The 144,179-nt window shown below is 40.1% G+C and overlaps 4 protein-coding genes, 1 long non-coding RNA gene and 3 pseudogenes across 12 annotated transcripts in view; 3 read left to right on the top strand and 5 right to left on the bottom strand.

Moving 5' to 3' along the window:
* The window catches only part of LOC130838431 (zinc finger protein 350-like), a 21,904-nt gene extending 1,746 nt beyond the window's left edge, over positions 1-20,158 (bottom strand). Inside the window, exons 1-6 of one of the 5 annotated variants that reach the window (XM_057711515.1) lie at positions 20,021-20,158; positions 18,484-19,062; positions 14,185-14,363; positions 7,856-7,982; positions 6,676-6,771; positions 1-1,056 (exon numbers count right to left, since the gene is read on the bottom strand). The exon at positions 1-1,056 is cut by the window's left edge and continues 1,746 nt beyond it. In XM_057711515.1, coding sequence (XP_057567498.1) covers positions 1-1,056; positions 6,676-6,771; positions 7,856-7,982; positions 14,185-14,199 — 1,294 coding nt within the window. In that variant the 5' untranslated portion in view covers positions 14,200-14,363; positions 18,484-19,062; positions 20,021-20,158. Of the gene's footprint in view, positions 1,057-6,675; positions 6,772-7,855; positions 7,983-14,184; positions 14,371-16,591; positions 16,815-18,483; positions 19,709-20,020 lie in introns of those variants that run through there. The other 4 variants (XM_057711516.1, XM_057711514.1, XM_057711512.1 and 1 more) reach the window with 4 other exon arrangements.
* LOC130838433 (trifunctional enzyme subunit beta, mitochondrial-like) lies at positions 4,689-6,380 on the top strand (annotated as a pseudogene).
* On the bottom strand, positions 19,840-56,252 carry LOC130838148 (uncharacterized). Its single transcript, XM_057710902.1, has 11 exons — positions 56,058-56,252; positions 48,919-49,115; positions 47,296-47,422; positions 45,617-45,712; positions 37,893-39,251; positions 37,265-37,325; positions 34,200-34,460; positions 29,043-29,070; positions 28,130-28,256; positions 27,758-27,850; positions 19,840-25,705 (listed from the first exon to the last, which is right to left on the bottom strand). The coding sequence occupies exons 2-11, from the start codon at positions 48,931-48,933 to the stop codon at positions 24,369-24,371; spliced, it is 3,504 nt and encodes a 1,167-aa protein (XP_057566885.1). The 5' UTR covers positions 48,934-49,115; positions 56,058-56,252; the 3' UTR covers positions 19,840-24,368.
* A 7,662-nt stretch (positions 56,253-63,914) lies between these two features.
* LOC130838426 (zinc finger protein 615-like) lies at positions 63,915-72,127 on the bottom strand (annotated as a pseudogene).
* A 6,848-nt stretch (positions 72,128-78,975) lies between these two features.
* LOC130839415 (small nucleolar RNA SNORA40) lies at positions 78,976-79,064 on the top strand (annotated as a pseudogene).
* Positions 79,065-83,199: 4,135 nt separating this feature from the next.
* On the bottom strand, positions 83,200-116,612 carry LOC130838423 (zinc finger protein 615-like). Of its 2 annotated transcripts, XM_057711501.1 has the most exons (7): positions 116,477-116,612; positions 109,568-109,785; positions 105,698-105,824; positions 105,329-105,424; positions 103,421-104,609; positions 103,149-103,336; positions 83,200-85,524 (listed from the first exon to the last, which is right to left on the bottom strand). In XM_057711501.1, the coding sequence occupies exons 2-7, from the start codon at positions 109,580-109,582 to the stop codon at positions 83,936-83,938; spliced, it is 3,204 nt and encodes a 1,067-aa protein (XP_057567484.1). In that variant the 5' UTR covers positions 109,583-109,785; positions 116,477-116,612; the 3' UTR covers positions 83,200-83,935. The 2 variants fall into 2 exon arrangements, with proteins under 2 accessions (XP_057567484.1, XP_057567483.1); XM_057711500.1 differs by lacking the exons at positions 103,149-103,336; positions 103,421-104,609; positions 105,329-105,424; ... (1 more) ...; positions 109,568-109,785; positions 116,477-116,612 and adding exons at positions 89,595-89,690; positions 89,974-90,100; positions 93,071-93,270; positions 97,458-97,601 and having other exon boundaries at positions 83,200-85,896.
* A 69-nt stretch (positions 116,613-116,681) lies between these two features.
* LOC130838444 (uncharacterized) lies at positions 116,682-121,308 on the top strand. Its single transcript, XR_009049666.1, has 3 exons — positions 116,682-116,920; positions 118,212-118,253; positions 119,704-121,308. It is a non-coding gene; the product is annotated as an uncharacterized LOC130838444 (long non-coding RNA).
* Positions 121,279-138,746, bottom strand: LOC130838425 (zinc finger protein 432-like). 3 transcript variants are annotated; one of them, XM_057711504.1, is made up of 5 exons: positions 137,633-138,746; positions 136,219-137,190; positions 131,551-131,677; positions 130,151-130,246; positions 121,279-125,109 (listed from the first exon to the last, which is right to left on the bottom strand). In XM_057711504.1, the coding sequence occupies exons 2-5, from the start codon at positions 136,231-136,233 to the stop codon at positions 123,389-123,391; spliced, it is 1,959 nt and encodes a 652-aa protein (XP_057567487.1). In that variant the 5' UTR covers positions 136,234-137,190; positions 137,633-138,746; the 3' UTR covers positions 121,279-123,388. The 3 variants fall into 3 exon arrangements, with proteins under 3 accessions (XP_057567487.1, XP_057567486.1, XP_057567488.1); XM_057711503.1 differs by lacking the exon at positions 137,633-138,746 and having other exon boundaries at positions 136,219-137,348; XM_057711505.1 differs by lacking the exons at positions 136,219-137,190; positions 137,633-138,746 and having other exon boundaries at positions 131,513-131,604.
* Between the last annotated feature and the right edge of the window lie 5,433 nt (positions 138,747-144,179).

Genomic DNA, 144,179 nt, shown 5'->3' with positions numbered 1-144,179 from the left:
GGGAATCATTTTCCACCTTGACTGAATCCACACATTTCTCTTTCATATGAGTTTTCTTATGTTTAGTGAGGGAGGACTTGTGGCAGAAGGCTTTCCCACAATTGCTGCATCCATGGGGTTTTTCTCCTGTATGGACTCTCTGATGTCTACTGAGTATTGACTTCGTGGAGTAGCTTTTCCCACATATGTTGCATTTATAGCGTTTCTCTTCTGTATGACCTCTTTGATGTCTAATGAGACTTGACTTCTGAAAGTAGGCTTTTCCACATTCACTGCATATATAGGGAGGATTTCCAGTGTGAAATACCTGATGTGCAACAAGACATGGCTTATGACTGAAGGCTTTACCACATTCCTTGCATCCATAGGGCTTCTCTCCAGTATGAATTCGCTGATGTATAAGGAAGTTACCCTTCTGGATGAAGCCTTTTCCACATTCACTGCATGTATAGGGTTTCTCTCCCGTGTGAGTTTTCTGATGTACAAGGAGCTGAGACTTCCTGGAGAAGGTTTTCCCACACTCACTACAAGCATGGGGTTTTATTCCTCTTTCAACCTGCATATGTATATTGAGCTCTGCTTTCCTACAGAAGGCTTTACCACATTTAAGGCATTTATACGGTTTCTCTCCTGTGTGAGTTCTCTGATGTACAGTGAGTTGAGACTTTTTGATGAAGGTTTTACCACATTCAATACACTCATGTTTCTTTCCTTTTTCAGTCTGATGTACATTGAATTTTGAATTGGTGCAGATGGTGTTTCCATATTTATTGCATTTAATCCCAGTGTAACGTTTTTCATGCTTAGTACGAAGGAATGATTTCTCATATTTATTAAACTTGTCAGGGTTCTTTGCTACACAGCGTTTATTCTGGTTCATTAAATCTACATTAGAGTTCAGTATGTCAAACTTATGGCTTTGCCTTAAAGTAACAAGATTTCTGCGCAGATGAAACATATTTCGTGATGAACTGTTTTCACGGCCTCTTTCCATATTTTTACGCTTGTTTTGGACTTCCAAGGACCACTGCATATGTTCACCAACTTCTCCAGCTTCTAGAAAGAAAATTAATTCTTTCACAATTGGGTTATGTAATAAAACTGCTTCTAAAATGCCATGTTTTGGGCTGGCTCTTTGTGACAATTCTGTCATATGAAGGAAATCATTAAGTTCAAATTTACTTCTTGAATATGAGGGGGAAACACAATGAAATAAAGCCATAACATCTTTAAAAAAAAAAAAAAACCTGCTGATACAAAACCAATGTTAGACAATTCTCAATTAGTGAATTTTTTCCTGCTCTCCAAATAGATCCTTGCAAAATAGGCAAAGAGGATGAAGGAGAAATGTGTCTCATTAACACAAGATAATGTAAGTTGGAGAGACATCTGAACCAGCATGATGGAGGATACAGCCATTCATTCCCCCAATACTTATTGAATGTCTACTATGTCTCATTCACTGTCACAGCATTCAAATACAAATGAAAGACACATTCTCTGCATTCCACTATCAAAAGAGAACAAAATGGAAGCAAAGAAATAAGACAACTTCAGACTGAAAAGTGGTTCCTAACACATGAAAAAGAACTATGGGAGGTGGCCAACTTTAAATAGGTAATCGCCTGTGAGAACATTGAGCCAATAAACCAGGAATAAAGAATAAGCAATCTCATGTAAAGAATTATAAGTTTTCATTCAAGTCCAACAACAATGCAAAAGCCCTGAGACAGGAAAGGTTTTACCCAGGTCAAGAAACAGAAAGGTAGCCAGTAGGCCCTGAATAGAATAGCTATATAGGGAGAAGGAAGAGTGCAAGTTCAAATGGTAGACAGAAGTCATCTCATGTAGATCTGGCAGGAAGAATCTGAATGTGATGCTAAGACTAGTGGCAAGCCACTGGAAGTTTTGAGAAGGTGGGGGGTTCTGATTTATATTTCCAAAAGATTGCCGACAGCTACATGGAGAGGGATGGGAGAGGAAGCAGTGTAGAAGAGAGGAAGTTAATGAAGTGATCCAGGCAAGGGATGATGGTGGCTTGGTCTGGAGCAACAACAGTGTACATGTGGAGAAGTGGATGAAATCAAGGTACGTCTAGGAGAAGGAAAGAAACAACATTCGATGTTGAATTTAATGTAAGTAAAAGGAAGGAATCAAGGGTTTTCCCTAGGTATTTGCCTTAAATGGCTAGAAGTACCAGCTAAGTTGTTGAGAACATCAAGGAGACAGATTTTGAATGTGGGAAAATCAGGTGTGTATTTTGAAATAAACACTTTGAGATGCATATCTTGGTGCAGACATGAAGAACTCAACTAGAGAGAGGAATCTGGAGAAGACTTTGGCTAGAGGACAAATTTGGGGTTATCTGTACAGGCAGACCTTGGAGATGTTCCAGGTTAAGTTTCAGACCACCACAAAAAAGCAAATATCACAATAAAGCTAGTCATGCGAATTTTTTTGTTTCCCAGTGCATATAAAAGTCACATTTACACGATACTGTAGTATATTAAGTGTGCAATAGCATTATGTCTAAAACAGTGTATATAGTGTACAGTGTACACTTAATTTAAGAACACTTTCTCACTAAAAAATGCTAAACATCATCTGAGCCTTCGGCGAGTCGTAGTAGTAACATCAAAGATCACTGATTACAAATCACCATAACAAGTATAATAACAGTGAAAAAGTTTGAAATACTGAGAGAATTACCAAAATATGACACAGACACGAAGTGAGCAAATGCTGCTGGAAAAACTCGTGCTGATAGACTTGCTCGATGCAGGGCTGCCACAAACTTTCAATTTTTGTTTTGTTTTGTTTTGTTGGCTGCACTGCTAGGCTTGTGGGATCTTAGTTCCCCGACCATGGATTGAACCCGTGCCCCCTGCAGTGGAAGCATGGAGTCCTAACCACTGGACCTCCAAAGAGTTCCCCACAAACTTTCAATTGTAAAAAACACACTAACTGCAAAGTACAATAAAGCGAGCTGTGCCTGTATAGAAATTCCCAAAGAGGGAATTCCCTGGCAGTCCAGTGGTTAGGACTCAGCACTTTCACTGCCAGGGAATGGGTTCAATCCCTGGTCGGGGGAGCTAAGATCCTGCAGACCGTGTGGTGAGGCCAAAAAACCCCCCCAAACCAACCAAACAAAAATAAACCCCAAAACATAAGCCAGATCATGTCACTCTTCTGCCCCAAACCATTCAATAACTGTCATTCTGATAAAAATCCCAAGTCCTTAAAATGGCCTGCAATGCCCTGCATCATGTGGGCTCCTTTCTCATCTCATGAGGATCACTTCTGCTCTCAATCGCTCTGCTCTCCCCACACAGGATTCCTTGACAGTCCTCAAACACGCCAAGTATACCTCTACCTCAGGACCACCACTGCTGGTACACTTTTCCCAGACCTACCCACGGGTCATCCCTTACTCCATGCAGCCAGTCTTGCAGAGCAGAGGCATTCCCTGTCTGTCATGTATAAAGCATCAGGCCCTCCTATTGCCTGACATTCATTACCCCCAACATTGTTCTTCATGGTTATAATTACCATCAGAAAAATTTATATACTGTGTACCTCCCCCACTTAGAATGCAAGTTTTATGAGAGGAAGAATTTAATCTTTTTTATTCTCTGCTGTAGCCACATAATATAAAGCACACTATGTTATAGCACATATTAGGCACTAAAAATACTTGCTGAGGGAATGAAACAATGAAACAATCATACATGTGGAGGGCATTGCAGAGATTGGTTTAAATGAAGCTGACTTTGAATTTAGGGAATGGAAAGAAAATTCTTTGTAAGCAAGATATTGTATCTTGCAGTCCCTTGATCACAGAGGGATTTAAATATCACATAGTTGGTAATAGCGTTGTAACTAGAATTTATAGACTAGGGAAATTAAACTGAGAGTAACTAAGATGAATCAAGAGAAATATCTGATCCAGCAAATATACAGAGAAATCAGCAAAAGATGCATGAGGTTTATCATTTGATTTCAGGTGGGGCCTAAGATTGCAAATTTTTTGTTTTTGTTTTTTTATTTGAGTGAATTCCTTTATTTCAGTATATTTGGGAGGTATAATTCATTCTGAAAATTACAATACTTATAGCTCTTCCCTTACCATTTTATTACAAAAATTTTCAAACATAGAAACAAACTGAAAGAATTACACAGTGAACAGCCATATATCTAACTCCTTGATTCTATAGCTAACATTTTGCTATATTTGCTTTAGCTCATATTTGCCCATCCAGAATAAGGAAACAGATGCACACTAAAATACCAAGTTACCATGGGAACACAGCATCCAAGGTGAGGCTGAATGTTAGGAAGGAAAATCAGTATTACCCAAGGTTCACTAGTCAGAAGACGATGGTGAATCTGAAGTTCTCTCTTTGCAGAGAGGCATGGAAGACTGAATTTTCAAAGCAAGGGAAAAGGAAGGAACAAGCAGTGTTATTATGGCAGTCAATGAAGAAGGGAAAAATTTGAGAATCCTCAGAAAGAAAAAATTCTAAGCAAAACAAATCAAGATCCTAGATGAAATAAATCAGTATCAAATCCAGGGGTGAGAACACAGGAGTATTTTCCTCTAAATGCTTAAGCAATGAATATTAACATAGGAGAATACTAATCAGAGGCTCTGTTTAGATACTATCAAAAGTTTAGATGAGTCACTCGCGTCTAGACCTTGCCCGCAGCAGGAGTCTCAGCTGACGCGGACTGAGGTTTCAGAATGACTTCCCTCTTGACTTACACTATTAAAAATCTTCCCAGTACATCCAAATGGGCCCTCAGCTTTTCTGTGAGACCTCTGAGCTGTTCCTCCCAGCTACGAGCTGCCGCAACTGCCCAGACTAAATCGAAGAAAACCTTAGCCAAACCCAATATAAGGAATATCGTGGTGGTGGATGGTGTGCGCACTCCATTTTTGCTATCAGGCACTTCATATAAAGACCTGATGCCACATGATTTGGCTAGAACAGCACTTTCCGGTTTGTTGCATCGGACCAGCGTCTCAAAGGATGTTGCTGATTATGTCATCTTTGGGACCGTTATGCAGGAAGTGAAAACAAGCAATGTGGCTAGAGAGGCTGTCCTCAGAGCTGGCTTCTCTGACAAGACTCCTGCTCACACTGTCACCATGGCTTGCATCTCTTCCAACCAAGCCATGACCACAGCTGTCGGCTTAATTGCTTCTGGCCAGTGTGATGTGGTCGTGGCAGGTGGTGTAGAGTTAATGTCTGACATCCCTATTCGCCATTCAAGGAAAATGAGGAAGATGATGCTGGATCTCAACAAGGCCAAGACTCTGGGTCAGCGACTATTGTTAATCTCTAAATTCAGATTGAATTTCCTATCACCTGAGGTTCCTGCAGTGGCTGAGTTCCCTACCAATGAGACCATGGGCCACTCTGCAGACCGACTGGCTGCCGCCTTTGCTGTTTCTCGGCTGGAATAGGATGAGTACGCTCTGCGCTCACACAGCCTGGCCAGAAAGGCACAGGATGAAGGACTCCTTTCTGATATTGTGCCCTTCAAAGTACCAGGAAGAGATATAGTTACTCAAGATAATGGCATTCGTCCTTCATATCTGGAACAGATGGCCAAACTGAAGCCCGCATTCATCAAGCCCTATGGCACAGTGACAGCTGCAAATTCTTCTTTCCTGACCGATGGTGCATCTGCAGTGCTGATTATGGCAGAGGAAAAAGCTCTGGCCATGGGTTATAAGCCGAAGGCATATTTGAGGGATTTCACATACGTGTCTCAGGATCCAAAAGATCAGCTTTTACTTGGACCAACATACGCTACTCCAAAAGTTCTAGAAAAGGCAGGATTGACACTGAATGATATTGATGCTTTTGAATTCCATGAAGCTTTCTCAGGTCAGATTTTGGCTAATTTCAAAGCCACGGATTCTGATTGGTTTGCACAAAACTACATGGGTAGAAAAGCCAAGGTTGGATTGCCTCCTTTGGAGAAATTTAACGTCTGGGGTGGATCACTGTCTCTGGGGCACCCGTTTGGAGCCACTGGCTGTCCGTTGGTCATGGCAGCTGCCAACAGATTACGGAAGGAAGGAGGCCAGTATGGTTTAGTTGCCGCCTGTGCAGCTGGAGGGCAGGGCCATGCTATGATAGTGGAAGCTTATCCAAAATAATAGATCAAGAGGAAGTGACCTGGAGTTTCTGTGCAACACTTCCCCTAGGCAATGCCATTTCAATGCACTACTCAATGACATCTATGTTCCTAGCTCCTCTTAGGAAAACAAAATTTTTGGCCTTCTGTTAAATACTTTGCAATTAAGCCTTTTCAGTGTTCTGAGCTTTCCAATAATCACGGCTTACCACTCTTTCAGGGATTTCTTAGTTACCAGAATCTCTCACAGTGATAAGTTTAAGCAATTGTGTTTGGCCTCTGTTTTCATTAAAGACTGAATGAGTGGTTGCAATTTTGGAAAGAAGTTAACTGGGATTTGGAATCGTCTTTGTAACATTTGCAAATTATAACTCATTTCTATTTGTGACCTAAAGATAAATGTTTTCTATAAAATACAAAAAAAAAAAAAGTTTAGATGAGTCACCTCAACACTATTTCAAAGGCGTGAGGCCTTCACAGATCTAGGAATTTACTTCTTTTCTACCTGGATGTTTCTCATTCACTTACCTGGAAAGTTCTGAGCATGGGTATTTTCCTTTGCTATCCATGGTCTGTCTCCTTGCTTCAACTTGAAGATTTCAGTTAGTTTGGGACTTTGATACCCTATTCACAAAAAATAACAGAATATTTAGGAAAATATCTTTGGGCGTGAAATCTAAACATTGTTAAATGATACCTTTTATACATTGTGCAACTGCACCTTGGAAAAGAGCTTTCCCCTTGGAGTAGGGAAAACATACCCCCTCTATCTGAGGCCTGAGAGGAGACTGAGAATCTACCACTTATAAAATTCAAGTCTTAATGTAGGGGTAAGCAAACTATGGTCTGTGGTTGAAACTAAGGCATTTTTTTACATTTTAAAAGCATTATTAATTCGGAATAAAGTGCTCTTACAAAACAGAGTATTCAAAAAGTGAAGGCAAACTTCTAAAATATGATAGCAAAAGTGTTTTGTACCATTACATTTTAAAAATTAAGACCATTTAAAAATATTTATCTCACTGATGTCTCTCATCCTTTTGACATTTCTATTTTTTTTCTTTTTAAATTTTTGGCTGTGTTGGGTCTTCGTTCCTGCGCACGGGCTTTCTCTAGTTGTGGTCAGCAGGCGCTACTCTTCGTTGTGGTGTGCGGGCTTCTCATTGTGATGGCTTCTCTTGTTGCAGAGCACGGGCTCTAGGCACGTGGGCTTCAGTAGTTGTGGCATGAGGGCTCAGTAGTTGTGGCTCACAGGCTCTAGAGCTCAGGCTCAGTAGCTGTGGTGCATGGGCTTAGTTGCTCTGAGGCATGTGGGATCTTCCCAGACCAGGGCTCAAACCTGCGTCCCCTGAATTGGCAGGTAGATTCTTAATCACTGTGCTACCAAGGAAGTTCAACATTTCTATTTTTAATGTATATTTTATAGTGCATATAATAAAATTTAGCAATATACTTATATAACCAATAAATAAAAATGTGTGTGCTAAAAAACCAAAAATAAAACAAAATAAAAGCAGTATTAAAGAAAAAAAATATAATTACAGAGACAGTACCTGCAGTATTTACTATCTTGCCCTTTGCAGAAAAAGTTTGATAATCTCTCTGACATTGTTCACACTTCAGATACCTGCCCCCAAATCATTCCACAATTGAGAAAGGAAAGACTGCTGGTTGGGTCCCCGGAGTGGCACAGGGAAGCCGTCCTCACCCACGGACAACAGGTTGCTATAGTTTTCCAGCATCACATCCTGGTACAGGTCCTTCTGAGCAGGGTTGAGTAGCCTCCACTCCTCCTGTGTGAACTCCACAGCTACATCTTCAAATAATAATGATCCCTGCAGTAATAAATCCTTCTTTAATCTGGGGTGATTATTTGATGGTTTGGAAGAGACATATAGAAATCTAATCATTTCTATCGTGTAGGCTGTATCTATATATGTGATTTACATTATATAGTGTGGAAGAATGGAAAGTCTATACAGATATCCCACCCATTCACTCAGTAATTCAGAAGGTTTTCTGAAATGTGGTCTTTAAAACCTCTTGTTAACCTTGATAGATTTGCCGTCTGTGTGCGTATGTGCATGCACTAAACTATGTGCAGGTGATAGCAAAACAAACATATGTTCTTGCCCTCAAGAAGCCTTCACTGTGCACAAGTTAAACAGAAACAACAAGCACTGAATTAAACATGAAAAACCTGATAATGCCAGAATTGTAAGACACTGAATATAAATAATGTTTACTATGTGCAAAGGCATAATAAGAGCCTTAAGGTGAATGGACTAACTTGAAGAAACAAAGATGAATTATCAAAACAAGAAATACAGTGCTTGAAATTAGGAATTCCAACTTATAGACTCACTACCAATGCAATATAACAGAGAGAGAATTGGTGAACTAGACAACAGATCTGAAGTGCAAAGGACAACAATGGAAAATACAAAAGCGAGGTTGAGAGATATGAAGGGAGAGAGTGAGAATGTTGAGTTTACACCTATCCTGAGTCTGAGGGAAGAAGAGAAAATTTGAGGGAAGGTAATAACCAAAGATATAAGTGCAGAGAATATTTTAGAACTGGTAAAAGATGCAAAACCTCAGGATAAGAGAACCCAACAATTTCAAGCAGGATCAGGAAAAAGAGATCCACTCCTATACACATAGAGGTAAAACTGCAGAACACCAAACTCAAAGGGAAAATTAAAAAATATCCAAAGGGAGGGGCTTCCCTGGTGTCGCAGTGGTTAAGAATCCACCTGCCAATGCAGGGGACACGGGTTCGAGCCCTGGTCCGGGAAGATCCCACATGCCACAGAGAAACTAAGCCTGTGTACCACAACTACTGAGCCTGTGCTCTAGTGCCTGAAAGCCACAACTACTGGGCCTGAGTGCTGCAATTACTGAAGCCCACACGCCTAGAGCTTATGCTCTGCAACAAGAGAAGCCCATGCACCAAAACAAAGAGTAGTGCCCACCTGCTGCAACTAGAGAAAGCCCATGCACGGCAATGAAGACCCAATGCAGCCAATAAATAAATAAATCCTTGTGAAATGTATACTCTAAAAGTCATTTTAAAAAAATCCAAAGGGAAATGACATATACCTAACAAAAGAATAACAAATATGATTTATTGCCTCTAAGTTCTCAACAGCAGTGATGGAAACCTGAAAAAGAATGGACTAGTATTCTCAAAGTGGTAAGTGAAATAACTTTCAATCAAGAATGTTATACTTGGGGCTTCTCTGGTGATTCAGTGGTTAAGAATCCGCCTGTCAATGCAGGGGACACAGGTTTGAGCCCTGGTCCAGGAAGATCCCACATGCCTTGGAGCAACTAAGCCCGTGTGCCACAACTACTGAGCCTGCACCCTAGAGCCCACATGCCACAACTACTGAGACTGCATGCCACAACTATGGAAGCCTGTGCACTCTAAGGCCCATGTGTCACAACTACTGAGCCTGTATGCTGCAACTACTGAAGCCCGTGAACCTAGAGCCCACACTCTGCAACTAGAGAAGCCAAAGCAATGAGAAGGTCATGCACAGCACGCACAACATTTTAGAAACAGTGAAGAATAGCCCCTGCTCATCAAAACTAGAGAAAGCCCACGCACAGCAATGAAGACCCAATGAAGCCAAAAAACAGATAATTCTAAAAAAAGAATGTTATACTTATTAGTATATTAATATTAATATTATATATGGATTTCTTAATACCATATATGGATTTCTCCTATTGTTTCTAATAAGCTTGTAGTAATTCTCAGATTTTTCCAAGTATGCAGCCAAATTATCTGTAAGTATGGAAATTTTAAATCTTCTTTCCAAATTAATATCTTTTATCTCTTTTCTTGACTAATATTTCCACACATTGTGGTGTCACTGGACATCTTTGTCTTGTTCCAACTTTAGGTGACATATTAAAGAGAGACATGAAAATTTGTGAGGATGTTTCAGATTGTCACACCGACTGGGGCCCTTCTGCATTTAATAGTCAGGGACCAAGGATACTATATATCCTGTAAAGCATATGACAGTCCTACAACAGAAAGAACTGAAAAGCTCAAAATGTTAATAGTACACACAGCCTCCCTCCCAATGAATAACATAGGTATAGTAAATTATACTGTATCCCAGAATAAAACTCAAAAATATTTAAAGGAATAAAAGTCTCTCACTCAATAAAGAAAAATTTACAATGCCTGGTACTTAATCAAAATTACCAGATACGCAAAGAGAGAAAATATGACTCCTACAAAGAGAAAAGATCACCAACAGAAACAAAACCAGAAGTGATATATATAATAGAATTAGTAGATAAGGATAATAAAATAGATATTATACATACATATATTTAAAAAGGTACAAGAAAGCATGAACATGATATGGACTAATATGGAAGGTATCAGATAGACCCAATTTCAACTCTAGAAATGTCTGAGATGAACAATGTACTCATTGGATGTGATTAAGAGCTGACTAGACATTGCAGAAGAAAAGATTAGTGAACTTGAAGATACAGCAATAGAAACTATTCAGCATGAAACAGGAAAAAGAACTAAAGAGAAACATTTTAGAAGCAGCCAGAGAAACCAGATTTATTACATGCACAAGAACAGATCAGATGAACACAGACTTCTCCTGTAAACAATACAAGTCAGAAGACAATGGAAAAACATCTTTACAATACTGAAAGAAGAAAACTGTCAACCCTGAATTCCTAGTGAAAATATATTTCAAACATGAAGGCAAAATAAAACCTTTTTCAGATATGCAAAAGCTAAAGTACTTCAGCAGCGGCATACATGTACTAGCAAAAATGTTAAAGGCTGTCCTTCAGATAATAATCTAGATCTATCCAAATGAATGAAGGGCTGCAGAAATGAAAAACCTATGAGTAATATAAAATCTTATTTTTTATATATCTTTAGAAGATAAGTGATTGTTTAAAGCAATGATAATAATATATTGTGGGATTTCCAAAATACAAACAAGTAAAATGTAGGACAACAATAGCACAAAGGCTGGTAGAGAAGAAATGGAAGCACACTCTTTTAAGGTTCTTTTACTATGAATGAAGTGGTATGATATTACTTGAAGACAGACTGACTGTGATAGATCAATATGTAAAAATGAGTAGTTTACCAGCACACTAACAATAAACAACAAGAAAATATCTTACAAAAAACAAACAAAAACAGATAAAGATTAATATCCCCGAAACCTATTTTTTCTTAGAGATCAGAAAAAACAAAATCAGCACAAAGGATTTAATTAGGCGATTCATAGAATACAAACAGTTAATAAACACATTAAAATGTGTTCAAAGTCACTGAAAACAATGCAAGTAAAAATAATAGTAAGACTAATTCTGATAGCACTTATTAAGTGACTGGCAATGTTCTAAGATAGATATGTCCTACATATACATATATACATATATCAATGGTTCTCAACCAGCCAACAATTATTTTACAACAGGGGACATATGACATTTTAGGTTGTCACAACTTGGGGGTGGGAGGGTGCTACTGACATCCAATGGGTAGTGACCAGGGAGACTGCTACATATTCTATAATCTGTGATGTCCCCTCAACAAAGAATCATTTAGCCAACAAAAGTTAATAGTTCTGAGGTTGAAAAACTCTGATATATATTAATGTATTTAATCTTCAGAATAATCCTTTCATATAAATTCTATTATAACTCCCATTTTTCAGATGAAGACAGGACTGTGGAGAGATTAAATAACCAGAATAAGATCACACAGGTAATTAAAGACCAAGGCAAGATATGAATGAGTGAATCTGACCACAGAGCTTGTGCTCTTAAACTAAACACTAGGTTCTATAACCTTCAAAAAATGACATAGCTTTTATATTTCAGATTTGTAAGATTTAAAAACTGATACAATATTAAATAATAGCAAGAATGTGGGAAAAACAGAGACTTTCATAAATTCTTGAGAGGAAGTGCTGAAGACTTTTAAAAAGGGCAATTTTGTAGCAATCATGAAAAATTTAAGTCCAGGTACCACCTGACTCATGACTCATAGATTTCCCTTTTAGGAATCTAACCTAAAAAACTTTCACACATATCCAGACGGTGTATTTTGAAGAAATTTTATGGCTTGTTTATAATAGTAAAAAAAGAACTGTGAACCATTAAAATGAACCTTTAGGGACTTCCCTGGCAGTCCAGTGGTTAAGACTCCACACTTCCACTGCAGGGAACTAAGATCCCACATGCTGCACCGCAGGCCAAAAAAAAAAAAAAAAAGTACTTTTATATAAACAAAGTACATAAATTAAGGCATATACATGCTAGGATATACCATGCAAACCTAAATGCAATGAAACAGACACATAAGTACTTTAATGGGAAGCTCTCCAGGACAGGTTGCTATAAGAATAAACCAAGTAATAATGTGTTTATTATGATTTCAGTAATGCAAAAATATTTTCACGAAAAACATGTCTGTGTATATACATAAGTGTATATAATGTATGTATATCTATGTGTATATAAATGTTAATAAATTTCTCTAAGTGATGAGTACAGAAGGGTTTGACAGGACAACTTTCTTTTTTCACTCTATTTTCATACTGTTGCTGTGTATCTCACAATTGATTCATATATTACTCATTTAATAACAACTAAAGATGATAAAAAGGGAAGGTAGCAGGTTGGATGGCGGCCTCCTAAAAGATATGTCCACTTCCTAATCCCCAGAACCTGTGAATTATACCTTGCTTGATAAAGGGTCTTTGCAGATGTAATAATTAAGGATCTTAAAATGAGAAGATAGTCCCAGATAGTCTGAGTGGGCCCTAAACCCAATGACAACAAATATGTATGCCCTCTTCTTACAAGAGACAGACAGAAGGAGATAGACTAATAGAAGAGGGGGAGGTAATGTGAAGACAGAGACAAAGACTAGAATGATGAGGCCACAAGCCACAAAATGCAGACAGCCACACAGAAGCTGGAAGAGGCGAGGGACAGATTTCTCCTTGAGCTTGGGAGGGAGCACAGCCTCAATGACAACCTGATTTCAGACTTCTGGGCTCCAGAACTGTGAAGGCATACACACCTGTTGTTTCAGCCACCCAGTTTGTGGTAATGTATTACGGCACCCACAGGAAATTAGTACAAGGAGGTAGATAAAAACTGACAGTGAATGATTTGGGAAGAATACTGCATGTTCTAAGACTGGGATGCAATGACAAAGACAACATCATGGATCCCTTCATCCCAAATCTTTAGCAGAGAACGTGATTTTTAAACTCTGCTGGTAGGTCTGTACTCAAAATCCAATTCAGCAAAAATGGCTTGAGGGGCCATTTAAACCATCCATTTGTCTCCATAAATCTAGATTTTTATATTTGAAAAAAGCCAGAATAGCAGAAGGCTACTGAAGGAACTCTATAACAAACAACCATAGGCTCAAAAAATGGGTTAGCTTGGTCTGCATGGTAGTTACACAGGTATACAATTGTGCAAAAATTCACATTATGTACGTTATGCCCCCATAAGAAAGTATAAACACACACACGTGAAACAGAGAAATGGGAACCTCTTCTAGCATATAGCAGAAAGCTGCCATTGAGGCCACTGCCCACTGTAGGAAAAGTCATCAAGAAATGTATTAAAATTTCAGTGCCAGGAAATATTTACTTTTCTGAGGAAATGATCTACTTTCTCTGCACAAAAACATGAATCATGTAATGTTTTGCATTTCTCTTGTTGGCACTGGCTACCAAAATTATTGGTGATAATCTGATAGCTCAACATAAATAACCCTTAGGGTCTTACAGTTTTTATTAATATTCTGACTTTAAAAATTCTGAGATTTTCTGACCTGCATTCCCACCATTCCAAGCTTACCTTGACATTGACATTATGGTCGATATTTATTTTTCTTGGGATTTAGGCTCTTATCAGTGTGTCATTTTCCAATAATCAAGTCAATTTTTATAAGCCTCTATAAATACAACAGGAAAGAAAGGAGGGAATAAATAAAGATGTAAAACTCACCTGGACCTTGGTCATTTTCTTCTGTTCTTAGAAAATACCGGAACTGGGATTCTTCTTTTTTCACTCTTCTAGATTGTCACTCAAATTCTGGTCATAGAGCTCACATCTCCAATTAATGGTATGCCCAAAAGTAATGCTTTCCTGGTCCTGGAACTTCCTTCGCCTTACTTCACTTGATTCTAAGGACTCAAAAGCAAATTCACTTTAAGTGGTACATTCCCCTGGGCCACACACCTTGTCAGCGTTGGTAAAGGTGCTGTAGTATGTGGAATCATGGCCCCCACAAAGATATCCACATTCTAATCCCCAGAACCTGTGAATATGTTACATCACATGGAAAAGGGGAATTGAGGTTGCTAATGAAATTACAGTTGCTAATCAGATAACCTAAAAATAGAGAGACTTCCTGGATTATTCAGATAGGTCCAATGTAATCACAAGGGTCCTTATACATGGAAGAAAGCACAAGAGACCAGAGAGAGATGTTATGTGACAAGAACTCTACACTCCATTGTTGGTCTTGGAGATGGGGGGAGAGGGAACCAGGAGCCAAGGAGTGTCAGCAGCATCTAGAAGCTGGAAAAGACAAAGAAACAGATTCTCCCCCTAGAGTCTTCAGGAAAGAAGCACTCCTGCTGAGACCCTGAGTTTAGCCCTGTAAGATCCAAGTGGAACTTCTGACCTATACAACTGTAAGATGACAGTCTGATAATAGATTTATGTTGTTTAAGCCACTAAGTTTATGTTAATTTATCACAGAACCAATAGAAAATTAATATAGATGTCCTCTTAACATAAAACCCCAATACTTAAAAGTTTCCTTTTGTTTAGAAAACCACATCTAGACCTCAAGGTGGTGCAAACATTATGAAGATTAACGTGCTAAGCATTTTCTTATTTAATCCTCACCACCAACCTAGAAGTGTCAAATCACTTGATTCATGTTTAAAAGAAGGAAGTCAAGGCTTAAAAGCTAGAAACAGTGTCTTGTCCAGAGGCGCATATTTTGGCCGTGCCACACTGTTTGTGGGATCTAGTTCCCCAATGAGGGATCGAACCCAAGCCCTCGACAGTGAAATCAGGGAGTCCTAACCACTGGACCACCAAGGAATTCCCAAGAGTCACATACTTTCTAAAAGGCAGTGCTGGAACTCAAACCCAGATTTTTTCTCTCCAAAGCTCATCACCTTAAGCACTATTTTACTTTCTTGACCAGACAACCTCCAAAAGTTTAGTTCTCTGTAAAACTGCCTGAAAAAAAAGTTTACTACCCATAATATCACACCAGCAGGTATCACATAAGCACAGTGCATAAACTGGACTTCTGAAACAGCACTTAGAACACTCAATGCATACACAGAGAGAGAGAGAAAGAGAGAGAGAGACAGCAATCTTCTTCCACTTACAGAGAAATGGAAAAGGAGCAAGTCCCAACATTCACTCCAAAGCAACAAATCAAAGAGAGACAAGGAGTCAGAAAGACTCATATAATAAGGTCATTGCTTCAGCGACATTACCATCATATTTTTCTTCCACTCCTTCTGGCCACAAATTTTTGTAAGATAACTTCCTAGTAGCTTTTCTAAACCCCAAAACCCACATCCCCACCACCACCTGCAGCAACTGTTCTTTGACCTCTGGGTATATGTAATCTCCCTTAGTCTCCAACCTAGAATCACTTTACTCTAGACTCCAGGACTAGAGATCTGGACAAGAGAAAAGGTATAAAATTATTTATAGGACTACCTAGGACTATAAAACTACAGCTATAAAACTAAGGACTATTCATGGGGAAAAGGACATGAATGCAACACCTTGGCCACATCCAAATTTCATGACTGACTGTCCATGAGCTCTCAGGTCCCTCCTATAAGGAATGGGTAGGATTTCGTGATGACTTTTTGGCATTGCACACATTCACTTTATAAAATCACTCCTGTTGCCCTAGAAGGGCCACCTGCTTTTCCAGAATATACCTATGTGCAAACATAAAAATATAAAGCTTTACAGAGCAAAGTAGGCCATAGAAAGACATTTTCATAAGTTTCACAAGTCAATATCAAAGAATATCAAATCAATATCCTTGACCACAATGCCATGAAACTAGAAATCAACAGTAATGAGAAACTCAACACATTAATCAAAATAGAAAGAAAAACCTGCATATTCAGAAGAAGAAGGGGAAAAAAAACCATGAAAAACCTCCAAACTAAAAAGGCAATATAAATGAAAACTCTGAATTACTCAGTAGTAAATGGTAACAAATCCTGTGGGTGGGTGAGAGAACCTGGATAAGCAGAGAACCATAACATGTTGCAGAAAAGTATAAATATATGTCAAGTCTACCCAAATTAATGTATATGTACATTTAATGTGACTCTAGTAACCTTGCCACTGGTTCACTCACCTAACATGACATTACTGCAACCATTAAGAAAATCTGTAATCATTTTAGGGAACTTCCCTTGTGGTTCAGTTGTTAAGACACCAAGATCCCAATGCAGGCGACCTGGGTTCCATTCCTGGTCAGGGAACTAGATCCTGCATGCTGCAACTAAGATCCCACATGCCACAAAGAAGATCCTGCATGTGGCAACGAAGATCCCAGCTGCCGCAACTAAGACCTGGCACTGCCAAATAAATAAATAAATAAATAAATATCAAAAAAAAATCTGTAATCATTTTATACTATGGAAATGTTTATGATTAGAAAAGAAGTGATAAAACCAAATGATATCTGTTACACAGGTCATTCCAAAGGCAATGGTAACACAAAAATATTAAACACACACATACACAATGGTTTGCATCAGAGATCAGTGTTAGGGTAACAGATATTTTTACTTGTGTAGCAAGAACCTGAAAGGAAACATCCAAGAAAACTGTGAAGTAAACTTGGAGGCATGAAAAATAAAACACATCCTTTATAACACATCACTAGATTATATCTAACTACTTTTTTGGTTGGGAAGATAATGACAAGAGTGTTTAGTGGCAAAAAGTTTTTAACTAGTGCCTTGATGAAGGTATGGACTTGAAGGAGTGAACTGGATTTGGATCAGCTGAATGACTCTACCATCAAGTCTGTGCTCTGGAGTCTCCATATGAACCTCAATCCACTTACTCTCCAGAGACCCTGGGTCTCCAAAGCTCCAGCTTCATGCCCCTCCACATACACTAGCCTTCCCTACAAAACAAACAAACCAACAAAAAAATAGACTCCAAACTAAATGTGAAATCAACCAGAGACCCCCATTCATTAGCACCCTTCCCCCACCCCAGGCTTCTCCATGATTGAGCCCCACAGTGAATCCAAAACCTGGGTGAGACATCGAATTCACTGATATACATCTACTGCTCCAGGTCTTAATCACTGAGCTTCCCAAGTAGAAACTGTTACCAAACCAAACTTAGGTCAGCTCACCCACTGAGCAGCAAAGCCAATTTACTGACACCGGGTTGTTGTGAAAGAAAGTCCAGCGTTTACTACAGGGCCCAGCAAAAATCCTCAACTCCCTGATGGCTTTCTGGGAAGTGTTTTTAAAGGCAACATTTGTGGTGAGGGATGCAGGTGAGGGATGACCTTCTTCCGATTGGTTGTTGGTGAGGTAATAGAGTGTTTCAGGAATCTTAAATCATCAACTTTCTGGTTCCAACCGGCCTGAGGTCTACATGCTTGTGCTCAGCAAGTAGTCACCACCCTCCGCCCCGGCAGGTGTCTTAGTTTCTGCAGAACAACTCAAAGGTATGCATCAGATGGTTGTACACATCCCTTGAGGAGGAATTAGGACTCTGTGAACTATCATTTCTTGTTTGCTGTTCCTCTGTTTCTGATTCCCTCACTTCCCTAATCAGTCTGCTCTTTGGAATACAGCGAAAGCCCAGGAGGCCAAAGCCTTTTCCCACAAACAAGAAAGGGGGTGACACAGTGGGGCTTTTGTACCCAGGAAGGCCCTTCAGAGTCCTGCTCAATTTCAATCCCCCCCTTTTCTTTGATACTCTTCAATCCTGAGGTGAACAGGAGTGGGACAAGAAAAAGAATAGTTTTGGATAGAGAGGATAATTATAAAGTCACCAGGGGAACAATTTTAGGAAGACTAGGTTTCAAAATACGCACATGGACACAAACCCTTAGAGCCTCGGTTGTTCCTCTCTTCATACATTTAATAACACTGGCCGCCAAAGGGCCTATTGCTAAAGCCAAGCCTCCCCAGTGACTAAACCCAAAGATACCCCAGAAAGCCTTTCACTGGCCTCACAGGCCCCTCACTCCGGACCCACGTGAAGACCCCGACCCACCTGATGCTGAGATTCTCAAGGCTCCCGGCAGCTGCCAAAGACTGAATTCACTTCCAAAATGACTCCCACTCCCGCGCTGTCGCTAGGGACGCTTCTGGTCCGACCCGACCTCAGAGCGTTTTGGGATGTTGGAGTTCTGGTCCCGAGACCAGAACTATGACGTAACGTGGCCACGCCCATCTCAGCGAATGGAGAGGAAACGGTCATCAGGGAGGCTACGGCTCAGAGCGGGAAGAACTGAAATCACTTTTGGACACCTCCTTCCCTTTCCCTCCTTGTTGTCGATCGGAAGCACTGTGTTGAATAAGTTTCTAGAGGCTGGACCCTATCCCAGGCTGTGGCGGCACTAGCTAGAGTCTGTCTTTCGGGCCAAACCGGAGAGATGGCGGCGCCAGTGAGCCAGGATGGAGGCGCACTATGGGGGCGGCCATCTTACAGGAAGTGCAGTTCCGTACGGCAGAGAGACCTGAGGAGCTAGCGTTAGGGGGAAACTCTGGACGACCAACGAAGTTTGTAGGAGTTGAAACACGGTATAAAGGCGGCGGTCAGATCCTGGACAAAACACGGAGACTTCGAGTCCTGATGAAATTTGGGAAAGAGGTAAAGGGGGGATGGGAATGAATAAGGCTGGTCTGAGACCTGTTGAAGGGGCGTGGCCGATGCTGAGAACGGGGCTCTGTGAACATAGATGCCCACAGCGGCCAGGGAATGTGGCTGCCTCTAGTTGGGAGGAGATAAGGGGTGAGGCTTCAAATGTATGCAAATATTTCATTAAAAAACAAAGAGCATTTCAGAGTAATTAAATGGTGAGGTATGCTATTATTACTGTTTGGCATCATTCCCAAGTAAAATAAACACACTTAAGGAATATTAGCCATTATATTATGCAGGCAGAGGGGTAGCAGAGGATATTATCTATACATTCTTTCTAGAGGGCAATTTATTCGAATTATCTATACAATTAAAATTTTTCATTCTCGTTGATATAGAAATTCCAATGCTAAGAATCTTTGTTAAAAACTTTATATTAACCACAGAAATTTTGGTAAACTTTTTAAAAACTAGAAATAAGTTATATGTACAATCAGCAGGTGAACAGTTTGGTAAATTAAACACATCCCTTCAACAGAACAGTTTATAGCCATTAAAAAGCCAATTATAGAATTACTAGCATTTTTTAAATGACGTAGAAAGGATAAAATACTGACCTCCAGAACAGTATTTATAATACGATCCTCATATGGCAAACATTAGTAAAGATATATGCATTTCAAAATTTTGAATGGATTAAGTAAAACTTATAGTTTTGATATTTGGGGTTTGGGCTTGGAGATGGACTCTTCACTAAGCACCCACTGAAGTCAAAGATTTTATTAACACAGCATCAAAACATACTGCCTGCTCCAGTCTTGCAATTCCTCAAACTACACAACTCTAAATGTGAAGTCCTTCTCCCTTATAGACTGAACTTTCCCTTATTCTGTTTCTCATCTAGCAGTCACTATTATACAATAAATCAAGAAAGGAGATGTGTTACCTGGATTATAGGTTCCTGGAGGTTGATGTGAAAAGGTCAGAAGATCAAGCCGAAACATATGTCATTGTCACACTGGCCACCAATTCCTGTTAATTCTGTCTCAAAAATAACTCCTGAATCACTCCCTGTATTCGCCCTCATTACTTTAGTCTATTTATCTGAATTACTACTGAATTTGCCACCGCACCGGTCCCTAGAAGTAGGTGCCTCTCCAGCCACCTCCTTTTTTCCCATCATATCCTCCATGAAACTCTGAATTAGTATACCGATTACAGACTAAAGCAAGATCTCAAGAGAATTCTTTTAAGGCTATATATGAGCAAACACCAAACAGATTCTCCATTATAATCTTCCATTACTCCCTGCCTTCCACTTGATTCTTACATTATTCTGCTCATTCCCAATGCATGTACAAGTCTCACTGGCTACCAGGAATTTGCAAATACTTTCCCTCTACTGAAGTCCTTGGCACACAGGGAAGCAATGAGAGAGTATTAATTACTATGGCTGTTCTTTCATGAGTCATCTTAGATGTCAGTTCTTCAGACAGCATTCTGGGACACCTTCCAGGTCAGTCTCAAAAACAATAATAGTTATTAAATATAAAGTTGCAACTATATTGTGGTATAGAAGGCATCCAATAGGAAAAGTAGAGAAAATATGTCTATACAAGGGATGACTGAAGATTATTTCTTTCTAGACCATCATAATATGCTAACTTGACTGCCCTCCAAAATGTACTATGAGTTCCTCAGAGAGAAACTCTGTAATATTTTTGTATCCCCAGTGCTCAAAACAAAAACTTGAACAGAAGGTTTCAATAACAGACTATTAAAAGAATAACTGAATTTGGCTTGCAGGATACAGTATTCTCTTCCTCAATTCCCTACAAAGTTCTGTGCTGTTCAGTGAAAACAAGAGGTGCAAGAGAATGTACATAATGGCCAGCTTTTTGGAAAGAAAAGGGACAAAAAATAATATCTACTTGCTTGTACTGCCAAAAAAAAAACACTGGAGGGAGTCAATAAAACTTACCTGTGGGAGGCAGAAGGTCAAGGGAAAACGAACTGAGAACAGGGTAAAAGTGAGACTCATAAATGCACCTTTTTATATAGTTTTAAGTTTTGAATCACATGACTGTGTGACCTATTCAAACAACTTCAATCCAACCTTGATGTGGAATACATATCTAAACCCAGGAAAAATAAAACTGCAAGTCTACAAATGACTTACAAGGATAGGAATATAGTTCTACGGAGTGCCAGAAATTGGGGCACCTTGATGATAAGGGAAAGCTTTACTTAAAAAGTGATTGTCAAAGATGAAGAAGAATGAAGGAGAGACCCAGAAGACAGGAGGAAAGAGGGATTCCTCCCTCACTAGGACGGATGCTAATACTGTTATTAATTGCACTTGGCAGGCATTGATTTAACTACATCTTCTCACAACAAACCTACTGAGGCAGATTCTATTTTAAAGATAAACTGAGACGTAGGTGGGCTGAGTAACTTGCTGAGGCACACAGCTCAGGGCCGGCACGACAGAACTCAAATCAGGCAGTGTGACTTCATCACTCACTCCTAATCACTACTTAAGGTGAAGGGTGATCTTTATTGAAATCATAAGGATCCTGGGTGTGGCAGGAGGCTTAGGCATGCACTGGGCCTCCTTCACCTGGGGATGCCAAGTTCTGAATGGTGAGCTCAGCACACGGCCCTCAGAGCTCAGGGCAGCCCAGCCAGCCCATCCCAGGGCCCCGACACATCAGTTCCAGGAGTGAGCCCACCTGACCTTGCCTGGGCTGGAAGTGGAGAGTCACAGGACAGGAAGTGGAGAGGAGCACAGGGTCTGGTTACTGGAGCCCTCAGGACTGATTTTTGCTGGAGACACTTTGCCCTGAATCAATTCCATTATAATGTGAGGGTGGTGATGGGGATGGTAGCCCAGGATTTAGGACAAATATGTTCAAAAGTAGGTATGCATCAGGCCCTTGTTAAAAATGCAGAGTCCTGGAATCCAGCCCCAGAGGTTCTGGTTTAGGAGGTGTGGGGTGTGACTCAGGAATCTGCATTCTTTTAAGTTTCTCAGAGACTCTGAGGCAGAAAGCTTGTCATAGACAATTATTACGAACAGTCCTGGAATGTTCTCTGGTTACAAATATTATGAAGGGTGATTCCCCTCAGTACTTCGGTTTTGGCTCAAATTATATCCAGAAAAGCCTTCCTTTGGGGAGGGGGAATCGCCCTCATTACTACCTACAGATTACTGTAAATTACTATCTATTATTAGACTTCATTTCTCCCCGTGGGATTTATCACTTCCTGACATTTTATAATCCATTCACTCTCTCCTTCACTAGATTGTACGGTCCACCATTAAGGCTGTTTCTTTGTCTATTTTATTCACTGATGTTTCCTCACTGTGTAAAACAGTGATTTGCACAGTGATGGTGCTTTAAAATGTTTCTGGAGGAGTAAATTACCCAAACTGGGGATTTCTACTGAATTCTGAGTTGGCCACAGCATGACAAATTTCCATTTCTCTTCCTATGCATAGGACTCACTGTTTGTAACTGGGATCTTATGCCCTTGTGGGATCACGGGAAAGAACTTTGGATAAAAGAGAAAGCAAAGACCCCACTTTGAGTCCAGTGGGAAGGAATGAGGGAGACAGAAGACACCTGTCTCAATTCAGCATGTCACAGAGGAGCCAGGATCTTTAAATGGCAATTCTCAACAGGTGTTAGGCTCTTCACAAATGTCAGGATTCATCTCCAAGACATTCCAAAAAGATCTCACCTCCCCCCACTCCCTTGTACACTCCATCATTCTTAAAGAATAAGGCTCTCATTTCACATTTTGTTCTATTTTTTCTAGGAATCATTTTCCTTTTCTGCTTCGTCCCTTTATAATCAGTTAAGTCTCTAATCTCAAACTGTTCAGGGTGTCACTTTTGGTCTTTAGAACTGTCATTCTCTTCACTGACAGACTGCATTTTGATTAGCCCATTAGTTTATTCATTCACTTTCCAAATCTACAGATGGTAAGAATTTTGGTTTGTTTTTTTGTTTTTTTCCCCTTTGTGCTGGGAAACAGAAAATCATGGAAACCAGCACTCTCCAATATAACTTTCTGGTACAATGGAAATGATGGTAGAGCATTTTCCCATTGTCTCACCATTTTGCTGTCTGTGCTGTCCAGTTCTACTGCCATGAGTCACATGACCGTTGAGCACTTGAAATGTAGCTAGTGCAACTGAGGAACTGGTTTTTCATCTTACATTCATTTTTTAAAACATTAAAATTTAAGGAAAGCCGCTAAAATGAAGGAATTTATTATCTCCTTGTGGAGATAAATAGGCCTTTCAAAAAAAACTTATTTGAAACAACAAGATCCTCCTGTGGAGCACAGGGAACTATACTCATTATCCTGTGATAAACCAGAATGGATACGAATATGAAAAAGAATGTATATATCTGTATAACTGAACCACTTTGCTGTATAGCAGAAATGAACACAACATTGTAAATCAACTATATATCAATAAAATAAATTTTAAAAAAACTTTTTGTGTTCCATGGTGCTTAAATGCCATTATTAAGTCCTTCTCCAATCCCCCAAATGACATGCTCCTTCAACAATAAACTGTCATATTCCCTTGAGCCAATTACTCCACATCCATTGTACTTACTATAGATACATCCTCTCGCTAAATTAGGTTGAGTGTAGAGATACCACTTAAAGATAATCCTATTATGTCAGTGGTCTCTGCAGGAGACTGTGGGTTTTCTGTTTTGATCACAATATCCTCAGCTTCTAGAACAGGACCAAGTACCAAAAAGTATTTGACAAATACTCTGTAAATGAACAAACTGACTCAACCTAAGGCTGTTGTTTCCCAAGTCCCTTTGCATAATATAAACCTCTAAAGGTTTAAGGATGACATCCCAGTTTTGAATTCATCCTTCACCTTGGCTGGGGGTAACTGAATTGATACAGACACGCCCCATATGCCACCAATACAATATTAGCCCTCTTGTGATTTCTTCTTCATAGCAAGGCTTCCATGTACAAATTATATGTTTAAAAAATTCAGCTCCTTATTTCCTCCACTTACGTGAACTCAGACTTCCTTCATGTATTTAATTGACAGGATAGAGCAATTGATGTGTATGTGTTTGGTTAATATCAGATTATGCCTCTATATCAATGCATACATTTAATTGGATGAGTATATCATGTGTTTCCAGTCTCAGCATTTATACGGTTTCTCTCAGAGTATATTTTTTAGCCACCATATGAGTTAGAAATTTCACTCAACCTTTTCCCTCAGAGAATGAGTTTTTTTCCTACAGGTTTCCTGTGACATAAAATAAAATATAATTGACCACTGAAGGCACAACCACATTAACTGCATTTGTAAGGGTTCTCTCTTGTGCAAACCCTCTGTTATCTCCTGTGGGTGCACATCTGGCCACAGGCTGTCCCACTATGACTACATTCCTATTTGCTAGGAGCCCACTGATGCTGACTGATGTCTGAGGGGCCACAGAAGGCACCTGCAGTGTTACTGTATTCAGGTTTTTCTCTTGAAGGACAACACCACTCTGTGAGGACCTGTGATTCTCTGAGGGAGGATTTTCCACCTTGACTGAATGCGTTTTCTGATGTTTATTGAGGACTGACTTCCCTCTGAAGGATTTCCCACATTCACTGCATCTATAGGGTTTCTCCCCTGTATGGATTCTCTGATGTATAATGAGCTGTGGCTTCTCAATAAAGCCCTTCCCACAATCGCTGCATTCAAAGGGTTTCTCTCCTGTGTGAGTCCTTTGATGTTTAATGAGACCTGTCTTCTGGGAAAGCGTTTTTCCACATTCCCCACATACAAAGGGAGTTGTTCCTGTGTGAAATCTCTGGTGTGCTGTGAGGCATGTCTTTTGGCTGAAGCCTTTTCCACATTCATTGCATATATAGGGTTTCTCGCCTGTGTGAATTCGCTGATGTACCATGAGATTTCCCTTCTGGATGAAGCCCTTTCCACACTCACTGCATATAAATGGTTTCTCTCCGGTATGGGTTTTCTGATGTACGTTGAGCCCTGATTTCTTGAGGAAGGCTTTGCCACATTCAGTGCATTCATAAGGTTTCTCTCCTGTATGCGTTCTCTGGTGTTCAGTGAGCTTGAACTTTCTGAAGAAGGCTTTCCCACATAGATTACATCGGTGGGGCTTCTCTCCTGTATGAAGATTCTGGTGATCAGTGAGCCAAGACTTCTTGATGAAAGCTTTCCCACATTCACCGCATACATGAGATTTCTTTATTTTTTGAGTCTTCTGATGCTTGATGAGTTGGGACTTAGAGGTGATGAGTCTTTGGCTTTCGGGGAATTTAATTTCAGTACTAAATTGTTCACTGTCAGCATGGAGACAGGATTTCCCATCTCCAGTAAGCTTAGCAGGGCTCTTCATTTCATAGCTCCTGCTCTCAGAAAGCAAGTTTAAGTGTGATTTCATACTTTTCCTATGTAAGTCAAACATACCATGATTTTGCCTGAACAGAAAATGAGTTCTTCTCTGATGAACAGAATTCTCCAATGGGTTCTGTTGGTACCATTTTTCTAGTCTCTTCTCCATGCTCTCACTTTGTAAGTGCTCCAACAGGTGATCATCAACTTTCCAGATTTCTAGGAAAGAAAAGAAGAATGAACTCCTTCATTTTCCAGATTTGGAATAAAGGTATTTTTTAAAATACTTTGATGTGAGGTGTCTTTTTAGTGATGACCCTATGGTGTGAGTGTAAATAAAACTCCATGTTTAATAATGTTCTTTATATACTGGGGGAAAAAAACAGTCATGATGGATACAGATTTGGTTACTTCTAAATACTGTAAAATACGAGCAATTTCCTGTGAGTCGGAGAGCTCAGGTTGGAGGGTCACCTCATCCAAACTGGTGAGGGATGGGCTCATTCATTCCACAGACTCTTACTGAGGACCACTGTGTACCAGGAACGGTGCTAGTGTTGGGGATTCACATACATACTCCTCATGTTCAAGGAGCTTACACTGTAGGTGGATAAAACCATGTAACAGGGCAGAGACAGACACAAGGAAAACAGCTGCAGGTTGTGAAAACTTGTGAGAAGGAGCCATGGAGAAGGGGAGAGGTGGAGGAAATCCAGGTGTGAATAGGAAAAAGACAGGTATCCCCCACAATGGATCCCTTGTTGTGATTTGCATGAGGGGAATTAAGAAAATGACACAGCAGAAAAAGAAAAAGAAGAGAAAGAAGGAAAAGGAAAAAAGATAGAATGAAAATGACACAGCAGAGAACTCCAAGCACATCTAACGTACAGTCTGCACCTCAGAGAGGTGCTCCCGTTCCTAAAAGAGGAGGCACAGCCCTGCTGGTCCATTATGCAACTTAATTTCATCAAAGCACTTTTCACCCCCTAGACATACTATTTATTTTAAATTCTGATTAAACTGATGTCTTGTCCTCTTAGAATGGAAGCTCTTGGTCTATTTGTTTTTTTCCAACTGCTGTTATATTCCAGCTTACCCTACACAATCAAAAAAAAAATTCATAGAGGAATGAATCAAGGAAGCAATCACATGTGTGGAACAGAGTGGGAGATTTAGGAAAGAGGATGCAAATCTCTGTGTGAACATGGCGATCACCAAAAGGAGAATTTTTATGTCATGTGACAGGTAATGTGGTTACCTGGGACTTAATGTTATCAGAATATGAGGGGAAAGAAATGAAAGCTTTCAGGAAGTGAAGACAATGGCAAGGTCTAATATGAATGAGAAGAAAGTTCAAAATTAGTAGATCCAAAAAGGAATTAATTCTAAGTTAGCAAGAGTTATAATCGGGTTGAAGCTGGACCTGAGAACGTAGGATATTAAAATAACATTTCTAGTTAAAAACGCATCATGAACAGCAGACCCCTTTACAGAAGAGAGCTTGCAGGTGGGGACATTTGAGGTACTGCTTGCATGGCCAGGAGGGAGGATGCACAGGAGTAAGGGAGAACCTAAACCTCTAGGGTTTCCTAGAAGGGAAGATGATCTGAGGTGCTGGCAGTTATTGGGAACCCAGGAGAGCTGCCATGGAGATGAGTACGTCATATAGAACCCACATCTGTGGGGGGTCACAGAGGGAAGAGATCAATGTGGGAGTCTTCTCCAGTGAACCTAAGGAGCTAGCTTATTAGAATCAACAAAACTTGGAAGGTTAGGAGATCATTTGAGAAAATGGAAAACAAAACCTTTGCAGAAACTCGGAGAGGGGAGAAGGCACAGTGAAGACCAGTTTACTTTGGGTGGATGTGAGGAAGGAAATCAGCATTACCAGTGGGGCAGAAAGGTGCAGCAGCTAGAAGACAGTGAGGAATCCAAAGTGTTCTCTTTGGAGGGAGGCCTTGGGAGGTGGAATTTCATAGCAAGAGAGGCGGAAATGTACGAAAAAGAAGGAAAAGATATGACAATCTTAGGGAAAAGAAAACTATGCAAACAAAAATCAAGATGGGGTAAAATAAAGAAGAAAGAGATCCCAAAAGAGACAAAGTCTCTAAGAAGGGAGATATTTTTCTCTAAACTACAAAGAAAAACAGTTCTGACATCTGCATGGAGGCACTACTTACCCTGCCACCAACCCCCTTGCAGCCGTGACTCTTCTCTGACCAACTACAAAGTCATTTCCACAGCCTTTCACCTTGCTAGTCTCTCACTCACCTGAATGGGTTCGATAGTGGATTTCATCTTCCATTGTCCATGGTTCTCCCTGACCCAACTTGGAGAGTATGTCTGGTTTGCTGGCTTGATAACCTATTCATGAGATATGATAGAATATTTAGACCTAGTGAATTGGGCATGGAGTCTGTGAAGACAGAATATTACATTTGAGGACAAAACAATTTCACAACCTACAAAGTAAAGGCTTTTCTCTCAAGAGAAGGGAGAATATACCCATGTATCTGGGGCTGGAGAAGGGACTGAGAATCTACCACTTCAGAGCATCACAGACACTCCAGAGCTTTCAGATGCTGAGAAAGAAAAGGCCACTGACTGGGGACCCTCTGAGGGACCAAGGGGAGCCGTCCTCACCCACGGACAGCAGGTTGCTATAGTTCTCCAGCATCACGTCTCGGTACAGGGCCTTCTGAGGAGGGGCCAAGAGCTGCCACTCCTCCCACGTGAAGTCCACGGCTACATCATCAAATGTCAGGGTTTCCTGTAATAAAAGTGGTGTTTAATGCAGTGATGTCCTTTTCATGATGCAGGACATGTTAAATTTTTTCTGCTCATTTCCACTTTATAGGTTGCATGGAAATATCTAGTAGAGGTTTTATTTTAATATATCTTTGAAGAAGCAAATACCTAATAAAATATTCTCTAATTGTATAGTCAGCTAGCCAGCCATTTATCCAATTAGAGGTTTCTATAATGTGTAGAAGTTAAATCTTCTTGGTGGACTTCCTAGGTGGTGCAGTGGTTGAGAATCCGCCTGCCAATGCAGGGGACACGGGCTCAGTCCCTGCTCCAGGAAGATCCCACATGCCGCAGAGCAACTAAGCCTGTGTGCCACAACTATTGAATCTGAGCTTTAGAGCCTGTGAGCCACAACTACTGAGCCCATGTGCTGCAACTACTGAAGCCCACGCGCCTAGAGCCTGTGCTCCGCAGCGAGAGAAGCCACGGCAATGAGGAGCCCGTGCAACACAACAAAGAGTAGCCCCCACTCACCGCAACTAAAAAGAAAGCCCGTGCACAGCAAAAAAAAGACCCAACACAGCCAATAAAATAAATAAATAAATAAATAAATAAATAAATAAATAAATAAATAAATTTATTTAAAAAAATCTTGTTAAGCTAGAAACATATATATGAGAATATATATATATATGGCAGACAAAATATATACATATTTATACTTTACGGAATAATGGAAACAATTTTTTACAGGCCCCTACAAATCCATTAGGGAACAAAGGAAAGAATAAAACAAAGCAAAAGTCACCTGGGCCTGGATCATTTTCTTCTGTTCTCTTAAAACAGCTGGCAACTGGGAGGCTCTGTCGTTGTGTCTCCTGGATCTGCTCTAAACTTCTGTTCCAAAATCCATCTTCAGTCAAGCATGTTCCAAGAAATGCTGATACCAAATCCTGTAACTTCTTTCTCCTTCAACAGACTCTTTTGTTCCTGGGGAGTCGGGACCTGTGGGTTGAGGAGAAAATTCAAGCTGAGGGTACATTTCCTCTAGGCCCAGATGCTATCACTGCTGCTGGGGGCTCATCTTAACCCAATGCCCACAGCATTGATGAGTGCCCCCAAAAGATTGCTGCCCTAGAAGATTTTAAACCTGTAGCCAAAATGCCTAAGCTTCTGACTCTAGTGGGACTATTCCTTTATTCTGCAAAGTTGAAGTGGGGTGACTGTCAAAGGAGATGCAGGAAATAAGATCCATCCCAGCAGCGGGGCCTCAGGAGCAGAAGAATCTCAGGCAGCTCAATTATATAAAAGGGACCACATGGGAGGAGAGGCGCTGGGCACTGTTTTCCTTTAAATCATGTGTACTCAGGTACCTCCTCAAACGTTTTATACACCCTGTGAGTACGCACACTTCAGTCTGAAAACCAATGTACTGGGCAAACCAGAAATGCTGTCTTATAGGCAATAATGGTAATATCTTAAGAGTTTTAAATACACAAAAAATTAAAATACAAAATAACAGTATACAAATTAGCAGGTGGCAAATGAAGTTGAGCTGCTCTAAGTACTGTATTGTAAGAAAAGCATAAAAGTACTAATCAGAAAAATTTGACAAAGAAAAATTACATATGATGTGTAAACTGTAATGTCATAATGAACACTAATAGTTTCCTTAAAGTACATAATTTGTAGTCCTACCAGAAGAGAGAAATGTAAATAACAAGAAACTCATCTAAAACAAGGTACAATTCTGGCACCAATTTGAACATGTGTGTTTTTTTTTTTAACATACCACCAAGAAATTCTACTATACCACCTAAATGTCCTACATTTCAACTCAATTCTGCTGCTATGTGCCTGTAGATAATATCATATCCCTAGGGTTAAAGGCTCAGTCTGATGAGACTGGCCTCTACCTCCTACTTCACGTGCAAACACAAGTCCACGTTGTCACCTGTGCTTCTGATCAACCGGCCACAGATGGCAGGTTCCAATGACCCCTTCCTTGGGTTTATTTGCTAGAGCAGGGAATTCCCTGGCAGTTCAGTGGTTATGACTTCATGCTTCCACTGCGGGGGGCAAAAGTTCAATCCCTGGTGGGGGAAGTAAGATCCCATATGCCTTGTGGCATGGCCAAAAAAAACCCCCAAAACAAACAAACAAAAACAAACAAAAACTTACTAGAACAGCTCACAGAACTCAGAGAAACATTTTACTTATTATATTTACTTATTATAAAAGGATGTAACTCAGAACAGCCAGATGGAAGCAATGTCTAGGGCAGGGTATGTGTGGAAGGGTGAGCAGTGCCCTCTACAGGAGCGTCACTCTCCTTGCACCTCTGCATGTTCACCAAGCCAGAAGCAATTTCACTCTGAAGAATACATCTAAGAAATACATCCCTCTAGATTTCCCTGGTGGTGCAGTGGTTAAGAATCCGCCTGCCAATGCAGGGGACACGTGTTCCATCCCTGGTCCGGGAAGATATCGAGGAGCAACTAAGCCTGTGTGCCGCAACTACTAAGCCTGTGCTCTAGAGCCCACAAGCCACTATTGAGCCCACATGCCACAACTACTGAAGCCCAGGCACCTAGAGCCCATGCTCTGCAACGAGAAGCCTGCACACCACAACGAAGAGTAGTCCCCACTTACCGCAACTAGAGAAAGCCCGCGTGCAGCATTGAAGACCGAATGCAGCCAAAACAAATAATAATAATAATGAGTTTTTAAAAAAACACATCCCTCCAAAAATATGAGCATATTTGAACCAGAGGACACGGTCAGGAATTTCCATAGCACCATTATTCACAATAAAACAAAATGCAAACAACGCAAATTTAATAAATATTAAGAAAAACCATATATTCAAACAATGCAATGCTATGGAAAAACTACAGTCTTTGCTCGGCTTTCAAGTTAAGAATGCCTTTTACGTTTTTAAAGGACCGTAAAACAAACATTAAAAAAAAGTTTAAAAAAAAGTAACCTATGTGCAAAAACATGAATGACTCTCACAGATATTGAGCCTGACATAAAAAATGCATGATGTGGAGAAAACTCTAATTTGAAAAGACACATGCACCCCAATGTTCATACCAGCATTACTCACAATAGCCAAGACATGAAAGCAACCCAAGTATCCGTCAATAGATAAATGGATAAAGAAAATGTGCTCTATATATACAATGGAATATTAGCCATAAAATAGAAAGGAATAATGCCATTTGCAGCAACATGGATGAACCTAGAGATTATCATATTAAGTGAAGTAAGTCAGAGAAAGACAAGTATCATATGATGTCACTTATATGTGGAATCTAAAAAACTGATATAAATGAGCTTACTTACAAAACAGAAACAGACTCACAGACATAGAAAACAAACTTATGGTTACCAAGGGGACTATGGGGGGGGGTGCCAATTTATTTACCCATAAATTAGCAGCTTGGGATGAACATGTGCACACTACCATGTATAAAACAGACAAACAATAAGAACCTACTGCATAGCACAGGGAATTATATTCAATGTCTCATAATAACCTATAATGGAAAAGAATCTGAGAAGTAATAATATATATACATACATCTGTATAACTGAATCACTTTGCTGTACACCTGAAGCTAACACATTGTAAATTAACTATACTTCAATTTTTAAAAATGGTTAAGAAATGCATGATGTATGATTACACTGATACACAGCTGAAAATAAGCAAAACTAAATATAATGATGAGGAATAAATGATTATACTATAACACCATAAAGAAAAGCCTGAAAATGCTTGCTAACAGACAGGATGGTATTCACCTTTGGGCGTAAGGATGTAATATATTTGGGAAGAGGTTCACAGAATACCACTGGGGTGGTGGCAATGTTCTGTTTCTTGATCTGGGTAACGTCTATATATATGTATATATTCTTTTTTTGTGGGGGCCATGTTGCGTGAGGCACGTGGGATCTTAGTTCCCCCACCAGGGATCGAACCTGCGCCCCCTGCAGTGGCAGCGCAGAGTCTTAACCACTAGACCGCTGGGAAGTCCCTATATGTACATATTCCTTTTATACTGACTCACTCATAGATCTTTTAATATAACAAAGAAATGGAAGAGCTCAATAATACTAAAAGCCTGTTATCTGAAAAGACCAATAATATATACATATTTAGAGTCAAAAGAGAAAGTGCAAATAAAGGTCATAAGGAATTAATGGGAAGGACTTCCCTGGTGATCCGGTGGTTAAGACTACACATTTCCACTGCAGGTGGTAGGGGTTTGATCCTTGGTGGAGGAACTAAGATCCCACATGCCCCGCGCAGCCAAAAAAAAAAAGGAATTAATGGGAGCTATTACTCAGAAAAAATACAGATTTTTTTTGTCTGAAAGAATACTATGAATATCTTCATGCCATTAAATTTTAAATACTAGATTTACCCTTCTGAACACATGCTGATTTCAGACAATAGAGCAAATGAATTCATGAGAAGGCAACAAGACAAAAATGTCCACTACCACCCCACTTTTCAACTTTATATTGCAGAGTTGAGCCAATGCATTGAAATAAGAGTAAGTTAACATTAGAAAATAGGACCGAAAATTTTCATCAATATCATTATCAACATGAAGAAATAGATTCAAGGCATTATTTAAAAGAGAAAATGCTCCCCCAGAAACCCCAAAGCAGATTTTTACATACATAACTGACTAGTAATGCCTCATATACCTAAGCTCATGTCTTAGTACTAATTCAATCACTAGCAATGGGAACTCAAACCACATGATTGACTAGGACCAACCATGACTTACTAATAAACTGGGATATGGGTCACCTTGCTAGAAGGACAGATAATTAAACAAAATGGAGATTCCGTTAGCTAAGAACAAGGTATTCGTGTATGTCAGGGAACTTAAGTAATAGTGCTACTGCAATATATTAGGAGGTGAGTGCAGGTGTTGGCAAACATTTTCTGCAAAGGGAACAGACAAAGATTTTCAAACTTGCGGGCCAAAGTGTCTCTGTCACGACTATATTCGGCCTTTGCTGCGCAAAAGCAGCAAAGACCACATAAAACAGACTGGCATTGCTGATTTAGTCCCTCAGTCTGTAGCCAACGCCTTGATTAAAAGCTAAAAACCAGGATAAACAACAAGGTCCTACTGTATAGCACAGGAAACTATATTCAGTATCCTGGGATAAACCATAATGGGAAAGAATAAGAAAAGGAATGTGTGTATATATATGTATAATTGAATCACTTTGCTGTACAGCAGAAATTAACAGAACATTGTAAACCGACTATACTTCAAAACAATAAATTTAAACACACGCAAAACTAAAAGCCACATGGTTTCAAACTACTGCCCTGGGCTGTACCGCCTTCAGTCCCAGCAGCCTACGTTGGAACCTCAACAACGCAAACACCAGCCAGGGGTCCTAGGCTTCCAAAGCTTCGGCCCTCACAAATCTCTCTACCACAGACACTCAGTACACGCTTCCTTATTAATCCGAAACCTGAGCCAGACACCCTCATATGATGACCCCGGCCCCAACACTACTGAGCTCCACATCAAATCCCCAACCTGAACCGGACACTGCGAGCAACGTCAATGCCACCAGCACGCCCTGCAAGCGGAGTGATCTGCAGAGCCCCAATCCCTGACAGTTTGAACAAGGGTACTGATTTCTACAAACTCTAATCCTACTAACTCCCAGGACACCCCCCAACCCAAACCACAGACAAAACCCGCGTGCGGTTCCCCTCATATACCTCAAATTAGGTTCCCACCTGATTCCCCTCAAATACATCCACCTCCGCACTTCTACCCTCCCCCTCTGCCCTCCGGCAATAATCCCATGCGTTCAGATTGCACCAAGCCCACGCGTCACCCTGGGCGAAACAAAGCCACCACTGTGACGAAAAAAAAAAAAACAAAAAACAACTCCAGGGGCAAAACCACACACTAACCTGATCTTCCCCAGACCAACAAGGAGCCTAAACGTCGTACTTCCGTGAACTGTTCCTACTTCTAGACTGGCCCGGCTCCGCCTACGGTAGCCGAAGTGGATATGCGGTGTTTGAGGAAACGCTGACGACGGGATTTCCTGGAGAGGCAATATGTCCGCGCCCAGCTCCCCGCGGCCCCAGGGGGTGGCCATGTTGGGACACGTGACGTACAGAAGGCAAACGGGAGGATTTCGGGGCGGGAGACCAGAAGCCAGGAAAGACCTGGAAGGTGAGAAGCCGCAGAAATTATCTCACTTCCTGGCACTTGGACTCTTGCAGAAAGTAGATAAATTTTCAGTTTCAAGCTGCGCGAAGCAGAAATGAGGCCGGCTAAATTGCTTTCAGCAGGCTAGGCAGAGAAGTAATACGTCCGCAGCATATATTATCCACTTGGTATTTAAAACAAAACAGTTTCCAAACGGAGAAGTAGGAATTCAGTTGTCGGTATGGCAGCGGAGAACGCACTCCTAAAAAGGGAAAAGATAATACATCCGGTAAACGGACGCCACAGAAAGCTGCTGGCCGGAAAATAGTTTTCAGGAGGCTGTTTTTAAGAACAAATAAAGATTTCAGAAAGTGGTACAATAAGGGGCTGGCCATTAATGAGGGAAAAGGGCGGCTGGGGCTAATCAGTTGTGATTGGGTATGGGAGAGACTCAAAAAGAGTGCACTAGAAGTGAGGCCAGTAAAGGTCTGGAGTCGGTGGGAATAGCACAACCTGAACCCGTCCATCATAACGTGAGGTTAGTGATGAGGACAGTAACCCAAGATTTAGGGCAAAGAACGTCAAAATTAGGTGTGCATCACGCCGTCGTTAAAAATGCAGAGTCCTGGATTCCAGCCCCAGAAGTTCTGGTTTAGGACGTGAGGGGTGTGGCTGAGAAATTTGCATGAAGTTTTTCAGAGAAATCTGAGGCAGGAAGCCTGTCATATGCAATCATTAGAAACAGTCCTGGAATGTTCTCTGGTTACCAATATTATGATGGGTGACTCCCCTCTGTACTTCAGTCTTGGCTCAAATTATATCCAGAAAAGCTTGGGGTGGGGGCCCGCCCCCATTATTACTACATTACTACAAATTACTATTACTAGGCTTTATTTTTCTTTATAGGACTTATCACTTGCTGACATATAATCCATTGACTCTCTCTCCCTCACTATATTGTAAGGTCCATAAAGGCTATTCCCTTGCTTCCCTGCGTTGTTCACTGATGTATCTTCAGTGCGGAACACAGTGAATTGCACAGTGTTGGTGCTTTAAAATATATCTGAAGGAGTGAATTACTCAATAACCCAGCCCTTCAGATTGAATTCCAAGACAGCCACAGCATGGCAAATTTCCATTTCCTTTCCTGTGAATAAGACTCAACTGTTTATAACTTGGATGGGTGGATAACTACAGGATAGTTAGGAAATTAAGCAAAAGTACTCTGGCTAGTGAGAGGCCAAGAGCTCCATTCTCAGAAGAGGGAGAATAATGAAGAGAAAGCACATCTCAATTCAGCAGGTAACACTGCAGCTGGAATTTTTTAAATGGTGGCAGCTCTCAAGAGTGATAGCCCTGTGGACAAAGGTTCTTCTCCACCACATCCTTTAAGAATGTTGCCTCCCATCTCCTATATTTTCCTCCAGTTTTAGAGACTAAGATTCTTGTCCTTTCTAGTCTGAGGATCCTGTTTCATTTTTGCTTTGCCCAGTTTATACTGTTATTGGGTCTCTAATCCCATACAATTTGGGGAAGACAGCTGTGTTCTTTAGGTCTGCCTTCCAATGGCTCACTCCCTTCAGTGACAGGATACTCTGATTAGTCCATTAGCTCATTCACTCACTTTCCAAGTCAATAGATAATTGGTTTTTATTTTTCTGTGCTGGGAAATATAAAATCATGTAAACCAGGGCTCTCTTATATAACTTTTCTAGGATGATAGACATGATGACAGATTCCTCCCAGTATATACTTTTCAGCCATGTAAGTAGCTACAAAGTTTTGCCCATTGTCTGTGCTGTCCACTGGGGTAGCCACTAGTCACATACGGCTACTGACCACTTGAAATGTTGTTTAGTGCAACTGAGAAACTGACTGTTGTTAAAACTTTAACATTTAAATAGCAAAATAATTATCACAGAATTTTTAATCTACTGGGGAGATAAGACTTGGGCAGTAAAGAAATAACTTACTTGTATCCTAAAATGCCTAAAGTCATTAAAGGTAGTCCTTGCCTTCCCTCAAAATAATACACCACTGAAACAAGAAATTATCATAACGTCTTGAACCAATACTCCATCCATATCTGCTACGGACTGAATGTTTCTGCCTCCCAAAATTCATATTTGGAGCCCTAATCCAAAATATGATGGTACTCAAAGGGGAAACTTGGCAGGAGGAGGGATAAATCAGGAGCTTGGGATGATCGTACACACACTACTATATATAAGATAGATAACCAACAAGGACCTACTGTAGAGCACAGGGAACTCTACTCAGTATGCTGTGATAACCTATATAAGAAAAGATCTAAAAAAGAATGAATATATGTATACGTATAACTGAATCACTTTGCTGTACACCTGAAACTAACGGCATTGCAAATCACCTATACTCCAATAAAATTAAAATATTAAAAACAAAAACCAAAATATGATAGTAATAAGAAGTGGGGCCTTTTAGAGGTGACTGGTTCAAGAGGGTGGAGACCTCATGACTGGGATTAGTGCCTTTATGAAAGACATCCCAGACAGCTCCTTTGCCCTTTCCCCTAGATGAGGATGCAGTGGGATGACTGTCTTCTATGAACCAGGAACCCTCATTAGACACCAAATCTGCTGGCACCTTAAATCTGGGACTTTGTAGCTTCCAGAACTGTGAGAAATTAATTACCGTTTTTATAAGCTACCCAGGTATGGTATTCTCTTGTAGTAACCATAAGGGACTAAGAAAATGTCTATCTTACCTCATGTATATATTTACATCCTCTTAACTAGATTAGCTGGTGTGTAAAGGTACCATTTAAAGATAATCCAGTTACCTCAAAGCTCTCTCCAGGAGATCATGGGCTTTTTCTGGTTTGGTCACCACAGTATCCTCAGCTCCTAGAACAGGACCCAATAAAAAAAGGAGTATTCGACAAATACTCAGTAAATGAACAAAATGACTCAATCCAATACTCAGTCAAACTGGTTCAACCTAAGTCCATTTGCGTAATTTATAAATTTCTCAGAATTTAAGATACACATCCCAGTTGTCAATTAATCCTTCACCATAGCCTGGAGAAACTGAACTGATATATACACACCCCATAACCCACCAATCCTATATTAGCCCTGTTGTGGTTTTTTGTTCATAGTAACCTTCCACATACAAATTATCTTATGTTTAAACACTTCACCTACTTATTTCTTCCACTTAGTTGGACTCAGGCTGCCTTCATGCATTCAACTGATACAACAGAGCAACTGATGTGTATATGTTTAGTTAACATCATATCATGCCTCTGTATCAACACATATATTTAATTGGATGAGTACATCATGCACTCCCAGTCTCATCATTTATACAATTTCTCTCAGTATATACTTTTCAGCCACCATGAGTTAGAAATTCTTGCTCAATAATTTGTATCTTTTACACATAGTATGTCTCTGAGCTTTTGTCCTAGTGGTTTCCTGTGACATAAAATAAGACGTAATTGACTACTGAAGGCACAACCACATTCCGTGCATTCATAAGGGTTCTCTCTTGTGCAAACCCTCTGTTATCTCCTACGGGTGCACATCTGGCCACAGGTTGTCCCATTATGACTACATTCCTATTTGCTAGGAGTTCACTGATGTTGACTGATGTCTGAGGGGCCAAAGAAGGCACCTGCATAGTCATTGAATTAACACGGATTTTCTCCTGCATGGCATCACTAGTCTGTGAGGAGCTGTGACTCTCTAAGGGAGGATTTTCCACCTTGACTGAATCTCCACTTTTCTCTCTTGTGTGTATTCTCTTATGTTTAACAAGGCAAGACATGTAGGCAAAAGCTTTCCGACACTCATTGCAGATATAGGGTCTCTCTCCTGTATGAGTTCTTTGATGGACAATGAGCTTTTCCTTTGTAGTGAAGGCTTTCCCACATTCACTGCATTCAAAGGGTTTCTCTCCTGTGTGAATTCTTTGATGTTTAATGAGACCTGACTTCTGGGAACAGGATTTTCCACATTCACTGCACACAAAAGGAGTCTTTCCTGTGTGAAATCTCTGATGTGCAATGAGGCATGTCTTCTGGATGAAGCCTTTTCCACATTCATTGCATATATAAGGTTTCTCGCCTGTGTGAATTCGCTGATGTACAATGAGATTTCCCTTCTGGATGAAGCCTTTTCCACAGTCACTGCATATATACGGTTTCTCCCCTGTATGTGTTTTCTGATGTATATTGAGCCGTGATTTCTTGAGGAAGGCTTTGCCACATTCAGTGCATTCATAAGGTTTCTCTCCTGTATGTGTTCTCTGATGTTCAGTGAGCATGAACTTTCTAGAGAATGCTTTCCCACAAAGATTACATTGATGGGGCTTCTCTCCTGTATGAATTATCTGATGATCACTGAGCCAAGACTTCTTGATGAAAGCTTTCCCACATTCACCACATACATGAGGCTTCTCTATTTTGGGGGTTTTCTGATGCTTGCTGAATTGGGTCTTAGAGCTGATGGGTTTTTGGCTTTCGGGGAATTTAATTTCAGAATGAAATTGTTCATTGTTAGCATAGAGACAGGATTTCCCATCTCCAGTAAGCTCAGCAGGGCTCTTCATTTCATAGCTCCTGCTCTGGGGAAGTAAAGTTAAATCTGATTTCGTACTTTTTCCATGTAAGTCAAACATATCATGATTTTGCCTGAACAGAAAATGAGTTCTTCTCTGATGAACAGACTTTTCCAGTGGGTTCTGTTGGTGCCATTTTTCTAGTCCCTTCTCCATGCTCTCATTTTGTGAGTGCTCCAGCAGGTCATCATCAACTTTCCAGACTTCTAGGAAAGAGAAGAACAATGAATTTCTTAAAAATACCTTGATGCGAGGAGTCTTCTTAGTCATGTTCCTGTGATATAAGTGTAAATAAAACTCCACGTTTAATGTTCCCTGCACATTGGAACAAACAATACAAACCAACCAAAACGTAAAAGCAGTTAGCATAAACACAGGGTTGGATCATTCACAATGAATAGATACAGATTTGGCTACTTCCTAAATACCAGCCTTGCAAAATATGCAGAGACTGTAAAATAGAAGCAATTTCCTATGAGCAGGTTGGAGGGTCACCTCATCCAAAGTGGTGAGGGATGGACTCATTCATTCCACAGACCCTTACTGAGGACCACTGTGTACCAGGAACGGTGCTAGTGTTGGGAATTCACACACATACTCCTCATGTTCACAGAGCATACCCTGTAGGTGGGTAAAACCACGTTACAGGGCAGAGACAGACACAAGAAAAACAACTGTAGGTTGTGAAAACTCATGAGAAGGAGCCATGGAGAGGGAGAGAGGTGAAGGAAATCAGGGCTCATTTTGGAGGAAGACAGGCCTCCCCATGGATGCCTTGTTGTGGTTCGCATGAGGGGAATGAAGAAAATGACACAGCAGAGACCTCCCAGCACATCTTACAATCTCCAAATCAGGACTGGTTTCCCAGGCCAGGTCTCCTCCTCCACCTGTCACCCCCATCACAGTCATTGCCAACTCTGCTCTTCTCCTTCACCATGACAGAACTCCTGAGCATCTGTTTCTCTCACTCACACACCATACCCAGCACAATGATCAATCCCGCCTGCCCTCCTTTACAGATACACCCAGAATTGGACCAGCACCTGCCCCTTCCACCCTCGTGAAGCCAATCACTCTCTCACACCGCAGCATTAGCCTCCTGGCTACCTGCCTGTTCTGTCCCTCCCCTGCCAGTGCCTGTCTATTTTCTACACATTAGCTAAAGGGATCCTTTTAGCACTGATTATATCACAGCAAGCCTCCTCTACTCAAAACTCCCTAATCTTTTCTCTGCATAAACAAAGAATAACATTCTCTTATCAGATGCTAAGGGAATTGGAACTGTGCAGATGGCTTTGATGCAATAACTTTACTGGTCAGTGACATACATTATTGTATCTAGGAGAGATCAAGCATAAGCTTGACATCTTTTGTGCTATGAATATTGAAATAAAGAAAGTATAGATTTGGTCTTTAAAAAATAAATAAAATTTTAAAAATTAAGAAAAACCCCAGGGGAAGAGCAGATAGAGAAATTAAGGAAACTCTCCCATTCACCATTGCAACAAAAAGAATAAAATACCTAGGAATAAACCTGCCTAAGGAGGCAAAAGATCTGTATGCAGAAAACTTTAAGACATTGATGAAAGAAATCAAAGACGACACAAACAGATGGAGGGACATACCATGTTCCTGGATTGGAAGAATCAACATCGTGAAAATGACTGTACTACCCAAAGCAATTTACACATTCAATGCAATCCCGATCAAATTACCAATGGCATTTTTCACAGAACTAGAGCAAAAAATCTTACGATTTGTATGGAAACGCAAAAGACCCCGAATAGCCAAAGCAATCTTGAGAAGGAAGAATGGAGTTGGTGGAATCAGACTTCCTGACTTCAAACTATACTACAAGGCCATAGTGATCAAGACAGTATGGTACTGGCACAAAAATAGAAAGGACGATCAATGGAATAGAATAGAGAACTCAGAAGTAAGCCCAAACACATATGGGCACCTTATCTTTGACAAAGGAGGCACGAGTATACAATGGAAAAAAGACAGCCTCTTCAATAAGTGGTGCTGGGAAAATTGGACAGCAACATGTAAAAGAATGAACTTAGAACGCTTCCTAACACCATACACAAAAATAAACTCCAAATGGATTAAAGACCTACATGTAAGGCCAGACACTGTAAAACTCCTAGAGGAAAACATAGGCAGAACACTCTATGACATCCATCAAAGCAAGATCCTTTTGGACCCACCTCCTAGAATCATGGAAATCAAATCAAGAATAAACAAATGGGACCTCATGAAACTTCAAAGCTTTTGCACAGTGAAAGAAACCATAAACAAGACTAAAAGGCAACCCTCAGAATGGGAAAAAATAATTGCCTATGAAACAACGGACAAAGGATTAACCTCCAAAATATACAAGCAGCTCATGAAGCTTAATACCAGAAAAGCAAATAACCCAATCCACAAATGGGCAGAAGACCTAAATAGACATTTCTCCAAAGAGGACATACAGATGGCCAACACACACATGAAAAGATGCTCAACATCACTAATCATCAGAGAAATGCAAGTCAAAGCCACAATGAGGTATCACCTCACACCAGTCAGAATGGCCATCATCAAAAAATCTGGAAACCACAAATGTTGGAGAGGGTGTGGAGAAAAGGGAACTCTCCTGCACTGTTGGTGGGACTGTAAGTTGGTACAGCCACTATGGAAAACAATTTGGAGGTTCCTTAAAAAACTACAAATAGAACTACCATATGATTCAGTAATCCCACTCCTGGGCATATACCCAAAGAAAACCATAATCCCAAAAGAAACATGTACCATAATGTTTATTGCAGCACTATTTACAATAGCCAGGACATGGAAGCAACCTAAATGCCCATCAACAAATGAATGGATACAGAAGATGTGGCATATATATACAATGGAATATTACTCAGCTATAAAAAGGGATGAGATGGAGCTATATGTAATGAGGTGGATAGAACTACAATCTGTCATACAGAGTGAAGTAAGTCAGAAAGAGAAGGACAAATATTGTATGCTAACTCACATATACGGAATCTAAAAATGGTACTGATGAACTCAGTGACCAGAACAAGGATGCAGATACAGAGAATGGACTGGAGAACTCCAGGTATGGGAGGGGGCGGGGGGTGAAGGGGAAACTGAGACAAAGCGAGAGAGTAGCACAGACATATATATACTACCAACTGTAAAACAGTCAGTGGGAAGTTGTTGTATAACAAAGGGAGTCCAACTCGAGGATGGAAGATGCCTTAGAGGACTGGCGCAGGGAGGGTGGGGGGGACTCGAGGCGGGGGGAGTCACGGAAGGGAGGGTATATGGGGATATGTGTACAAAAACAGATGATTGAACCTGGTGTACCCCCCCAAAAAAATAAAAATTAAAAAAACAAAACAAAACAAAACAAAAAAACCCCAGGGATTCCCTGGTGGCGCAGTGGTTAAGAATCTACCCGCCAAAGAAGGAGACGTGGGTTTGAGCCCTGGTCCAGGAAGATCCCACAAGCCGCGGAGCAACTAAGCCCATGCACCACAACTACTAAGCCTGCGCTCTAAAGCCTAAGAGCCACAACTATTGTGCCCACATGCCACAACTACTGAAGCCCGCGTGCCTAGAGCCTGTGCTCCGCAACAAGAGAAGCCCCCACAATGAGAAGTCCATGCTCCGCAACAAAGAGTAGCTCCCGCTCTCCACAACTAGAGAAAGCTCAAGCAGCAAGGAAGACCCAACACAGCCAATACATTAATTAATTAGCTAATTAAAAAAAATTTTAAAAACCAAAAACTCCCTAATTTTTTTCTCATCTCATTAGGAATAAGATCAAGGTCTTCACATAGAAAACAAACTATGGTTACCAAAGGGGAAAGGTTGGGGGGAGGGATAAATTAGGAATTTGGGAGTAACGTTTACACACTACTATATATAAAATAGATAAACAACAAGGTCCTACTGTATGGCATAGGGAACTATATTCAATATCCTGTAATAAACCAAAATGGAAAGGAATATGCAAAAGAATATATATATATACACACACACACATATATATATAACTGAATCACTTTGCTATACAGCAGAAATTAACACATTGTAAATAACTATACTTCAATAAAATAAAATAAAGAAACAAAGAGGTCATCAGTGACTCTGAAAAAGAAAGCGTCAACGACATAGTGGATGTGAATGCTTAATTGGATGGGGTTCAAGTGAAGAACTGAAGAATATAAACAAGTTTTTAGGGCCTTGTGTTCTGAAATGGAGCACAGAAAAAAACCAAAACTTATTCCTAAAGCGCAGGGCCAAGTCCGGGTGCCCATGAAGCACTCATGTTGCTTTAAGTCCCTGACAATAATTTTGACACCAAAACCTTAGCATCAATCTTCATCCGTTTCTTCTGCTCACAGCCCATATTTATTTAAATGTCAACTCTCACTTGCCCTCTGCAAGCAGTATATCCAGAATTCAATCAACACTCACCCCTCCACACATGCTGCAGTCAACCATTCTCCCTGCCACCATGTTTTTTGCAATAGCCTCCTACAAGGCTTTCCTGCTTGCCCCCTGTCCGCTATGGTCTGCTTTCTACACAGAAGCCAAAGGGATTCCTTGAAAAATGTACATTATTTCATGTCATTCCAGTACTCAAGAACTCCTCGTGTTTCCTCATCTTATTAGGAGTAAAATCACGATTCCTTGAAATGGAGTACATGACCAATCTTACTCTCCCCTCACCTTGCTACTACTGCCTCTTTGGCCTTATTCCCATCATGTTCCTGAAAGTACACTCTGCTCTGTCCACACGGGCCCCTTAAAGCTTCTCAAACTCATTCATGGCTTGGCCTTTTTTTTTTTTTTAAATGAACTGGGCCAATCTCGATGTGGATGGCTTGGCCTTTTAAATTTGCTAGCTGCACTACTTGGAAAACTCCTAACCTGGCAGCCCACTAACTTCTTGCATTTCTTGGCTCAGAGGCACGTTATCCGAGAGGTATTCTCTGCCTAAGAGAGTCCCAGCACCTACTCTTCCGTTATGCTGATTAAAGTTTTATCACAGCACTTTTCTCCCCTTAGGTATATTATTTGTTTATTGTGATTAATTCCTTGACTCCTTTCTCATAGACTAAAAACTCATAATCTATTTGTATGCCTTTTTCCACTGCTCTTACCTTCCAGCGCGCACTAGGCTATCAGAAAATACAGAGGAATGAAAAAAAAGAAAGAAAATTTTTTAAAAAATTGAGAAATGAATCAAAGAAGCAATCACGTGAATGGAACACATTGGGGAGGATTTAGAAAAAAGATGGAAATCTCTCCTTCTGAGCAAGATGATACATCATTGAGATCATGGGAAGAAGAATTTTAACTGACAGGTGATTTGGTTAGCTGGGACTAAATGTCATCAGAATACAATGGGAAGAAAAATGAAAATTTCAGGGAAATGAAAACATTGGTAAGGTCTACAGTCAACGAGAATAAAGTTCAAAATTAGTAAATACACAAATTAATTCAAAGTAAGCAAGAGTTATGATCAGGTTGAGACTGGAACTGAGAACGTAGGATGTTAAAATAACTTTCCTAGTTAAAAATACATTATGAACAGCAGATCTCTTTACAGAAGAGAGCTTGCAGGTGGGGACATTTGAGGTACTGCTTGCATGGCCAGGAGGGAGGATGCACAGGAGTAAGGGAGAACCTAAACCTCTAGGGTTTCCTGAGAGGGAAGATGATCCAAGGTGCTGGCAGTTATTGGGAACCCAGGAGAGCTGGCAAGGAGATGAGTACATCACACAGAACCCACGTCTGTGGTGGGTCACACAGAGAAGAGATCAATGTGGGAGTCTTCTCCAGTGAACCTAAGGAGCTAGCTTATTAGAATCAACAAAACTTGAAAGGTTAGGAGATCATTGGTGAAAAGGGGAAAAAAAAACCTTTGGAGAAACTCAGAGAGGGGATAGGGTACAGTGAAGACTAGTTTACTTTGGGGCTGGCATCCAAGATGGGGTGGATGTAAGGAAGGAAATCAGCATTACCAGTGGGGCAGAAAGGTGCAGCAGCTAGAAGACGGTGAGGAATTTAAAGATGTATCTTGGGAGAGAGGCCTTGGAATAAGGAATTTCAAAGCACAGGAGGTAGAACAGTATAAAGAAGAAGGAAAAGATATGAAAATCCTAGGAAACAGAAAACCATAGCAGGAATTCCCTGGCAGTCCAGTGTTTAGGACTCTATGCTTCCACTGCAGGGGGCTTGGGTTCAATCGCTGGTCAGGGAACTAAGATCCTGCAAGCTGTGCAGCACAGCCAAAAACAAAACAAAACAGAACTATGCAAACAAAAATCAAAATGGGGGTAAAATAGAGATGAAACAGATGCCAGAAGAGATAGAGTCTTCCCTACAAAGGGATATTTTTTTCTCTAAACACCCACGAAGAAAAGAGTTCTGACATCGGGAGAGAGATGCACGGAGGCACTGCTTACTGAGCCTCCAACCCTCACCACCCGCCCAGCTCTGACTCTTCTCTGACCAACTACAATGTGATTTCCATGGCCTGTGGCCTTGCTGGTCTCTCACTCACCTGAACGGGTTCGACACTGGATTTCATCTTCCATCATCCATGGCTGTTCTCCTTGACCCAACTTGGAGAGTACATCTGGTTTGCTGGCTTGAAAACCTGTTCATGGAAAATGACACAAGATTTAGACCCAGTGAATGGGGCGTGGGGTCTGTGAAGAGCACAGAATCCCACCTTTGAGGACAAAACAATTTTCCTATTTTGAAGGAAAAACAGACCTCTCTATGTGTCTCTTCTCCTGTCAATACTTCTACTTCACTTCTGACACTAGACATATGGGTTTTCCACACATCAAGGGATTGTGTGACACCAACTGACACTGATGGGGTGTCCTCCAATTTAACTCAATTCTGACATGATCTACCTGCTGATACGGTCAGATAACACAGGTTAGGGGTTCACTCCCACAAGACCATACCTCTGGCCATGCATTTCTGGCACCAACTGTAACTTCAGGTTGTTTTCTGGGCTTCTGATCAACCATGAATAGGTCAGAGGTTCCCATGACTCCCTTTCTTGGGTTTGATTAATTTGCTAGAGCAGCAGACAGGACTCAAGAACACAGTTTACTTACTAGATCACCAGTTTATTATAAAAAGATACAACTCAAGAACAGCCAGATGGAAGAGAATACAGTACAAGGTGCGTGGGAAGGGCCACAGAGCTCCCATGCTCTCTCTGGGGCACCCCTCCCCTGGCACCGCCACTTGGCCACTAATCTGAAAGCTCTCTGAGCCTGTCCCTGTGGGGTTTTATGGAGGCTTCATTAAACAGCCATGATGGATTAAATCATTAGGCTTTGAAATATTTCCAGACATTGTCAAACGGCCCCTGGGAACCAAATTGGCCCCAGTTGAGAACCACTGACCTAAAAGGGGAAGAGAGTTGGAAAATGGTAAATGAATGGAAAATGGGTTTGACACGAGACCCCCACAGTTGCTGTTTAATTTTTAATTATAAATGACCGATTGTTTAGTAGAAACTCTATATGTTGCAGTAGATATGGAAATTGTTCATCATTGTAGTTAAAATAGTACAAGCTGTAGTCATTGTGTTAATTTTTAAAACATTGCTGTTTGCAGTATGCGTATACAGGTATCCAGAGAAAAATCAAACTCCTCTGCCCAAGGACTTATTAAACTATGTTCTAATTGTCAAAAAATAAAAAATAAAATAAATCATTAGGCTTTGGTGACTGATTTAATCTCCAGCCCCTTTCTTCTCCCCAGAGGTGGGGGAGGGACTGAAAGTCACAACTCTCTAATCATGGTTGGTTCCCTTGGCAACCAGTCCCCAATCTTGTTATTGAGTGGACTTTCAAAAATCACCTCATTAACATAAACTCAGATGTGGTTGTAAGGGTCTTATATGAATAACAAAAGACACTCATTTCTCCTTTACCCTCTTTAATTTAGGAAATTCCATGGATTGTAGAAGCTCTGAGCCAGGGATGAAGAGCAGATATATATATTTCTTAATATAAATTACACCATTATACACAGCTACAAAGTAACAGCTTTTCTCTCAGGAGAAGGGACAATATACCCACTTCTCTTAGGCCAGAGAGGGGACTGAGGATCTACCACTTCAGAGCATCACAGACACTCCAGAGCTTTCAGAAGCTGAGAAAGGAAAGGCTGCTGACTGGGACCCTCTGAGAGACACAGGGAAGCTGTCCTCACCCATGGACAGCAGGTTGCTGTAGTTCTCCAGCATCACGTCCCGGTACAGGGCCTTCTGAGGAGGGGCCAGGAGCTGCCACTCCTCCCACGTGAAGTCCACGGCCACATCGTCAAATGTGAGGGTCTCCTGTAATAACAGTAGTGTTTAATGAAGTGATGTCCTTGTGATGATATGGAAGAAATCGCAAAGATTTTTTTCTCATTTCTACTCTATCGGCTAGATCTATATATCCAGGGATGGTTTGTTTAAGGCACCTGGAAGAAGCAAAAGCCTAATAAAATACTAGGATCCAACTAATTGTAATTGTGTAGTCAATCATCCAACCGTTTATCATTAGACTTTTCTTTTTTTTCGGCCACGCCACATGCCTTGCAGGATCTTTGTTACCCAACCAGGGATAGATGTTTCTATAATATGTAGAAGTTAAAGCTTCTTGTTAACCTAGAAACACCACATTCATGTATATATATGTATGTACACATATATACATATATGTCATGTATATACATGTGACATATATACCAATGGCAATGGGATGACTGAGTCCTTACAGCCACTCAATCAAAATCTTCTGGGAAGTGATTCAAGATGCCAGAATTATAAGAAACTAAATGTTTAATAAGTATGTTTAAAGTGTATGAAGAAGTAACTTATTTTTTGATATGTGTACCTTTTTTTTTAAATAAATTTATTTATTTATTTACTGGCTGTGTTGGGTTTTTGTTGCTGCGCACGGGCTATCTCTAGTTGCAGAGAGCAGGGGCTACTCTTCACTGCAGTGTGCAGGCTTCTCATTGTGGTGGCTTCTCTTGTTGCAGAGCACAGGCTTCAGTAGTTGTGGCACACGGGCTCAATAGTGGTGGCTTCCGGGCTCTAGAGTGCAGGCTCAGTAGTTGTAGCACATGGGCTTAGTTGCTCCACAGCATGTGGGATCTTCCTGAAGCAGGGATCGAACCCGTGTCCCCTGCACTGGCATGAGGATTCTTAACCACTGTGCCACCAGGGAAGTCCGATATGTGTCCTTTATGATTTCAGCCTTTAAATATACTCTTAAGTCAGTTGTGTAACGAACAAAAATAAATGTAATATAAGAAAAAAGGGGGAATTCCCTGGCAGTCCAGTGGTTAGGACTCCACACTTCTACTGCAGGGGTCACTGGTTCGATCCATGGTTGGGGAACTAAGATCTGCAAGCCTCGTGGTGCAGCACCCCCCCACACACACACACAAAGAAAGAGAAAGAGGAAGGAAGGAAGGAAGGAAGGAAGGAAGGAAGGAAGGAAGGAAGGAAGGAAGAGAAAGAAAGAGAAAGAAAGAAAGAAAGAGAAAGAAAGAAAGAAAGAAAAAAGAAAATGGCAGATTAAGAATTTGGATTTGAACATGGAAATCAAGAGTCAGACATACTGCAAAGCCTGAGAAAACAGTCCCCACAGAACTGCTCTCGCTTCAGACACCAGCTACAATTTCTGGGGTCTCCATGATCACCCTCAATTCAGAAGAGTAGACTACAAAGACACCCAGGGCCCCAAGACACCCTTAGATGAAATAATTAGCCAGAATGACTTGGACAACTAACAAACCCATTCAGGAACAAAGGAAAGAATAAAACAAACCAAAAGTCACCTGGGCCTGGATCATTTCCTCCTGTTCTCTGACAACAGCTGGCAACAGGGAGGCTCTGTCGTTATGTCTCCTGGATCTGCTCTAAATTTCTGTTCTGAAACCTGACTTCAATCAAGCAGGTCCCCAGTAATGCTGATACCAAATCCTGTAACTTCTTTCTCCTGCAATCGCTTCTTTTGCTTCTGGTGAGTAGGGACCTGCGGGTTGAGGAGAAATTTCAAGCTGAGGGTACATTTCCTCTGGGCCCAGATAGTATCACTGCTCCTAGGCGCTCACCTTAACCCAATAACATGCTACTCTAGGTGACATGTCTGAAACATACTGATATGGAAAGCTGAAGAATAAAAGGTTAGAAAAAGAAAAACCATAGAAAGAGTAACCACAGACACTCTGGTGTAACTATATTCTCAGACAAAATGGACAGAAAGCCCAAAAATTACTACAGGGAAAGAGAAACAAAGCTTGCTAGTAAGAGGTTCAATTTACCACATTTAAAAAATTTGCCATTTCTATGTACCTAATCATATAACTTTGAAATGTATACAGCAAAAATGGACCCAAGGAAACAAGAAGAAATAAACAAATCCAGATTAACAGCAGAAGATTTAACATGCCTCTCCCAGTAAGTGACAGAACAAACAGGTCACCAACAAACAAAATTTATAAACAATATCATTTTGAAGAACATAAAAAATATTTGATAAGCAGGAATACTGACAGAAACTTTAACCCAACTTAAATAAATGGAAAGATGAACTATGAAGATGATTCAGAAAACCAAGCATTTTAAAGACGTCATGTCAACCCACGCACCTATGATCAATTAATCTATGACAAAGGAGGCAAGAATATATAATGGGGAAAAGATAGTCTTTCAATAAGTGGTGCTGGGAAAACTGGGTAGTACATGTAAAAGAATGATATTAGAGCATTCTCTAACACCATACACAAAAATAAACTCAAAATGGATCAAAGACCTAAATGTAAGTCTGGACACTATAAAACTCCTAGAGGAAAACATGGGCAAAATACTCTGACATAAATTGCAGCAATATGTTTTTTGATCCACCTCCTAGAGTGATGAAAATAAAAACAAAAAATAAACAAATAGGACCTAATAAAACAAAAGTTTTTGCACAGCAAAGGAAACCATAAACAAAACAAAAAGAAAACCCACAGAACAGGAGAAAATATTTGCAAATCAAGTGACCAACAAGGGATTAATCTCCAAAATATGCAAATAGCTCATGCAGCTCTATGACAAAAAAATCAAAAAAATAAAAAACAAGCAAACAAAAAAACCCAATAAAAAATGGGCAGATCTAAATAAGCATTTCTCCAAAGAAGACATACAGTTGGCCAAAAATCAAAAGAAAGCTGGAGTAGCAATAGTCACATCAGATAAAATAGACTTTAAAATAAAAATTGTTACGAGACAAGAACATTACATAAAGATCAAGGGATCTGTCCAAGAAGAGGAGATAAGAATTATAAATATATATGCACCCAATATAGGAGCACCTCAATACATAAGGTAAATGCTAACAACTATGAAAGAGGAAATGCAAGGCAGAAATAGAGACACAGATGTGGAGAACAAACACATGGACACCAAGTGGGGAAAGCAGGGAAGGTTGGGGCGGGGGATGAATTGGGAGATTGGGATACCAAATTGTACACTCTAAATATATGCTGTTTATTGTCTGTTAACTGTATCTCAACAAAAGTTCTAAGAAGAAAAAAAAAAAAAAAATTTAAGTTCAATTAAAAAAAAAAAAAAGGGCAGATTTAAATAAGCATTTCTCCAAAGAAGACACACAGTTGGCCAAAAAGCACATGAAAAGATGTTCAACATCACTAGTTATTAGAGAAATGCAAATCAAAACTGCCATGAGGTATCACCTCACACCACTCAAAATGGCCATCGTCAAAAACTCTACAAATAACAAATGCGGGAGAGGGTGTGGAGAAAAGCGAATCCTCTTACACTATTGGTGGGAATGTAAATTGGTACAGCCACTACAGAGAAGAGTATGGAAGTTCCTTAAAAAATTAAAAATAGAATTATCATATCATCAGCAATCCCACTCCTGGACATATATCCAGAGAAAACCACAATTCAAAAAGATATATGCACCTCAATGTTCACCGCAGCACTATTTACAATAGCCAAGACGTGGAAGCAACCCAAATGTCCATCAACAGAGGAATGGATAAAGATGTGGTACATAGATATAATGGAATATTACTAAGCCATAAAAAAGAAGGAAATAATGCCATTTGCAGCAATAATAGATGGACCTAGAGATTATCATACCAAGTGAAGTAAGTCAGACAGAGAAAGGCAAATATCATATCACTCATATGTGGAATCCAGTTTTTAAAAAATGATAAAATGAACTTATTTACAAAACAGAAATGGACTCACAGATTTCAAAAACAAATTTATGGTTACCAAAGGAGAAATGTGGAGGGGAGGGATAAATTAGGAACTTGGGATTAACATACACACACTACTTCAACCCTACTCCAATAAAACTTTTTAAAAAATAAAAATAAAAAATACAGACGTCATGTCTCCCAATGAAACCTCAATCAAAATCCTAAACTGATAACTATATCCATCTATCAATAACGAGGACTTAAAGTTACTTTAATTATGGCAGTACAATAATAGTACAATGATAGACAGAACAATGGAACAAAATCAAATGCTTATAAACAGACTCATGCATATATAGAGACCTGATGATAAAAGTAGCATTACAGGGACTTCCTAGGTGGCGCAGTGGTTAAGAATCCACCTGCCAATGCAGGGAACACGGGTTTGACCCCTGCTCCAGGAAGATCCCACATGCCATGGAGCAACTAAGTCTGTATGCCACAACTACTGAGCCTGCACTCTAGAGCCCCATGAGCCATAGCTATTGAGTCCACGTGCCACAACTACTGAAGCTCGCATGCCTAGAACCCGCGCTCCACAACAAGAGAAGCCAACGAAATGAGGAGCCTGCGTACCACAATGAACAGTAGCCCCCACTCACCACAACTAGAGAAAGCCCATGCGCAGCAACGAAGACCCAACGCAACCAATAAACAAATTAATTATTTTAAAAAGTTGCATTACAGAGAAGAAGGTAAGGATGTCTCTTTTTAAAAATGGTGCTGGCTAATCATTAGAGAAATGCAAGTCAAAGCCACAATGAGGTATCACCTCACACCGGTCAGGATGGCCATCATCAAAAAATCTAGAAACAATAAATGTTGGAGAGGGTGTGGAAAAAGCGGAACTCTCCTGCACTGTTGGTGGGAATGTAAGTTGGTACAGCCACTATGGAAAACAGTTTGGAGGTTCCTTAAAAAACTACAAATAGAACTACCATATGATTCAGTAATCCCACTACTGGGCATATGCCCAGAGAAAACCATAATCCAAAAAGAAACATGTACCACAATGTTCACTGCAGCACTATTTACGAGAGCCAGGACATGGAAGCAACCTAAATGCCCATCAACAGATGAATGGATAAAGAAGATGTGGCATATATACACAATGGAATATTACTCAGCTATAAAAAGGGATGAGATGGAGCTATATGTAATGAGGTGGATAGAACTACAATCTGTCATACAGAGTGAAGTAAGTCAGAAAGAGAAGGACAAATATTGTATGCTAACTCACATATACGGAATCTAAAAATGGTACTGATGATCTCAGTGACAAGAACAAGGATGCAGATACAGAGAATGGACTGGAGAACTCAAGGTATGGGAGGGGGCGGGGGGTGAAGGGGAAACTGAGACGAAGTGAGAGAGTAGCACAGACATATATATACTACCAACTGTAAAATAGATAGTCAGTGGGAAGTTGTTGTATAACAAAGGGAGTCCAACTCGAGGATGGAAGATGCCTTAGAGGACTGGGGTGGGGGGGGGGGACATGGGGGGGGAGTCAAGGAAGGGAGGGAATACGGGGATACGTGTACAAAAACAGATGATTGAACTTGGTGTACCCCCCCAAAATTAAAAAAAAAAAAAAAAAGATGTGGCATATATATACAATGGAATATTACTCAGCTATAAAAAGGAATGAAATGGAGCTATATGTAATGAGGTGGATAGACCTAGAGTCTGTCATACAGAGTGAAGTAAGCCAGAAAGAGAAAAACAAATACTGTATGCTAACTCACATATACAGAATCTGAAAAAAAAAAAAATGGTACTGATGAACTCAGTGACAGGGCAAGAATAAGGATACAGATGCAGAGAATGGACTGGAGGACACGGGGTTGGCAGGGCGGGGGGCGAAGGAGAAGCTGGGACGAAGTGAGAGAGTAGCATAGACATATTTACACTACCAACTGTAAAATAGATAGCTAGTGGAAAGTTGTTGTACAACAAAGGGAGATCAACTCGATGATGGGTGATGCCTTAGAGGGCCAGGACAGGAGGGCGGAAGGGAGTCACGGGAGGGAGGGGATATGGGGATATATGTATAAACACAGCTGACTCACTTTGGTGTACCTCAAAAGCTGGTAAAAGAGTGTAAAGCAATTATTTTCCAATAAAGAGCTTAAAAAAAATGGTGCTGGGACAATCAGATATTCATGCTGAGGGTAGGGGGATTCAGAGAAGAATGTTGATCCCTATCTCACAATATACACAAAAATCATTTGGGGAAAACTGTCAATCTCAATGGGAGAGGCAAATCAATAAAAACTTTAAGGGATAATATAGGAGAATCTCTCAATGATATTAGGGTATGGAAAGGTATTTTAAACAAGCTTTATATGAAGCACAGCATAGAGACTTCCCTGGTGGTCTAGTGGCTAAGACTCCATGCTTCCAATGCAGGCAGCCTGGGTTCAATCCCTGGTCAGGGAACTAGACCCCACATGTCACAACTAAGAGTTTGCAGGCTGCAACTAAAGATTCCGCATGCCACAATTGAAGATCTTGTGTGCTGCAACTAAGACCTGAGGCAGCCAAATAAATAATTTTTTTTTAAAAGAGTTCTGACTAAAATAAAAATGAAGCACACCATAACACAAATTATATTCTGCTACAGGAACCGGACAACCACTTTGGAAAACATTTTGGCATCATCCATTTAGGCTGAAGTTTTACACATCCGAAGACACAGCAATCTCACTCTGAGGTATACGGCTAAGTTATTTATCTATCCCCCACTAAAATAAGGACACATTTGAACCAGAACACATGTACAAGAATTTTCACAGCAACATTATTCATAACAGCCCAAACTGCAAGCATTACAAGTTTAACTAATAGTAGAAAAAACTGGACATGTACTCAAACTATGGAATGCTGTAAAAAAAAAAAAAAAACCTTTACCCAGTTTGCAAGCTAAGAATACTTCCTACATTTTTAAAGGACTGTAAAGAAAACTAAAAAGCATATGTGAGAGACCTTCTGTGTCCTGCAACTCCTAAAATTACTCCTAATTACAGGATGGTAATTACCTTTAAATATAAGGATGTAATATAATTGGGAAGCAGCTCACAGAATACCACTGGGGTGTTGGCAGTGTTCTGTTTTTCCAGCTGGGCAATGACTGTTTTATATATATTCATTAATTTCATACTAACTTGTTGATCTTTTAAATTAACACATAAATGAAAGAGTTGAAAAAGTCTGCTCTTTACATAGAGAACAGATTTGTGGTTTCCCTGGGGGAGGGAGTGGGGGGGATGGACTGGGAATTTGGGATTAGCAAATGCAAACTGTTACATATAGAATGAATAAACAACAAGGTGTTGCTGTATAGCACAGGGAACTATATTCACTATCCTGTGATGAACCATAATGGAAAAGAATATGAAAAAGAATGTATATACATATATATATGTATAACTGAATCACTGCTGTACAGCAGAAATTAACACAACATTGTAAATCAATTACACTTCAATGAAATTTGTAGCGAGATAGAAACAAACCTGGTGCAAATGAAAAAAATATATGGAATTAATAGGGGACATAACTCAGATAAAATATAACTTTTTTTGCCCTGAAAGAATACAATGAATATTTTTATTTCATTAAATTTGAAATCCTGGATGAATCCATAATTTTATGTTCCTTCCATCCTGGAAACATGTTAATTCCAGCACATACAGCAGGTGAATTTTAGGGTAGGCAACAGGACACAGATGTCCACTACCACCCCACTCACTTTCCTTCTTTGTATTGGAGAGTACAGACAATGCATTGAGATAAGAATAAATTATAAACATCAGAAATTGGACAGAAAATTAAGGTTATATTCAGACAACATCGTCATCGACATGGAAAAAGAGATGCAAGAAATTACTTATGTAAAAGACAAAACGTTCCCGCATAAACCCCGAAGCAGATTTTCACATATACTGCTGGCTACAACTGCACCATATACCTAAACTCACTTCATACTAACTGATCATTAGCGATGGGAACTGAAACCACCACGATTAACTAGGGTCAACCAGTACTGGCATATGGGTCACCCTACTAGAAGGATGGATAACGAAAAAAACAGAGATTCTATTAGCAAAGAAGAATGTGGGAATGTATGTCAGGCAAAAAAGCAACAGTATCCACTGCTAGATATTAAGTGGTGAGTGCAGGCGCTGGCAAACATTTTCTGCAAAGGGATGGATACTATACATTTCTACTTTAGGGCTAAGGGCTCAATTCTGCCTTCGCAGTGCGAAAGGAGCCACAGACGATACATAACAGACTGGTGTGGCTGAATTAGTCCCTCGGTCTGCAGTTACTCACCCCCCTGAATAAAGCCTAAAAAGCAGGTTTCGATCTCCTGTCCTGGGCTGCACTGTCTTCCTTCCCAGCGGTCGAGGTTGGAATTTCAACGAAACCACCCGCCAGGCGTCCAAAGCTTAAGTCCTCACAAGCTTCTCTGTACCACAGACACTGACTACACACTTCCTTATTAATCCGAAACCTGGATCAGACATCCCCATATAATGACCATCCACCCCGGCCCCAACATCACTGAGCCTCATATTAATTCCCAAACGTGAAGCTGTTACCAACGTAAATACCACCTACATCCTTTACAAAGTGATACGCAAAACCCCCCGTACCCTGCCAACCGGTCGTTGTTCTCTACAGATCCTTACCGTTTAAACGACTCCCCACCAAAGTACCGCAACCACAAAAAGAGGCGCCAGACTCTGCTGGTTCCTCCCAAATACCTCCACCTTGGCGCTTCCCACCAGACCCTCCAATAATTCGTAAATCCACACTACACCACTTCCACACTGTGGGCGTCACGTCACCCTGTAAGAAACACACATCCCATAAGAAAACACACACATACACACCCCTTCAAGCGACAATTGCACACACTGACCCGCTTTTCTCCAGCCCACAAGGAAAGTCTAAAGATAACACTTCCGTGAACCGCTTCTACATCTGCACCCGTCGCCCAGATTTTTCGCCTGCCTACGGCGACCGAAGAGGGTCTGAAGCCTTTGAAGAAACGCGAATGAACGGACTTCCGTTATTTCCTGGAGAGGCAATATGTCCGCGCCCGACTCGTCGCGGCCCCACGGGGCGGCCATGTTGGGACACCTGACGTACAGAAGGCGAAGAGGCGAGTTTGGGGCCGGGAGCCAGAGATGGCCAGGAAGGTGAGAAGCCACTGAAGTTCTCTCATTTCCTGGCACTTCGACTCTTCAGAAAATTAGCATATTTTCACAGACTCGAGTTTTGCGAGGCAAATATGGAGCTACCTAAACTGCGTTCGACGGACTGGGCAGAGAAGTAACATTACTGCGGCCTTTATTTTACATTTTGTATCAAAAAAGCGGGGGACGTATTTCGAAACGGACCAAGAGATCAGGTGTTGGTACAGCAGCAGAGAACTAACTCCTGGAAAGAGAAAAGGCAATACATCCTGTAAACGCACATCCCCAGAAAGCTCTGGAGGAAAATTTCTTGCAGGAAGCGACTTTCAATGACAGAATAAGATGTCGAGAAACTGGCACAGTGTGGAACAGACCATGACGTTCAAGAGGAAAAAAGCAACTGGGATGAAGCCTAATTTTTTATTGGGATTGGAGCCTTGGGGAAAGGCCACTAAAAATGAGGCCAGTAAAGCCAATGAGAAAGGCACACCTAGAACTAAGAGTCCAAAAATATTAAGGTCAATACCTGTTTCGCCAAGGCACTAAGATAATTCCAAGGGGTGAGTCCTTTCAGCAAAGAATGCTGGGGTAATTGTATACCTATTTGCAGAAACATAACTTCAGACCCTTAACTCTAACCATACACAAAAATTAACTCGAAATAGATCACAGACCTAAATATAAGAGGTGAAAGTATGAAACTTAGAGAAACAAACAGGAAACAATCTTCATGAACCTAAGCTAGCCTAAGAGTTCTGCGACAAGGCAATAAAGGTTGAGCCATGAAAGAAAAAAATAGTAAACTGGACTTAATTAAAATGAAAAACTTTTGTATTTTTATGCACAACTTTAAGAAAGTAATGAATGGTGCCAGAGATTGGGAGAAAATATTCACACATTTAATTTCTGATAAAGGACATATTCAGAATATATATAAAGAGTTCTCAAAACTCAGCAAATCAGCTATCCAGTTACTTTTTGGGGTTATGAAAACGTCTAAATACTGGATCGTGGTGATGGTGGCACAACTCTAAATTTGCTAAATGTCGTTGAATTATACACTTAGTACTGGTAAATGTTATATATAAATCATGACCATAAAGCTGTTAAAATGAATTGCTGTTCTATACCACAAAATTTATAGGGTATGAATATTTTTAAAAACATACTAACTACAGTTGCCAAATTATAAACAACTTAGGATTAGAAATGAAAGGAGATATCTGGGACATACAAGAAAAAGAGTACAAATCTTGGGTGATAATGTAAGAATCTGGATAATGAGAGGATCATAAAATAAACTGAACATAACTGAGTAAATTATCGTTTTCAAGTATACCCCACTTTAATGCATAACTTTTATATGTGACTCAAGTTACCATCCTACAGTTCACCCATGATTTTATAGCCACATAATATTAATTATATATAGATGTACAAGAACATTTTATAATATGGAAATATGTTTATAAAGAGAAATTAAGTGATGAAATTAGGTCAAACCTCCCCCCCTTTATTTCTCTCTTTTTTTTTTTTTTGGCTGGGCTGCTAGTTCCCCAGCCAGGGCTCAAACCCATGACTCCTGCATGGGAAGGGCAGAGGCTTAACCACCAGAATGCCAGGGAAGTCCTTAGATCAAACCTATTTTTTACAGCTTTATCGATATATAGTTGACATAAATTATACCTATTTTAAATAGACTTTTATTTGGAGAAAATTTTAGTTTTACACAGAAGTCACAAATACTACAAAGAGTGCAGGTATACCTTCATTTGACTTCCCCTCATGAATATTTTATATAACACGGTACATTTGTCAAACTTAGAAATTAACACTGGTGTAACACTCAACTAAATTACAGATTCTATTTGGATTTCACAATTTTTTCCACTACTGTCCTTTTTCTGTCTCAGGATTAAACCCAGGGAAGAATACTGCTTTTAGACATCATATTTCCTTGAATTCCTCTACTCCATGACCATTCCTGTTTTTCTCTCTTATTCACGTCCTCAATTATTTTGTTGAGTACTGATCAGGTATTTTGTATACTGACCTTCTTTTAAGTCGGTCTGTTTTCCAAGTTAAACAGGTTATGCATTTTGGAAAAGAGACCTCTGAATTAAAGGCCCTTTCTAATAACATCATATCTAGGGGTATAGAATATCAAAGTGACAACACTGATCTACTGGTAAAGGTAATATTTGCCAGGTTTCTCCACTGAAAATAGCAAAACAGTTTCTGACCAAAAAGAACCATCATACTGAGCTCACATCAACAAATGTCAAGACTTATAAACCTTTAGTAGTACTGGTGAAAGGACAAACACATAGATCAATGGAACAGAACAGAGATCCCAGAAAAAGACCCACATACATCAAGTATTCTCAAGTGTTTGACATAGGTACAAAGGTTATTCAATGCAGAAAGATACTTTTCAGCAAATGATGCTGGAACACTTAAAGGTCCATTAACAACAAAAACAAAAATCTCAAAAGAATCTCAACACATTCATCCCATAAATCCTTTACTGCTAAAGGACTGATATCCAGAACACAGAAAGAATTCTTTAAAAATCAACAATAAGAGGGCTTCCTAGGTGGTGCAGTGGTTAAGAATCCCCCTGCCAATGCAGGGGACACAGGTTCGAGCCCTGCCCCAGGAGGATACCACAAGCCTTGGAGCAAATAAGCCTGTGTGCCACAACTATTGAGCCTGTGCTTTAGAGCCCGTGAGCCACAGCTGTTGAGCCCATGTGCTGCAACTACTGAAGCCCATGTGCCTAGAGCCCATGTCTGCAGCAAGAGAGGCCACTGCAATGAGAAGCCTGTGCACCACAATGAAGAGTAGCCCCTGCTCACCGCAACTGGAGAAAGCCCGTGTACAGCAACGGAGACCCAACACAGCCAATAAATAAATAAATAAATAAATTTATTTAAAAAAGAAATCAACAATAAGAAACACCAATTTTAAAAATGGGCAAAGGACTTCCCCAGTGGCAGAGTGGTTAAGAATCCACCTGCCAATTCAGGGGACACGGGATCAATCCCTGGCCTGGGAAGATCCCACATGCCCTGGAGCAACTAAGCCCATGCACCACAACTACTGAGCCTGCATTTTAGAGCTCAAGAGCCACAACTACTGAAGCCTATGTGCCCTAGGGCCTGTGTGTCATAACTACTGAGCCTGCATGTTGCAACTACTGAAGCCCTCATGCCAAAAGCCTGTGCTCCACAACAAGAGAAACCACCATAATGAGAAGCCTGCGCAACACAATGAAAAGTAGCCCTGGCTCGCCACAACTAGAGAGAGCCTGTGCGCAGCAACAAAGACACAATGCAGACAAAAAAAAGGCAGGTGGGGGAGCAGAGACCTTGAACAGACACTTGATCAAAGATAACAGATGGCAAACAAGCCTTATGAAATGATGGTCTACAGCATCTGTTGTTAGGGAGATGCAAATTAAAACAGCAATGTGAATTAAAAAAAAATAAAAAGCAGCAATGTGATGCAAATACCCAGCTATTAGACTTGCTGAAATCCAAAAATATGAAAATATGAAATACTGGTTATAAGATGAAGTAATGGGAACTTTTATTATTTGCTAGAGATGATGCAAAAAAAAAAAAAGATACAGCCATGTTAGAAGACAGGCAGATTCTTGAATATATGTTTATACAGATGATCCCAAGTTGTAGTACGGTAGTCTGAAAAAAAATTTTTTAATGAAATGGTTCTCACTAAGGAGCAAAATTTAGGAAAATGGTTGTTCTTACTTGTGTCAAAGAAATCTGAAAGGAAATATCTGAGAGTAAACTTTGCAGTAAGATGAACAAAAATCCTGTATATTCCTATACACACCAATTGACCTTGATGAATTATTCTGACTTTTGATGGGACAATGAGAAGAGTGTATGTAAGAGACAATTTTTTAAGCTCTTTATTGCAATATAATTGCTTTACACTGTTGTGCCAGTTTTTGCTGTATAACAAAGTGAATCAGCTGTATTTATACATATATCCCCATAACCCCTCCCTCCCACGACTCCCTCCCGCGACTCCCTCCCACCCTCCCTATCCCAGCCCTCTAAGTCATCACCCATCATCGAGTTGATCTCCCTGTGATGTAAGAGACAAATTTTTAATAGCAACCTACAGAAAGGACTTGGACTTGAAAACCTGAAAGGAAATGTTTTCAACATCCAAAGGTTGAGCCTCTAAACACCCACTGGCCTGGGATTATGGGTCTCAAAACTTCCAGGCACCTGTGCTCTGAAACACAAACTCTGCACTCCCTAAACAACACTGACCTCAAATTCAACCTGAAATTTACCACAGACACTCTTGCCCATTGACACTTCTCCCCCCAGTTCCAGACTCCTCCAGATCATCTGCTGGATATTAAATCGCTAACCTAGGGGAGAAGCAGTGCTCATTGGTCTCACACCTTCCATCCAGTTTTCAATTACCGAGTTTTGCAGAGCTAACATATAGACCCTAAACCCGGACCAACGGGACCTTCAATCATTAAACACTTCAGATTAAACCTTAATTAAAGGCCGCATCACTAACGCCCATATTCCTCAGTGACTCAGCCCAAATAAAACCCCAAATGTGGTCACTGACGCACATTCCCTCTTCACTGACCCCACAGGCCCCTCACTGGGGATCCTCACCCAGAATCAGGCTCAGCAGATCTTGAGCCTCTGAAGACTCCTCCAGCAGCTGCCAAAGGCTGAACACGGTCCAAAACCACTCCTGATTCTGATGCGTTCTCCTTGCTGTGCTTCTGTGGCTGTCTTAGGGAAGCCGAAGGCCTGGGAGGAGAAGTGTGTCTGATGAGGGTTCTGGGTTAGTTTCAGAAGTCAGAGTTCTGGTCTCACACAGGTTCTATGACGTCACATGGCTCTGTGACCTCATAGAGGTCCTGGCCTTTAGGATGGCAGTGGCTTTAATGGCTGCTATCACTTTACTGGGTGGGAAAACATAGAAATGTCTTATGGGCACGCCACTGCCTTCCTCTCTTTGCCACAGATGGTCCCAGGCAGAGAGCTAACTTAAATTTTCAGAGACCGGCACCTATCCAAGGCCAACATAGTGTGAGATGCGTTTTAGTCATCAGTTTGGGCAAAACTGGCAAGTTGATGGTGCCCTTGAGCCCTTAGCAGGAACAGCTTGGGTGCAGCCAGTTTGCATGAAGTCCAATATTCTTGTGGCACAAAAGATGTGCAGAGAGCTTCTGGCTGGATCTAAGATTGAATTTACTTGAGATCTACATTAGAAAGATCTAAAGTTATATTTCTTTTACTCACACCAATGCCACACTGGCCACACCTGTGACATGTCTGTCACCAAATATTGAGGGTGGAGGGCTTTCCCCACACCAAGCAATTCTCCACTACACCAACTGGGTCCCATAAGACTACTCCCACCCCACTTCAGATGCACAAGTAGCAGGTCCCCAAGCTACCTACAACTTGTCTGAATCAGCTACAAATCGGAGATTCCCTCAACCTCCTCTTTGTATTCAATTAGTTTGCTAAATGGCTCACAGAACCCAGGGAAACACCTACTTGTGTTTACCAGTTTACTAGAGGATATAAAGGATAGAGATGAACAGCCAAATGAAGAGAAACATAGGATGAGGTCTGGGAAGGCCCCAAGCACAGGAGCTTCTGTCCCCCTGCTGCTGTGTTATTCTCTGCATACCTGAAGGTGTTCGCCCATCTAGAAGCTCTCCAAAGTACCTACTTTGGGGATTTTATGGAGGCTTCCTTATATAGGCACAATCAATCAGTAACTCCATTTCAAGCCCTCTTCCCCTCTCTGGAAACTGGGCGGTGGGCTGAAAATTCAAAGCTTCTAATCATGGCTTGGTCTTTCTCGTGACCAACCCCCATCCAGGAGCCATCCAGGAGCCCACCCAGAATCACATCAATAGAATAAGAGAGGCTCCAGATACTCTTATCATGTAGGAATTTACAAGGGTTTCAGGAGCTCTGTGCTGGAAACTGGGGGCAGACACCAATATGTCTATTTTCCATAATTTCACAAGGTCAAATAGTCAACCTCTAAAGGATACATGCTAAATGATTCTATTTTTCTAATAGTGTATAAATGACAAAACTATAGATACAAAAAGATCTGTGATGCCAAGGATTAGTGTTGGGGAAAGGATGAAACTATGAGCATGTAGCATGAGGGAGTTTATGTTGACAAAGTATTCTGAATTTTTACTGTGGTATTGATTACAGGAAACTACGTATGTGATAAAGTTTCTTAAGGTGATATATAAAAAAATCAAACAAAAACAAGTACATGTGAAAACTGGTGCGATCCAAATAAACCCTGTAGTTAACAGCACTGTAACAATTTCACTTTCCTCTATTTGACTGTAAACTGTGGGGTTATATAAGGTTTTACCTTTGGGAGTGGTGGGCTGAAGGGCATTTAGGAAATTGCTGGAATATTTCAGTTTCAGTGATTCTAAACATTTCAAAATTAAAAGTTATAAAAACATCACATTTATATTAATTTTATAAACCTCCTGATGCTAATTATAAACTTGGTTAGACACAGCCAAATACGCTGAGTTATACTTATGAAATGAATATATTGCTTCATTTTGAAGTACTTCAAATATTCTGAAATAAAAAACTTGGAACCAAAGAAATGCAAAAGTTAATTAAATAATGAAAAAAGCAATGAACACTTTTGCATGTCATAAATTTAAATTCAATTCATCATGAGAGTAACTACTTAAAATTTATAAGATCAATGACAAGGCAACTAGAAATATGGCTGAAGGTATCCTTTCCCCAGTTGCTTGTGAGGTGTATTTTCTCTTAAGTTTAGACTTGTGACAGAATGATCTCATTCATCATTTCTCCAAGCCTTCTTCCCTTCATTAAGTTGTCTGATATTTTGTTAAAGTCCACCATGTGTCTCTGCACAGATTTCCTGGCAAACAATGAGGCAATATTTATCACTGCAAACCCTGCCATATTCATCACCATAAGAAAGTATTTCTCTAGTGTTAACTGACATTTGTTGAGGTGTTACTTCTGAGCAAAGGCTTTCCCACAATTATATTTCTACCAATTAGAAATATTCATTCACTTTTGATCTACAATGATCACATATGGTAGGGTGTATTTCCACTGAAGGCTTTCCTAGTCTTTCACATTCCTAGGCTTTATCTCAGTATATACTTTTTAGGTATTAAAATGTCCTAAAATATTTTCACCAAGGCTGACTGTATCTGAGTTGTTCTATAAATCTTTTCATCACTACAAAACAAAAAGGTAATTGATCACTAAAGATAATACCACATTTTCTTGCATTGTGATTCTCCTCTGCATACTATTATCTTGAGGCACTACAACCGGCAACAAGCTTCCCCAAAGTGACTACCTGTGAATTCTCTTATGTTTAACAAGGACTGACAAGTGGGTAAAAGCTTTACCACACTCACTGCATCCATAGGGCCTCTCTCCTGTATGTTTTCTTTGATGAACATTGAGCCCTGACTTTATGGTGAAGGCTTTCCCACATTGACAGCAATCATATGGCTTCCCTCCCATGTGAATTCTCTAATGCGTGATGAGATCATTTTTGCACAAAGAGAATTTTCCACATTCAGTACATGGAAAGAAGTCTTTCCTAAGTGAAATTTCTGATGTTGTATGAGGCGTGTCTTCTTCCTGAAGGCTTTACCACATTTGCTGCATTTGTACAGTTTCTCTCCACTGTGAGTTTGTTGATGTATATCTAAAGTACTTTTCACAGTGAAGCCCTTGCCACAATAATTACATATACATGGTTTCTCTCCAGTATGAGTTCGCAGATGTGCAATGAGCTTCCTTTTCGCTGATAAGCATTTGCCACATTCATTGCATACATAAGGTTTCTCTCCTGTGTGAGTTCGCTGATGTACAATGAGATTGCCCTTCTGAATGAAGCCTTTTCCACAATCACTGCATATATAGGGTTTCTCTCCTGTGTGAGTTCGCTGATGTCCCATCAACCGGGCCTTGGCTGGAAAGCGTTTTTCCACATTCACTGCACACGTAGGGTTTCTCTCCTGTATGAGTTCACTCATGTACAATCAGTTGGCTCTTCACAGTGAAGCCTTTCCCACAGTCACTGCATATAAATGGTTTCTCTACGGTATGAGTTCGCTGATGTCTGATGAGAGGGCTCTTCAAGGTGAAGCTTTTTCCACAATCATTGCATGTACAGGTTTTCTCTCCAGTATGAGCTCACTGATGTGGGATAAGACTTTTCTTCAAGGTGAAACTTTTCCCACATTCATTGCATACAAAGGGTTTCTCACCAGTATGAGTTTGATGGTGTGCAATAAGACGCCTCTTCTCGATGAAACCTTTTCCACATTCACGGCATACATATTGTTTCTCTCCTGTATGAGTTTTCTGATGTGTAGTGAGACTGAACTTTGTAGAGAAGGCTTTTCCGCATAAACTGCATCTATGGGGCTTCTCCCCTGTATGAGTTCACTGATGATAAATAAGCAGACACTTCATGATAAACGCTTTCCCACATTCACTACATGTGTAAGGTTTCTCTCCCATGTGACTTTTCTGATGTTTGTTGAACTGCGACTTCTTAAAGAAGGTTTTATCACACCCAGTGCACACATAATATTTCAGTCCTGTATGAATTCTCTGATGTTCACTGAGCCTGGATTTTCTAGAGAAGGCTTTCCCACACTCACTGCATACGTGGGCTTTCTCTATGTTGTGAGTTCTCTGTGGCTTAGTGGACAGAGAGTTATTGTTGATGTGTTTTGCACTTACAGGAAATTTAATCTCAGGAAAAGACTGTTCATGGTTAGCATGGAGAAGGGATTTCTCAACATCATTAAACCCAGCAGAGTTCTTTAAGTTACAGCTTCTCGTCTGGTTTTCAAAACTTAAATTTGACTTTAAAGGTTTTTCATTTAGGTCAAACATATCACAATTTTCCTTTAACAGGAAATGGCTTTCGGTCTGATTAACAATATTTGCAAATGCGTTATGTTCACAGCTTTGCGCCACACTCTTTTGAATGCTTTGATTTGGCAAATGATGCTGCAGAGAGTCATCAACTTTCCTGATTTCTAGGAAAGAAGAGAACAAGGAATCATCCCACACTCTCATAATCTCAATTTGGAAGACAACTGTTTGAAAAATGCCTTCATGTGAAGTAACTTTTAGTGACAATTCTATAGGTGGTACAATAAGAAATACATATGTGTGGTCTTCCTCCACAATACTTAGCAAAGAGCTCCTAAAACCCTTGTAATTTCCTAAGTGATAGGAGTATTTTTGAATACTGAGTTTATGCTAATGAGGTGACTTAGAATAGGGTTCCTACATAACCTCAGGATGGGACTGATTACCAGAAAGTGTTTAGCAGGTTGGAACTTTCAGCTCCATCCACTGGCCTCTGGGAAAGTAGGGAGGGCCTAGAGATTAAAGCTCTATAAAAACTCTTAACAAGATTTGATCAACCACTGGATAGGTAAACATATCCATGTGCCAGGAGGGTGCTGCACCCCAGTTCCATGGGGACAGAAGCTCCTGCATTCAGGAACCCTTTGGACCTGGCCCTGTGTATCTCTTCATATGGTTATTCATCTACACCCTTTATGATAAACTGGTAAACGTAAGTAAATGTTTCTCAGTTCTGTGAGCCACCCTTGGAAATTAACTGAACCCAAGAAGGGGGTCATGGGAACCTCTGATTTATAGCCAGTTGGTCAGAAGCACAGGTAACAATCTGGACTTGCAATTGACATCTGACATGGGCACAATCTTGTGGGACTGAACCCTTAAGCTGTAGGATAATATACTAAATGAAATAAAAGAAGCTGTATAAAATATGTATAAAGCAGAATAGATTATTAGGTGATCAAATCTGTAAAGAAATTGTTATTTAAAGAATATATATATGGACACACATGGACACAGACAAATGCATATGCACATGTGTATATTAGGCAGGGTCTAATACCATATTAGATAAAATGAAGAAACAGCTGTAGGAAACATGTTTTTACATTTATGAGAAGTAAGGATAGTCAAGGACTACAGTTAAGAACCTCACCCACCACATCACCTCTGTGGAGAACCATCAAAGTCCTATGTGAACTTGAGACCCACGTGCCATGAAACTTTAACATCCCTAGGAAACTGGTCTGCCTTTGTAATAGGGAAGAACAAATCCAACTCCGTATTAGATCTGTTCCTTTTACTTTAACCTTACTTTAATCTTTGTGCTCTGTTGCCTGTACTGAGTCATGCTAGCTCTGTATAATTTATAAAAGAATACTGCCTAGGGCTTCCTAGGTAGCGCAGTGGATAAGAATCCACCTGCCAATGCAGGGGACATGAGTTCGATCCCTGCTCCAGGAAGATCCCACATGCCGCAGAGCAACTAAGCCCATGTGCCACAACTATTGAGCCTGCGCTTTAGAGCCCATGAGCCACAACTATTGAGCCCATGTGCTGCAACTACTGAAGCCCACACACCTGGAGCCCGTGCTCAGCAATAAGAGAAGCCACGGCAATGAGGAGCCTGTGTACCACAATGAAGAGTAGCCCCCACTCACTGCAACTAAAGAAAGCCCATGCACAGCAAAAAAAGATCCAACATAGCCAATAAAATAAATAAATTAATTAATTAAAAAAAAAAGAATACTGCCTATAGCTTGAAATATACAGGAAAACATCTGTGACCCAACCTGAACAGAGAATAACATTTGTCTTGTTGGAGGTTTACAAAAGCAGTGACCTGACCATGACCTGACCTACATGGACAGCTTCAAGAACAAAGAATCCAACAGTGCAACCACATCCCTTCCTCACCTTGCCTTTAAAAGGGTTTTGCTGCAAGCCTTCAAGGAGTTCCAGGCTTTTCAAGGCACAAGCCACCCGTCTCCTTGCAGGGTCTGGCAATAAACCTTTCCCTGCTCCAAACTCCGATGTTTCAGTATTATTTGGCCTCACTGTGCTTCAGACACATGGTCTTGTGTTCGGTAACAACCTTACCACCAATCTTCACCCATTTCTTCCTCTCCCAGACCATATTTATTTAAATGTCAACTCTCATTTGCCCTTTACAAGCAGCATATTCAGAACCTGACCAACACTCACCCCTCCACACACGCTGCAGCCAACCATTCTCCCTGCCACCATGTTTTTTGCAATAGCCTCCTACAAGGATTTCCTGCTTGCCCCCTGCCTGCTATGGTCTGCTTTCTACACAGAAGCCAAAGGGATTGCAGTGCTCAAGAACTCCTTGTGTTTTCTCATCTTATTAGGAGTAAAATCATGATTTTACAAAAAATGCAAATTACCTCATGTAATTCCAGGACTCAAGGACTCCTCGTGTTTTCTCATCTTATTAGGAGTAAAATCATGATTCCTTGAAATGGAGTACATGACAAATCTAATCTCCCACTCCCACCCCCTCCACCGCTGCTACTGCCCCTTCAGCCTTATACCTGTCACGTTTCCAAAAAGCATACTCTTCTCTGTCCATATGGGCTCCTTAATGTTTCTCAAACTCATTCGTGGCATGGCCTTTTAAACTTGCTAGCCTCTCTATTTGGAAAACTCTCCTAACCTGGAAGCCTACTAACTTCCTGCATTTCTTGGCTCAAAGGCATCTGATCTGAAAGGTGTTCCCTGCCTATAAGAGGAGCCCAAGCACCTACTCTTCCATTATGCTGACTAGTTTTGTTTCTTTAAGTTTTACTGAAGTATAGTTGATTTACAATGTTGTGTTAATTTCTGCTATATAGCAAAGTAATTGATATACATATATATATTCTTATTCATATTCTTTTCCATTCTGGTTTATTACAGGATATTGAATACAGCTCCCTGTGTTATACAGTAGGACCTTGTCGTTTATTCATCCTATGCATAATAGTTTGCATCTGCTAATCCCAAACTCCCAGTCCTTCCCTCCCCTACCTCTCCTCCCCTTTGGCAACCACAAGTCTGTTCTCTATGCCTGTGAGTCTGTTTCTGCTTCATAGATACGTTGATTTGTGTCACATTTTAGATTTCATATATAAGTGATATCATATGGTATTTATCTTTCTCTTACTTCCCTTAGTATGATAATCTGTAGGTCCATCCATGTTGTTAAAATGGCATTATTTCATTCTTTTTTTATGGCTGAGTAATATTCTACTGTATATATATATATACCACATCTTCTTTATCCATTCACCCATTGATGGACATTAAGGTTGTTTCCATGTCTTGGCTACTGTAAATAGTGCTGCTATGAACATAGGGGTGCATGTATCTTTTTGAATTATGGTTTTTTCTGGATATATGCCCAGGAGTGGGATTGCTGTATCATATGGCAACTCTATTTTTACTTTTTTGAGGAACGTCCATACTCTTTTCCATAGAGGCTGCACCAATTTACACTCCCACCAGCAGTGCAGAAGGGTTCCCTTTTCTCCACACCTCATCCAGCATTCGTTATTTGTAGACTTTTCTTTTTGCCTTTTCTCTCTTTTTTTTTTTTTTTTGGCTGCCCCATGAGGCTTGTGGGATATTAGTTCCCTGACCAGGAATTGAACCCAGGGCCTTAGCAGTGAAAGCACAGATTCCTAAACATTGGACCACCAGGAAATTCCCTGTAGACTTTTTCATGATGGCCATTCTAACTGGTGTGATGTGGTACCTCACTGTAGTTTTTATTTGCATTTCTCTAATAACTCATGCTACGAAATCTTTATCACAGCACTTCTCACCTCCTAGATATACTGTTTATTTTAATATTTTTTATCCCACAACACCAGCCCCCAAAACACTTGATTAATTTCTTGACTCCTTTCTATGAGATTAAAAACTCGTGATCTATTTGCATGCTTTTCTTCCATTGCTCTTACCTTCCAGCATACACTAGGCTATGAAAAAAAATGTAGAGGAATGAATCAAAGAATCAATCACATGTATGGAACACACTGTGGAGAATTTAAGAAAGAGGGTGGAAATCTATCTCTTTATGAGCATGATGATGTCATATCATGGAGATCATAGAAAGAAGAAGAATTTTAGCTGCCAGATAATTTGATTACCTAGGACTAAATATCATCAGAATACAATGGAAAGAAAAACGAAAATTTAAGGGAAATGAAGACAATGGTAAGGTCTGCAATCAACAAGAAGAAAGTTCAAAATTAGTAAATACACGAAGGAATTAGTTCAAAGTATACAAGAGTTATGACCTGGTTTAGGCTGGAACTGAGAATGTAGATGTTAAAATAACATTTCTAGTTAAAAGCCCATCACGAAGAGCAGACCCCTTTACAGAAGAGAGCTGTGCAGGTGGGAATGTTTGAGGTACTGCCTACATGGCCAGGAGGGAGGAGGCACAGGAGTAAGGGAGAACCTAAATCTCTAGCGTTTCCTGGGAGGGAAGATGATCCGAGGTGCTGGCAGTTGCTGGGAACCCAGGAGAGCTGCCATGGAGATAAGTACGTCATACAGAACCCACGTCTGTGGGGGGGGTCACACAGGGGAGAGAGCAATGTGGGAGTCTTCTCCAGTGAATCTAAGGAGCTAGTTTATTAGAATGAACAAAACTAGGTTAGGAGATCATTAGGGAAAACAGAAAGCAAAGTCTGTGGAGGACTTCTGAGCAGAAAGAAGGCACAGTGAAGACCAGTTTACTTTGGGTCCCGGCATCCAACACAGGGGGGATGTAAGGAAGGAAACCAGCATTACCAGTGGGGCAGAAAGGTGCAGCAGCTAGAAGACAGCGAGGAATTCAAAGTGTTCTGTTTGGAGAGAGGCCTTGGGAGGTGGAATTTCATAGCAAGAGAGGCGGAAAAGAAGGAAGAGATAAGAGAATCCTAGGGAAAAGAAAACTATGCAAACAAAAATCAAGTGGGGGTAAAATAAAGAAGAAATAGATCCTAGAAGAGGCAGACTCTTCCTGAAGAAGGGATATATTTTTCTCTAAACTCCTACAAAGAAAAAGAGGTTTGATATCGGGACAGAGATGCACGGAGGCACTGCTCATACAGCCTCCAACTCCCTCCCAGCTGTGACTCTTCTCTGACCAACTACAAAGTCATATCCATGGCCTGTCGCCTTGCTGGTCTCTCACTCACCTGAATGAGTTTGACAGTGGATTTCATCTTCCATCATCCATGGCTCTCCTTAACCCAACTTGGAGAGTACATCTGGTTTGCTGGCATGATAACCTATTCATGAGAAATGATAGGATATTCAGAGCCAGTGAATTGGGCTTGGGGTCTGTGAAGACGCAAAGCTACAGCTGAGGACAAAACAATTTCACAACCTACAGAGTAAACGCTTTTCTCTCAGGAGAAGGGAGAATATACCTACTATTCTTGGGCCACAGAAGGAACTGAGAATCTAGTGCTTCAAAGCATGACAGACACTCCAGAGCTTTCAGAAGCTGAGAAAGGAAAGGCCACTGACTGGGGACCCTCTGAGAGACCCAGGGGAGACATCCTCACCCACAGACAGCAGGTTGCTGTAGTTCTCCAGCATCACCTCCTGGTACAGGTCCTTCTGAGGAGGGGCCAGGAGCTGCCACTCCTCCCACGTGAAGTCCACGGCCACATCATCAAATGTCAGGGCTTCCTGTAATAACAGTGGTGTTTAATGAAGTGATGTCCTTTTGATGATATGGAAGACATGTTAAAGTTTTTCTTCTCATTTCTATTTTATAGGCTGGATTTGTATATATAGGGGGTTGTTTGTTGCTTTTAAGGCACATGGAAGAAGCAAAAGCCTAATAAAATAAAATGATCCAACTAATTGTAATTGTGTAGTCAGTCATCCATCCATTTATCATTAGACGTTTCTAGAATGTGTAGAAGATTAAATCTTGTTAACCTAGAAACATCACATTCATACACACACACATGTGTATATGTATATATACAGATATATATATATAATAATAGACATACATGGCAATGGCATCAGGATGACTGAGTCTTTACAGTCAGTCAATAAGAATCTTCTGGGAAGTGACTCAAGATGCCAGAATTATAAGAAACTAAATGTTTAATAAGCATGTTTAAAATGCATGAAGAAACTTATTTTTTGATATGCGTACTTTGTTATGATTTCAGCCTTTAAATATATCCTTAAGTGAGCTGTGTAATGAACAAAAATAAAAACAATATAAGAAAAAAGGCAGTTTAAGTATCCAGATTTGAACATGGAAACCAAGAGTCAGTGATACTGCAGAGCCTGGAAACAGTCCCCACAGAACTGCTCTCACCTCAGACACCAGCTGCAATCCCCAGGATCACCCTCACTTCCGAAGAGCAGGCTACAAAGACACCCCTAGAGGCAATAATTAGCTGGAATGACAGACAACTAATAAACCCATTCAGGAACAAAGGAAAGAATAAAACAAACCAAGAGTCACCTGGGTCTGGATCATTTTCTTCTGTTCTCTGAAAACAGCTGGCAACAGGGAGGCTCTGTCGTTGTGTCTCCTGGATTTGCTCTAAATTTCTGTTCTGAAACCTGACTTCAATCAAGCAGGTCCCCAGTAATGCTGATACCAAATCTTGCAACTTCGTCCTCCTGCAATTGATTCTTTTGCTCCTGGTGAGTAGGGACCTGTGGGTTGAGGAGAAAATTCAAGCTGAGGGTACACGTCCTCTGGTCCCAGATGCTATCACTTCTCCTGGGTGGTCACCTTAACCCAATGCCCATAACATTGCTAAGTGTCCCTTTATTTATTGCCCCAGAAGATTTTATTCCTCTGGCCAAAATGCCTAAGCTTCTGACTCTAGTGGGGCTATCCCTTTACTCCGTGAAGTTGAAGTGGGGTGACTGTCAAAGGAGATGCAGGAAACAAGATCCATCCCAGCAGCAGGGCCTCAGGAGCAGGAGAATCTCAGGCAGCTCAATTATACAAATGGGACCACATGTGAGGAGAGGTGCTGGACACTGTTTTCCTTTAAATCATGTGCACTCAAGTACCTCCTCAAAAGTTTTATACACCCTATAAGTACACACACTTCAGTCTGAAAACCAATGTACTGGTTTTCAGAAGCGCTGTCTTGTAAGTAATAATGATAACATCTTAGGTTTTAAATACATTTTTTAAAGCACACAATATTGTAAATAAATTGGAAAGTGGTAAATCAAGTTGAGATGCTCTAAAGCAACTGTACTGTCAGAGAAGAGTGTAAAAGTACTAATTAACATAAGAATATGACAAAGAAAGTTTCCATACTGTATGTAATTTTTAATGTCATGATGAAAACTAACAATTGTCTTAAAGTACATAATTTCCATCCTAAAGGAGGGGGAAAGAGAATGAGAAGAAATTCATTCAAAACAAGGTAAAAAGGGACTTCCCTGGTGACGCAGTGGTTAAGACTCTGCGCTCCCAATGCAGGGGGCCTGGGTTCAATCCCTGGCCAGGGAACTAGATGCCACATGCCTCAACTAAAGATCCCACACGCCACAACTAAGGAGCTTGCCTGCTGCAACTAACACCCAGTGCAACTGAATAAATAAATAAATATTAAAAAAAAAAAGGCAAAAAAAGAGAATAAGAAATAGAGAACAAGTGGGGCAATTACAGTGCACTTAGATGACTGTTTTAAAACAGACATACTAAGGATTATACTAAATATATTAAATTAACTATACAGCAGTAAAAAATTAAAAAAAAAAGAATTTTATTAAGTATAAGCAGAACAAGGACTTCTGTTAATTACATCAAATATAAATGCCTCAAAACTGTCAGAATGGATTAAAATTTTAAACCCAGGACTGGAACTTCCCTGGCAGTGCAGTGGTTAAGAACGCCCCTGCTAATGCAGGAAACCTGAGTTCAATCCCTGGTCCAGGAAGATCCCACACATCGCAGGGCAACTAAGCCCGTGCACCACAACTACTAAGCTTATGGCCATAAGCCACAACTACTGAGCCCAAGAGCCACAACTACTAAGCCCGCATGCTGCAACTACTGAAACCCATGCACCTAGAGCCTGTGCTCTGCAACAAGAGAAGCCACAGCAATGAGAAGCCGGTGCATCACAATGAAGAGTAGCTCCCACTCACTGCAGCTAAAGAAAGCCCACAGGCAGCAATGAAGACCCAACACAGCCAAAAGTTAAATAAATAAATAAATAAATACTGAAAAAAACAAATAAATAAAAATGCATTTTAAAAAAAAGGATTTCCTTGGTGGTCCCGTGGTTAAGATTCCAACCTTCCAATGCAGAGGCCTGGGCTGCACCCCTGGTTGGGAAACTAAGATCCCAGGTGCCACGTGGTGTGGCCAAAAAAATAATAATAAAATAAAATAAAACCCAGTAACATGCTACTCTAGGTGACATGCCTGAAACATAATGATACAGAAAGCTGGAGAATAAAAGTTTAGAATAAAATAAACCATGGAAAGAATAAGCACAGATAATTTATATTCTCAGACAAAATTGGCCAGAAAACCCAAAAATTACTACAGAGAAAAAGAAACAAAGCTTACTAATAAGAGGTTCAATTCACCACATTTTAAGAAATTTACAATTACTATGTATCTAACAATACAGCCTTGAAACATACAGCAAAGGAATTCCCTGGCAGTCCAGTGGTTAGGATTCTGTGTTTCCATTGCAGAGTTCAAGCCCTGGTCGGGGAACTAAGATCCAGCATGCCATGTGGTGGCAGCCAAAAAAAATTTTTTTTTAATTAAGAAAAAAAAAGAATGAATTACAAACATTAGAAACTGGACAGAAAATTAAGGTTATACTCAGATGATATCATCATCGACATGGAAAGAGATTCAAAGAATTATAATACTTACGTGAAACACAAAATTTCCCCTCAGAAACCGCCAAGAGATTTTCACATATATTGCTGGATAGACCTGCACCATATACCTAGCAATGGGACTGGAACCTTCATGATTAACTAAGACCAACCAGTATTGGGATATAGGTCACCCTGTCAGAAGGATGGATAACTAAACAAACTGGAGATTCTATTAGCAAAGAAGAAAGTGTGAATATATGTCAGGCAAAAGAGCAACAACAGGTCTACTGCTACTGGTGAGTACAATTCTTGGCATTTTCTCCAAAGGTGAGACAGGCTGGGACCTGGGACCCTTTGCTGCAGTGCTACAATGCTTACACCTGGATAAATGTCTACTCCAGCAACAAAATACACAGAAACTATAAGGGACTAAAAACAACTTTGTGCCTGGGCAGATGGGGCAAATTGTAGACAACAAGATACAAAGAAACCAAAATGCCCAACTGCCATTTCTGAAGAGCCAGGAGCAAAAGCAGGGGGTTGGGAACAAAGGCAAGGTACTGTGCATGCCCCCTGAACACAACACTATGTAAAGGGTGGCAAACCATTTAAGCCATCCCTCCTGTCCAACCCCTAGACATACCCCTACCCTCACCCCATACTGCTCACCCCCACCTCAGGGAGCCAACAAGCAAGGGAAACTTTTACTTGTTCTCTGTCTCCACTGCTGCGGCAGGGCCCAAATAAAACCTGGCATGAATTTCTCACCTGGCCTCTGATCAATTTCTATTGATTAAGGAGGCCAAGAATCCTGGTCATTGACAAAGGGATAGACACTATACATTTCTACTTTGAGGATTAAGATCTGTCACAAGGACTCAATTCTGCCTTTGCAGTGCAAAAGCCGCGATAGACCATACGCAACAGATAGGCCAGGCTGGATTAGTCCCTTGGCCTGCAGATAAAAGCCTAAAAAAGCAAAAGGTTTCAAACTACACTACTGTCCTGGGCTGTACACCTTGCATCCCAGCGGACTTGGTTGGAATCTCAAGGCAACCACCAGCCAGGGGTCCTAGGCGTCCAAAGCTTCACCCTCACATGCCTCTCTGTACCACAGACACTGACTACACATTTCCTTCTTGATCTGAAACCTGGCCCACACACCCTAATATGATGACCATCCAGCCAGGCCACAACATCAGTGAGCCCCATATTAATTCCCGAACCGGAATCTCTTACCATCGTAAATACCACTTGGACACTTTACAAATAGAGTGATCCCCAAAGATCCCCATACCAGGACGGTGCGGACACCATCTTTGATCTCTACAGACTTTATTTTATTTTATTTTTCCTACCGCACTGGGTGGCTTGAAGGATCTTATATCCTTGACCAGGGACTGAATCCGGGCCACCGTGAAAGCGCCGAGTCCGTCAGGGAATTTCCTCTACAAATTCTTAATCGTTTTAACGAACACCTCCCAAGATACCCCAACCACAGATACAGGCGTCACAGACACCTGGTTCCTCTCAAATACCTCCACCTTGGTGCGTCCCACCACTACCCCAATAATTCCGTAAGCCCCCCGCTACGCCACTTTCAATCTCTGGACGTCACGTCACCGTATGCGACAAACTTCCTATGGGACAAAAAACACAAAACTTCAAGGGACAAATGCACGCACTGATGCAATTTTCTCTAGTCCACAAGCAAGAGTGTAAACGTGACACTTCCACGAGCGGCTTCTACTTCTGCACCTGTCGCCCAGATTTTTCGTCAGCCTAAGGCGGCTGAAGAGGGTCTAGACCGAAGCATTTGAAGAAAGGCGGACGAACGGATTTCCGGCATTACCTTGAAAGGCAATATGTCCGCGCCCAAGTCGTGACGGCCCCACGGGGCGGCCATGTTGGGACGCCTGACATACAGAAGGCAAAGAGGCGGGTTTGGGGCCGGGGGCCAGGGATGGCCAGGAAGGTGAGAAGCCCCTAAAATTGCTTCATTTCCTGTCACTTGGACTTCAGAAAAGTAGCAGATTTTCAGATTTTCAGAGACTCAAAGTTTGCGGGGCAAATATGGAGCTACCTAAACTGCGTTCGAGGGACTGGGCAGAAAAGTAATATTGCCACGGCCTTTATTTTACACTTTGTATTAAAAAAGAAGCGGGGCGGGTTTCCAAACGGACGGAGAGTTCAGGTGTCCGTATAGCAACAGAGAATGAACTCCTGGAAAGAAAAAAGGCAGTACAATTTCTTGCAGGAATCGGCTTTTAAGGAGAGAATAAGATTTCGGGAAACTGGCACAGTATGGAACAGTCCATCACATTCAAGAGAAAAAGAGCCGGTGAGATGAAGCCTAAATTTTGATTGAGATGGGAGCCTCGGAGAAAGGCCACTAAAAATGAGGCCAGTAAGGGTCTGGAGCCAATGAGAGAGGCACAACCCAAACTGAGAGTCCAAAGGTATTAAGGTCAATACCTATTTGGCCAAGACACTAAAATATTCCATGGGATTAGTCTTTTCAACAAATGATGCTGGAATAGTTGTATGCCTATTTGCAGAAACATAAATTAAGACCCGTAATTCTAACCATGTACAAAACTAACTCGAAACAGATTACAGACCTAAATATAGGAGGTAAAAGTATGAAACTTAGAGAAGCAAAGGGAAGCCTAAGTTAGCCAAAGAGTTCTGTGACAAGACAAAGTATGAGCCATAAAAGGAAAAATAATAAATTGGGCTTTATTAAAATTAAAAACTTTTATATTTCTAAGCACAGCTTTAATAAAGTATTGAGTGGAGCCAGAGATTGGAAGAAAATATTGACACATTTAACATCTGAAAAAAGACTTGTATTCAGAATATATCAAGAGTTCTCAAAACTTAACAATAACAGTTACTTTTGGGGGGTTATGAAAATGTCTAAATATTGGATCATGGTGATAGTGGCACAACTCAACTTGCTAAATGTCACTGAGTTGTACACTTACTAGCGGTAAATGTTATATGTAAATTATGATCATAAAGCTGTCAAAATGAATTGCTGTTGCGTACTACAAAATGAATAGTGTATGGATTTTCTTAAAGACATCAAATATAATTGCAAAATTATAAACTACCTAGGATTAAAAGTAAATGGAGGGACTTCCCTAGTGGCACAGTGGTTAAGAATCTGCCTGTCAATGCAGGGGACACGTGTTTGATCCCTGGTCCAGGAATATTCCACATGGCAGGGAGCAGCTAAGCCCACGTGCCACAACAACTGAAGCCCGTGTGCCTAGAGCCCGTGCTCCGCAACATGAGAAACCACTGCAGTGAGGAGCCTGTCCACCGCAATGAAGAGTAGCCCCTGCTCTCTGCAATTAGAGAAAGCCCATGCGCAGCAACAAGGACCCAATGCAGCCAATAAAAATAAATTAAAAAAAAAATTTTTTTTTAAAGTAAATGAGGATGTCTGGGATTTATTAGAAAAATGGTACAACAAATCTTGGAGTGAGAATGTAAGAATTTGGATAATGAGAGGATCATAATAAAAAGTGAATATATTTTTCAAGCATACCCCACTTTAATGCATATCTTTCATATGTGACAAGTTACCATCCTACTAGTTCACCCATGATATTATTACAGCCACTTAATATTAATTACATAGAGATGTACAAAACATTTTATAATATGGAAATGTTTATAATGAGAAATTAAGTGATAATATTAGATTACACCTTTTTTTCTTTTTAGCAGCTTTACAGAGATATAACTGACATAGATTATACTTATTTTAAATAAACTTTTTATTTTGGGGAAATTTTAGATTTACACAAAAGTCACAAAGTACTACAAAGAGTGCACATATACCTTCATTTGACCTCCTCTCATGTGAATATTTTATATAACCATGGTACATTTGTCAAATTTAGAAATTAACATTGGTATGACAATCAACTAAATTACAGATTCTATTCAGATTTCACAAGTTTTTCCACTACTGTCCTTTTCCTGTCCCAGCGTTCAACCCAGGGAAAGAATACTGCCTTTAGACTTCATATTTCCTTGAATTCCTCTGCTCTGTGACCATTCTTCAGTCTTTTCTCTTTTTCATGTCTTCAATTATTTTGAGGAGTACTGATCAGGTATTTTGTAAACTGACCTTCTTTTAGGTTGGTCTGTTTTCCTCATTAAACAGGGGGTATGCATTTTGGAAAACAGACCTCTGAATAAAAGTCTTTTTGTAATAACATATCAAAGGGTCTAGAGGGGTCTAGAATATCAAAATGACAACTCTGATCTACTGGAAAAAGGTACTATTTGCCAGGTTTCTCCACTGAAAATAGCAAAACAGTTTCTGATCAAAAAGAACCATCATATAGGGCTCACACCAAGAGATTTCAAGACATATAAACCTTAGTAGTATTTGTGAAAGGATAAATCCATACAGCAATGGAACAGAGCAGAGATTCCAAGAATAATAACCACATAAGTCAAACACACTCAAGTGTTTGACAGAGGTACAAAGGTTATTCAATGGAGAAAGATAGACTTTTTCAGCAAATGATGCTAGAACACTCAGAGGTCCATAGGCAAAAAAAAAAAAAAAAAAAGAGAGAGAGAAAGAGAGAAATCTTAAAAGAATCTGCTTATAAACAGGTGCAAAAATCCTCTTTTGCAACCCAGAACTCGTTTAGTTTGAGTTTTGATACAGGTAAGAAGGAACATGATACCTAAAACAGACTCAAGTGATGGGGGTGTATTGATAAACGTAAAGATTGCTTCCAGGCCTACAGAGCTGATAATTTCCTTCATATATTAAGCTTTTAAGTTACCAGCTATATTGATTTAGTACTCTAATTTTAATGTTGGCATGAAACAAAGATGGCTTCTTTTTTTAGGCTTTTGAGAACACAGTGTCTAAATTTTAAACAGGTATTGGCATATGCCAATGATCTGTACTGTTCTAGGGTGTGATAGCTTAGGAGTGAATATGATTTGAACTTAATACATTTTTAGAGGGTGTCAAATTCAGAACCAAACAGATCCACCTCCTGACCCTAAACATGGTCATAAGTTAAAGTGCTTTAGGAAATTTGATCCCAAAGATTATAGGCGGGGGATTTTGAAGTGTGTCCATATTCCACTAGAGATCAAAGAAGCCCAACTAAAAGAATTATAGACTGACTGACAGTGACAGCTCTGGATTGAGCAAAACTTTTTGAAAGGGCTATCTTACCTTGAAGATTATCACTTTGGAGGAACTAAGGTGATTGGCAGTGGGAAAAAAATCATAACGTAAATTCCTTACAAATTTATTGTCTTAAATAATTTTGCCTATGTTACACATGAAAAACAAACAAACAAACAAACAACCCTTTACACTTTGTGCACACACACAAAAAAAGAATCTCAACACATTCATCCCATAAGTCCTATACCTGGTAAAGGACTGTACCCAGAACTTAGAATACTGAAAAGTCAACAATAAGAAACTCATTTCAAAAACAGGCAAACCTTGAACAGACACTAGATGAAAGATAACAAATGCCAAACAAGCATATGAAAAGATGGTCTACATCATTTGTTGTTAGGGAATTGCAAATAAAGACAGCCATGTGAATTTTTATTTTTTACTTATTTTTTTTAGTCATGTGAACTTAAAAAAAAAGAAAAAGGCAGCAATGTGATGCAGATACCCAGCTATTAGACTTGCTGAAATCCAAAAATCTGAAAATCTGAAATGTAGGCGGAAAACGTAGAGTTTCAGGAACTTTGATTATTTGCCACAGATGATGCAAAACAAAAGAACACCAAAAAACCAACCAACCAACCAAACAAAAAAAACAGCCATGTTAGAAGATAGGCAGATTCTTGAATGTATGTTTACACAGAGGAACCCAAGTTGTGGAAAGGTAGTCTGAAAAAAAAATTTTTTAATGAAATGGCTCTCACTGAGGAGAAGAATTTAGGAAAATGGTTGTTCTTACTTGTGTTGAAGAAATCTGAAGAGAAATATCCAAGAGTAAACTTTGCAGTAAGATGAAAAAAAAAAACAGTACATGTAGGAGACCAATTTTTAATAACAACCTTGAGAAAAGACTTGGACTTGAAAACCTGAAAGGAAATGTTTTCAACATCCAAAGGTTGAGTCTCTGAACACCTATTAACCTGGGATTATGGATCTCAAAACTTCCAGGCTCCTGTGCTCTCAAACACAAACTCCGCACTCCCTGAACAACACTGACCTCAAATTCAACCTGAAATTTACCACAGACACTCTTGCCCATTGACACTCTTCCCCCCAATTCTCCAGATCATCTGCTGGATATTAAATTGCTAACCTAGGGGAGGAACAGTGCTCATTGATCTTATACCTTCCACCCAGTTTTCAATTACCAAGTCTTGAAGAACTAACATACAGACCCTAAATCCGGACCAACAAGACCTTTAATCTTTATAAACACTTCAGATTAAGACTTAATTAAAGACCCCCATCACTAATGCCCATATTCCTCAGTGACTCAACTCAAATAAAATCCCAAATATGGTCAATGACACACATTCCCTCTTCACTGACCCCACAGACCCCTCACTGGGGATCCTCACCCAGATATTGAGCCTCTGAAGACTCCTCCAGTAGCTGCCAAAGGCTGAACCCGGTCCCAAACCACTTCTGATTCTGATGCACTCTCCCCACAGTGCCTCCTTGGCTGTTGCTAGAGAAGCTGAGGGCCTGGGAGGAGCGTGTCTGTTGAGGGCTCTTAGTTTCGGGTTCTAGGAGTTCACATGGCACTGTGACCTCATAGAGGTTCTGGCGCTTCCAACAGGAGGGGCCATAAAAGCTCCTAAGACTGATCAGTGAGAAGACATGGAAATGTCTTCTGGGTATCCCACTGCCTTCCTCTTTGCAAGAGATGGTCACACGCACAGAGCTAACTTAAGTTTTCAGAGGTCAGAGCCTATCCAAGGCCAACGTGATGTGAGATGTGTTCCAGTCATTAGTTTGGGCAAAACTGGCAAGTTGATGGTGCCCTTGAGTCATTAGGCAAGAACACTGTGAGTACCTCCAGTCTGCCCAAGCTCACTCTGCTCGCCATAGGACAGGCCAATAAATTGGGAGATGAGTTGTTGGGGCAAGGAATAATGACTTTAATCGGAAAGATAGCAGACTGAGAAGATGGCAGACTAGTGTCTCAAAAAAACCATCTTCCCTCAGTCTGAATTCAGGCTCTTCTTATACAGAGGAAGGGAAGGGGAGGGACCTACTGTGATGTCAACCAATGGTTGAGCAGGACTGCTACCAGTCACGTACTAAAAGCCACATGCCTGCCCCCGCCATTATTACAGTCTTTCTTGTGGCAGAGTAGATGCCGAGAGTTTCTGGTTGGATCTAAGGTTAAACTTACCTGAAGTCTGTATTGGAAAAACCTGCAGTTCAGATTTCCTCCTGTGTTTCTCCTTTACACTCACTCTACTGCCACACGCACACTTTCAACACTTCTGGTCACCAAGTGTGTGGGTTTTCCACATACCACGCAATTCCTATGTGATGGGTCCTACAATTTAACTCAACTCTAACCCTATCTACACAGAGATAGTGTCAGCTCCCACCAGTTAAGGGCTCAACCCAAAAACTGCTCCCACCCCACCTAATCACAAATAGCTGGTCCCCAAGTTACCTACAACTTGTCTGACTTGGCTCCAAATTGGAGGTTTGCACGAGCACCTTTTTAGGTTTGATTCATTTGCTAGACTGGCTCACAGAACTCAGGGAAACACCTACTTGTGTTTACCAGTTTATTAAAGGATATGACAAAGTATAGAAATAAACAGCAAGCTGAAGAGAAACAGAGATCTGGGAGTGTCCTAAGCATGGGAGCTTCTGTCCCCATGGAGTTGGGTGTGTTACTCTCCCTGTATGTCAATGTGTTCACCAATCAGGAAGTTCTCCACAAGCCCTTACTATTGTTGGGATTTTATGGAAGCGTCCCCACATTAGGCATGACCAATTAGTACCTCCATTTCCAGCCCCTCTCCCCTCTCTGGAAGCTGGGGAGTGGGCTGAAAATTCCAAGTTCTAATCATGGCTTGGTCTTTCTGGAGACCAGCCCCCATCCTGGAGCCATTCACAAGCCCACCCAGAGTCCCATCAGTAGAACAAGAGATGCTCCTACTGCTCTTATCATGCAGGAATTTACAAGGGTTTCAGAAGCTTTGTGACAGAAACCGAGGGCAGAGACCAATGTGTCTATTTTCTACCATTTCACAAGGTAAGAGAGTCAATGTCAAAAGGTCACATGCTAAACAATTCTATTTTTCTAATATTCTATAAATGACAAAATTATAGATACAAAAAGATCTGTGATGCCAAGGGTTAATGTCGGGGAAAGGATGTGACTATGCGCATGTAGCATGAGAGACTATGTTGACAAAGTATTCTGAATTTTTACTGTGGTATTGATTACAGGAACCTACATATGTGATAAAGTTTCTTAAGGTGATATATTAAAAAATCAAACAAAAATGAGTGCATGTGAAAATTGGTGCGATCCAAATAAACCCTGTAGTTAACAGCACTGTAACAATTTCACTTTCCTCTGTGGGGTTATATAGGTTTTACCTTTGGGAGTAGTGGGCTGAAGGGCATTTAGGAAATCGCTGGAATATTTCAATTTCAGTGATTCTAAACTTATTTCAAAATTAAAAGTTATAAAAATATCACATTTATATTAATTTTACAAACCTCCTGATGCTAACTATACACTTGGTTAAACACAGACAAATATGTTGAGTTATATTAATGTATTGCTTCATTTTGAAGTACTTCAAATATTCTGAAATAATACAAACTTGGAACCAAAGAGATGCAAAAGTTAAATAATGAAACAAGCATTCAACACTCTTGCACCGTATATATTAAAATTCAATTCATCAGGAGAGTAACGGCCACTATTTAAAATTTATAAGATCAATGACAAGGCAACTAGAAATATGGCTGAAGGTATCCTTCCCCCAGTTGCTTGTGAGGTGTATTTTCTCTTAAGTTTAGGTGACAGAATGATCTCATTCATCATTTCCCCAAGCCTTCTTCCCTTCATTAAGTTGTCTGATATTTTGTTAAAGTCCAGCATATTCCATGTATCTCTGCACAGATCTCCTAGCAAATGATGAGGCAATATTTATCACTGCAAACCCTGCCATATTCATCACCATAAGAAAGTATTTCTCTAGTGTTAACTGACATTTTTGAGGTGTTACTTCTGGGCAAAGGCTTTCCCACAATTATATTTCTACCAATTAGAAATATTCATTCACTCATGATCTATGACGATCACATATGATAGGGTGTATTTCCACTGAAGGCTTTCCTAGTCTTTCACATTCCTAGGCTTTATCTCACTACACACTTTTTAGATATTAAAATGTCCTAAAATATTTTCACCAAGGCTGATTGTATCTGAGTTGTTTTGTAAATTTTTTCGTCAACATAAAATGAGGTAATTGATCACAAAAGATAATACCACGATCTTTGCATTGTGATTTTTCACTGTATACTATTATCTTGAGTACAACTGGCAACAGGCTTCCTCAAAGTGACTACCTGTGAATTCTCTTATGTTTAACAAGGATTGACAAGTGGGCAAAAGCTTTCCCACACTCACTGCATCCATAGGGCCTCTCTCCTGTATGTTTTCTTTGATGAACATTGAGCCCTGACTTTGTGGTGAAAGCTTTCCCACATTCACTGCATTCATATGGCTTCTCTCCTGTGTGAATTCTCTGATGGGTAATGAGGTCATTTTTGCGCAGAGAGAATTTTCCACATTCAGTACATGCAAAGGAAGTCTTTCCTGAGTGAAATCTCTGATGTTGTATGAGGCATGTCTTCTTCCTAAAGGCTTTACTACACTCGTTGCATTTGTACAGCTTCTCTCCAGTGTGAGTCTGCTGATGTATACCTAGAGTACTCTTCATGGTGAAGCCTTTACCACATTCATTACATATATATGGTTTCTCTCCAGTATGAGTTCGCAAATGTGCGATGAGCATGCTTTTCCCAGTTAAGCCTTTGCCACATTCGTTGCATACGTAGGGTTTCTCTCCTGTGTGAGTACGCCGGTGTACATTGAGATGACTCTTCTCTGTGAAGCCTTTTCCACATTCACTGCATACATAGGGTTTCTCTCCTGTATGAATTCGCTGATGTCCGATCAGGCGGATCTTGGCTGGAAAGCCTTTTCCACATTCACTGCACACGTATGGTTTCTCCCCTGTGTGAGTTCGCTCATGTACAATCAGGCGACTCTTTACAGTGAAGCCTTTCCCACAGTTACTGCATATATATGGTTTCTCTGCAGTATGAGTTCGTTGATGTACAGTAAGATCACTCTTCATGGTGAAGCCTTTTCCGCAAACACTGCATACATAGGGCTTCTCTCCTGTATGAGTTCGCTGATGTCTGATGAGAGGGCTTTTCAAGGTGAAGCCTTTTCCACAATCATTACATGTATAGGGTTTCTCTCCAGTATGAGTTCGCTGATGTACGATGAGGCAGTGCTTCATAGAAAAGCCTTTCCCACATTCACTGCACATATACAATTTCTTTTCTCTGTGAGTTTGCTGATGTGTGATAAGACTGTTCTTCAAGGTAAAACCTTTCCCACATTCATTGCATACAAAGGGTTTCTCACCAGTATGAGTTCGATGGTGTGCAATAAGACGCCTCTTCTCGATGAAACCTTTTCCACATTCACTGCATACATATTGTTTCTCTCCTGTATGAGTTTTCTGATGTGTAGTGAGACTGAACTTTGTAGAGAAGGCTTTTCCACACAGACTGCATCCATGGGGCTTCTCCCCTGTATGAGTTCGCTGATGATAAATGAGCCGACACTTTTTGATGAATGCTTTCCCACACTCACTACATGTGTAAGGTTTCTCTCCCATGTGACTTTTCTGATGTATGTTGAATTGCGACTTCTTGAAGAAGGTTTTATTACATGCAGTGCACACATAATATTTCAGTCCTGTATGAATTCTCTGATGTTCACTGAGCCTGGATTTTCTGGAGAAGGCTTTCCCACACAGATTGCATCCATGCGGTTTCTCTATTGTATGAACTCTCTGATGATCAAAGAGCTCAGACACCTTGCAGAAGGCCTTCCCACACTCACTGCATACATGGGCTTCCTCTATGTTGTGAGTTCTCTGTGGCTTAGTGGACGGGGAGTTATTGTTGATGAGTTTTGCACTTACAGGAAATTTAATCTCAGGAAAAGACTGTTCATGGCTAGAATGGAGAAGAGATTTCCCAACATCATTAAACCCAGCAGAGTTCTTTAAGTTACAGCTTCTCATCTGGTTTTCAAAACTTAAATTTGATTTTAAAGGTTTTTCATTTAAGTCAAACATATCACAATTTTGCTTTATCAGGAAATGACTTCCGCTCTGATTAACAATATTTGCAAATGTGTTATGTTCACAGCTTTGCGCCACACTCTTTTGAATGCTTTGATTTGGCAAATGATGCTGCAGAGAGTCATCAACTTTCCTGATTTCTAGGAAAGAAGAGAACAAGGAATCATCCCACAATCTCTCATAATCTTAATTTGGAAGAAAACTGTTTCCAAAAAATGCCTTCTTCATGTGAATTAACTATTTAGTGACAATTCTATAGGTGGTACAATAAGAACTACATTTGATCTTCCTCCACAATTCTTGGCACAGAGCTCCTAAAATTCTTGTAATTTCCTAAGTGATAGGACTATCTTTGAATACTGAGTTTATGATAATGAGGTGACAGAACAGGGTTACTATATAACCTCAGGATGGGACTGATCACCAGAAAGACTAAGTGATTAGAAGGTTAGAACTTTCAGCCCCATCCACCAGCCTCTGGGAAAGGAGGGAGGGCTTAGTGATTAAAACTCTATAAAAATTGTAAACAAAGGACTTCCCTGGAGGTCCAGTGGTTAAGACTCTGTTCTTCCAATGCAGGGGGTGGAGGTTTAGTCCCTTGTCAGAGAACGGAGACCCTGCCATACTGCAAGGCGTGGCCAAAAGAAAAAAAAAAAGGAAAACAAAACAAAAAACAAACAAACAAAAAAACACTTGACAAGATCTGATCAGCTTTTGGATGGGTGAACACATCCATGTGCCAGGAGGATGCTGGATCCCAGTTCCATGGGGACAAAAGCTCCTGCATTCAGGAACCCTCTGGACCTTGCCCTGTGTACCTCTTCATCTGGCTATTCATCTGTATCCTTTATAATAAACTGGTAAACATAAGTAAATGTTTCTGAGTTCTGTGAGCCATCCTTGGAAATTAACTGAACCCAAGAAGGGGGTCATGGGAACTTCTGATTTATAGCCAGTTGGTCAGAAGCACAGGTAACAATCTGGACTTGCAACTGACATCTGACATGGGCACAATCTTGTGGGACTGAACCCTTAACTTGTAGGATCTGACACTATTTCCATATAGATAGTATAAGAAATGAGTTAAATTTATAGGACACCCAGGTTTAATTCTAGGTATAGACGACTGAAGCAAAGGAATAAAGAAGACAATTGCGATCTGTGAATCATGATGAAAGGAGCAATGGACATGTAAGAGGTAGAGGCAATCAGAATATGTTCAAAGAAAAGACAAGGTTCACTGATGGGCTCAATGGGAGAAGCACAGAAGAGGTGAAGACTCAAGGATTATTCCAAGAATTATGTGGTTTCAGCCACTGGGTAGGTGGAATGCCTCTTAATAATGTGAGGAATATTACTTAAGTTCAGAATGAAAGGAAAATCTAACATGCATTGTGAAACAAAGTTTAAGATAATTATTACATGTCTGAGTACAAACATGAAGAAACAGGTTGAATATATAAATGTTTTGAAAGATCTTATCTGAATATAGCAATGTGAGTATCATTAACATAGAGAGATTATTCAAAAAGAACAGATTATATATAACTGAATCAGATTATCGAAAAAGAACAGATATACATATACATAAATAAATCACTTTGCTATATACCTTAAACTAACACAACACTGTAAATCAACTGTACTCCAATATAAAGTAAAAATTAAAAGAAAAAAACAGATTAGTCAGAGTACTAGATGAGACTGTGTTTGGAAACATGTAGAATAGAAGGTCAAGGCACAGGGCCAAGGCTTTAACCATTCCAATATATAGAGTCTGAAAATTCAATCAAGTCCACCGTAGAGAATCAAACAATGACTACTGTGATCAGGTACAAACCTGCAGACCCAGATATATAGAACAAATACAATGGTGAGTAGGAATGTGGCTCTTTAGCATCTGATTTCAAGGTAAGTGTGACAGACTACAGAGGGTTATCATATGCCAACAACCTGCCATCCTTCTTCATTCTGCAGACTACCATTTACCTAACTCTAGCAAAGCACTAATATCAAATTTAGACGAAAGCTTTTGTAACCAACACTCCCAACTAATAGTCTAGCTGGAACAATCCCTCCTATGTTCCTATGTAAAAAGGGAACGATGATATGCAGTTACTTCATCCCTGCACATTGCAAAGAAAGGACTGGCCCTGACTGATGACTGGAAGATGACCTGAGTCCCTGGAATATCCCCCTTGATAAGAGTGTCTTTTGATGAATGAGGTCTTAGGCCATATTACAGAATTTATACTAACAATGTTATGTGTCGTAGATGCCTGTTTTTGTTTGCCTGAGACTTTGGGACAAAACTGTAACATTTTGACTCTGGGGCCTAGAGGCACCAGGGTGATCTTCCCTGGTTGGCAACACTTCACACACGTTGTCAAAGGTTCATACATCCTTGCTGGGAAAATTCAGCACTGTTTACATGACTTCACTGGTAAAGGACAACTGGGAAGCTCATGTGCAGTTTCCCCCAGATTCTCTCCCATGCACATTTGATCTTTGATAACTTTAATCTGTATCATTTATTGTCACAAATTGTAACCATGAGTTTAACAGTATGTTCCCCTTCCCGATAATGTCTACCTTCTATTATAGATAGCAGGCAAAGTGATCCACTTTAAAAATTATATAATGCAATCCTCTACTCGAAATTGCCTGCTTTCTCAACGTACTCAGAAAAGAATCAAGGTCTTGAATGCCCTTGATAGGCAGTTTATGACCTATGTACCAAGACCCCCAACTACTGCCCTGTTACCCTTAACTCCAGTCATTTTCCCTCTTGCTCACTCCCTTCTACCCATATAAGTTTCCCAGAAGTTCCTCAAACACATTCCAGACTCAGTCTGTCAACTTCCCACTGTTTCACATTTGGAAAACTCCTCACCCAGGAAGACTACTCATATCCCTCATCTATGTGCTCAAAGGCACCTTATCAGAGAGCCACTTCCATTTCTAACAGGGCGGTTCCAAGCCCCAACACCCGCTATTCCATTAGCTGCTTTAACTGTCCTTATACAATTTTTACACTCAGATATGGTCTTTTTTTTTTTCTTTTAAATGTATAGTACTGAATGAGAACCTCAGTATTTAAAAGGATGGAGAGAAGATTTCTATTCTCACACACAAAATGGGAAGTCACAGGCCAGCTGCCATGGTGAAGGGTAAAATACATAGAAAGAAACTGTACATTAGACAATATTAAGAGAGAGTCAATTGGGGGGCATCTCCTTCAGAGAACAGAAGTTAACTCATGGGAATGGAAGAAACTTTTAAGACTTAGGGGAACTGAGAAGAAAGTGGAAAGGAAAGTATGGAGAACCCAGGAAGAGTGTGGGGCCCAAAGAACCACACAAATGCACAACAAAAGCCAGGTTACCGTGGGGACAGAGCATCCAAAGTGGGGTTTGCTGTTATGGTGGGAAATCATTACTTCCTAATCCTGCAGGAAGAAGGTACAGTAGTAAGAAGAGTGTGATGAATTCAAAGTTCTCTCTTTCCAGAGAGGCCTGGAAAGTGGAATTTCACAGCAAGAGAGGCGGTAACACAGACAGAGATCCTGTAATGGTGGGTGAAGAAGAGGAAGATTTACAAAGCCAAGGAAGGAGAAAACTATGCTAACAAACAAAACCAAGATGCATATGAAATAATCAGGGATCAGATATCAGAAGAACAAAGGGATATGTACTCCTCTTAACTTCTATAAGGAAAAAGAGTTCTTATACAGGAAGAGAGGTACATGGTTTCCTTAGACACTGTCACAGCTCTGACGCCTTCTCTCCTGACCAGAGTGCGTGTGACTTCCCCAGCTGCCCACCTTGTTGGGTCTTACCTGGACAGATTTGACCGTAGATTTCATCTTCTACCAGCCACAGTTCTTCCCCTCGTTCCAACCTGGAGAGAGCATCTGGTTTGCTGGCTTGATACCCTGTTCATGAAAAATGATAGAAGACTCAGACATATGGAACTGGGCTGGGATACGTCAGGGAGGGATAATGGTCCATTTGAGGGAATAAACAGGTTTCACATCTGTAACCTCAAGGGTTTTCTCTCAGGAGAAAGAGGCTATTATACCCGCTAGTCTGGGGCAAGAGAAGGATCTGAGACTTGACCATATCAGAGGAATGCAGTTCATCTGAAGAGTTAAGCGGCTGAGAATGGAACGGTGGCTAACAGGCACCCTCTGAGGGACCCAGGGGAGCTGTCCTCACCCACGGACATCAGGTTGTTATAGTTCTCCAGCATCACATCCCGGTACAGGGCCTTCTGATCGGGGTCCAGGAGCTGCCACTCCTGGCACGTGAACTTCATAGCCACATCATCATATGTCAGGGATTCCTGTCATAACACAGTCATGTTTATTGAAGTGATGTACTTTGGGTGATATGAAAAAATGTAAAGGAAATTATTCTGCTCACTTTTGCCACATAGGAAACTGGTGCATTTTTTTCCTTCTTACGCTGTGATAGAATAAGAATCCTGGTAAAACACTATGTTACGGTGCAGTCTTACAGAAGGAAGAGACGTGTTAAGACAGGGCTAAAAAGGCCAAGCTTCTCACCATGATTTATTCTTTCCGGTGACCAGCCTTCATTTGGGAGCCCACTCAGAGTCACCTCATTAGAACAAAGTCACTCCTGTCACCCAGGAAATTACGAGAGTTTCAGGAGCCCCATGTCAGGAACAGAGGTCAAAGACCAATATTAGAACAAGAGATGCTCCTAATGTTCTTATCACTTAAGGAATCACAAGGATTTTAGGAGCTCTGTGCCAAGAACAGGGGACAGAGACTAATATATGTTGTCTATTATCTCACAAGCATCTATTTACGAGTATCAAACTATATGCTACTTAAAAGTAGATGAAGACAATATATACTAATTTGAGTGGTCAATATACTAAGCAAAATAAGAGAAACTGTACAGGGAATCCCTGGAAGTCCTGCGGTGGTTAGGACTTGGCGCTTCCACTGTGGTGGCCTGGGCTCATCCCTGGCTGGGGAACTAAGATCCCACAAGCCGTGCAGCCAAAAAAGAAAAAGAAAGAAAGAAAACAAATAAAAAAAGAAACTATACAAAACAAGTATAAAGCATAAAAGATTATTAGATGATCAGGAACTTTATTCAGTATCCTGAAATAAGCCATAATGGAAAAGAATATCAATATATATAACTGAATCACTTTGCTGTACATCAGAAACTAAAAGAACATTGTAAATCAACTACACTTCAATAAAAAAATTAAAAAACAAAAAAAGAATAAAAAGTCCAAAAAAAAGAGATTATTACATAATAAAATTTAAAAGAAAACTATTCTTTAAAGAATATATATTTATGGATGGAGACAAATGCATTTGTATGTGTGTTTATCAATAGGCAGGGTTAATACTGTATTAGATAAAATGAAGAAACAACTGTAGGAAACAGGTTTTTACATACATACGAAGTAACAACAGTTAAGGACTGCAGTTAGAATCTCATCCATCACAACACCTCTATGGAGAACCGTCAAAGTCCTATGTGAACTTGAGACCCATGTGCCATGAAACATTAACATTCCTTGAGGAACTGGCCTGCTTTCTCCTCACAGTTGATCCCTATGATATGTGATATAATAAGAAACATATAGTTGGTCTTCAGCCCTAGTTTCTAACACAATCGCTCCTAAACCCTTGGAATTTCCTAAGCGAAAGAGGTAAGGCGGCATCCTGTGTTATTCATAACAAGTCCTTTTCAACCATACCTGAGTTTACTCTAGCAAGGTGAGTCTTGGTGGACCCCTAGAGAGTTTCAGGATGGGAGCTGGTTGCCAGGGGAATCAACCTTGTGATTAGAGGGTTGGAACTTTCAGCCCCACTCTAGCCCTCCAGGGACGGGGGAGGGACTGGAAACTTAGCCAATCAACAATGGCCATTGGACTTCCCTGGCAGTCCAGTGGTTAAGACTCCATGTTCCTACTGCAGAGGGTGCAGGTTTGATCCCTGGTTGGAGAACTAAGATCCCACATGCCATGTGGACAAAAATAATAAAATAAAATAAAAAGCTGAGGTTTTTAAAGAAACAAACAAAAAAACAATGGCCATTGATTTAATCTACCACACCTACCCAATGAGACCACCATAAAAAACCCCCTAAACTACAGGGCTCAGAGAGCTTCCAGGATGGTGAATATATCTAGGTGCTAGGGGGTGACACTCCTCAAGAGGGCATGGGAGGCCCTTGTCCCTTCCTGCATACCTCGCCTAAGTATCTTTTCCATTTGGCTCTTCCCAAGCTGTATCCTTTACAATAAACCACTATAGGCAAACAAAGTCTTTTCCTGAGTTATGTGAACAGTTGTAGTAAATTATCAAACCTGAAGAAGGGATTTCAGGAACCCCCAATTTGCAGCCAAGTCAGAAGTATGGGTACCCTGGGCACCCAATACTTGGCATCCAAAGTGAGGGCAGTCCTTACTGATGAACCTAGTGGCAGGGCAGGAATAAAGACACAGACAGAGACTGGACTTGAGGACATGGGGCGGGGGGGGGGGCGGGTGGTAAGCTGGGACAAAGTGAGAGAGTAGCATTGACATACACACACTACCAAATTAAAATGGATGGCTAGTGGGAAGCTGCTACACAGCACAGGGAGATCAGCTCGGTGCTTTGTGACGACCTAGAGGGGTGGGATAGGGAGGGTGGGAGGGAGGGAGGCTCGAGAGGGAGGGGATATGGGGATATGTGTATACATATAGCTGATTCACTTTGTTGTATAGCAGAAACTAACGAAACATCGTAAAGCAATTATACTCTAATAAAGATCTAAAAAACAAAAAACCAGAAACAAAGTGAGGCCAGTCCTGTGGGACTTAAGGGATAGCCCTTAAACTTACAGAGACTGATGGTAACTCCAGGTAGTTAATGTCAGAATTGAAATAAATTATAGATGCTCAGCTAGCATCTGGGGAGCTGGAGAAATGATTGTTGGTCTGAGGAGACCCACACATTTGGTGCCAGAAGTGTTGGGAGTACAAACAGATCGTAGTAATGCCTATTATGCAACTTATGATTTCTCTTGTGACGGCTGTCAGAGATAACAGACGTAAATTGACGGCTACCTACTCACGAGGTCTTGCACATTCACATATTACATTCCAACATGAGTCATGTAGTATGAATCCTATGAATAATATATTTCTGATCCAACTTTGCCCAGATTTCTCCAGATACTGCTAGGATCCATTTAAACTTTTCTGCTTAACTGCACTGATTTTTACAGGCAAAGCCACTGGGGAATAAAGGAAAGAATAAAAGAAACCAAAAGTCACCTGGGCCTCGATCATTTTTTCTGGACTTTGGGAAATGGCTACAAACTGGGATGGTGTCTTTAGCTCTTCAGGATCAGCTCTAAATTTCTGTTCAAAAATCTTGGTCTCCAATCAAGGATGTCTCCAGAACTGAGAATACTTTAAGTCCTCCTCCTTCTTTCCTTTGTTCCCTCTTGTTCCTGGGAGCCAGCACCTGTGGGCTGAAAAGCAAATTACTCTTGAGTGGCACATTCCCTTTCAGCCCAGATGTTGTCACTATTGCTGGGCACTCATCTTAAATTAAGGCCCCCAAAGATCTATTGGTCCTTTTATTAAGAAGCTTTGACATCTGGGCCAATAAAACACATTACGAATATTTGGGAAGTACACCTTTCTCTTGTAAAGTGGAAGCAGTTAGACTGTGAAAGGAGATGTGGGAAGGAGAAGCAGCACAGCACGATGCCCCACTGGCAGGGGAATCCTTAGGCAGATCAACTTTAGGAAAGAGGACACACAGACAGGTAGGATATACTCATTTTTTTTTCTTTTAAACCACATGTGTCTATGTACCTCTTCAAAAGTCTTTTTACATTCCAGAGTTCACACACTCAAATTTGAAGAACATGATGCTAAGCAAATAATAAGCACTGTCATGTAATTTCTCATTACCATCTCCACTTCTTGATCCTCTATAAGAGTATTACAAGCATAAATCTATAAAGGATACTCTGCCAAAAATCCTTTAGGAATAAAACTGAAATAAAAACATTTTGGGGGGCAGGGGGAAGAGGGATAAATTAGGAGTTTGGAATTAACCTATACACACTACTATATATAAAATAGATAACCAAAAAGAACCTACTGTACAGCACAGGGAACTCTACTAAATATTTTGTAATAACCTGTAAGGGAAAAGGATCTGAAAAGAAACAGATATATATGTATGTATAACTGAATCACTTTGCTGTACACCTGCAACTAACACACTGTAAATCAACTATCCTTTTTTAAAGTATAAATTAAAAAACAAAAAAAACCCCAAAAACATTTTCAGGCAAAACCAGAGAGAATTCTTCATCAGAAGACCTGTAATATAGCAAATGCACGTGTTCTTCAAGCAAAAGGAAAGGGTCCTCCAATGTAAACAGAAGAGCAGGGAATAAAGAGGAACAAAACTGGTAAATAAGCAGTTAAGTCTCAATGCCAGCTGCGAAAATGATTCTATCTCAGGAGATTTTAAAAATATGAAGGGTTGAAATATACCATGAGAGCATATAAATTAGGAAGTAGGTAAATGAAAAAATGTTCTAAGATCTCTGTATAGATAAAGTATAAAAGTACTAATTACTATAACATTTTGACAAATAAAGGCTGAATGTTATTTGCAATCTCTGGTGTCAGAATAAAACTAATAACTTTAAAAAATATACATAATTTCTATGTTAAAAGAGACTAATTGTAATGTGTATGGTTTCTGTGACAATTACTTAACTCTACCACTGTAGCTAAAAAGCAACCATATTAAAAAAAAATAGGTGTGACTAGGTTCTAATAAAGTTTTATTAACAAAAATAGGCACTGGGCCGGAGTTAACCCATGGGCTCCAGGTGGCCAACCCTTAATTAGAGCAGAAAAGCCAGAGGATCGTCTAAATAGAGTCAGTAATAGTGCAGGGCCTGGACCACCTGTTTTCACAAATAAAGGTTTTCAGAAACACAGCCAGACCCATTTGTTGAGTATTGTCTCTGTCAGGCTGTTTTCATACTATAACAGCAGGGTTGAGAATTTGAGTCTGAAAACATTACCCACTGCAAGGCAGTTTGAAAAAATTATCAAAGGTGAGTTTTGAATATGAGGCAAATTATCTGTATTTGCCTACTATGTCTATACACCTGTTTAGTCCGGAGGCTGGTTACAAAATTTAAATGGAAAAATTCTATACAATTCTAAAGCACATACAGGTCAAATGTCTGTTTAAAGAGAACATTGCATGGGAATAATTTAACATTCAAGTGAAAATGATCAATGAAACTATCACCGGTAACCTAAAAATCCATTTCTAAGAATCTCTGAAGGGGAAATATTGGTGAAAGTATGATATCTGACAGGTCATTTTTACCTTCTTCACCATATTTTTCATAAGAGCATGTATGTTTTCAAAATCAGAGAAATATCAGCATTCTACAGTTTAAGTAAAATTGCTGTAGCTTGGGGACTTCCTTGGTTGTCCAGTGGTTAAGACACCACACTTCCATTGCAGGGGGCACAGGTTCCATCCCTGAGCAGGAAAGTAAGATCCTGCATGCCATGAGGAAAAAAAAAATTGCTGTAGCTTAGTCATTAATGTAAGTTCATGGCTTTCAAAATTTTTCTTTACTAAAGAAAAAGAGAAGGAAACAAGGAGGAAAGCAGGGAGACAGAAAATGAGTTACAAATACAAATTTTACAAAACACAAAACCAAAAATATGGGGAAATTAGCAGCCTTTTTTACTCAGATATGCTATGAGTCTGTCATCACAGTTCATTATTTAAGGTATTTTATTCAATACCTCAGTGAATCTTCAAAATAACTCTGGGGAGATTTTAATTGCTTTTTTTTTTTGCTAAGGACACAGACAAGAGGTCACACAAACTGCACAATGAGCAGGAGGCAGAATTTGGATTGAAAAACCAGATTCATCTCATTCCAAAGTTAGCTGTCACTCCACTTCATATAAGGCCAAAATTATTTGTAAATAAGATGTTTGTTCCTTACAAAAACAAAGGAAACAAGTAAAAGGCTATTGTAGAACTGTAATTAATCACATGATTGCATAAGTATTTAGAGTAATGGTAGAGGTCTGCAACTTGTTTTGAAATGCACCAAAACTAGCAACAACAAAAGACTGACACAGGAAAGGAAGGATGAATAGAGAGTTAGATAACTGGTAGAGCAAGTCTAGTACTATTAATTATAAAGTCTAAGCGGTAGGTATATGGGTGGTTACTATAAAATTCTTTCTGTGTTCGAAAATTTTCACACTAAAAAGTTGGGTGGAGAGAAAGATACTGTAATTATAAGAATTTAGTAAGGTGATATTTAAAGTTAATTGCTGGGGGGGTTGGGGAGGATAAATTAGGAGGATACCATATATAATATAGATAATCAACAAGGACCTACTGTATAGCACAAAGAACTATACTCCACATTTTGTAATAACGTATAAGGGAAAAAGAATCTGAAAAGGAACACACACACACACTCACACACATATGTATAACTGAATTCCTATGCTATTGTAAATCAACTATATTTCAATTTTTGAAAAATCAGCCAAAAATAAAGTTAATTGTTCTTTTATGTTGTAGAAAATTATGTTAGAAAATAAGACGTTTACAACTACAATAAAAATAAGCAGTCTAGACCGGAGATGAAAGGCAGGGGAACAAATCCATGGGTAAATGCATAATTACAAAATGTTCCCAAAAATGACACCTAAGTATTTTAAACATTTCACCTCTATATAAATGTATGCACTGACTTAACATAAACCTACTTATAATAACACCAGTTCATGCATTCAAAATAATTTGTAAATCTATATTCCATGAAACAAAGTGAAAGAGAATATCATAGTATCATTTATGCAATTTATCTGAATTATGAATATTAAGCACATAATATAAAAGCCTAAAACTGAAATATACTAAAATTTTGACAAGGATTGTGTTTTGGGAACAGAACTCACGGTGACAGAGACTTTATTTTACTCGTTTTAGACAGAATCTGAAAAACATCCAAGAGGCATGTGCGGGAATGTTGCAGGACAAAAGATAAAAGCTGCATGTTTCACATAAAACATACTATTAGATATTCATCTGATGAGATTTCTGGATCATTCACCTCGCCCAAAACCTTCATTTCTGAGAGTTTAAGAGTAAAGAATGATGTTGGGTGCCAAAGAGGATTTTAAAGCTAGTGGTGAAGAAGGGTCTCGGACCTCAATGACAGAAGGGGAACGTTAACGTCCATCCCATCTGTTACAGCAACCGAGGTTGGAGCTCAACACACGCAGCGGCCAAGGCACTCGGGCCTCCAAAGTATCAGCCCATACACACATCTGTGCCCCCAGACGATTACTACCACCATCCGGGTTAATCTCAGAGAGTTCCGTACATTAACCCCGAAACACATACTCCTATCTTTTAGCCTCAAACAAAACCCGAACCATAAACGGCATTCACTGACAAACCCTCCCGTTTGTCACCCTCCAGTTCGCAATCACTGAGCCCAATAGAGAGTAAACGGCAAAAACCCCAAAACGTGCCCTCGGGACTAAATCGGTGACCTCTAGGGATCTTTAACCACTAACCACAACCTCCTGACTGAGGCCAGAGGACCCCAATCACACATACCCTATTACCCACCCTTTAGGGCTCCCCGGAAAAGAACACCCGTCCGCGCTATCCTCCCGCTGGTATTCCACACGCATCACCCAACGCGGACGCCGACAGGCGCACCCTCCCCACTGTGCACGAAGAGACCCAGTCACCGACTTGACTTCCTCCAGAAACCATCGCGACCTATCCGCGGCTGAACTTACTTCGCCGAACTTCTTTCGCTTCCCTCATCACCGCGGTACGGTGGCCAACGAGGGTCCGAGACATTTCTGCAGCAAAAAGACAACGGGATTTCCGGCTTCCCTTCAAAGTTAACATGGCCGCGCCCTCCTGCGTGGCCCCATGGGCGCGGCCATCTTTGAGGATCGGGCGCCTGGGGAGCGTAGAGGCCCTTTGCTCTCGTGCGCAGAATAATAGCTGCATCTTAAATATGGGAAGACGGAAGGTCACCGAAACTGTCAATTTTGGGGCACCTGAACCCTTAATAAAAACAGGCATATGCGCATAAGCTCGAGCTTACACAGAACAAAAAACGGCATGGGAGTAAATCCCTTCCTGCGAGCTGGCAAGAAAATTAAAATGGCAGCGACCTTGACCCACTTTATACAAAAGTTAGGAAATGGTCCAGTGGGCGCAACCATCTTACAGGAGGAGGAGGAATCCATATAGCACAGAACTCGAGTTTGGGAAAAGGCAAACCGGCCAGTAAAGGATATCTGGGCCGAGTTTCTAAAGAAATTGGCCCGAAGGGACTTTTGAACAGAGCACTGGGCTTGAAGAAGCTCTGGCGTTACAGGGATGCCGGCCACAGGTTAGGAAATAAAAGCGGCTAGAACGTGCTAAAGCCGTTTGTATGCAGGGGGGAAAGGCCACTAAAGGCCAGGGCCAGTTGCGAAGGGTGAAGGGTGGTACCTATGACTGAGGGGGAGCCTTCCCTTTGAGGTCTAAAGACAAAGGCAGGGCTCTGAAGGCCAAGGACCAAAATTTGGGGAAATATGACTTAAAGAGGAATAAAATGTTGTGTAAAAAAAAAGAAATCAGGGGAGTTTCCTGGTATTCCAGTGTTTAGCCCTCTGTGCTCTCACTGCTGAGGGCCTGAGGTCGATCCCTGGTCAGGGAACTAAGATCCCACAAGGTGCGGGGTGTGGCCTTAAAAAGAAAAAAGAGAGAAATCATATTACACTACGTGAGTCAGTTGCGAATAGCATTACAAAGTCATAGTAAAACCATAAATGTGGTTCCAACTAAACCTGTTGGAACCTGTTTACATTTCCACCATGAATATATGATATCCACTTTCTCTAATTCCTCACTAGCACTTATTATAGAGATCTTAAAAGGAATAAGATGACCAACCTAAATTTTTGGGGGGTGGGGTACCAAACTACTTTATTTGAAGGAATGGTACTAAGGAAAGAACTTGTAGATGTTTTGGTACAACTTATAGAAAAGGTAAAGGTAACCCAAACATGCATGCAGTGCCTTGGTGACTAGGGAAGTCACCCCTGTGGCAACGGGAAGCCAGCCTAAGGCTTAGCTCTCGCTATCACTGCTTCCCAGGGTGTGCTTGTCAAAGAGATACTCTGCCATATCAGATCGGGGACCCCTATCTTGTGCAAGTTGGTTACTTCGTCACCCAATTTGATGGATTTCACCTGCTCATTCACAACCTAAAATTTTTAATAGCGAAATAACATACTAGCCACTTATTTTTAAAAATCGTAAATACTTTTTAAAATGCCAGTGTTACTAATATTCAGATTAATAGAGTGAATGATGAATAATATTCAGAATCTCAGTCTGTGGGGTAAAGGCATTCTATTAGGCTTAGCCTCTCATTTTTCTCATCTGTGTAGTCGATAACAGAGGTGTCCATCACATACAGCTTTGAATGAATTGAGATATTATCAAGCTTGTCATAATTCTAGTTCAAAAAATGCACACCAACAGATTTTAGGTGTTATGTTTGGTGTATTTTTTTAGGGGGGCAGGATTGAGTCTAGAGTATAGAAATTAATAAAATGTTTTTGGAGTACAACTTGCAATTACCCAATTTAAACTTTCATTCTCTTAATTGAAATTAAGTAGAAATTTTAGAACACACATGTTCGAGGATATTTATGGCATCAATTCTGACAATTTTAAGGAAATAAGATACAATCTTGTGATTGTTAACATAAATTTATTCTTGCATCTCTGCAGTCATACCTTTGGATGGTGCTCCTGCACAGCAACTCTGACCAATGTGTCCAATGGGACAATAACAGCAAGCTTGACCCAGAGGATAGAAATAGACTTGCTCATTGAGGCATGTTCTATTTGTCACTTGGAGCTCTTCTAACACATAGTAATAGAGCTCAGGCTAGCCTTGGAAGGCGAGACTACATGAAAAGTGGCCCCATTCATTCCAGGGGAGGCTCAGATACATGAAAAAGCCATTTAGATCATGTAGCCCCCAGTCAGGATAGCCCACACCAGACAATCCAACCCTCAAGCCACATAACAATTAATTATTAATTAATGTTTGTTGTCACTAGACATTAAGTTTTAGGGAGGGAGGTTTGTAATGCAGTCAAAGGTTACTAATACCAATATGAATACACATTAGAAGGTGATTGGTTAAATAAATCATGGGATGTCTCTTCAAGAACACTATATGCAGACATAAGAATGAAAAAGATTGCAATCGGTACAGCTACTATGGAAAACAGTACTGAGGTTCCTCAAAAAATAAAAATAGAAGTACCATATGATTTAGCAATCCCACTCCTGGGTATATACCCAGAAAAAAGTGAAAACTTTGGTTTGAAAAGATACATGCATCCCTAACGTTCATAGAAGCATTCTTTACAACAGCCATGACACAGAAACAGCCTAAGTGTCCAATGACAGATGAATGGATAAAGAAAAAGTGGTATTCATGCACTGGAATATCATTCAACCATAAAAAGAAGGAAATCTTGCCATTTGTGACCTTGAGGGCATTACACTAAGTGAAATGTCAGGCTGAGAAAGATGAATGTTGTGTGATCTCTCTTACTTGTAGAATCCCAAACCCCTCCAAACTTGTAGATAATAAAGAACAGATTACAGTTGCCAGAGGCTGGAAGAGGGTGGGAGGGCAGAAATGGTGAAGGTGGTCTAAGTACAAACTTCCAGTTATAAGTACAAAAATGATGATGACGGTGATGATTACAGTAAAAACAACAACAGGGTTGTTAGCCATGACTGCAATGCAAGTTACGCTCAAGATCAGATACAGCTACAAACCTAATAGAATGGGTACTGTAAAATATGACAGTACCAAATGCTGGTGAGGCTGAAGAGCAACTGAATCTCTCATCTGTTGCTAGTAAAATGGCTAAAATAAAATACACTGAAAATTCCAATTGCCAGAGAGGATGTGGAACAAGTGGATTTCATACAGTGCTGGTGAGAATGTAAAATGGTACAGCCACTCTGCAAGAGAGTTTGGTAGTTTCTTTTAAAGCTAAACACTTACCATATGCCCTAGTAATGACACACCTGGATATTTATCATAGAGGAATGAAAATTTCTGTTCACACAAAACCCTGGATGCAGATTTATATCTTTCTTTACAACAGTTGAAACCAGGAAACAATACAAACTTCTTTGAAAAGTCAATGGATAAACAAACTAGTACATCCAATATGTTTACTACTCACTAATAAAAACAAAACAATTCAACTCAAATAAGTCTTTTTTTTTTTTTCCCAGACCAAGAACTTTTTTTTTTTTTTACTCAAATAAGTCTTAAGAGCAATTTGCTGAGGGACAAAAAAACCCCCAAAGCTTACATGTTCCTTATTAATAAAAAATTATAAATTTGTATAAATACAACTTATTTATATAATGTCCAGTTATAAAAATTATTTTGATAACATTCATAAATGACAAAATTATATTGATGGAAAACAGACAAGTAGTTGCCAGAGGTAGGTTTGGGTAGAGGGTGTGAGCATAAAAAGCTAGCATGAGGGTGTCTTTGTTGATTAAACAGTTTTACATTCTGGGGATGGTGGTTACATGAAATCTATATATGTAATAAAGCACCTTAGAATTACAAAAAAAATTATTAAAAAAATTAATGTAAAATCTAGTGAAATCTAACCTCCAAAGGTTAGGAGTTAACAGTATACAACCAATGTCATTTTCCTGAGTTTGATAATAAAATATGGTTACATAAAACGTTTTTACTGGGAGAAGTTACATAAATGATACTAGGGAATTCTCTGGACTACTTTTGCATTTTCTTATAAGTTAACTTAATGATTTCAAATTATAAATTTTATAAAAATAACTTTGAAGCTGGTTTTGTAAAATATATGGTCATATTTATAAACTTAGTTAAGCAAGTGCAAATATGTGTTCATATTCAGTTTCCTTTTAAAGAAGTTCAGTATGCTAAATTTACAATTACATTTAAAGCTGAAGAAAAGTAAGAGCTAATCACATATGGGGGTGGACACAGAACACTCTTGCATCATATATAACAATAAAAATCAATGATGAGAAAAGCAGACTATTTTTTAAAACTACTTTTTAAAACTATGGAATTACTGACAAGGCAACCAGAAAGGAGATTTAGATGCATTATCTGATGTATGATGAGGTTAGATTTGTAACAAAAAGCACTCAAACATTTATCATTTTCACAGAAGTTCATTCCTTTGTAAGTCCTCTGATATTTAACTAAAGGTGCACTACCTTTAGTGTGTTCATAGAAGTTTTAATTTCTATATGATTTCCTAACAAATGATGAGGCAGAATGTATCACTAAAATCCTACCATATATACTGTCCTCTTACAAGTTTTTCTCTGAGGACTTCCCTGATAGCACAGTGGTTAAGAATCCGCCTGCCAACACAGGGGACACGGGTTCAATCCCTGGTCCAGGAAGATTCCACATGCTGCGGAGCAACTAAGCCTGTGTGCTACAACCACTGAGCCCACGTGCACCACAACTACTGAAGCCCAAGCGCCCTAGAGCCTGTGCTCTGCAACAAGAAGCCACTGAGATGAGATGCCTGCAAACAATGGAGAGTATCTCCCACTCTCCACAACTAGAGAAAGTCCGCACACAGCAATGAAGACCCAACACAGCCAAAATAAATACAATTAAAACAAACAAACAAAAAGTTTTTCTCCAGTGTGAATTCTGACACTCACTGAGGTCTTCTTTCTGGGTAAAGACATTCCCATGGTCATCATATTTTTTTTTTTAAACATATTTCTACAAACAATAAGCTCACTGACGATCAATGAAGATCCCTGATAATAAAGTCTATCTTCCCACTGAAGACTTTCTTAGTCTCTGCAGTCACAGAATTTGTCAGAGTATATACTTTTCAGATATATAATGAAGCCAGAAATTTTGCCCAAGGCGTCTCCACACTGAATGTATCAGAGTTTTTCCAACATGTTTTCATTGACACAAAATGTGAGGTAAGGATCACTAAAGGCACTATTCACCAGGTTTATCTCCTGGGCAAGTCCTTTCATCTCTTTAGGGCACACATTTGAAAACAGGCAGTACCATGATTACATTCTGCTCTGCTAGAAACACTGATGTTTAAGTGAAGTCTTAGCTGCCATAGAAGGCATTTCCCCAGTCACTGCATTAACGGGCTTTTGTTCACTCATAAGTAATGAGCTGTGACTCTCTGTTAAAGGAATTTCCAACTTGACTGAATCTACCCATTTCTCTTATGTGCATTTTCTTATGTTTAACAAGGTTTGACAAGTGGGAGAAGGCTTTCTTACAATCACTGCATCCATATGGTTTCTCTCCTGTGTGAGTTCTTTGATGTACATTGAGTACTGACTTCGTGGTGAAGGCTTTTCCACATTCATCACACTCATAGGGTTTCTCTCCTGTGTGAATTCTCTGATGGGTAATGAGACCGTACTTATGGGAATAGGATTTTCCACACTCAGTACATACAAAGGGTGTCTTTCCTGTATGACACCTCTCATGTTGTATGAGGCATATCTTCTGGCTGAAGGCTTTACCACACTCATTGCATCCATAGGGTTTCTCTCCTGTGTGCGTTCGCTGGTGTATAACGAGAGTGCGTTTTGTGGTGAAGCCTTTTCCGCATTCGTTACACAGGTAAGATTTCTCTCCCGTGTGAGTTCGCTGATGTATAATGAGAGTCCGTTTAACAGTGAAGCCTTTTCCACATTCACTGCATATGTAAGATTTCTCCCCTGTATGAGAGCGCTGATGTACAATGAGATTACTCTTCACGGTGAAGCCTTTCCCACACTCATTGCACAAATATGGTTTCTCTCCAGTATGAGTTCGCTGGTGTACAACAAGATAGCGCTTCATGGTGAAGCCTTTCCCACATTCACTGCATATATAGGGTTTCTCCCCTGTGTGAGTGCGCTGATGCACAATGAGATTGCTCTTCACAGTGAAGCCTTTTCCACATTCACTGCAGACATAAGGTTTCTCTCCACTATGAGTTCGCTGATGTGCAATCAGATAGCGCTTCATTGTGAAGCCTTTTCCACACTCACTGCATATATAGGATTTCTCCCCTGTTTGGGTTTGCTGATGTACACTGGGACTGCTCTTCACAGTGGAGCCTTTTCTGCATTCACTGGTTAAATGGGGTTTGTCTCGTGTTTGAGTTTTCTGATGTTTAGTGAACGTGACATTTCTGGAGAAGGATTTCAAACACAGATCACACCCATGGGGTCTGTCTCCTGTATGAATGCTCTCATGAGAAATAAGCTGAGATTTCCTGATGTGTGTTCTCTCACTTTCAATGTAGGCTTGGGATTTCTCTATTTTGTGAGTCTTCTGATGCTTAAGGACTTGGAATTTAGCACTGATGTGTTTTGTACTTTGAGGAAATTCAATTCCAGAATACAACTGTCCATGATCACCACGTAGAAAGGACTTCTCATCTCCATCAAACTCCACAGGGTTCTTTATTTCACATCTTCTCTTCTGGTTAGCTAAACTTAAGGTTGATTTCAAAGCTTTTCTACATATGTCAAACATATGATTTTGTGTCAGGGCTAAATGTGTTTTGCTCAGATGAGCACTCTTTCTAAATGCATTCTGTTCACTGCATTGTTGCACACTCTTTGGAAATCTTTGGTTTTGAGAGTGCTCCAGCAAATGACTGTCAACTTTCCCAAATCCTAGCAAAAAGGAGATGACAAATTATTTCATGAGACTGGTATGGAATGAAAGTGCTTAAAAGATGACATGGAGGACTTCTTGGGGGTGCAGTGGGTAAGAATCCGCCTCCCAATGCAGGGGACACGGGTTCGATTCCTGCCCCAGGAAGATACCACATGCTGCGGAGCAACTAAGCCCGTGCGCCACAACTATTGAGCCTGTGCTCTAGAGCCCGTGAACCACAACTATTGAGCCCATGTACTGCAACTACTGAAGCCCACGTGCCTAGAACCTGTGCTCTGCAACAAGAGAGGCCACTGTGATGAGAAGCCCGCGCACCACAAGGAAGAGTAGCCCCCACGCGCCGCAACTAGAAAAAGCCTGTGTGCAGCAACGAAGACCCAACATAGACAATAAAATAAATAAATAAATAAATAAATAAATTTATTAAAAAAAAATGACATGGGGGGGGCAGCGGGCAGGCTCTTTATTGTCTACCATATGATCCCAGTATAAAATTATAAGGATGTAAGAGGAAATAAATATCACATCCAAGAAGAGACAAAAAATATATTTAAAGCTAATAAATACCCACAAAGAAAGAGTTCTCCTCTGAGGAGATGAATACATGGAGCAGGTGTTGAGGGGGCCTCAGTCACCCCCACAGCTGTAACTGCTTCTCTAATGACTAGAATATGACCTCCCTGGCCACTCCCCTTGCTGGTTCTCACTCACACACCTGGACAGGATCTATTCTGGATTTCATGTTCTATTATGCAAGGTTCTTTTCCATGTTCCAACTTGGAGAGCATATCTGGTTTGATAGCTTGATATCCTATTCATGAGAAATGAAAGAAGACTTAAATACAGGAACTGAGGCACAGTATGTCAAGATGGGAAAATACGGCATTTTAGAAACAAAATTTCTTGTATGCAAAGGAAAAGTTCTCTTTCAGGGTACAGGAAATTATACCCTTTTGTTTGGGGCCAGATGGGGGACTGAAAATCTAACTCTTTGGAAGACCACAGTGACTGCAAGCTTTCATCAGGTGATGGAGAAAAGGCCAGTGACTGGGCCCCTCTAAGTGACAAAGGGAGCTGTCCTTACCCAGTGACACCAAATTGTTATAGTTCTCCAACATCACATCCCGGTATAGGTCTTTCTGAACAGGATCCAGGAGCTGCCACTCCTCCCAGTTGAACTCCACAGCCACATCCTCCAGTGTCAGCAATTCCTGTAATGATAGAGTCCTGTTTAATATGATGTGAATTCCTTTCATCAATATGGAAGAAGCATGAGAGAAGTTCTAATTTTCACCCTATAGCCTGCATCTCTATACTTTTCTCAAATACATTTCAGTATAAGCAAAATACTATATTTCTATCTATATATTTTAGCACCTATTTCCATTTGCATACTAAAAATATGCAAATGACATCAGGACAAATAAAATATTCCTACATTACCATGAAACTTTACAGGCAATATGAGAATCAACCATGAACAGCCTCCACATCCAGTATTTACAAGACAGTGTTTTTAACAAATGCAAAAAAAATAACAAACTATACAAAATATGTCCACAGCAAAACAAAACAAAACAAAACACACCATTAAGTTGATTAGGAAGACTTGAAAACAGAAACAAAGAGAAAATATAATAATGGAGGAGCAGTATCCAAAGATATAAAGGTGAAAAATTCCAAGACTGATTAAACACTCTAAGCTTCAGACTCAGGAATCCCAACAAATTCCAAGTAGGTAGTCTATACACAGGCACATCAGACTAAAACTATCATACACAAAATATGAAGGGAAATTATAAAAGCATCCAGAGACAAAAGATAGATTACCTAAGACAGAAACAATAGAACTCAGAAAAAAATGGAATATTAACTTCAAAGTTTTGATTTTTGTGCCAAAAAGGTCAGACATGAAGGCCACATGGTATTGAAACACATGATTCTCCTCATAGAGTCCTGTACAGCATTATCTCCTCCCAGCCACATTGTGTGACAGTACTCAGGAGTACTGCCAACCAAGGAAGCTCAGCTAAACTTGAGTGTCCAGAGTTTTTACTGAGGTTTTATTATACATGCCTGACTTATTGAATCACTGACCACATGGCTGAACCCAGGTCCTTCCACCTTCCTGGAGGCCAGACTGGTAACACATGGCTGAAAGCCACAACCCTCTAATTACATGGTTGGTTTTTTTGGCATGGACTTTTTGGCATGGATAACTCATCTTGAGTTATTGCATTAGCACAAATCATCTAGGGCTCACGAGTCACTTCATAGCATAAACTATAAAGTGTGGTCCCAATGATCGGGGATGAAAAACAAAGACACTCCTATCACATGGGTAATTCCAAGGGTTTAGAAGTTACCTCCCAGGAATCAGAGACAAAAGTCAACCAAATTCCTTATTATACACTAGGTATTCATGCCCCTGTGAGGTACCCTTCTCTGGAGTATGGCCTGAATTGTTTCCAAAAAACTGAACAGAGCAAAAGTGATGAGATGCCACTTTTAAATTAGGGTATATATACCAGCTTGCTAATAGAATCTGTCCTTTGATGACTTTGATGAAACAAGATGGCATGTTGGGAAGGCCCATGTAACAAGGAACTCAGTGGTCTTACATGAACAGACCACTAGAAACTGAGGATCTCATCTGAGTTCTGGAAATGAATTCTGCTAACAACCATGTAAGTGAGCTTAGAAGTGCATCCTTTCCCACTTGAGCCTTCAGATCAGACCCCGCCCTTGGGCTTATACCTTGATTGCAGCCACATGATAGACTGTGAAACAAAGTACTCAGCGATGATATGATATAAAAATAAGCATTTGGCCTTTGTCCCTAGTTCCTGGTACCCTGGCTCCTAAAACACTCAGAATCTCCAGGGTGTAAGTGTTTTTTCTATGCTAATGAGATAACTGGTAGGGGAAGGGCACCCAGATAGTTTCAGGTTGGGGACTGGTTGCTAGAGGAACAAATTATGTGATGAAAGGGTTGGAACTTTCAGCCCCACTCCTTACCCCAACCTCCAGAGAGGGGAGAGGGGCTGGAGACTGAGTTCAATCACCAATGGTCAATGATTTAATCAATCATGCCTAAGTAATGAAACCTCCATAAACACCCCAAAACTATGGGTTTGGCAAGTTTTCAAGTTGGTGAACACACTGAGGTACTGGAAGGGTGACACACCCCCATACCTTGCCCTATGCATCTCTTCCATTTGACTGTTCCTAAGTCACATCATGTAAATGTAAGTAAATAAATCTGTAAATTAAGTAAAGTGCTTTCCTGAGTTCTGTGAGTTTTTGAGCAAATTATCAAACCCGAGGAAGGGATTGTGGAAACTGTAGCCACTCTGAAGCAATACAGATATAATTTCACAAAAAGCCATTAACAAGAATGTTTATTGTTACGTGGTTTGTAATAGCAAGAACATTTAAATATTCATCAATAGGTGAATTACTAAATTATCACACATATATTCATTGCATCACATAAAAAAGAAGAAAGCTGGTCTGTAAGCACCAAAATGTAAAGAATTCCAATACACTGAAAACAGTCTGGAAGATGTCATGAAAATGACAATGGTGGCTCACTCTGCAGAGGTGGTTCATATATGAGTGTAACTCATGGGCAAGGTGTATTGAGGATTTCCCTCGTGGTGCAGTGGTTAAGGATCCACCTGCCAATGCAGGGGACAAAGTTTCAATCCCTGGTCCGGGAAGATCTCATATGCTGTGAAGCAACTAAGCCTATGAGCCACAACTACTGAGCCCAGGCGCCACAACTACTGAAGCCTGTATGCTCTAGGGCCCATGCTCCACAACAAGAGAAGTCACCAGAATGAGAAGCCTGCACATTGCAACAAAGAGTAGCCCCGCTCGCCATAACTAGAGAAAGCCTGCGCGCAGCAACAAAGAACCAACGCAGCCAAAAAGAAAAAAAGGAAAAAAAAAAAAAAAAGAAGAAAAAAAAAAAGGAGTATTGAGCTGTCATCAGTGAAGTTTGCATTATTTCACACTGAATCTGTTTCTTAAACTCAGAGTGAATCTCCACCACTATTCCAGAAAACATAGGTTTGATTATGTTACTTTATCATTTCAAAGGTTAAATATTTGATTTCTATCAAACTCCAATGGTTTTTTCCAGATTTATTGAGAAATAATTGACATATATCACTGTATAAGTTTAAGATGTATAGCATGATGGTATGATTTACATACATTGTGAAATGATTACCACAATAGGTTCAGCTAACATCCATCTTCTCTCATACAGATATAATAAAAAGAAAAGAAAAAAGAAAAAAGATTTTCTCCCTGTGATGAGCTCTTAACAACTTTTCTATATATCATATAGCAGTCTTGCCTATCATATTGTATATTACATCCCTAGTACTTATTTATCTTATAACTGGCTTTTTTGAGTATGATTTGAACTCATGGAATTTTATATGTCTATATAGGTAATGTTCTTCAGTCAATTGCACTCATCTTTCTTTTAGATGCTCGTCTGGTACCAGGCTAGTGGTATTTCGACTAGTGGGGAGCCCCTCAGAGTTATCGATGTTGCTAGGAGTATCATTCCATTCACCTAAGTGACACAAACCACTGAATCCCCCAAGGAGCTGGTCTGCTTTTTCCTCATAGTCAACACATATCATGGAGCCTTCTGTGTTTCTCTGGTTGTGATGTCTGCCAGAGATAATGCAAAGTGACAGCTGATGTAACCCACAGCGTCCGCCACAGTCACACATTATCTTCCAATATTAGTCGCCTGATGTGACCCCTATGAACAATATATTCCTGATCCCACTTTGTCCTGATTATGAATTCAGAGTCTAAATTAATTTCTTCCCAGAACCCGATTCATACTTCTTTTAGTTGAACAGACTTTTTTTCAGGTCACCACAAATCCATTAGACAATAAAGGAAAGATATAACAACCAAAAATCACCTGGGTCTTGATCATCTTTTTCTGTGCTCAGGAAACGTTAACATGGATTCTGTCTTTTGTCTCTTCTGTGTCTGCCATGTAATTCTTAGAGACAGAAATCTCAGTGTCCAGTTAAAGACGTCCCCAGAAATGATGATATCTGATTCCAAGCACCTCTTCTTTCTCCCCTCATTCCTTCACTCGATCACTCTTTCTCCTGGGAAGCCAGGACCTGTGGGCTGAAGAACAAATTGACTTTGAGTGTACATTCCCTCTGGGCCCAGACACTGTCACTGTTGATATGCACTTATCCTTAACTAAGGGACCCCAATATTTCTAACTGTTACTTTATTTGGTGCCTCAGAGGCTTTCACACTCTGGGGCAATAAAACAAGGTTCTGAAGGTATGAAAGGTATGCCTTTCTTTTGTGAAGAGGAAGTGGCATGACTATTAAAGGGGAGGAGGGAAAGCAGAAGGAGCAGAACATGGTGCCTCAGGTGAAAGCTTGAGCACATCAAATTTACAGAAGAGGCCACACAGACGGTTCCAAGGATTTGAACATTGTGCCTTTAAAAAGTACGTGTGCCCAGGTACCACTTCAAAAGTCTTTATATGCTCAGTGGGAACACACACCTCAGTTGAAGACCACTGTACTAAGCAAATTATTAAGACTGTCTTATTTTTCTTTGTGTACTAAAAGATTAATCTTGCCCAACAGAGGTTTGGCTTTGCCCTCAGTTCCTGGGAGGGAACCTCTAAGCCCTCAGAATGTCCTGCCTGATAAGAAAGGTTTTACTTACCTAGGAGGAAGCAATTCCACATAAAATAGCATCAAAAAGAAAAAAAAAAAACCCAAGAATAAATTAAAACTAATGCAAGACTTGCATACTGAAAACTATAAAACACTTCTGAGACAAATTTAAAGAGATATAAGTAAATGGAGAGACACTCTAAGCTTGTGGATTGGAAGCTTCAATATGGTGATGGCAATTCTTCCCAGACTGACACAGATTCAATGCAATCACTATCAAAGGTACACCAGGAATTTTATAAATATGGAGAAGCTGATCCTAAAATTTGCATTAAAAGGCAAAGAATATATAAAAGACCAATTGTAAAATATATCAGACCAATTGTAAAATAGAATTATATTACAATTGGTCTGACGGTGAGTGCTTATACTAATCTATTTCAAACTTTATTTTAAAGCCACAGTAATATAAAAGGTACTATATTGGTCTAATGATAGATACATAAGTCAGTGCAACAGAATTGAGAATTGAGAAATAAATACAAATATGGTCAGCTGATTTTCAACAAAGGTACACAACAAAGCAATGAGGGAAAAGATGGTCTTTCCAACAAATATACTGGAACAACTGAATACCCATTTCCAATTAAATTAAAATAGGTAATAAATTTAAATTTAATACCTAAAAATATAAACTACCTCAAGAAATCGAGAGGACAAGCCACAGGCTGGGAGAAAACATTTGCAAAAGATGTATCTGATAAATGACTGTTATCCAAAATATACAAAGAACTCTTAAAAACTCAACAATAAGAAAACCCAACCCAACTGAAAAATGGGCAAAAGACCTGAACTGACACCTTACCAAAGAAGATATACAGATAGCAAATAAGCAAATGAAAAGATGTGTAACTAGGAAATCACATCATATGTAATTAGGAAATAAGAAATTAAAAAAAAAAAAACAATGAGATACCATCACCCACCTATTAGAATACCAAAATTCAAAACAATGACTACACCAAATGCTGAAGAGGATATGAAGCAACAGGAACTCTAATTTATTGCTGATGGGAAGGTAAAATGGTACAGCCATTCTGGAAGACAGTTTGGCAGTTTCTTACAAAACTATATATACTCTTAACATACAATCCAAAATCACATTCCTTGCTATTGACCAAAATCAGTTGAAAATTATGTCTACACAGAAACCTGATCACAGGTATTTAGCAGCTCTATCCATCCAGACAATGAATGAATATTATTCAGCACTAAAAAGAAATGAGCTGTCAAACCATGAAAAGACAAGGATGAACCTAAAATGCATATTATTAAGTGAAAGAAGCCAAACTAAAAAGCCTATATACTATACAATTCCAACTATATGACATTCTGGAAAAGGCAAAGCTACGGAGACAGCAAAATGATCAGCGGTTGCCACGGGAGGGTAAGATGAATAGGCAGAACCCAGAGGATTTTTAGAGCAGTGCAACTATTCTCTATGATACTAAATGGTAGATACATGTCATTTTACATTTGTCAAGATCCAAACAACATACAACACCAAGAATGAATCCTAATGCAAATTATTCTCTTTGAGTGATAATGTGTCAATATGTAAATTGCTTGTAACAAATTCACCACTCTGGTGCAGGATGTTGACAGTGGGGAAAGTTATACATGTCAGGGAACAGAGGTATGTGGTATCTCAACGCACTTCCCATTCAATGTTGCTGTGAATCTAAAACTGCTCTTAGAAAATTAGGTGATATCTTTATCTATCTATATGTATACATGCACACATAATCTTGCAGAAAACATATGAGACATTTCTCATGACCTTGGGTTAGGCAGAGAAGTCTTAGATATGTCACCAAACCAGCAAACCATAAAAGAAGAAAACTGATAAACTGGACTTGAATTATGTTCTGCACATCAAAAAACATTATAAAGTTAAAGGAAAAGGTAAGCTACAAATCAGGAGGAAAAATTGCAAATCATATACCTGACAAAGGACTTCTATGCAGAATATATAAATAAGTCGAAAAACTCAAGAAGCCAAACAACCCACTTAGAAAATGGGAAAAGGCTTGAATAGACATTACACTAAAGAAGACATGTGAATGTCTATAAACACATGAAAAGATCATCTACGTTATTTGTCATTAGGGAAATTAAGATGATGGTGAAATTCTACTATACGCCAACTAGAAAGACTATAATTAAAAAGACTAATAATTCCAAATGTTGATGAGAATGTGGAGAAACTGGAACTCATACAATAATAGTGAACTGGAACAGGCACTTTTGAAACGTTGTAAAACATACACTTATCTTAGGAACCAGCCATTCCACTCACAGGAATTTAACAAACAGAAATGAAAACATGTCCAATTTGCACCTGAATGTATGTAGCAACATTATTCATCAGTCTCATACTGAAAACAATCCCAATAACTGTGATTTGATAAACAAAATGCATTATATACATCCAATGGATCACTCAGGAATAGAATCGAAGAGAATATTTCCTAAGTCATTCTATGAGGCCATTTAGTTTTAAAAAATACAATACTATCTATAATATAATTTTAAAAATATGAAATATTTATGGGAAAAAATTACAAAAGAATGTAAAAGACATTCTGAAAACTATATCACTGAGAAATCTGTAAAGTCTTTAATAAATGGAGAGATATAGCTTGTTAGAAAAAGAACCATTTTCTGAAATGAACCAAACAAATCATTCTCCAGAATTAGTCTATAGAGTCAAGTTTTTTAGTAGAAACTTATGGCCTGATCCTTAAATTCAGACAGCAATGCAAAAGGTTAGCCAAAACAACTGTGAAAAAGAACCAAAGTTGGTGGGTTGACACTATCTGATTTCAAGAATTTCTATCAAGCTACAGTAATCACAACAGAGTGGTATTCCTTTGTCATCACAGACAAACAAATGGAACAGAACAGAGTTCAGAATAAGACTCACATATATATAGCCAACTGACATTTTATAAAGGTGCAAAGGCAATACAGTGGAGAAAAGAAAGCCTTTTCAACAAATGTTGCTGGAACAAGTAGATATGAATATCAAAAAGAAAAAAAAAAGAACTTAGATCCATACATTGCACCATATATATAACTCAAAATGGATAATAAACCTAAATGAAAAACCTAAAAAAAAAAATTGAAAACTTCTAGAAGAAAAAAATGGCGAATATCCTCTGATCTTGTAGTTAGGCAAAGACTCTTAGGTACAACACCAAAATAATAATTTGTTAACAAAGTTCACACACTGGACTTCATAAAAACTAAATCCTGGGGCTTCCTAGGTGGCGCAGTGGTTAAGAATCCGCCTGCCAATGCAGAGGTCACGGGTTTGATCCCAGCTCCAGGAAGATCCCACATGCCGCGGAGCAACTAAGCCCGTGTACCAAAACAAAAAACAAAAAAAAACACCTAAATCCTTCTGCTCTTCAAAACATATTGTTAAGAGAATGTTGAAAGGCAAATCAAAGACTGGGAGAAAACCTTTGTAACACATGTAACCGGAAAAGAAAGGATTTGTATCCAGATCATATAAAGAATTCTCAAAAATCAACAAGAAAACACAACAGAAAATTGCAAAAGACTTGAGCAGATACTTCACTAAGGAAGATATATGGATGTCAACTAAGTACATGAAAAGATGCTCAATATCATTAGCCACCATTAGGTAAATACAAATTAAAACCACAAGATATTGCTCCACATCTATTAGACTGCCTGCAATAAACAAGAAAGATGATACAAAATGTGGAGAAACCCAACAGCTATCCATCTTCTTTTCCTGGATACAAAGTACAACCACTCTGGGGAACAGTTTAGCAGTTTCTTTAAAAGTTAAACATACACCTACCACATGATTTAGCCATTCAACTACTAGCGATTTACCCAGGAGAAAGAAAAACATATGTAAATATAGACTTGAACATAAAGAGTTCACAGAAGCTTTATATGTAACAGCTAAAAACTGGAAACACAACTACCCACCAACAGGTGAATTAATAAACTCTATAGAATGAACTAATAGTCCTATAGTGGACTACAAAGTAATAAAAAGGAACTTCCCTGGTGGTCCAGTGGTGAAGACTCCACACTTCCACTGCAGAGGGTGTGAGTTCAATCCCTGGTTGGGGAACTAAGATCCCACATAATGCATGGCCAAAAAAAGTTTTAAAATTAGAAAGAAAAAGAAAAGGGAATTATGGATACACATGAGAACGAATCTCAAAATATTAACGTTGACTGAAACAAGTCAGACTAAAAATGAGTGTACACTGTATGACTGCATTTACATAAAACTTTTAAAGAATATAAACTAACCTATAGTAATGAAAAATAGATTGGTGGTTACTTGGGGAGGTGTGGGGAATATGAGAGGGATGGATTAAAAAGGGACACAAAGAAACTTCTCAAGGTGATGGGTATGTTCACTACCTTCACTATGGTGATAGTTTCATGAGTATATATGTCAAACTTACTAATCTGTATGATTTAAATATGTGTAGCTTATTGTATGTCAATTTTGCCTCAATAAATCACTTGGGGGAAAAAAGAAAAACTTACGGATACTTATAATATAGACAGACCTCAAATATATCCATGAAAAAAAAGGCAGCCCCAAAAGACAACATATTTTATGATTCTGTTTCTATGAAATGTCCAGAAATTGCAAATCAATAGAGACAGGGAGATGATCAGTGGTTGTGTGTGGCTCGGGGTAGAAGTGGAAACTGAGGGCACAGAAGATCAAGAAAACTTTCTGTGGTGATGGAAATGTTTTAAAATTGGATTGTGCTATTGGCTGCACAACCCTAGAAACTCAGTTAAAATTACTGAAATGTATACTTGGTGAATTTTATAGTAAATAAAACTACAACAAAAAAGACTTCCTTTTCTATAGTACAACAAAACAAAACAAAATAAAACAAACAAACAAACAAACCCCACCAACCGAAACTGCAAAAAAAGGTCAAGTAAAAGAGTTTACCAAGAAATAAAGGTAGCCAGTAATCTCTGGGACAAAAAATGGGCACCATAAACTTTTAAGTGGAGTGGTAGAATCAGAAAGTAATCAGAAAGTCAAAATGGGTTACTGAAATTATAACTGAATACTTTTGAATATTGTATGTCAATACTACTTACATTAATGAATACATTTGATTCCAGAATTCATGCACTGGTTCATCAACCTGTGGTGATACTATTGAAACTGTTTTTAAAAAGTATAAATATCTGAAATGCAAACACGTTGACATCGGAGAAATTGATACAATTAACTGTCTTTATACAGATTATCCAAATAATCCCAAATAATTATGTAAAAAAAAACCAACCTAACATTAAAAAAAAAACTTCTCAGGGCAGAACAGAATACAGGGTAAAGGAGATGCTTTTACTTGAGTTAGAATGACCCTAAAGACAAATATCCAAAAGAAGTGTAGTAAATTTGGAGACAAGAAGGCAAAAATTTCATTAAATTACATTAAAATAGTAAGCTTATCACTAGATCACTCCGAACCACATTGAATGTGGCGAGGACAGGGAGAAGATTGAGAGCTCGAAGAGTAGTGATGTGGGGAGACAAAGTTTTTAGTAAGGTCCGTGAAGACAGACTAGAAGGAGTGAGCTGTACTTGGATTAACTGGGGAAATGCAGCCTTCAAGTCTGTTTCCGGGATTGAAGGTTTCTCAGGGGCCCTGAACCTCCACAAATACTGACAGCTCCCACCAGGCATCTCTACGACTGAGTCCTATATTAAATGCCAGATTAACTCCAAACATGGCCAAGAAACCAACAGGGATGTTGCCCTAACTCGGGATTCTCTAACACTGAGTCCCAGTTTAAAGCGCGAACCCGGACGAAACACCGCGTTCACTGATGCAAACTTTCCACCACAGTTCTCAACCACTGAATCCCATCAGCAAAGTAATCCAAGTGCACCCCAAACTCTGACACAGTTGAACTTTCGGTCGATGATTTCTTCAGACTCTTAATCACTGACTGCCAAAGGCCCCATCCCTAACGTCCAGATGTCTCAGCTACTGACGGTAAATAAAATCCCAACTACGGTCTTTCACACACGCTCATGTTTCACAGACCCCACAGGCCGTGAATCCAAGCCCCGAACCTGACTCACCTGATCCCAAACCCCTCCAGGCACCACTGGCAGCGACAAAAGGCTGAGCCCAGTTTCTATTTGGATGCGCTCCTGAGAGGTCCCTGGAGACGCAGACCGGCTGGGACCAGGGCATCTGGCGAAGACCTTGGAGTGCTGCCGGATGTCCGAGTTCCGACCGCGGGCTCCGCTCTATGACGTAACATGGCCCCGCCCACCTCGGCGTCTCTGACAGGAGGGACCATAAGGGCTGTAGGAAGAAATCGTAGTCTTCCTGGCTCCCTCAATGCTTTCATCAGTACCTTCCGGTGGCGAGGGATGGTCAATAATGTTGTACTAACTGCAGAAGATTTCAGAGGCCGATGCCTATCCAAAGCCAACACGGCGCGTTTCACCGGCTGAGAAACAAAGAAAGATGGCGGTGCCCTTTGTACACTTTAGAGCAGAGACGTTACTCTGGAGCAGGTAGAAATCGAGACTGCTCTGGAGAGGCGGGGGCCACGGAATTGACAAAAGCAGTGGTCGCTTAATATCTTAGGTTTGTGGAGAGAGCGGTTGTGTGTGGAGTGGGTAAGACCTTTGTAGTTTAGAAGGAATTAAGACAGCCTTTGTAGAGGCTTAGCCAATAAGGCAGAGTTCGATTTAGAAAACAAAAACAAAAGCTAATACCTGCATGGGATGGATACATAGCAACCTCTAGTGGGTAAGGGGATGAAGTGAAGGTGCAAATATGTGAACTACGTTTCTTTCCAAAAATAAATAGTGACAGTGGGGCATTTGAGAATATAAAATTATGAGATAATGGAATTATCATACGTGGCATAGTTCAGAAATTTAAAAAAGAGTACACTTTAAAATATTTTTATGCAGGTGTGGGAGGTTTTATTTATTTAATTTTATTTTTTTCTACACCAGGTTCAATCATCTGTTTTTATACACATATCCCAGTATTCCCTCCCTTCCTTGACTCCCCCCCCCTCGAGTGTGGGAGGTTTTTAATTGTAGAGACTTGAAGAGGATTTTAGGAAGGCAACCTGGATCCAATTTAAAATTTTCATTTTCTTTGAGCCAGCAATTCAAATTCCAACAGTTTATTTGGTAAAAATTTTCTTAATGTTAACCACAGTCTTTTTGTAATTAAAAAAAAAAAGGAAAAACCTAAATATACAATGATAGGTGAATGCTTTGGTAAATTATGAAACATTCACTCAGCATAACTATATAACAAAGATTCTCAGTATAGATAAGGAAAGGTAAATATTCTTCAGAGGATTAAAAAGCATCTGCAGGATAGTATATATATTATGATCCTTTTATAGGAACAAACCATAAGCGTTTGTCTTTTTGAAAATTGCAGTTGCTCAAATAAAATATTTAGCCTAGATTAAAGTAGGGTTTTGCTTATGGGTAGAACATATCAGTTTTCACATTCCCAATTTTTGCAATTCTCCATTGTTAATATATCTTTGTAATAATTATCTATTACTTTAGTATTATAAAAATGTCGATTTTAGAAAAGTTTTAGAATACTGAATGATGTAGATGTTAATAATATAGTAAATATAAAGAGACTAGTCTCATTTTTCTTTTGTAAAAATATACTTACCTGCATTTGAAATTTGGAGAATATATTTTTAACAGCGTTCGGCTCTTAGATACAATATGGGTGACTTAAAATTTACTTGTTTATATATATTTTTAATTTCTATACATTAAGAATTTATTGTTTTCATAATTAATATTATATTCCCTTCAGGGGTTAAATTTCAGCCCCACCTGAGATGTCAGACTCTGAATGGTGAGTAAAACATGTGGTCCAGAGAACTCAGGGAAGACTGGGAAGCCCATTCTGGGACCCTGACTGATCAGTTCCAGGAATGAGCTGCTCTGATCTTGCCATGGCAGCTTGTGTAGGTTCACAGAAGGACAAGAAGTCCAAGGGTGAGTCAAAAATTATCTGCACTCCAGTTATGTTAAAACTTCTGTTGGCAGCACTGTCTTATCAGTGCTTTCCATTCAAGGCTACTGTCTCCCCATCACTGCTGTGCAAGTGTGAACATGTTACATCAGTTCATTTGTAACTGCAGTGCAAGCAAAAATGGATGCCCCACTTGTGATTTGCATGAAAGAAGAGCAGCATGCAGTGATTTGTTTTTTGTGGTTTGAGGCTGTCACATCCACACACTTCTGCCCACAGTGTGACACTCTGCAAAAACTTTGTTTTGAGGTGTTAAAGCATCCTCCCTATAGTCCTGAGCTTGCTCCATCAGACTTTCACCTGTTTGGTCCCCTGAAAGCAGCCTTATGAGGATGAAGATTTAGTTCTGATGAAAAAGTGAAGACAATGATGCATTTGTGGCTTCCAGCTCAGCCTAAAACATTTTTAAATGAGGAAATATGAAAGTTTGTTGATAGATGGACAAAGTGTATTGAAAAGCGAGGAGATTATGTCAAAAAAATGATGTATTTGTCTTTTCTAAAAGTTAATTAAATTCTACAGCCAGAGTGCGGATAATTTTTGACTCACCCTCATAGAAAGCATCTGGAGGCCTGGTTGGTGGGACCCTCATGTCTCATTCTTTGCTGTAGAATATCTGCCCAGAATCCATCCTGTGACAGTGTGGGGTGGGGGTGGGAGCACTAATCCAGGAATTAGGGCAGAGATTTTCAAATTTAAATATAGATCAGAAAGTTCATTTATAAACCCACAGTCCTGGGTCCCAGTCCCATAAGTTCCGGTTTAGGTCTGTGGTGTGACCCAAGAATGTGCATATTTTACAAGTTTCCCAGAGAATCCTGAGGAAGGAAGCCCAGATAAAACACTTGGAAACAGATCTGGAGTGTTCTTGGCTCACAAATATTATGCTGGCTGGTTCCCCTCAGTGCACTTAGGTATTGGTTCCAATTACATTTGCACAGAACAGCCTTCCTTGAAACCCTTTCTAAAATAGCTCCTCCATTACAGCCTGTGTATGAGGCTTAATATTTCTCCATAGCATTTATCAGAACTGAAATTCTGATGTGTATTTATTTTACTCAGTTGCCTTCACTAGACTGTATGCTCCATGAAGACCATGACTTTGCCTGTTTTGTTCACTGATGTGTCTCCAGTGACTAAAATAGTGCCTGGCACAGTGTAGATGCTCAAAAAATGTTTTTAAAGGAATGAATTACTCAACATAGAGTTGGGGATTGAATACTGCCACAATACTGTCTGACAGATGTCCCTTTATTTTTTCCCCTAAAAGCAGGACTCACCATTTGTAAACTGGACTAAATATCCTTATTATATCAAATGAAATAATTCTGAAGAGGCAAGAGAAGAAGGGCCCTATTGCTAGGAAAACTAAGAATTTGTTGCCAGCAGACGTGCTCAAAAAAGAATTGATAAAGGAGACGCTGAGAAAAAAGAAATAATGGAAGGAAATATATGTAACATCAGGAATGAAGAAAAAGGAATGGAAAAGGTAAAGACATCATCAAATACAATAGACTAGTCTCCTTTTGAGTTTTTACAATTATGTTGAATAGTTGAAAGCAAACGTGACAACTTTACCTGATATGGTTCTCAGTGTATGTAGAAGTGTTGAATATCATTTGCTGTTATGGAATTGTAAAGTAAGGCCATCATTATATATTCCCCCATACCTGATAGGATGGCTGGAATCATATATGACACTGCCAAGTGCTAGAAAAGACATGGAATAGCCAGAGCATTCATACATTACTGGTGGGAATGTAAATTAGTATAGCCACTCTGGAAAAGTTTGGCATTTTCTTATAAAGTTAAACACAGACGTAACGTATGACTCCTACATATCCCAAAGAAACAAATTCTTATATTCACATAAAATTGGGTACACAGAGACCTAAATAGACATTTCTCCAAAGAAGATGTACAGATGGCCAACAAACACATGAAAAGATGCTCAACATCACTAATTATTAGAGAAATGCAAATCAAAACTACGATGAGATATCACCTCACACCAGTCAGAATGGCCATCATCAAAAAATATACAAACAGTAAGTGCTGGAGAGGGTATGGAGAAAAGGGAACCCTCAAACACCATTGGTGTGAATGTAAATTAATACAACCACTATGGAAAACAGTATGGAGGTTCCTTAAAAAACTAAAAATGGAACTACCATATGACCCAGTAATCCCACTACTGGGCATATACTGAGAGAAAACCATAACTCCAAAAGACACATGCACCCCAATGTTCATAGCAACACTATTTACAATAGCCAGGACATGGAGGCAACCTAAATGTCCATCAACAGAGGAATGGATAAAGATGATGTGATACATATATATAATGGAATATTACTCAGCCATAAAAATGAAATTGGGTCATTTGTAGAGACGTGGATGGGCCTAGACAGTGTCATAGACGGTGTCATACAGATGGAAGTAAGTCAGAAAGAGGAAAGCAAATATTGTATAATGCATATATGTGGAATCTAGAAAAATGGTATAAACGATCTTATTTGCAAAGCAGAAATAGAGACACAGACGTAGAGAAAAAATGGATACCAAGGGGGAAAGGGGTGGGGAGGGAGGAACTGGGAAACTGGGATTGACACATACATTATTCACACTATGTATAAAACAGACAACTGATGGAAACATACTGCATAGCATAGGGAACTCTAATGCACTGTGATAACCTAAATGGGAGGGAGGTCCAAAAGGGAGGGGATATCTGTATGTGTATGGCTGATTCATTTTGCACAACATTGTAAAGCAAGTATAAAAATTAATAAATTTATCCAATAAAACAATATCCAATAAAAATAAAGAAAAAAAATTGGGTACACAGATGTTCATAGGTTTTTATTCAAAACAGTGAAACATGAAACAACCCACACATCTGTCAACAGTGAACAGATAAACAGATAAAACAAACCATGGTACATCCATAGAAAAGAATACTAGTCCATAACAAAAAGTAAAACTATATACACACCCAACAAATTGGATGGATCTTAAGGGCAAATTGCTGAGTGAAATAAAGCACAGTGTGTAATCTCAGAGGTTACACACTGTATGATTCCATTTTAATAGCATTTTTGAAGTAACAAAGTTGGAGTGATGTGTGATCAGTGGTCACCATGGGTCACGGCTGGGGGACAGTGTGACTATAAAGGGGTACCAGGAGGATATTTCTTTGTGTTGGCACAATTCTTCATCCCAATTGGGGTGGAGTTTACAGAAATCTATACATGAGATAAAATTTTTTAAAACTCTATACCAAAAAAAACAAAACTCATACAAATTAGTGCATGCAAAAACTGCTGAAATCCAAATAAGACCTAGAGTTCACTTAACAGTACTGTACCAATGTTATTGGTTTTGATGATGTATTATGGTTATGTAACATAATATCACTGAAGCAACTGAGTAAGGGTATTTGGGAATTTTGTATATTTTGTAATTTCTTGTGAGTCTAAAACTATTTCAAAACAAATTTTAGAAAAATCATTTTTAAGGTGTTTTTGTAAACTACTTAATACTACTTATAAACTTGGATAAATACATCCAAACATGTTGAATTACATATATGAACATATTCCTTTTCCTTTTGAAATATGTAGTAGACTGAAAGAGATGAATTTAGAGCCTAAGAAATGCAGGAGTGCCAAGGGATCTGAGAATTCTGAACTCCTACTGGGTCTCCTAGCCATTGAAGAGTTATATTTGTCAAAAAAAAAAAAAATGCAAGAGTGAATCATATAATGATACAAGTTGGGCACAGAACACTTCTGCATTGTATATAACATTAAAATTTAACCAGTGGTGAGATGAGCTGACTTTAAAATTATGGAATCATTGATAATATGGTTCAAGGTATCGTGTCCCAAAATGGACATAAGGTGTACAGTAAGTTTAGATTTGTGATAGAAAATTCAAATATATGTCATTTTCATGAGGCTTCTTGCCTTCAGAATTCTCCGATATTTTGCTGAAGTTACTCCACATTTAGTGGGTTCATAAACCATTCTATTTCTTTGTGAATTGATGAGAAATGATAAGCCAGAATGTATCACTGAAATCCTGCCATATTCATTGTCATCTGAAAATTTTCCTCCAGCCTGCATATCAGGCAACTATTGAGGTTTTATTTCTGGGCAAAAGCTTTCCCACAGTCACCATATTGCTACCATGTATGAGCTCAATGGTGATCTATTATGATCACTGATGAGATAGGGTTTTTATTCCTCCATAGAAGGCTTTCCTAGTCTCTCCATTCATAATGTTTATCTTAGTATATACTTTTCAGACATGTAATTACCTAGAGATGTTTCCTCAAGCCTTTTCTGCATCGAATGTATCAGAGCTTTTTCCTACATGTTAATTTTGACATACAACACGAGGTAACTGATCACCAGAAGGCACTAGCACATTCTCTGCATTCATTAAATTTCACTCCTATGCAAATTCCAGTTTCCCAAGGGTGAAATCTAGCAACAAGCTAATCTATACTGACTATAGTCAAGTATGCTAAGAGCACAGATGTTTAATGAGTTCACTGAACTATTATGGTTTGTACCCTGAATGAGTTCACTTGTATATGAGTTCAGAGTCTCTGCGAAGGATTATGTACCTTGACCTATACATTTCTCATGTGTGTTAACAAGGCTTGACAAATGAAAGATTACCCCCAATCGCTGAATCCATACAGCCTCTCTCTTATATGAGTTCTTTGATTTACAATGGGTGCTGAATTTATGTTGAAGGCTTTCTCACATTAATTGCATACATACAGTTTGCCTCCTGTGTAAATTTTCTGGTGGGTAATGAGACCAATACCAATTATGAATAGGATCTTCTACAGTACATACAAAGGTAGTTTATCCTATGTGAAACCTCTGATGTTGGACAAGGCATATCTTCTTCCTGTAGGTGTGACCATATTCATTGCTTTGTTAAGGTTTGTTTCCATTATGAGTTCTCTGATGTACAATGAGATTCCTCTTTGAGGAGAAGCCTTTTCCACATTCACTGCATACAAAAGGTTTCTCTCCTGTGTGAGTTCGCTGATGAACAACTAGACGGCTTTTCACAGTGAAGCCTTTGCCACATTCATTGCAGGCATAAGGTTTCTCTCCAGTATGAATCTGCTGATGTAAAATGAGCTCTGTTTCCATGACAAAACCTTTTCCACATTCGCTGCATATATAGGACTTCTCTCCCGTATGAACTTGCTGGTGTACAATGAGATAGCGTTTCATGGTGAAGCCTTTTCCACACTCATTGCATGTAAATGGTTTTTCTCCAGTATGAGTTCGCTGATGTACCACAAGATTGCTCTTAAAGGCAAACCCTTTTCCACATTTACTGCATATATATGGTTTCTCTCCAGTGTGAGTTCGCTGATGTAACATCAGTCCACTATTCACAATGAAGCCTTTCCCACATTCGCTGCATCTGTAAGGTTTCTCTCCAGTATGCGTTCGCTGATGCACAACCAACCGACTCTTCAGTGGAAAGCCTTTCCCACATTCACTGCAGATGTAGGGTTTCTCTCCAGTGTGAGTTCGCTGATGTACTATAAGCATGCTCTTCACAGTGAAGCCTTTTCCACATTCACTACATACATAGGATTTATCTACTGTATGATTTCTCTGATGTACAATCAGATTACTCTTCCTGGGAAAGCCTTTTCCACATTCACTGCACACATACGGCTTCTCTCCTGTATGAGTTCGCTGATGTTCAGTCAGACGACTCTTCATGGTGAAACCTTTCCCACATTCATTGCATATGTAGGGTTTCTCTCCTGTGTGATTTCGTTGGTGTATGACTACATAGTGCTTTGTGGTAAAGCCTTTCCCACATTCATTGCAGATGTAGGGTTTCTCTCCTGTATGAGTTCGCTGGTGTATAGTGAGCATGCTCTTCCCAGTGAAGCCTTTTCCGCATTCACTACATATGTAACATTTCTCTCCAGTATGATTTCGCTGATGTACAATGAGATTACGCTTCCCTGGGAAGCCTTTTCCACAGTCGCTGCACACGTAAGGTTTCTCTCCAGTGTGAGTGCGCTCGTGTTCAATCAGACGGCTCTTCATGGTGAAAACTTTTCCACAATCATTGCATATAAAGGATTTCTCTCTCTTGTGAATTCTCTGATGTTCATTGAGCCTGGACTTTCGGGAGAATACTTTTGCACACATACTGCATCCATAAGGTTTTTCTCCTGTATGAACTCTCTGATGATCAGTGAGCTGAGACTTCTTAATGAAGGCTTTCCCACATTCACTGCATATGTGGGCTTTCTCTGTGTTGTGAGTTCTCTGGTGCTTAATGACTTGGGACTTATTGCAGATGGGTCTTGCACTTACAGGGCATTTAACTGGAGAATGAAATTCTTCATGCTTTCCATGCAGAAATGATTTCCCATCTCTGTTACATTTAATAGAGTTCTTAATTTCATAGCTTTGACCCCAGTTGACTAAACTTAAATTTGATTTCAAAGTTTTTGTATAGAACTCAAACATATCATGATTTTGCCTGAAAGAGAAATGACTTTTGCTTTGAGGAACAGGATTTCCAAATGCATTATGTTCCTGGTATTGTTCTATACCTTTCAGCATTCTTTGATTTTCCCAGTCACCCTGCAGATGATTACCAACTTTGCCAGTTTCTAGGAAAGAAGAGAACAATGAATGCTTTCTTATTCTTGTTTGGAATAAAATTGTTTAAAACATTCCTTGGTGTTTTTTAAAAATGGCACCTTAGTGGCAACCCTATGGTAACAGTATAAAAGAAACACCATGTATAAATGTTTCTTATTTCTTACACATTGGTGAAAATACAGTAATATAAACAAACCAAAAGGGAAAAAGCAGTTAATGTACCAATAAAGTTAGGTAGTTGACAACCTTATGTAGACTTGGCTGCTTTCTAAATAGGAAATTGCAAAACATGCAGAGGTAGTAAAATACAAGCAAGTCTTTTTTTTTTCCTTTCTTTCTTTTTTTTTTTTTGCCACACCATGTAGCTTGCAGGATCTTAGTTCCCCCACTAGGGATTGAACGTGGGCCCACGGCAGTGAAAGTTTGGAGTCCTAACCACTGGACCACCAGGAATTGCCAAGCAAGTCATTGTTAGCAGCAAACAACAGGGTTTGAAGGAAAAGAACTTGGAAAGACACAAGACCACAGAGGTGGAAGAGACAACTGGTCCAAAATGATGAGGGTTGCATTTGTTCACTCCAAAACTATTTACTGAATGGCTCCCGTGCACAAGGCACTATGTTGGCGTTTGGAATATAAAAAATGTGTCTTATTTTCACTTCTCATAAATTCCTGTTAGGGAAACCCAAATAAAAAAGGAGGAAAGAAAAACAGTAGGGAGTTGGAGACTGTTAAATGTGGTTGGAAGGAGCAATGGAGATGGTGGCAAGTGAAGGAAATTAGGATATACTTGCATAAAGAAAAGGCAAACTTGGGACTTCCCTGGTGGTCCAGTGGTTAAAACTCCATGCTTCCAGTGCTTCTACTGCAGGGCACATGAGCTTGATCCCTGGTTGGGGAACTAAGATCCCACATGCCGTGTGACCAAAAAAAATTTTTTAAATGTTAAAAAAAAAAAAGAGGGACTTCCTAGGTGGCGCAGTTGTTAAGAATCCGCCTGCCAATGCAGGGGACACAGGTTCAATCCCTGGTCTGGGAAGATCTCACATGTCGTAGAGCAACTAAGCCAGTGAGCCACAACTATTGGGCCCATGTGCCGCAACTACTGAAGCCCACGTGCCGAGAGCCCATGCTCCACAACAAGAGAAGCCACTGCAATGAGAAGCCCGTGCACCACAATGAAGAGTAGCCCCCACTCACCACTACTAGAGAAAGCCTGTGTGCAGCAATGAAGACCCAACATAGTCAATAAATAAATAAGTTTATGAAAAAAAAAAAAAGAAAGAGAAAGAAAGAAAAGGCAAGATTAACTGATTGGGGTCAGTGCAGAGAGTGCTCTTTGAAAGTGAGGAACCCAGGGTTACTCTACTAACTACAAGGCCCAAGCCAGTGGTTTGGTAAATGCATCTCCAACTGAGATGAGGAAGATTACTGAAATCCATATGTAGTAAAAAAGAAAGTATGCAGTGTGGAACCTAAACTCTGAGATATTAGATGTGTAGTACAGAAAACAAGAATCCAATTGGAGATATAAGTGATAACAATGTGGAAATAACATGTGCATATTATTCAGGAAAAGAGGACTGGATGTGTTGGAAGGACATGTAGAATGAAAGATGATGACAGTACAGAACCAACGTCTTAGACGTTTCAACACTCAGGAGTTTGGAATTCCTATAAGCCCACTTAGAGGATCCAAATTCTGACTATAGGGATCAGGGAAATATGCATACTGAGGTGTACAGAATAAACGTTATTTGTAACCTGGCAAGTAAAAAGGACTGTAAACTGACATCTCTTGCATTGTAATCCTGTTCCTAATATGCTTCTGTAGACTACCATCAAACTAACTTTCCAAAAACATCCAACATATTAGTGGATAACTCCAACACTCCAATCTTTGGTCTAGCTGTGTCACATTACCCTATGTTCCATCCATAGTGAAACGGGAAAGATGACTGTTAGGAAATTTTGCAACTGGCCGTGTACCATGTAGTCATCCTCAGAAGCTAATGTGCTACTGCATGGTATATGGACACTGTCGTCTTTTTCAATTACTTTCTGCATTCAGTAGAGAAGTCATATCCAAATGCTTCCCATGTCAACGTCTTTAATAAACTCTTCCCTCACTTGCCACCAGCAGCAGCTACTTCAGTAACTCTACATGTGCACCTAAGTTGGCAACAGGTTGTACTAAAGGACCAAGTTCCTCCTTTAAGACCAAGCTTATGTCAGGTTTACCTTCATTTTTTTTTTTAAGAACATCTGACTGTTCCTTATTATTGCCATCCTACTGCCACCCAGGTGAAAGATAAGACAGCCTAGAGCTACAAAAAGACAAAACCTACCAAACCTCTACCATGCTACCTCAATTACTCATGCAGCAAATCCAAAGAGTCATCCTGGCAAAAAAAAATGTACATCATAATGACTATTTCATGGATTCATGTTTCCACTCCATTCCTCCTCCTGCTTCTAACCCTGGCTTTCATTTGCCCAACTTCAGGTACTCTTTTGATAGTCAATCCCATGGACTTGCACATTTCTTATTTCATGCCTTCATTCCTAACTCATGGCATCATCTTCCTAATTCAAAATGCACAGATACCTTGTACATATCATGCTGTCATTCCCACTCTGACTATATTACCATAAGCTCTATTTCCTCTATTTTTCTAAAGGAATCCCTTTATTGTTCATTTGTACAGTTACCTTCTGTGAAGACTGAACCTCACCCAAAGAGAGGTCTGGCCCTTGCCTTCGGCTATTGGGAAGTGATCTCTAGGCCTCTGGAATGTCCTGCCTGACAGGAGTGTCTTTGTTTGCCTGGTGGCTTTGGCCACCAGACAGTCTAATAATGTGTTTTATGACATGGGCTTTGGGCCACACCATATCAGTTACGACCTTCAGAGAAATTGGAGAATACAGGTATTAGCCTGACTTCTGGAAGGGTGAGAGATATATTTCCACGTGGGAAATGTGTGACTGAGCCCCAGTGAAAACTATGGACACCAAAAGTGAGACTTTGGTTGGCAATACTGTGTATTATCACACATCATGGCTGGGAGGATGTAATGCCAACCATGAGTCTGGAAGCACCACATTTGGACCCTTCCAAGGGCTGTATGACCCAAGAATTCCTTTCCTAGATATATACCAAAGAAAATGAAAACATATGTTCACAAAAAAGTTGTACACAAATGTTCATATTCATAGCAGCATAATTCAAAAAAGCCAAAAAATGGATACCACCCAAATGGCCATCAATAGATAAATGAGTAAATAAAATGTGGAATATCCATACAACGGAATATCATTTGGCAATAAAAAGGAATGAAGTATTGATACATGCTAGAACTTCTATGGAAGAATTTCAAAAACATTATGATAATTGAAAGAAGTCTTTCACAATAGAGCACATAATAGTTTGAGATTCTATTTATATTAAATATCCAGAACAGGCAATCTACAAAAACAGAAAGTAGATTAGTGCTTGCCTAGGGCTGAGGGCTTGGAAGGAAACTTTTATAAAATGATGAAAATCTTCCAAAGTTGCTAGTGGTGATGGATATATAACTCTGTTAATACATTACAAAACACTGAATCATATGCTTTCAGTTGGCAAATTGTAGCATATGTGAATTATCTCAGTAAAGCTGTTAAAAAAGAAAACAAGAATATAATAGGAAAAACAAATGATTTAGGGAAATGAATGCAATGCTAACACCAAAGATGAACCAAAGGAAAATTAGAAAAAGCAAATGTACAAAGGAAGTAAACTGAAGCAGACATAAGCTGTGACTTAGGCTAGAACTGATGTAGATGTAAAACACTCTTTTCTAGTTAAACAGTCAATAGCAGACCTCTAAGACAAGAACTCCATAGGCAGAGAATAATATTCAAGACAACACCAGCAGGGAGAGAGTAAGATGTGCAGTATTAAAAGAGAATCTAACATTAAAATAGGATGGTGCAAAGGGTTTTTTGGTGGAGAGAAAATGATTCCTATTCCTCACACAGGAACTCAGAAATCTTAGGCCAGTAATACATTGAGAACTCAAAGTATCTAGACAATAGAAAGGGAGTTAGCAATTTGGAGTCAGCCAGAGAACAGACAGAGCTTAATTCATGAGACTGAAGGAAAATTTTAAGGATTGGGAATACAGCAGAGAAAACAGAAAACAATACCTTTGAAGAACCTCAGAATGGTGGGGGGTGGTAGAGACACTAAGGAGCCGGCTTGATGCACAGAGACTGTGTGGACGCAACATACAAGGTGCAGTTGGATATCAGGAAGGGAAATCAGACTTCCTCAAGGGGGCAGGAGAGTGCAATAGTCAGAAAACAGTGATGAATTCAAGATCTCTCCTTGGAGTGAGGCCTAGAATTTCACAGCCAGAGAGGTGGATGGGATTTGTGACAGGGTTCAAAGGAATGGGTTATAGAATTTAAGGAAGAAACTGAGGCAAACAAACAAAAATCAAAATGTAAAATAAGGGACTTTCCTGGTGGTACAGTAGTTAAGAATCCGCCTGCCAATGCAGGAGACATGGGTTCAATCCCTGGTCTAGGAAGATTCCACATGCCATGGAGCAACTGAGCCCATGCGCCACAACTACTGAGCCTGTGCTCTAGAGCCTGAGAGCCACAACTACTGAGACCACATGACGCAACTACTGAAGCCCACGAGCTCTAGGGCCCATGCTCAACAAAAGACACAACAATGAGAAGCCCGTGCACCGCAACAAAGAGTAGCCCCTGCTCGCCACAACTAGAGAAAGCCTGAGTGCAGCAATGAAGACCCAATACAGCTAAAACTAAATAAATAAATAAATATTTTTAAAAGGAAGGATGGGGGAAAAAAAGATGTAAAATAAAATCAGTAAGGATCAGATCTCAAAGGAGAAAAAAGGAGTATATTTCCCTCTCGAAAAAGACCCAAAAGTTCTTTTATGGGGAGAGAGATTCATGGAAGCACTGTATCCTCAGACACCCTCCCAGCCTTCTCGCACTATGATGTCTGCAGTTATCCAGCTGGTCCTCACTCACCTGGACAGATTTGACTGTGGATTTCATCTTCTATCATCCACGGTTCCTCCCCTCGTTCCAACTTGGATAGTGCATCTGGTTTGCTGACCGGATACCCTGTTCATGGGAAACAACAGAATACTCAGACCCACTGTACTGGGCTGGGGTCTGTCGAGGCGAGAGAATGTTACATTTGAGGGACCGGTTTTCACATCTGCTGAGAGGAGGCTTTGCACTCAGGAGAGACTGTGATATAATAATATATATTTGGTCTCCACCCCCAGTTCCTGGCACAGTGCTTCTAAAGCCCTCCTAGGGACCTCCCTGGTGGTCCAGTGGTTAAGACTCCATGCTTCCACTGCAGGGGGCATGGATTTGATCCCTGGTCAGGGAACTAAGATACCGCATGGCACAGCCAAAAAATAAAAAATAAAAGTAAAATAAAACTCTTGTAATTTCCTATATGAGAAGCATGGCAGGAACCTCTTTTGTTAGGAAATTTGGTTTAAGTTCCTGTTCCTGACACAAGAACTTCTAATACCCTCGGTCTCCAGAGTGATGGGTGTCTCCTGTGTGCTAATGAGATGACTGGTGTCTAGGGGCCCCTGGAGAGCTTTAAGGTGGAGGCTGGCCGCAAAAAAACCACAGCATGAGTAGAAGGTTGGAAATTTCAGCTCTAACCCCCTACCCCCTCCACAGGGAGGGAGGGGGCTGGAGACTTGAGTTAACCACCCACAGGCCAGTGACTTAAGAAATCGCACCTACACAGTGAAATCGCCATAAAAACCTCTAAACAACCAGGTTGGGGAGCTTCTGGGTTGGTGATCACATCAAGGTGACATGCTTGGAGCCCATGCTCCTTCCCCCATACCTCACCTTGGGCATCTCTTCCATTTGGCTATTCCTGAGATTTATCCTTTATAATAAACTGGTGATGGTAAGTAAAGTGCTTTCCTGAGTTCTATGAGCTGTTCTAGAAAATTGTCAAACCTGAGGGGCTGGGAGTGGGAATGCCCAATTTATAGTCAAGTCAGACAGAAGTGTGGGTACCCTCGGCAACCAATACATTCGACTAGCGTCTGAAGTGAGGGCAGTCCTGCAGGACTGACCCATAAGCCTATAGGGTCTGACGCTGACTCTGGGTGGTTAGTGTCAGAACAGAACTGAATTGCGGGACACCCATTCTGTACCTGGGGAGCAGAAGAATTGGTTATTGGGATAGAAAAAACCGACACAGTTGATGTCAGTTGTGTTGGTAGTAAAAACAGCTCAAGGCATATTATATATACTCTTTTATCAGGAGCCAGAGGAGGCACTGAGAATGCCATTAGGGCCTGCAGGGACTTCGAAGTGTAAGCAGCTGAGGAAGGAAAGGCCACTGACCGGGGACCCTTTGCAGGACCCAGGGGAGCCGTCCTCACCAACAAACAGCAGGTTGCTATAGTTCTCCAGCATCACATCCCCGTACAGGGCCTTCTGAGCAGGGGCCAGGAGCTGCCACTCCTCCCAAGTGAAGTCCACAGCCACATCCTTGAATGACAGGGTTTCCTGTAATAACAGAGTCCTGTTTAATACAAGTGTTACTCTTCAATTGACTCATAAGGAACATAAAGGAAGCTGTCCTGCTCATATGACTACAATATTGTGGTAATTCCAATGTTTACATTTTTTAAACACATCACCAAGCAGGTCTCTGACACCAGCTGTGTGTCCTACACTTCAATCCTGACATGATCGACCTGAAAAGAGCATCAGGTGGCACAGGGTAAGGGCTCAGTTCCATGAGACCCCCACCCCCACACCACTGTAGACGCCAAATACGAGTCCAGGCTGTCACCTGTGCTCCTGACTAACCAGCTATAGATCGGAGGTTCCAATGACCCCCTGCTTGGGTTTGATTAATTTGCTGGAGCAGCCCAGAGAGCCCAGGAAAACAGTTTACTTATTGTTTACCAGTTTATTATAAAAGGGTGTGATAAAGGATGCGGATTTCATCCAGATCAAGAGCTGCGCAGGGCAAGGTATGAGGAAAGGAGCTTGGAGCTTCTGTGCCCTCTTCTCGTGCCCTCCCAGCACCTCTACTTGTTTCCCAGCCCAGCAGCTCTTGAAATCCTATACCTTTGGGATTTTTATGCAGGCTTCATCACGTAGGCGTGATTGATCACTAAGTCTACTTCTAGCCCCTCCCTCCTCTGTGGATAATGGGGAATGAGATGGAAGGTTCCAAGCTTCTGATCGTGGCTTGGTCTTTCTGGTGACCAGGTCCCATCCGTGAGCCCTTCAAGTGTTGCCTCATTAGAATGAAAGGCACTCCTATCACCCAGGAAATTCCAAGGGATTTAGGAACTCTGCATCAGAAACCAAATATTAGAACAAAATATGCTCTTAGTACTCTTTTTTAAAAAAATTTATTGAAATGTAGTTGATTTACATCATGTTAATTTCTGCTGTACAACAAAGTGATTCAGTTATATGTATATTCTTTTGCATATTCTTTTCTATTATGATTTATCACAGGATACTGAATGTAGCTTCCTGTGCTACACAGTAGAACCTTGTTTATCCATTCTATATATAATAGTTTGCATGTACTAACCCCAAACTCCCACTCCATCCCTCCGCCCCCCCCCCCCCCAGTGCCCCTTGGAAAACATAAATCTGTACTCTATGTCTGTTAGTCTGTTTCACAGAGAAGTTCATTTGTGTCATATTTTAGATTCCATATATAAGTGATGTCATATGGGAGCTCAACGTATTCTTATCACTTAAGAAGTTACAAGGATTTTAGGACCTCTGTGCCAGGAATTGGGGTCAAAGATCATAAGATTCTCAGAGCACTCTTATTTATAAGGATTTTAGGAGCCCTATGTCAGGAACTAGGGGTAGAGACCAACGTGTATATTTCTTATTATTTCACAAAAGGCTAACATCACATTAGATACACTGAAAAAATGAAAAGTGAACTGGAATACGCATTTGAAAAAAATAACTAAAAGTGAAGCGGACACAGAAAGAGATAGAAAATATAAAGGAGGGTTAACTAAATATGGAGAATACAGTGAGGTCTACCATAGCCTCTACATAATTTTTGAAAGAGATTATAGGTAAACAGAAGCGATATGAAGATCTTAGGAATTAAGAAAGTTTCAGGACTGATTAAACATCTTGTAACTCAGCCTTAGCCAGCAAAGCCAAGCAGGAAATCAGCGTCTAGATGAATTAGACTGAAACTAAGAACATTATGTGCAATGGTCAGACTCAGAAAACAACCAGAAAGAAGACTCATCAGCATCAAAAGAAAGACAAAAAGTACTGAAATGAAAACAACAGAAGCCAGAAAAACGTTGTGATGAATATATATTTGTTTTTTGCTCCTGGTTCCTAACACACAATTCCTAAAAACTGTAGGCTCTCTGGGGTGATAAAAGTGTCTTCTGTGTATTCATGAGATGACTGGTGCCTGGTCCCCAGAAAAACCCCCAACCTCCAGGCAGAGAATTGGCATTGGGGGTTGAGTTCAGTCCCCAGTAGCCAATGATTTAATCAACTGTGCCTACATCAAAAAACCACCATAAAAACCCCTAAAACACCAGGTTTGGAGAGCTCCCGGGTTAGTGAACACACAGAGGTGCTGGTGGGGTGGTGCCCCTGGGGAGGACCTCTGCACCCCTTCCCTCATACCTCGCCCTATGCGTCTCTTCCATTTGGCAATTCCTGAGTTGTAGCTTTTAGAATAAACCAGTAAATGTATGTGTAGAGCTTTCCTGAGTTCTGTGAGTCATTCTAGCAAATTACCAAACCTGAGCAGGGAGCTGTGGGAACCCCCAGATTTAGAGCTGGTCATCAGAAGCATAGGTGATGACCTTGGACTCTTGACTGGCACCTAAAGTGGGGGCAGTCTTGTGGGACTGAGCTCTTACCTTGTGGGACCTGATGCTAACTCCGGGTAGTTAGTGACAGGATTGAGCTGAATTGTAGGACACCCAGTTGGTGTCTGGAGAGTCGCTGAATTGGGAGGTGTAAGGAAAATACCCACATGTTTGGTGTCATAAGTGCTCTGAATAACAACAGCTCAGCAGTGTGGATGTCTTCAAAGTCCTGATCCTGCGGCCATGCAGCTTAGGCCTGAATGCCGCCAGGGAATGAAATGAGACCTGCTTGTCAACTGAACTGCCAGGTGAGGGGAAAGCTGATGGGCTAATCTATCCCCGTGTTCTTGCAGAGATTATTTCATAAAGAAGAGAGCAGACCAGGTTGAGGTGGCAAATTCTTTTCCTTTTTTAAAAGAGGCAGCAAATTATTAACACCACTGATCTTACCACCTTCTGAATTATTTCATATGAGATGTAGATCTATTTGGAAAAACAAAAACTTAAGTTTCTACCTAATTTCACACTCATAACCAGTTTTTCTCCTGTTCAGAGTTCTAGCCATAAAACAAAAGAATCTGTGAAAGCAATAGAGACAAATATGAAATATGTTCCTGTCACAAGCCAAAAACCATAAAAGAAAATAAGTAACAAATTTTGTAAAAGGAAAAATTCAAATGTCTGCATTGAAAAAGATATCATGGAAAAGCTGAAAGAAAAGTGACAAACTGGGAAAATATTTTTTATAAACAAAAGAATCAATATATAGTGGATATGAGTGACTCCTATTAATCAGTAAGGAGAAAAAGCATTTTGTTAATGTAAAAATCATAAGGATAGGCATATCACAAGAGGAAAAGCATCCAACTGGCCAATAAATATACAAGAAGGATATCCACCTCACCTGTGATGAGGTAAATGCAAAATAAGATAAAGAATAAACAATGGACCATTTAGATTGATGAAAATTATACAATTTGATATTGATTAAGTACTGGCAAAGATTTGAGGCATGAATACTCTCACACATTACTTACTATGTAGCCAGCATGAAATGGAGCAGGACCCTATGAGGCCTTCCCAGGACAGACAGACAGACAGACAGACACACACACACAAAGCCATGTCCTCAGCCTGTCTTTAGTCTTTAGAAAAACTTCAAAGAATAAATTTAATCAGAGAAGTGAGAAAATGCAGACACAAAGGAAAACGGTCAAACAAGACCAAATAATAATAGTTTAGTCATTAAACAAAGTCAAGGACCTTTAGTTCCTCTTCCAGGGCTATAGATAATATTCTGAATCATATCCTGTGAGCTGTCTTGTAGATAATGAAACCCCCACCAGGTGGAAGACGTTAACTACATGATGACCAGACTATAGCCAGGACATAAGCTGCCACAATTCCGAGAAATGGCTTCAAGGAAATGGGAACCGACCCTGGAACTAAAGATTAACTGTACTCAAAACAATCAAGATGACGCTGGTCAGACCACCAATGACCAATCTCAAGATGACTGTCAGAGCTGACTGTGCTGTTTCTGCATGTAGACCCCTCCCTCTGCTTATATAGCCCTGAAACTCCCCTTTAAAAGCTCTTGCCCACTGATTGGAAGTGGGAAGTTGGCCTCTGGACACAAGTCCGCCCTCTTTCCCCAGGTGCCAGCCTCTGGATTAAAGCAAATTTTCCTTTCCACCAACCTTGCCTCTCAAGTATTGGCTTTTGAGTGGTGAGTAGCCAGACTCGACTTTCAGTAACAGGCACTCATCTAAATGCTTTACATAGTTTGATTCATCTTTTTGAGTATGACTACAGACAAATGTAATTGTATACACCTAATATTCACCAAACAATTGAAGTCATTATTCTTTTAGATGCTTAAATTATACCATCTTAGGCCAACAGGATGTTCTTTAGAGTATAATTTCCTTGATGCACAAAACGTCGAAACAGATGTGCACATGAACCCACAACATTCATAAACAGACACACATCTACAAGCGCACACACAGAGTCAATGACAGTTACACATTACGTTCCCAAACTAGTCATTTACTAGGAATCATATAAACACTATATTCTTGATCCTACTTTGCCATGATGTTGGAGTTAGCTTCAAAGTTTATTTCTCTCTATATACTGAACTGATTTTTTTTTTTTAAACAGGCTTCCACAAATCCTTAAGGAATAAAAGAGAGAATAAAATAAGACATGAATCACCTGGGCCTGGATCATTTTCTTCTGTTTTCTGAAAGTAGCTGGCAACGCAGAGACTATGTCTTTGTCTCTTCTGGATATGCCAAAATTTCTAGTTAGATATCACAGTCACCAAAGTGTTCCCAGAAATAACAATATCTAGGTCCTGGAACCTCCTCTTTCTTTATTCATATCTTGTCTCTGGTTAGGACCTGTGGGTTGAAAAGCAAAATTACTTTTAGGATTATATTCCTCCCTCCTGTGTACTCACCTTAGCACGTGGTTCCCAGTACTTCTGTCTCTTCATTTGGTTCTCCAGAGAATATCACACCTCGGGCCAATGAGACCTAACTCCCTGAATATATGGGAGTAGCATGAATTTGAAAGGGAAAGTGGCAAAGGAGAATCAGCACAGCACTATATTTCAGTGGCAGGTAATTTTCAGAACAATTATAGAAATAAGGCCACCTGGGCAGTGAGAAACTAAATTCTTCCTTTGCTGCCCTCATGCCTCTTTAAAAGAATTCGTATCCCCTGTTTACATACACACTTCAAAGCGAGGGGCAATGAACGCATCAGAAAAAGAAGAGAGAGAAAAGAAATATGAGCAATAAATACAAATTTAAAAAAATTCAAAAATACAGCTACTGGGAAAATAGCAGCCTTTATATATTCACATACAGAACCTGAAATGAAATATGCAGTCGACTTGCAGGAGGAAGGATAAAAACAAAATTTAAATTAAAAGTTTATTAAACTTAAATATGCTGAATCGTTCTTCCCCCAAACTTTCATTTCTTCGGGTTCAAACGGATGGGGTGATGTAGGGAGACAAAAGGGTTTAGAAAATTAGAGATGGGGCAGGCATTTGCACCTGAAGCTTTTAGGGAACGTTAACTAACGTTCATCAAGTCTGTCCCAGCAGCCAAAGTCTGAGCTCAACAGACGCAGCTACCAGGACTTCTGAGCCTCCAAGCCTTCTGCTGCCACACATCTCTGCACGAAAGACAGTGACAGTTACCCAAAAGGATTGATACCAAACCAGGTCAGATACACAAGTACACTGACCTCCCTTAACGGTTCCTCGATCTTTGAGCTCCAAATCATTCGATAACCCAAATAAGATGCCGCATTCGTTGACAACCCGCCCCCCCCCCCCCCCCCCCACCAGTTGTTAACCACCCGCGAAGCCCCTAAACCCTGACCTCAGGGCTCTAGTTGATCTGTTCAGACCTTTAATCACCGACCACAACCCCCCATGATTGACTCCAAAGACACCCCGATCATAGACATTCAGTACAGACTCCCTGCTACCTTCAAAAACCAAACCAAACCAAACCACCACCCGCCCCCGCGCTACCTTCAACAACTCAAAGGAGCCGCTACCCACCTAAAGGCCGACAGACCGCCCCCTGCCCCACCAGACCCACACACCCACCTGGTTCTCTCCCGAACCTGCAGCGACCTCTTCAGGGCCTAACTTTATTCCCCAAACTTTTACTTCTGGCCCCCTCGTCCAGCCCCCTCTCCCGAGACCAACCGACCAGGGTCAGCGGCGTTTCTACCGCGTTTCTATGGTGAACGGATTGCAGGTTTCCGGCTTTCCTTTATGAGGCAATATATCCGCGCCGCCACCACCGCCTCGGCGCCTGGGGGCTGCCATCTTTGCACACCTGACGTACAGAAGCGTGGCGGCCGCTGAAGGACCAGGGCTGAAACGCTCCTATTTCCTGGCACCTCGGCTCTTAAAGTAAAATGGGGAGATTTTTAAGAGGCTCAAGCTCATACAAAGCAAACATGGCGTGGGGGTAAATTCGTTTGAATGGATAGCGCCCGCGACTTGTAGGGGACGGTGAAGGGCGCAAATTTTTCTAAGGTCGGAGCCCAAAGAGACCAGAAGGGCGCAGGCATACAGTCTGAGCAGCCGTTACGGCTGTGACGTCTCGGCTCCGTGGGAAATTAAAATTACTTCTGGACACCTCGCTCACTGCTATAATTGCAAAAAGATTTAGAGGCCGAACGAAAACTTCAGCGTGCTTGGCAGAAACAGCTGGCGGCACTTTGTAACCGTCTGGGGTTTGCGCCGCCGGTTCGGAGCACCGTGGGCGTAGCCATCTTAGAGGAAGTGCGGTGTCCGTACAGCAGAGCCTATGCTTTCTGCCGCGCGCAGCGGGGAACTGGCAGGTTTGTGGAAAACCAAGGTTAGGGAAAGTGGCAGCACGACGGATGCAGCGATCACAAAGTGAGCAGAAACAGTGGACGTGGTGCGCCTCTTCCCAGCCGTGCTCCTTACCCTGGCTAAATGCAAAAGCATGCTGCTCTGAACCGCCTTCTATCACTATAGATTAGCTGCATTCTTTTCACATAATTAGTAGTGTAAGTGCTGGCTTATTTCCCATAGCATGATTGTTTTGAAATTCATCCTTTTTAAAGTATCAATAGTTTGTTCCTTTTTGTTGCTTAATATTCACTATTGGATATTCCAAATTTTAATCATTCACGAGTCGGTGGACCTTTGAATTGTTTCCATTTTTTTGGATACTGCAAATGGAACTTATGTAAATATTTGAGTGCAAAAAATAAAATAAATAAAATCCTCAAAGAACTGGCTTTCCCACAGTCCTAAGCATCTTCATCACGTCACCAAGAAGTCTTTGCCAGCCATTTACAGGCTTGCTACCCATTTCTAGCTCATTCTCTTCTTCCCCTCACCCCAGCCCTGAGCTAGAAGGCTCACTCACTGTGGGGAAACATCTTGAAAACACATGCTGTGGCACAGACGCCAGGTTCACCTATTTCCTTAAATTACCTTCAACCCCATAAGACATTGCAGTTCTCAGAAGGCACCTGATAACGTCATATAACCAAAGGTCAAAGCAGGAAGTCAGTTCCATTTTCTCTCACTCGACCATCATTACTGTGCTGGCCGTCTCTCACCTAGAACTGTCCCTGCTTATATCCTTGACCCATATGATCTCATCTTCGTAGAATAGGCAAGGTGATCCTTGTAAAATACAAATCAATCATGAAAATTTCCTGTTCTCAATGGCCAACTTTAGGTACTTGTAATATTATGTTGGAGTGAATCCAGGATTTGTGATGGAAATGTAGGACAGCTACCGCACGGCAAATTTCCATTTCTTGTTCTCTCAGCAGGCTTAAGGTTTTTTAGCAGGATATTTTTATTAGATCATGGGAAAGGCTCTGGATAAGAAGAGAGGATAAGAACCCCATTCATAAGAGTAAGAAGGAATGAAAAAGATAAGGAAAATCACATGTCTAACTGAGGAGGTCACAGGGGGTGGAATCTGAAATGATGGTAACTCTCAAAGCTAATAGCCCTGTGAACAAATAAATATAAGGTTTCTTCGCCAGTACATACCAAGGGGATCTTACCTCCTTTCATCTCCTATACTTTGTGCCAATGTACAATGAAACTGACCTTCAGGATGAAGCCATTTCCACAACCATTACATACAGAGGGTTTCTCTCCACTATGAGTTTTCTGACCTAAAAGGAGACATGATTCAATGAGAAAGGCTTTGCCATGTTCAGCACATGTACAAGGTTTCTCTCCTGTATGAATTTTCTGGTGTTCAGTGAGCCTGGACTTTGTGGTATATATGCTTTCCCATATATGCTGCATCCATGAGGTCTCTCTACCAGGTGAATTCTCTGATGTTTAGTTAGCTGAGACTTCCTGATGAAGGATTCCCCATATTCACTGCATACGTGGGATTTCTCAACTCTGTGAGCTCTCTGATGCTTAATGAACTGAGCCTTAGTGTTGCTGAGTTTTCCAATTTCAGGCAATTTTAGTATGAATTTGCTCATGCTTTATAAAGAGAAAGGATTTCCCATCTCTATTACACTCAATAGGGTTCTTTATTTCAGAGCTTCTGTTCTGATTGACTGTACTTAAATTTGATTGCAGGATATTTCCATGATTTTGCCTTAAAGGAAAATACTGTTGGGCTAGGTGAACAGTATTTTCAAAAGCATGATGTCCACAGCATTGTTCCATCCTCTTCAGGTATCTTTGGTCATGCAAGTGTCCCTGCAGATGATCATCAACTTGCTTGACTTATAGGAAAGATGAGAACATGAATGCTTAGGTGTGGATCAGCTCTTTAGTGTTGACTGCATGATCTCAGTATAAAAGAATCTTTAATAATGTTCCTTGTTATCCTGTGATAAACCGTAATGGAATGAAGAAGAATGTGTATCTGTGTATAACTGAATCCCTTTGCTGAACATTGTCAATCGACTATACTTCAACAAAATAAATTAAAAAATAATGTTCCTTATTTCTTAGACATTGGGAAAAATACAATACACAAAAATTGATTGGCAAGAGCAGTAAGTGTACAAACATGCTTAGGTAATTCACAATGAATAAATATAGATTTAGCTGCTTTCTAAATAGTGCCTTGCAAAATGTGTACAGATATTTAAAAAAAAAAAAAGTCACTGTTAGAAAACAGAGATGGGAGGAAAACCTGATCCAAAATTGCAAGGGCTGCTTCCAGTTATTCAGCAAATCTTTGTTAAATGCCTATTATGGGGACTTCCCTGGTGGTCCAGTGGCTAAGACTCCATGCTCCCAGTGCAGGAGGCCTGGGTTCGAACCCTAGTCAGGGAACTAGATCCCGCGTGCCTCAACAAAGATCCCAAATGCCATAACTAAAACCCAGCATGGCCAAATAAATAAAGATTAAAAAAAAATGTCTATTATGTACTGGCCATAGTGCTGGTGTTGGGGGCATAGGAATATATTCTTTCTTCTCACTGTATTCACATTCTGGTTAGCAAAAATGAAGTACTCAAAAAAAATTTAAAAATAGAGACTGTCATACGGAGTGAAGTGAGTCAGAAAGAGAAAAACAAATATCGTATATTAACACATATATGCAGACTATAGAAAAATGGTACAGAGCAACCGGTTTGCAAGGCAGAAATAGAGACACAGACGTAGAGAACAAACATATGGACACCAAGTGGGGAAAGCGGGGAGGGTTGGGGGGGAATGAACTGGGAGACTGGGATACCAAATTGTACACTCTAAATATATGTAGTTTATTGTATGTTAACTGTATCTCAATAAAAGTTCTTAAAAAACAAATGGACAGACCTAGAGATTATAATATTAAGTGAAATAAGTCAGACAGAGAAAGACAAATTATCACTTATATGTGGAATCTAAAAAAATGATACAAATGAACTTACGAAACAGAAATAGACTCACAGACATAGAAAACAAACATGGTTACCAAAGGGAAAAGGAGGGGAGAGATAAATTAGGAGTTTGGGATTAACATATACACATTACTATATATAAAATAGATAACAAGGAACTACCGTATAGCACAGGGAACTATACTTAATATCTTGAAATAACCTATAATGGAAAAGGACCTGAAAAATAACATATATATACACACATATATATAACTGAATCACTTTGCTGAGCACTGTAAATTAACACAACATCGTAAATTAACTATACTTCCATAAATCAATAAATATTTAAAAAATAAGCAAAAAAAGGAAAGAGCTGCAAACTATGAGAAGTGGTCTGAAGGAGCAAAGGAGATGGAGAGAGGTGGAGGAAATGAGGATATATGATAGACTGAGACAGGGCTTCCTGATGAGTTCAAATTATGGGAGGGGGAATAAAGAAAACAACCTCTGGAGGATTTCAGAGTGGGGCAAAGAGAAGTCCATTTGAGCTGCTATAACAAAATACCATAGACTGGGTGGCTTACAAAAGATAGAAATTTATTTCTCAAGGTTCTGGAGGCTAAGAAGTCCATGATCAAGGCGCTAGATTTGCTGCCTCCTGATGAGGGCCTGCTTCCTCATAGGCAGCGCCTTCTAGCCCCAACCTCACGTGGGATAAGGGATAAGAGATCCCTCTGGGCCCTAATGACCTAATCACCTCTCAAAGGCCCCACCTCCTAATACCATCACCTTGGGGTTAGGATTTCAAAACACGAGTTTAGTGGGGACCCCAACTTTTAATCTATAGCAAGAAGCTAAGAAACCATGTAAACACACAGAGATCAGGTTATGGTGTGGGTACAGCATTTAACGGGAGGTTAAATGTCAGGAAGGGAAATCACTATTTCCCAGTGGAGCAGAAAGATGCACTAGTTAGAACACTATGCTGAATTCAAAGATCTTTCTTTAGAGTGAGAGTTGGAAGGTAGAATCTCGTAGCAAGGGAGGTGGAAGAAATACGCAGAGACACTGTATCAAAGGAAAAAAACAGAGAAGATGTAAGAAACCTAAGAAGAAAAATAAGCGAACAACAAAGAAAATCAAGATGTACATAAAACAAACAGGGACCAATGGGATCAGATCTGAGAGGAAGAAATAGGGGTATATTTCCATTTAAATGCCTACAAAGAAAAAGCTCTCATATGGGAAGAAGGATACAAGGAACAGCTGTTTAGCCATCCTCAGACACTCTCACAGCCTTGGGACTTTCTCTTACTGACTAGAAAATGACTACTCTGGCCGCCCACCTTGCTGGTTATCAGCTATACACCTGAACAGGTTCGACTGTGGTTTTCATCTTTTATTGGCCACAATTCTTCCCCTTGTCCCAACTCGGAGAATGCATCTGGTCTGCTGATTTGATACTCTGTTCATGGGAAATGCCAGAAGACTTAGACACATCAAATTGGACTGGGATGTCAAGATGGGTGAAAGCTACCTTTGAGGGACAGTTTTCACCTCTGCAAGGGAGGGGCTTTTCTCTCAGGAGAGGGAACATTATACACTTGTCTGGAGCCAGAGAAGGATCTGAGAATCTACTGCTTGAGAGCATTGTAGACACTGACGCATTAAGCAGCTGAGAAAGATGGCCACTGACTGGGGATTCTCTGAGGGACCCAGGGGAGCCGTCCTCACCCACGGACACCAGGTCGCTACAGTTCTCCCGCATCACATCTGGGTACAGGTCCTCTTGATTGGGGTCCAGGAGCTGCCACTCCTCCCATGTGAACTTCATAGCCATGTTGTCATACATCAGGGATTCCTGTCATAACATGGTCCTGTTTCCCTTCTATGATGTAAGGAAGAAGGCATCTAAAGGAAGTTATTCTGTTATTTTCACCAAATAGGCTGCATTAATACAAGTAGTTTTTAAAAAAAAAACACTTTGTAGTAGAAAGAAAACACTACTGGAATATTCTGCAATTATACATTCATAATTCTATTTATTCAACAAATTAGATATTTCTATAATGTGTAGCCATTAAATCCTCTTGCTAACCGAGAACTATACATACATAACTCTACATATGAGCACTTATTTGCCAAATGCTATACACATGTGGGTGATTCCAAGATTAATAAAACATATTACATTCATCAAGGGCTTTACCAGACTTGGGGGATCAGAATTCACCACACAGAGACAAGAGATGCCGGAATTACAAGAGATAACTTGTTTAATAAATGTATTTAGAATGTTATAAAGAATAAAGTATTTTAGGGAATTCCATGGCAGCCCAATGGTTAAGATGCTGTACTCTCACTGCTGAGGGCCCAGGTTTGATCCTTGATCCTTGGTTGGGGAACTAAGATCCCGAAAGCCACGCAGTGTGCCCCCCTCCAAAAAAAGTCTGAAGAACAGGAAACTATATGGAGCCTTAAGACCGACACATATGAATGCTTTTAAACCTCATTTTCCTCATTTATAAAACAGGGATTAAAATTTTTATCATCTATAAAATAGGGATTAAAATGACCTTTCCCTTGTAGGATAAGAATTAAATAAAAAACCTCTAAACCACATAAAAGTATTGACTGTATATCCATGCAAAAATATTTATGGAGCATCTACTGTGTGCCAAGCACTATTCTTGGCCCAGAGATAAAACAGTTAATAATAAAGTCAAAATCCTTTTTTTTTTTTTAATGTGGACCATTTTTTAAATCTTTATTGAATTTGTTACAATATTGCTTCTGTTGTTTTA

This window comes from Hippopotamus amphibius, chromosome 16 (genome assembly GCF_030028045.1).
Source record: "Hippopotamus amphibius kiboko isolate mHipAmp2 chromosome 16, mHipAmp2.hap2, whole genome shotgun sequence".
Classification (NCBI taxonomy): domain Eukaryota; kingdom Metazoa; phylum Chordata; class Mammalia; order Artiodactyla; family Hippopotamidae; genus Hippopotamus; species Hippopotamus amphibius.
The sequence above is the reverse complement of the archived record's forward strand: the minus strand, read 5'-3'. Positions and strand labels throughout refer to the sequence as shown.

Bases quoted from the DNA above. Each gene is read 5' to 3' on its own strand.
- LOC130838423 (XM_057711501.1), bottom strand. The intron at 105,425-105,697 runs GTAAGGACAGCT...TCTCATGAATAG, and splicing joins TAACAATTTGGTGTCACTGG to GATATCAAGCTATCAAACCA. The intron at 85,525-103,148 runs GTAGATTCAGTC...ACATAGAGGAAG, and splicing joins AATGCACATAAGAGAAATGG to CCCATGTATGCAGTGAGTGT.
- LOC130838425 (XM_057711504.1), bottom strand. The intron at 130,247-131,550 runs GTGAGGACGGCT...TCCCATGAACAG, and splicing joins TAGCAACCTGCTGTTTGTTG to GGTATCCGGTCAGCAAACCA. The intron at 125,110-130,150 runs GTGAGTGAGGAC...CTTCTTTCCTAG, and splicing joins CCACAGTCAAATCTGTCCAG to AAACTGGCAAAGTTGGTAAT.
- LOC130838148 (XM_057710902.1), bottom strand. The intron at 39,252-45,616 runs GTGAGTGAGAGA...TCTCTTTCCTAG, and splicing joins CCAGTGTCGAACCCGTTCAG to AAGTCTGGAAAGTTGATGAT. The intron at 27,851-28,129 runs GTGAGGACGGCT...TCTCATGAATAG, and splicing joins TAGCAACCTGCTGTCCGTGG to GTTATCAAGCCAGCAAACCA.